The following is a 121,896-nucleotide window of genomic DNA, read 5'->3' on the forward strand; positions in this document are numbered from 1 at the left end:
TCTATAAAGCCTTTCATACTAATATTGTGGGTATTAATACAATTAGATAGATTTGCAACTTGTTTAATGGCTCAGTGTAGTTGTTAATGATTGAATATCAACTTGGAAGGTATCCAGAGGAGTGCTCCCAAAAATTGTGATGGGTATGCAGTAACATTTTTCAATGATTTAGATGAAATGACAGATGGCATGGGATAATTTTCAGATGACTCAAAGCCAGGAGGGATAGCTAACATACTAGATAACAGAATCTAGATTCAAAAATATTTTAAAAGGCCAAATCAAGAGGAAATGTAACAAGGACAAATGTATAGCCTTGTATTTGGGCTAAAAACAAAACAAAACACCACTTTACAGATATAAGACAGGGCAGGTATGGCTGGAAAGCAGCACATATAAAAAAGATCTGAAAATGCTGCTGTTAAACTTGAAAGCTTAATTTTAGTCAACTGTGTGACCTGGCAGCCAAAAGGCTAATGGGATCTTAGGCTGCACTGAGAGATGCATAGCTCCAGGTATATGTAGATGACAGTCCAACTGTCTTGACCAGACCACATGTGGAGTACATGTTCTGTTTAGTTCAATTACTTTGTATTTATTATGTACTTATTTGTGTACATGTTATTTCCTCCCAGGAGAATGTAAATTCCTCAAGGGCAGGAGCTGTTTGGCTTTTGTCTTTGTATTCTCAGGGACCAACACAGAAGCCAGGAACCTAAGAGGTGTTTAATAAATGTTTGTTGAATTTAAGTGAAAAAGTGTGAAGAAGGCAAAGAACCTGTGAAGGAGGCAAAAAGGGAAGAAAGCTTCAAAGTGGTGGCAAAACCAAGACTGCAAGGTTATCAAGGAAGGAGAGAATAATAAGGTGATCTACAGTATCAAATGTTGCAGAGATGTAAAGAAGGTAAGAACTAGAACTTCCGGGAGCCAAGATGGTGGAGTATGAAGTAAGTTGCTCTCACCCTTCCTTATTGACCTCTTTAAAGTCCAGAAAATATCACCTCAGGAAAAACCCTGGAACAGCTGAGCCAGCAGAAAGACAGAGTACAGCAATCTTGTAGCCCAGGAAGCTCAGGGGATTAACGAGAAAGGCCCCTCTCTGGTGGAAGGGGTACAGTACAGAAAGGGAAACATCCCAGCAAGCCGGTGGCAAGCCCCACCTCAGCAAACCAGGAGGAGATCCTGAGCCCCAGGGTGGTGGAACAGGCAAACCCCAACACCAGGACACCCCAATGCTTCAGCATAGGCAGAGGAACCCGGTAAACACCAACTCAGAAAACTACCAAGTGCACCAGTTCTCCAGCCAAATACTTGAGTGCTTTAAAGAAGCCTGGGTGAGCAGGCGTTCCCCTAGGGACCAGACTCCCCACCCCCACCCAAGAGCACCAGGTAAGCTGCCAAACACCTACAGCCTCTAGCTGCCAGGACCTGAGGCGCTCACACACAAAGCCAGCGACCACGTCCCAGGCTCCCAGCACAAGAAGCTTGGGTTAGTGTCCTCTGCTCTCCAGCAGGAAGCTCAACTTTAAAAGCCAGGAAATAGGCAAACATTATAAACAGAAAGCAGAAATGGACAATGACCACAGATTCTCATTATGGGAACAGGGAGGATCAAGGCACAAATTCAGAAGAGGATGACACTGCCAACATACCCACATGCAAAACTTCAAAGGGGAATATGAACTGGTCTCAAGCCTAAAAAGCCTTAATAGAAAAGCTCAAGAAGGACTTTAAAAGTCAAATAAGAGAGGTAGAAGAAAAATTGGGGAAAGGAAATGAGAGATATGCAAGAGAGTTAATAGCCTGAAAAAAGAAGGACAAAAACTGTAGAAAACGAGTCCTTAAAAAATATAATTGGCTGTGGTGGGGTGGTGGGGGGCAGCTAGGTGGTGAAGTGGATAGAGCACCAGCACTGCAGTCAGGAGGACCTGAGTTCAAATCTGGCCTCAGACACATAATACAGCCTAGCTGTGTGACTCTGGGCAAGTCACTTAACCTCAAATGCCTCACTTAAAAAAAAAACACAACTGGCCAAATGGAAAAACAATTCCTGGGGGGCAGCTAGGTGGTGCAGTGGATAGATCACTGGCCCTGAAGTCAGGAGTACCTGAGTTCAAATTCGGCCTCAGACCAAACACTTGACACTTACTAGCTGTGTGACCCTGGGGGAGTCACTTAACCCCAACTGCCTAAAAAAAAAACCAATTCCTTAAAAAGCAGAATTAGCCAAATGGAAAAGGAGGCACAAAAACTCACTGAAGAGAAGAACTCCTTAAAAAGTAAAATGAGCCAAAAGGAAAAAGAGGTACAAAATCTAACAGAGGAAAACACCTGCTTAAAAATTAGGATGGGGCAAGTGGAAGCGTTTTCAATTTGGGATGTCTTTCAGGAGGTGGGTGGATTCTTTGGATGACTATTTCACCTTCTGGTTCTAAGATTTCGGGGCAGTTTTCCTTGATGATTTCCTGAAAGATGCTGTCCAGAAAGAAACAATTTAAATATCATGGAACCACAGTCAGGATTTTGCAAGACCTTGCAGCTCCTACATTAAAGATCAGAGGGTGTGGCATACGATATTCCACAAGGCAAAGGAGGTCTGATTACAACCAAGGATCGACTAACCAGCAAAACTGCGCATAATCTTTCAGGGGAGTAGATGGACATTCAACGAAACAGGGAACTTCTAAATATTCCTGATGAAAAGACCAGAGCTCAACAGAAAATCTGGTCTTCAAATACAAGACTCAAGAGAGACATAAAAAGGCAACAGGAAAAAAAAAACCCAAACCATGTTACTAATAAGGGCAAACAGTTTACATTCCTACAAGGGAAGATGACACTTTGTAACTCCGGAGAACTGTATCATTATCATGACATTTAAAAGGGATATACACAGACAGAGGGCATGGGTATAAGTTGACTTTGATGTGATGATAAAAAAAATTCTAAGTGGTGAAAAGGAATTGTTCTGGGAGAAGAGGAAAGGAGGAGGCAGAAATGGGTAAATTACATCATATGAAAAGGCACAAAAATTTATTACAGTAGAGAGAAAGAAGGGAGATGAGCATTGTTTGAACCTTACTCTCATCAGATTGGCTCAAAGAGAGAATAACAATCAGTTAGGTATAGAAATCTAACTTACCCTATAGGAAGGAGGGGAAAGAAAGGGGGCAGTGGATAGAAAAGAGAGGGTAGAAGTAGTAAGCCAAAAAGCCTTCATTAAAAAGCTTCAGAAGGATTTTAAAAGTCAAATAAGAGAGGGAGAAGAAAAATTGGGAAAGGAAATGAGAGGTATAAAAAAGACTCAATAACTTGAAAAAAAGGATAAAAACTGACTGTAGAAAACAAGTCCTTAAAAAAATACAATTGGCCAAATGGAAAAAAGGGGGAAAAGAAAGGGGGCTGATAGAAGGGAGGTGTGTTCAACAACAAAACTCCAGTAAGGAGGGAATGGGAGAAAGGAGAGAAAAGCATAAGGGGGGGGAAATAGGATGGAGAGAAAGACACAGATAGTAATCATAACTGTGAATGGGATGAACTCTCCCATAAAACAGAAGTGGATAGCAGGGTGGATTAAGAACCATAACCCTACAATATGTTGTTTAAAAACCTGAAAAGATTTCTAGGAACTGATGCTGAGCGAAATAAGTAGAACCAGGAGAACATTGTACACAGTAATAGCCACACTGTTGATGACTGACTTTGACAGGCTTAACTCTTCTCAGCAATGCAAGGATCTTAGAAGACTCCAAAAGACTCATGATGGAAAGTGCTATCCATATCCAGAGAAAGAACTCTGGAGTCTGAATGCAGATGGAAGCATAATATTTGCTTTCTTTTTCTTGTTGTTTTGTTTCTTCTTTCTAGTGGCTCCTCCCATTAGTTCTAATTATTCTTTAGATCATGACTACTGTGAAAATGTTTAACATGACTATATAAAAGTTGAGCCTACATCAGATTGCATGCCATCTTAGTGAGGGGGGAGAAAAGGGAGGAGAAAATTTAAAACTCAAAATCTTATGGAAGTGAACGCTGAAAACTAAAAATAAATAATTAAAAAAATAAATAAAAAGGAAAAATAAAACAAAGTAAGAACTGATATAAAGTCACAGGATTTGGAGGTAAGAAAGTAATTATAATCCTTGGAGAAATAAGTTTCCTGAGAGCACTGGTGACAGAAACTAAAATCCAAGGGGTTGAAGAAGAAATAAACGATGACAAAATTTCCACAGTCAGCATCAAAGTAGAGATAGGAGAATTGCTTAAAGAAGCCTAAGATCAAAGGAAGGTGTTTATCTTTCAGACAGGTGAAACCCGAACATTTTTTGTAGTTGAAAGGGAACGAGCAAGAGAAGAGGCTGAATTGGCAGGAGAGAAAAGAAACGATTAATGGAGTAAAATTTCACCAGAAGCAAAGGGATGGGATCAAGGGAAAATGTGGGGTCAGAGGACCTGGGTTCAAAACCTACCTTTGCTACTTGCTACCTGTATGACCACTTTTCTTTCCTCACCTTAAGAATGAGGGTAGGGAGGGAGTTTCAGTGGTAGGCCACTAGATAATCCCAAAGATTCCCTCCAGCTGTAATGCTACCACAGAAGTAACTAGGAAAATCGTTACTTTTTCTGGAACTCACCTCCAGCAACAAAACAATCACATGTAATTACCAATTCACTGTCTCTAAGATCACAGTAATCAGCACGTATCTAATATCACAAGATTCCAGCTGGACAGAACTCCAACTCTCCTTTCATTTGAAAGATGAGGATATTGAGATTAAGAAACTTATCCAAGGTGGCCCAGTGGATAGAGCACTGGCCCTGGATTCAGGAGGAACTGAGTTCAAATTCGGCCTCAGACACATAACACTTACTAGCTGTGTGACCCTGGGCAAGTCGTTTAACCCCACTGCCTAACCAAAAAACAAAATAAAACAAGAAACCAAGGAGCTGGAGCCAAATACCTCTCTTTAAGGCTGCTCCCCTCCCACCTTTGCAATCCACAAGCATTTATTACGATGCCATGTGTCGGACACGGTAAGCTTCCTTGCCTTACAGTAATACAGATGCTGTAAGGTAAGGAAGTTTACCGCAGCTAAGTGCTGGGGGATACAAAGGAAGGCAAACACAGGGTCCCAGTCCTCAAGGAGTCCACATTCTAAAGGGCGGAAAGAACAAGCCGACAACTAGGAGCGCACCAGATATGGACGTGTAAAGGGGAAGTGGAGAGGGGAGAAGGCCTCTTGCAGAAGGTGGGATTTCAGCTAAGTCCTGAAGGAAGCGAGGACGCGGAGGTGAGGAGGATCAGAGGACAGTGAGGATGCCCGGAGCCAAGAAGAGGACCAGGAGGTCACTGAGGGTCACTTATGGGGCAGCGGGGTGTAGGGAAGCAGGCAGGGGGCCTCCTAGTTGGTCCCAGGGGCGACACCGTCAGATTTGTCCTTAAGGAAGATCACTCTGACCGCGCGGCGGGGCGGACCATGCCCGGCGTCCCCCGACATGGCTGCTCTCCGAGCGAACGCCCGGGCGTGCGCTCCCCTGGGGGTGGCCTGGTGAGGCCCGGCCGCTGCCCAGGGAATCCCAGCTCCGCCGCGGGGCCTCGAGGCGAGATGCGGGGAGAAGATGGAGCACGTCGGTCCCCAAGGGGGAAGACTGTGCCTGGGGCACAGCTCCGCCCCTCGGCCTCACTCAGCCCTGGCTTTTGCAGAGGACTCCTGGGCTCTCTTACCTGCCCGGTACCTCTGCGGAACAATACCGGTTCCTCGTGTTCTCTGACGCCGCCGCCTAACGCAGCCATGGCGAGCGGAACAACCCACCCAAAGCGCAGGCTCCAAGGCTCCGCTCCGCCCGGCCCCGCCTCTGGGAGACTTCCGGTTGTGACAGTTTCCTCCTGCCCCTAAGGCTGTTGGGAGACGATGGGGAACGCGGACCGGATACAGACAGACGCTGGGCTTCCGGCCGTGGCGGAAGGGAGAGGGAAGAAGGAGAGGGAGGAGGAACTAGGTTAGAGAAGGGGAGGGGACGGGGCCTGCCTCCCTGTTCCGTCCCAGTGTTAACTGCCCAGGTTCTATAATTAGTTTTTAACTTCACTTCTTCTTGGAACTGAGTTCATCCACGAAATAGCCCAACCGCTCTTCCCTGAGGCAGACCCTCTACCGGTCTTCGATTTTCTCCCGCCATGAATTCATTACCTCCTTCTTCTTTAGTCCCTCGCCTTGACCCTCACTCCCCCATCCTTAAAAACCCTGAGTGGATCCCACCGCCCCCGAAGCCATTGTCTTTTTACAGCCAAAACTGCTTAAAAAAAAAAAGCCTGCACTGATTGTCTCCGCTTTCTCACCTCTCACACATTTCTCCGCTCCTTGCAATGTGGCTTGCAACTAGAACTGCTCACTCCAAGGTCCCACAGGTCTCAACTGATAAATCTAAAAGTCTTTTTCCAGTCTTCATCCTTTCAACATCTAGTCCTTGTCCTGGTGAATTTTTCTTCCCTTAGTCGTAGTTACACTGTTGCCTCCGACTAACCCTGCTTGCCTGTTTTCTCACTTTGCTGGATCATTCATCTCTCCTCTCGCAATGGATGTGTATCTCAGGCCTCTTCTCCCTCCTGTATCATGTTTCCTGGTGGTCTCATCCAGTTCCATGCCTAGAGTTATCACTTTCATGCAAATAACTGCAGTTGTGGCTCTGGGACTGCTGTTCTAGGGCTGTCTTGATCTGAAAATCCACATACAGCCACAGCAGCCATTTGGTCATCTTTATCGGGAACCCTATGAAGGGCAGCTAGGTGGCTCAGTGAATAGCACATTGGAATCAGGAAGACATCTTCATGAGTTCAAATCCAGCCTCAGTTCCTCACCTGTAAGATGAGCTGGAAAAGGAAATGGCAAACCACTCAAGTATCTTTGCCAAGAAAACCCCAAATAGGGTCATGAAGAGTTGGACTGACTTGACTCAACAACTTGTCAGATATCTCAAGCTCAACTTGTCCAAAATAATTCACTCTTTCTCAGCCCTCACAGCCTCCAGATCTCATGACTGAAAGCACCACTCATCCAGCTTGGAGTCATCTTTGATTTTTCTTTTTTTATTCAACTCCTCTCTCACTCTTTCCCCCCTAATTGAAAACAGTTGTTGAATCTTGCACATTCTACCTCTACTACCCGAAGGGCTCAGGCTTTCATCACCCCTTGACAATAGCCTCAGTGGCTACTTGCCACCTTGATCTCCCCAATCTTATGCATTCTCCACATAATTTCCAGAACAATACTCCTAAGACATGTCTGACCAATTTAGGAAACTCCAATGGTTCCCTGTTATAGCGTCTAGGACAAGGGTGGAGAACCTGCAGCCTTGAGGCCACGTAGATTTCTGCATCCTTGGGTGCAGCCTTTTGACTTAGTCCAAGTTTTACAGAACAAATCCGATTTGTTATATGAATTTTGGATTCAGTCAAAGGGCCGAATTTGAGGACCTAGAGGGCCACAGCATTGGCTGGCTTCAGATGTGTTTATCAGAGCTCAAGCTGGTTTCCCAGGAAGTAGTTTCCAGTTAATTTATCATTGTCTTTTTGTGTAGGTCTGAACTGGATGGAGGAGGAGCTTCTGTTTCTATAATTTATCATTGCTCTATCTGGGTTGGCTCTTTATCAGATGGGACACATGTGGGACTCTCAAGGTTACCACTAACCTTGGGCAGTTACAGTTGTTGCTTTTTATACCGTTAGAGGCAGTTGCTATTAAAATGTCTTCTTCATTTAAGAGTTTCAAAGTAGCATTTTATCCTTTTAAATACAGGATCAGTAGGATTTTATCCTCCATACAGGATCACTCCAAATAAATATTTGGGCTTCACTGGACTTGATAGACTTTATACTAGCTCATCTAATTATTTTCCTTGTTGGAGCAAATATCAAAGTAGAAGGAAATTGTCTAAGCCAAGCTTGTTTAAATGAGGAGCTGATCATAGGATCATAGGCCTAGAACTGTTTAAGGACTTTTCATGTTATAGATGAGGAAATTTGAAATCTGAGGAAGTTGTGATTTGCCTAAGATCATACAGATAGTAACCACTTAATCTGAGACCAAGATTAGTCATTGCAATTAAAGTTCATATTTTTTAGACCATATCTTTTTTAAAATATTGAATCACATCTTTTCATATGAACTTACATTTCCTAATTTATTCCTCACCCTGCCCCCCCCCTTCTGAGGGCATCTCTCATAACAAAGAGGAAGAAAAAATAGTCCAGGAAACCTAAACAACATATTGAAAAAAACTTATATTACATACAATGTTGCATACCAATAGTCCCCTATCTCTGCAAAGCCACTGGGAGAAGTGCTTTTTCATATATCTTCTTGGAGCCAACTTTGTTATAACTGTACAGCATTCAATGTTATTTTTTTTTGTTGTTGTTCTTTCCATTTACATTGTTGTCATGTATGTTGTTTTCCTGGTTCTATTTCACTTTTCGTCAATTCATAAAAGTATTCCTGTGCACCTCTGTATTCATCTTGTTTATTTCTCACAGCACAGTTAATATTCCATTACATTCATGTACCACAATATGTTTAGCCACTCTCCAAGTGAAAGTATCCACTTTCCCCCCTACGTTTTGGTATCATAAAAAATGATGCTACAAGTATTTTGGTGTACATGGAGCCTTTTTTTTTTTATCATTGTCCTCCTTGGGGTATGTGCCTATCAGTAGACCTTCTGGGTCAAAGGGTAGACAGACATTTTAGTCACTTTCTTTGAATAATTTCAGATTGCTTTTTCCCTGTCAAATGTTTTCTTTCTTATCCTATTAACCACATATTTTAATAAAAAATACATTTGACTGCTTCATCTTTACATTACAGTCATTTCTAGAAATTTCTTTTAGCCTCCCCACACCAAACCATTCATTTTAACAAAGAAAACTAATTAAGCAAAAACACCCAATACAATGAGTGCATCTAACCATACATTCAGTATTCTGGCCAGAAATTTGCCACTTCTTTACCATGGGGAAGAAAGTATGTGTTTTATCATCTGTTCTCCAGGACCATCATTAAAAGAAAAAATACTAAGTGATTACTTCCTTCCATTGTTGTAGTCATTGTATATCTTATTCTTTTGGCTCTGCTTGTTTCATGCTTCAGTTTATACAAATCTTCCCATGTCATTTCTTAAGTAATAATATTCCCTCAACCTCAAATACTAGTGTTTTGGGCTTCCCCCCCCCCCAACCATTCCCTAATCAATAAGTATTTACCACTTCCCATTCTTTGCTACCACAGTGCTACTGTACTATTTTGGAATATATTAGATTTCTATTTCCATGTTTTATCATCTTTGGTTTATTTAGTAGTGAAATGCTAGCACAAAAGGTTTGGACAGTTTAGTCACTTGTCTTTCATCATTTCAAATAGTTTTCCAGAATAGCTCGACCAGTTCTGAGCTCCACAAATAGTATGTTAGTGTTTTGTTTTTGTAGTAGTAAAAAATTGCAAACAAAAGGGGTGCCAATTGATTGGAGTATGGCTAAACAAATTTTGGTACATGAATGTGATGGAATATTACTATGCTGTAAGAAAGACGAATACAGAGAAGCATGGGAAGACTTATATGAACTAATACAAAATAAAGTAAGCAGACCCAGAAAAATAATATTCACAATGACTACAACAATGTAAGTGGAAAGGATGACAATAAAAGACTGAATGCTGCAATATTATAATGACCAAACTTGGACCTCAAGAGGACATATAATAAGGAACCTTTCTGGTTTCTTTGCAGAGATAGAGGGCTCAGTTTGGAACACAGCATATAATATCAGGCTGTGCTGTTAGCTAATTTTAATGATTCTTTTTTCTTCATAAGGGATTTTGTCTTTGAGGAGTAAAAAGGATATATTATGAAATGTGGATAATGTAAAAATGAAATGTCAAGAAAATGTATTTTTAAAAGTGTATTTGGTGTGCCTATGTTCCCCTTGCCTCTCCAACAACATTAACTGTTACTATTTTGTCATCTCTGTCATTCTGCGGAGTAATAAAATGAAATCTCAGAGTTGTTTCAATTTGTATCTATTAGTGATATGAATTTTTTAAAATGATCATTTATAAGTTTCAGTTCTTTAGAAACTTATATCTTTTGAGCACTTATCTATTGAGGTATGGCTCTTGAAATTATATATCAGTTTGCTACATATCTTGGATATCAGACTTTTGAGTGATATTTGATGCAAATATTTTCCCTCTCAATAGTTTTTGTTTTCATCTTTGTTTACTGATACATGCAAAAGCCTTTTAATTTTAGGCAATCAAGGTAGAACATTTGACCTTTTATGACCTCTTTCCTATTTGCTTATAAATTCTTCCCCTAACTATACCTCCTCTTGCTAATTTTTAAATGATGTGAGCTCTATTCAGTTCAAATATCCATTTTCAGCTTACTGATAATAAGATGTTGGTTTGAATCTAATTTATTCTCATCTGCTTTCCAGTTTTCCCAGTAACTCTTGTCAAAATGGAAGCCCTTCCCCCATTAATATTCTTAAATTTATAAAAAACTAGGCTACTATTTTGTATTGTTACTGTTCCTTGCCATACCACTCCACCAATTTTATTTTTATTATTTTTTCTGAGTACCCAGTTTTTGGTAACAGGTGCTTTATAAGAAAGAGATCTGGAAATACTTCTGTCCCCTTTATTTGTACTTTTTCTTATTTGAGATTCTAGCCCTTTCCCCCTCTCTAAATGTCATTTTTTTACATCTAACGTTTACATCATTTTACTGAGGAAAAGATGTATCTCATCTTCCTAGTCATAGGACCATAGATCTAGACAGGACCCATAGATCTAGACAGGACCCATAGATCTAGACAGGACCCGAGAGGCCCTCTAATCCAACTCCCTCATTTTACAGATGAGGAAACTAAGGTCCAAGGAGTAACTTGCCCAAGGTCACAAAGGTTGCTGCATCATAAATGGGAGCTGGTTTGACCTCAGGTCTTGATTGCAGTCAGTGCTTTATGCCATTACTATACTGTCTCCCTTAAGAGTTTTGTCTAGTTCTATAAAGGACCCCTCCTTGGTTGTTTCTTATTCTGTCTAAATTTAGGTGTAATTTTTTATTATATTGGCAGAGCCCTCCAATTATTTGCCTTCATTTACTTCTCTAAAGAGTATTTCTGGACTGTCTTGGAAGATTAATTTCCAGATGCTTTTTACATTTCATATTAATTTTGAAGGAAATTTCTCATTTCTTTCTAGGTTGTTAGTACTTAGAAATGCTGATTTCTATCAATTTACTTTGTATTGTGTTACCTTATTGAATTTATTGTCTTATTTTCTTTACCGATTTCCTGGTACCTATCTTTTCAGGTCTTCTATAGAGGTTCTCCTTAACAGGTATGATTTTCAGATATTATATCACTGTATTTCTGTTGTCTCCCATTCATGACATTGTACCAGTCATCTACCTTTTCTGATTATCATATATTATTAACACTGGGGTAAAATGTCACAGCCTATTTGGGCTGAAGTGTCACTATTTGGTTTTTGGGTTATCTGTCATTGGGGAGGCAGGGCAGTGTGGTACCTAACAGAATGCTGAACTTGGGACTGAGGAGGCCGGGGTTTGAATCCTATCTCTGACATGTGTTAGCTGTGTACTACATAGGCAAGTAAGTGACTTACTGTCTCAGTTTCTACAGTTCTAAAAACAGTATGATACTTGCACTTACCTAATAAGAGTTATGAGGATCAAAGATGTTTGTAAACCACATAAGCATTAAGCTATCATTCTATTAATTCATAGCCACATATATCAATAAAACATGATTTTAAAGAAATGGGCTTTTGCAATAACTAGTAAGTGGCATCTTTGAAAACATTTATGCAGTTTTCAGACTTTTTTTTTTTTGCTAGGCAATGAGGTTAAGTGACTTGCTCAGGGTCACACAGCTAGTAAGTGTTACATCTGAGGCCGAATTTGAACTCAGGTCCTCCTGAATCCAGGGTCGGTGCTCTATCCACTGTGCCACCTCGCTGCCCCCACACACGTTTTTCTTTACTGTGGTCAGAAACATAGTGGATGCCAGACTTTTAAAAGAATTTTTGTTAATGAAGGGGAAAGTATACTACAACTAACAGTTAATATGAAAGCCAGAAGTCCTTCCTTGCTTTAATGCTTTAATGAACAAATGGTAATTTCAGCCATTTCCACATCTGTAAAATGAGCCCAATATAAATGCGTACAAATAGTTACAGTATGTTACAGCTTTCCTTTTTTTTTTTAATCCACCGTACATCTGAGAGGCAGTGTGGCAGAGTAGATTCTGAATTGGCCTTAAGAGTCAGGAAGGACTTAGTTCAAGTTCCTCCTCTGAAACATAGTTTTGTGACCCTGGGGAGCACACTTAACCTCTCAGTGCCTCAAGCAAATCAGAGACTATACACTGCAGAGCAGGTGCTGATTTGCATTGGTAGAGAGAATTCCACACACACATGAAATACACAGATAAAATCATAAATCTAGTAAAAAGAAAAAAAAAGTATTTATCTTTCCATTGAGTCAGATGGAACTCTTAAAAGTCTCAAGATCTGGACTGGAATCTCTGTTCATTTACTGGTTGTGTAACTTTGTGTCTTGGGCCTCAGTTTCTCCATTTGTAAAAGGAGGAGGAAGGGTACATCTAGTTGAATAAAAATGACACTGAACGGCATTTTCCCCCTCAGAATTATATTTACAGCGTATATTGATACAGATTGCTGATATCTTTTGAGGATCTACTTCTGCGCTGTCCAGAAAGTAACATTTTTATAGGCAAGGTCGATGCTGGATTGAAAGAGGGTAGTCAGTATACCTTCACAATTTTTTTTAAGGTTAAATGGAAATATAAAACTGCAATTTAGATTGCTGTTGTTAAAACATTTATTTACTAATCAGAGAAGTGTCATATTTATATATTTCATGCAAAACATGCTCTAAAAAGTTACATGAAAACTTGACTTTTATAAATCCAATAGAAAAAATTATAATGGATCTTAATGACTTACTTCAGACAAAAAGTTAACATATCATGAGGATACTACAGAAAGGATGAAAATTTGAAGCTTAAAGTCTAGTATCAAATAACTTATCTACACAATTCTAGATATTAATATGAACCACAGAGATTCATTAATTTCTATCACTTTTATAAGCATGAAGAAATGTTCCATTTTTTAGAACTATTCTATACCATGCATCTTAAGTTATCATGGACTAAAAAGAAATAAGTAGGAAGTAAACAAGCCTAAGGATATGATACATTGTTAGATATTTAATGGCTGGTCACTCTACAAACTCTTGATTTCAGATCCTGTGATCCACCTTGTTCTTCAAATTACTGTGGATCATTTTTCACCTGTCTGCAGAGATTTCTTCTCATTAGCAGCCTTCTGCTTTTGTTGCATGATTTCAGAATCCCTATGAAAAACAAAAACATGAGCTGCTATAACAAAGTAAGCTTATTTTTCACAGATATCCTGTTTCTCTTATGCATAAAAAGGCATTTGAAGTATCAGAAAAACAAGTACTAAAACAATTACATTTCCCCATTTCCCTCCTTTGCTTTTCTTCTTTAGTAAAGAATAGATGGGAGCAACTGGAAATATGCTGCTTTGCTGATGCAGCTATATTTCTTATTGGATTTTGTTGTGCTAAAATGTCCTGAGAAAGTTGTCTCCTTTCTAGATTTCACTCTTAGAAAATGAATCTCATAATTCGTCAACGGACAGACCAGGAAATGGGCCTAGGTTCTTAAAAAGATATCAGAGTTAAATTTGTTAATTCAAAAATCTTTTAGAAGCATATACTTTATTTTTTTCAAGTTGATCTTAATATATACATACATTAATATATTCATGTCCACAAAGGAATCCAATAAGATGGGTGACCAACTTATTCCCCAAATGCAAAAACAAGCCAAGGGTATAATGACTAGGGGGTAGCTGAGCAAGTGGTAATACAAGACATGAAGGTGAAGCTGAGTGAACAATGTTAAGCAGAATATATTATTGACAGCATCCATATAAACATCAAATAGCAAGTAGTGAGATCCAGACACAGAAGAATGAGAGTTCAGAAGGAGACAATGAAATCAACAAGCCATCACTGTAATTTTCACTAAAGTTAATGCATTTTCTAACCAGCTATAAATGACAGTTTATAGTTTCATGCAAGCTTTTTTTTTTTAAAAAAAATTACTTATTTTAGTTTTCAACATTCACTTCCATAAGATTTTGAGTTCCAAATTTTCTCCCCATCTATCCCCTCCCCCAACCCGAAGATAGAGTGTAAATTGATATGAGCTCAACATATACATTCATATTAAACCTATTTTCAACATTAGTCATGTTGTAAAGAAGAATTGGAATCAATGGGAGAAACCACAAGAAAAAAGAAAACAAAACAAAAAAAAGAGAATAAATAATATGCTTCGATCTGCATTAAGAATTCATAGTTCTTTTTCTGGATGTGGGCATATTTTCCATCATGAATCTTTTGGAGTTGTCTTAGATCTTTGCATTGCTAAGAAGAGATAAGTCTATCACACAATGTGGCTGTTACTGTGTACAACGTTCTCCTGGTTCTGTTCATTTCACTCAGCATCAGTCCATACAAGTCTTTCCAGGTTTTTCTGAAGTCCACTTGCTCATCATTTCTTATAGCACAATAGTATTCCATTACATTTGTATACTACAATTTGTTTAGCCATTCCCTGATGGGCATCCCTGCGACTTCCAGTTCTTTGCCACCGCAAAAAGAGCTGCTATAAATATTTTTTGTACCTGTGAGTCCTTTTCCCATTTGTATGATCTCTTTGGGACACAGACCTATAAATGGCATTTCTGGGTCAAAGGGTATACATAGTTCCAAACTGCTCTCCAGAATGGTTGGGATCAGTTCACAACTCCACTAATAATGCATTAGTGTTTCAGTTTTCCCACATCTTCTCCAACATTTATCATTTTCTTTTTTTTGTCATGTTAGCCAATCTGATACGTGTGATGTGGTACCTCAAAGTTGTTTTGATTTGCATTTTCTAATACTGAATAGTGATTTACAGCATTTTTTCACATGATTAGTTTTAATTTTTTCTTCTGAAAACCGCCTATTCATATCCTTTGACCATTCATCAGTTGGAGAATGACTTGTACTCTTATAAATTTGACTAAGTTCTCTACATATTTTAGAAATGAGGCCTTTATCAGAGACACTGGTTGTAAAAATTCTGTTTTCTGCTTTCCTCCTAATCTTGGTTGCACTGGCTTTGTTTGTGCAAAAACTTTTCAATTTAATATAATCCAAATTATCCATTTTGTATTTCATAATGTTCTATGCAAGCTCTTTTTTTATTTTTGAATCTTTTCGTAGACTGTAAGCTCCCTATGTATGGACAGGCACTGTTTCCCTTTGTTTTCCCAATATACCTAGCTTATTAACTTGCTGATTTTATGTAAGTGCTTACTTCCATTTATCTTCACAGAGCCTGCACTAATGAGAAACTTGGCATTAGTAATCTTTAATAGTAATGTCATACAAATGAAATGTCACATGATAATGTTAAAGATTTTACTGTCTAAACCAATGGCTCCATGATGCAAATACAAGATGTAGTCAACATTACACAATCTGAAATTTTTGAATTTGATCTTCATTGATCATCAAGTTCAACCCATACCCCCAAAAGAACTGCTTACCTGACAAAGTGAATCTGCCTTAAGATCTCCAAAGAGGATAAACCCACTTACCTTCTACTAATTGTTAGGAAATCTCTCCAGACCACCTTAATACTAATTCTTGGGTCACTCCTTCTCTACTCATTACTTAGAGTCAGATAAGTTTATTAAAAAATATTTTAAAACAAATCCATGTCATTTGAATTTGAATACAGTTCAGTGCTATCATGGAAGAGACACCCTAACATTAACTGAACTCTCATGGAACTTATTGCATATTGCCCTTATAACAGAGACAATCTGTATATATAAATTAACTATTAGAGGAGTGTTTGGAGAACAAGCATCTTAAATTTCTTTGTACCCCTCACATGGGCTGCCTGCAGAAAAGTACAGTATGGTGCCTTTAACAAAGAAGAATTGTGAACTACTTAGTAAAACATTGTCCAATCAATGGATAACCATTTTTGCACATTTACTTTTTTTTTTTGGCAATTGGGGTAAAGTGACTTGCTCAGGGTCACACAGCTAGTAAGTGTCAAGTGTTTGGTCTGAGGCTGGATTTGAACGCAGGTCCTTATGACTTCAAGGCTGGTGCTCTATCCATTGTGTCACCTAGCTGCCCCAACATTTCACTTAGAAGAAGTCCTTGTGGTAGCAAAGAGCTGAAAACAAAGTATATGTCCATCGACTGAGCAATGCTTAAACAAATTGTGGTTCTTAAATGTAATGGAATAATAGTATTCTGTGAGAAAAATATCACAGACAGAGAGAAGAAACATGAGAAAGACTTACAAGAACTGCAATGCAAAGTGACGTAAACAGAGCCAATAAGCCAACATGCACAATAACTACAATAATGTAAATGAAAAGAGCAACCACCACAAAACATCCAAAATGAAATATAGCAAAATTACAAAGGACAAGGTAGGCTCCAAAGAGGACATATGAGAAGACACCTTCTTTCCTTTGCAGTTACTTGAATGTGGAACATTGCCTATGTTTATCACTTGTTTTAATGTATTGATTTTGATTTTTTTTCTTCTTTTCTCTTTAAAAATTCTTTATTATAAGGGATGGCTGCCTAGGTGGGAGGAGGGAAGGAAATACAAAAGTTAATTTATGTGATTACAAAATAGATATTAATAAAAATCTATTTGGGGCAGCTAGGTGGTACAGTAGATAGAGCACTGGCTCTGGAGTCAGGAGTTAAAATCAGGCCACAGACTAGCTGTGTGACCATGGGCAAGTCACTTAACCCTGATTGTCTCCCCACCAAAAACAAAACAAAACAAAAAACCTATTTAGAAGTGTCACACCTCTGATTCTCTGTTTCTATATTCTAAATGGACAAGGCAATTGTGAAAGGTCCTATATAGCCTCAATCTGCAGTGAAAAAGGACTGGACCTGGATTTTCCATATCATAGCCCTAGAGGGTTCAGATGAAGGGATATGACAAATTTGTCATTTCCTTCTAATAATCACTTTTAAGAAATATTTTCTGCTTCCAGGCTAAGAAGGTCAAATGAAAAGCCAATCACTTAATAACTCCCATTAAAAACTTACCTCTGCTTTCTCTGGGAGGCAGACAAGCTATCTTCTTTTCTCTTTCCCTTGCTAATCTCCTGTGTTTTCTTCATGTTTTTCTGACGGGCAAGTTCCCGCTGGTTTCCACCTACAGAAATAAACAGCACTCATACTTTTAACCCCTTCTTCATATTCTTGGTTAGGTCCATTTAAAGGACATATATGTGAATCTTTAGTCTGAACTGGCAGCAGGTGTTGCAGATACGACAGGATCAGGAGACACATGACAGCACATAGAGTACTGTACCATAAACAATATTAACATTGCCTACTATCACACCATCCCTTTCTTAAAATCATTTCAAGTTCATAGGACCATGGATTTAGGGCTGGAAGAGACCTTAGAAATCATCATCTGGTCCAATGTATCATTTCACTGAAGGTAAGTGATGCACACTACAGCCCTGTACCTGGAGTTAGGAAGCTCAGAGTTCAAATCCTGCCTCACTTACTAGTCATTTAACCTTGGCAAGTCACTTAATGGCCATCTGCCTCAGTTTCCTCAACTGTAAAATGGGGGTAATAATAGAACCCACCTCTGTGAGGATCAAATGAGATAATACAGTGCTTGGCAAACAGCAGGTGCTTAATAAATGCTTTTTCCCTTCCTCCCTTTCCTTCCTTACTTCGAAGGCTCAGAGAAATTAGGTAACTTGTTCATTATTACACAATAATAAATGGCAGAGACTAGACTCTTACTCAGGTCCTCTGACCAAACCCCAGCACTCTGTACGCAACCTGACTGCAGTGGGTAGGAGTCAAGACATACTTTCACAGATGATAAATGAATTACAAATTGTCCTATTATGAGGTCAGTGCTCCCACGAAAATGGTTATAAATTTTTACTTGTACATAGAATTTGTTAGATTTAGGCTTGCAAAAAAATCCTCCTCCTCATTCTCAAAAGAGAGAAAAAAGATCGTGGGAGACAAACAATCTTGGCTCTTTATCCTTACTCTTGGTTACATCATGGCTTTAGACATCATCCATAAACAGACCATAATATCTAATACGACCACATTTCTCTTTCCTCTTCCATCCCACCTCCACTGACTTGTCTAGACAGTAAGAATATCTTCCTCAGAAGGAGGGGTTTATTAAACGCTTACATCTAAAATGGATGGGAAACTGGGGAGAGAGCTACCCCACCACGGAGTATTTCAAAGTGCTGAAGCTGAAACCTACAGGCTGGACCACCAAGGTCAGCAAAGGGGGATGAGGACCAGGGACAACCGTAGGGAAGCACCAAGTCTCTGTGAAACTGCCGCTTTCTAAAACCGGGGCTGACAGGTGCTGCGTTCTGGGGGTGCCCCGGGCCGGCCCAGCTTTCCCTTCCTCTCCCTTCCCCAGGTGCGCAGGAGGGCAGAGTTGGGGCTGCACCCTGCCCCGAGGCCGGACGGAGCCTTTAATAAAGGTGGAGGGGCAGCTTGGGGTCGCTCGGGGTCGCCGGGAGCGGCACAAGATCCTTCTTTCCCCGGGAAGGCTCTGGAAGGCAGCCTCTTGGGCATCACAACGAACTGGGGCCGCAGCCCTGAGAAGGAGACCCCTGAGCTCCTGCAGCCGATCCGCTAACACTTACGGGCCATTGCGACCGTCGGAGTCTCGAACGGAACCAACAACGCTGAAAATCAACCGTTCACGGTAAAGTCCCACCCCCTCCTCCGCCACAGGACCTAGCAGGACGGCAACCGCCGCTGCACCGGACCTTAAATAGGCTCAGGTGCCTGCGTCGTCACCAGGCTCCACCCACAGCAACGAGAAAAACATTCGCCGCGGTTCGAAGGTAACAGCCGTTGCTAAGGCGCATGCGTTGAAGGTGAACCTTGTTAAGGGAGAATTTGTGTACTGAGCGTCCCGATCTTACTCTTGTTTTGAAAGGCCCTACGGTGCCTTCTTTTAAATCTTTTTTTATTATGAACGTAGCAATCACCAGCACACATATCAGAGTATATGAACTCCTAAGGTTGTTGCATCATAGTTTTTTCATCATAAGTATACATTACATTTAACACCGTAACAAAATTGCTGTTTATGATCCTTTCTGAACTTTTCAATTTTGTTTTTTTTTATTGCAAATAATAAATTATTTTAAGGTTCTGTTAATGCTTTTTAAAAAAAATCTGCTTCATCACCTTCCAACTCAATAGAAAACTTCCCTCGGGCTCCTCTGAGAAACAAATCAATGATATGGCCATGTCTAAAAATGCTTCTTCACTTAACAGTTTGTAAGGATGGGGTTGAAACTACCCCCATTTGGTACTGATGCCTTGATTAGGTAACGCTTTTGGACCGAAAACCATCAGAACTAAGTGGTAACCTGCCCTGTATACCAGCTTGAATCAATTAAAGTCATTGTATGCCTGTGATTAACTCTAAATAATTTGAGTAAAAGGGAATTGGGAGTAAGAAATTCTGAGCTTCTGGACTGGAGTAGTTAAAAAAAAAAAGAGAATGGAGTTGTGGCCCTGAAGAGAGATACTGAAGAAAGTCATTGTTTCTACAGGCATCTTAGAGAATGGGAAGTCTTTCCCATACTTCCTCTCTTGATACCTGTCTTAATATTCTAAATATTATCTGCTGTTTAATTACCCAAATGTTTCCACTAAAGTGAATTTTGGCCTCAAGAATCCAGGAATTAACTAGAGATTGATTACGATCAAACCAAAGAGCCCAATCTCTGCCTAGGTGTTAGGAACTTTCCTAAATGAGGGCTCAGAGCAACTGTAATTTAACTTGAAACTTTTCATCTAAGAACAACAAAAACAACCCTCCCTAAAGCCAAAGATGAAAGAACCAAGTGGACTTTAATGTGATATCTCTACCCTCAGCCTTAAAATGGGCTTATTATTATAATAAAAAGATGTTACAAATCCATCACCTCTTCGCCAAAAGGCAGAAGGAATGCTTTAGTCTTAAGTCAGGATTGGTCACTGGAATAATCAGAATTCCTGAAGTGATTTCTTCTGAGCTCCACCCAGAGAGGATGATCTGATTTAGGTAGACCTACTCCTTTAGAGGACTTGAAAAATTTACCCAAGTGAGAAGGGGCCTCCAAAGATAAACTACAAGAAAGGAGGAGAAATCATCACATAAGCGATTATCAAAAGCCTCAAATGGATTTTCCTTCCTTAGCCTAGAAATAGTTATCTTTGTGGGGATAGCTTCAATTAGGCAGCTAAGGATCTTAGCAGGGGGGTCCTTTGTTGCAACAGGAATTTGACATTTCATAAATTTAATCAAAATATTAGTGAACTCTAATAACACCATAGAGGCTGGAATTTTAAAATGAACCAAGGAGATCAGATTTAAGGTACATTATTATTTTTGGTAACAATATCACCTATAGTCTAAATAAGTTCATTTCCCATTGAGGAATTGAAATAGCCATTGAATACGTTTGAATGTCAACAGAAATATTATTCATCCTTTAGAGAAGAATAAGGGATAATCCTAAAGAGAGACAGCAGCACTTCCTGACCCACGTCCAGCACCTCTGAATGCCATTTTTGATTTCAGTATGGATGTTCTTTACATCAAGAATAGATTCTTATGATGACAGGTTTCTATTAAACCTAGATGACAAAACTAGGGGCATAATTTTAAGCAATGGTAACTTCAGAGAATTTGATTGAATCAGCATCTTGAATTTTTTAAAAAGCTGTTTAAATATACATTTGTTGGAGACATTTAATTTATGGTTCCTGATTATCTTTTGGGAAGAAGTGGATATAGATTAGAGGAATTTCTTTGTAAAGAAATTTTCCTTGGGGACTTCCCCTCATCTGCTCCATGTTCTGCCAAATGAAGGATTGTATGAAACTTTAGGGTCCCCAAATACCAAGGTACACAGCACTATTCAACAACCCACTCCCAGGATACAGGGAACTTTTTAAAGCAAATTATCTCTGCAGCAACCCAATCTCTCAATCCTACAAAATTTACAACCAAACTCAGTGATTCCACCATAGAAATTACCCAGAAGAAACCAAACACCTGAGGGGAAGTCCTCCTGAAAATGTTCACCGACTCTGAGCAAAGACTGAAAATTGGTCACATACTGGCAGCACAGCCTCCTATATGAAAGACCTATGAACATTTATACAGTGTTCATCTTGTGCAGAGTACCCACAACGTAGATAAGGCAAAATCCATGTCTCTACATGTGCACCAAGGATGTCTTGCCACTCATCTTATAGCATACTTATCCCATCATAACCCTCCCTGCACCTTTTACTGTGGAAACAATTCAAATCAGTACTAACATTGCTTATGGAAAACGGGTGTCATTTAGCAATCTTATGGTTTTTACTCCCCATGCCAGTGACTTCCCAGAAAAATATGTCCTTCCCTGGCCATCACTTCCCTATACATGTGTTGTCTCTTTTCATTAGAATATAAAACCTTTGAGGGCAATTGGCCCTCATTTTTGTATTTGTAGGCACAGCACTTAGCCCAATTCTTGGCACTTAGTAAGTGCTTAGAAAATACTTTTCATTCATTCATTCATTCCATGCTTTCAAAAAGCTTTCTAATGGGGGAGAGAGGGAAATATTGTACATAAAACAAGCAATCCAGAAGTACTTCTTGGGTAATTCAACATTTGGTTTTTAAAATATTTTTTATTGATCTTTTGTCTTTTACATCACTAAAATTTCTCACCGTATCACTCCCCTTTTCCCCTCCCAGAAAGCCATCCCATATAACAAATATTTTATTAAGAAAAAGAGAAAAAAAATCAGCAAAAAACAATCAGTACATTGAAAAAGTCTGAAAATATATGTAATGTTCCACATCCATGAACCCTGCAAAGGAGCAGAGTATCTTCTCATATTTCTTCTTTGGGGTTTCTTCTATTTGGGTTTGCAGTATAAAAGTAAAATTCCTTTTTCTGGGATTACACTTTCAACAAACATTTATTTAAACTTCCTATATGCTCGTCTTACAGATGATAACAGTCTGCCTTTACATAAAACAGTAATCAACTAATCAATCAACAAATGTTTACTCAGCACTTACTATGTGCCTGGCACTGTGCTAAGTACAGTGGATACAGAGACAAAAATGAAACAGTCCCTATCCTCGAGTTACTTACATTCTATAAGGAGACCCTATGTATATATGCTGTTGCTGAGTCATTTCAGTCACGTCCGACTCTGTGACCCCATTTGGGGTTTTCGTGGCAAAGTTATTGATGGTTTGCCATTTTCTTCTTAGCTTATTTCACAGATGAGGAAACTGAGACAAACAGGGTTAAGTGACTTGCCCAGAGTCACACAAGCTAGTAAGTGTGGCCAGATTTGAACTCAGTCTTTCTGACTCGAGCACTCTATCCACTGTACCACCTAGCTGCCCCTATTTATTGGGGAGAGTGCAGTCTGTTAAGGTCTCCTATAAAGTGGAACTTGGGCTGAATTTTGAAGGAGATTAAGGATTCTAAGAGATGGGTCTGAGGAGGAAGTGCATTCTAGGTATGGGGGGCATGTCTAGTACAAATGCACAGAGATGGGAAATGGAGAGTTGTGTCTGAGAAAAATAAGAAGGCTTTTAACCTAATTCTACTCATTTGTTTACAACAATTTGGTGAAGTAGATTTTAAAGATGAGGAAACTGGGGCTCAGAAAACCCCAGAGAAGACTTGTTCAAGGTCACAAGGCTAGTAGAATGGCAGAACTAGGGCAAAAAGATGAAGTAAGTTTCCAGTCTCAAAGAACTTAACAGCATACATTACTGTACAGATAGACAAATTTTTTGTTGTTGTTCTGTAGGTAAGGAAAACTAGTTGGAAGAAAACATTTGGCATCCACTAGGCTCTAAAAGACAGAGATGAGGACAAATGACTCTTGTCTGGGCGATGGATTACAGGAAGTCCTTATTTTAACGTTAGAAAATGTAATAAACACTACAGGTTTTAACTATTCATTAGGGGGGCTAGATGGTGCAGTGGATAGAGCACCGGCCCTGAAGTCAGGAGGACCTGAGTTCAAATCCGGCCTCAGACCAAACACTTGACACTTACTAGCTGTGTGACCCTGGGCAAGTCACTTAATTCCAACTGCCTAAACAAACAAACAAACAAAAAAACTATTCATTAAGACAGAAACTTTAAGGTCCATTCATAGATAATGACTTGAACAGTATTAAACACACTGGGGCTGGAAAATGGGGAAAGGAAGGTAAGAACCCAACTGCCACAGATTAGAAGGACCTAGGTACAGTTCTGCTTACAATATAACATTTCCTTGGTTACCAAAACCCAGAGAAGAAAGAACATCCAGGAGGAGAAGTTGGTCAACTGTGTCAAAAGTAGGGAATAGGTTGAGAAGGCTAAGGAATGAGAAAAGACTATCAGATTCGGCAATTAGGAAAAATCAAATAAAGGACTTTATAGTTTCCCTATTAAATTTCATTATCCCAGTCTGGTGAAATTTTATCAAACATTAATAAATATTTATTTATCTAAAGTGCCTTTTAGATAAGCATTCCATCTGTCTTCTTCAAGTCACTGATAAAAATGGTGAACAGAACAAGGCTAAGGACTGAGTCCTCCAACATTCTGTCTACCTTTAGATAATGGTGTCAAGATCAAATAGAGATTAATCCCTTCAGGGTACATATTGACTTAGAAAATCACAAATTTACATTATCTATGTCTTGTATTTTTAAAAAAATTTGTTAAACATCCCCCAATTACATTTTAATGGGCAGCACCTATGAATCTTTCCAGTGGCTTGTGGCCTCCTGCTTTAGACAGAGTCTGACACTTAGGTCAACATTGATTATATATTAATCAGTACTCTTTGAATCCATTTGATCAACTAGTTCCAGATAGGCAAAAGATTGTAGAAGGCCTTTTATATAAGAAAAAGGAATTTTGCTTTTATACTGCAAACCCAAATAAAATAATATTTTTAAATGTTTTGTAACTTTAAAAGTATTATATAAATTACAATTATTATTTATTATAGACAGTGGGGAGCTCTGTCACAATTTTTTTATTAAGATTAATTTGATAGTTTATGGATTATACAAATGTTTTATTCTCTGTATCATGAGTACTGTCTTTAAGACATGGAAAAATGGTCAAAGTAAACATGGAATAACAAAAAAATTAAACTTATTTTGACAGGAAATATTATTACTTATGTGGGGATCAGCAGATTACAGATTTGTTAGAGCACAGTATAATGAATACAGAGTTATAATAAAGAATAAAGGTATGGCATGAAAGTAAAACAATTCCAACCTGACCTGTGATGCCCAGAATATTGGATATGAATGGACAAAAGTACCTCCCAGGATTACTGCATAGATAAAATGAAATTATATTTGTTACGCCCTCTGCGTAACATTTTATTACTATTACAGTTGCTGTTGCTACTACTTCTACTACAAGCAGTTAATGATACAGTGGCTAGAGCGTTGGGCCTAAAGTCAGGAAGGTTTGAGCTTAAATCTGGTCTCAGACATTAACCAGCTGTGTGATCCTAGGCAAGTCACTTAACTTCTGTATGCCTCAGTTTCCTCAATTGTAAAATGAGGATAACAGCACCTTCCTCCCAAGGTTGTGGTAAGGATCAGATGAGATACCTGTAAAACATTGAGCACTGTGCCTGGCACATAGTAGGCACTATATAAATGCTTATTCCCTTTACTACCTGTGTGACCTTGGGTAAGTGTCTTCACTTCTCTGGGTCTGTTTTCTCATTGTTCTGTTTTTTTTTTTTACCTCAGCTATACAAGTTTTATTTAATTTTTATTCTGATATTTTCTCAAATACAAAAAGTCAAAATTCTTACACCTATCTTCAAAAGAAAACCATGCAGAACAATTTAAAATGTTTACAGCCTTTTGTTTCCTTAGTTTGCTTCTTTATACTTAAGGTTGTTGTCAACAGAACAGACTTTTCTTGAAAATTCCACGCTGTTAGGTCAACCCTGGTCGTGGTCCATCTAGATGGCCCCAAGATGACTACCTTAGTGGGCTCGGCACTCCAAGTTCTTAAGTGTTAACAAGTATGGCACTTACCCAGCTGGGAAACTTCAACTGTAGTTTACAAAAAGGGCAGAAAACATCTTTCTTCTGTTGTCAACAAGTCAAAATTACTAATGGTCTTGTTCTATAAGTTATCTTTGTTTCTAATCATAAATAGGCATTCTGCCCACTCCGAGATAATTTAGGGGACAAGAAATCAAAGTCACTTGTGAACTTTTAAGGAAGAGGACCACAAGGAATGTACCAATGAGTAACTGGCTTACTATCTGAAGACAATGTGTAGAAAACAGGATTTAGTTCAGGGGATGGGGACAAGAGAACACTTGGCCCCTTCACTGTAGCTCATCTATTTGGGCTCAAGGTGTCTCCAGTCTCTTTTCTACACAGAAATGTTTTCTCATTGTAAAAAGAAGAGGTGGGACTAGCTAGCTTTTCTTTTTCTTTTTACTTTCTTTCTTTCAGGCAATTGGGGTTAAATGACTTGCTCAGGGTCACACAGCTACTAAGTGTCAAGTGTCTGGTCTGAGGTGGTATTTGAACTCAGGTCCAGCTGACTTCAGAGCTGGTGCTCTACCCACTGTACCATCTAGCTGCCTCTAGCTAGCTTTTCAAGTCCATTCTGGCTCTAAATTCACAGTTCCATGCTTCTTACCTATCTATATAAAATTTTCACAAGTATTTTCATGCGTTAGTCACAGAATCTTATCTTCTACTGCAGACATCTTTAAGATCCTACAATTGACTGAAAGATGTAGAAAATACAGCCTCCTACTGTACTTACTGTTTGTGGACTATAAAAAAAGCATTTATTAGAGCCAAGCACTGCTTCCGATAAGTGTATTCCAATGCTGCCTGACACTTTCCTCCAAGAAGTGGCCTCCTGTGCATATAAGGTCACACAGGATTTCTGAAAGACACAACAGAAGAACAGTGTTCAGTGAGTCTCTGACATTATCAGATAAGGCATAAAAATAGGAAAATGTCACTAGTTAAAAGTTTTTACCACTGTTATGATCTAGGCCAGAGTTTGAGTAGAGAAGGGATTCTTTGCACAGAGTGAGGTCTCCAGATGCTGCTGGTTTTATATGACACTGCCTGGAATACTGCAGAGGGAGATATATAACCACTCCAAAGAGGGTGGCCTAATTATCTAAGCAGGAAAAACATGTGGATGAAGAATACCTATTGTCTGGGACATGATATGTAGTTCAATGGACAACTTATGGAGCTTACCAGTTTATGTATTCTGAACAGATACTGCAAAGAAATCACATGTTGGACCTAGAATAAACAGCAGGAGTAGACTGCATTGTCTTAGAGAAGTTGCAAAGTTCATTTCTTGATTACAAACTTCTCCCAAAAACAAAATCTCATCCACTTCACACAAATATTGTATGACTGTGAGACTTGGAATACTATAGTCTCCAAAAAACTGAAAATGATTTATCACCCAGAAGGGCAATGGAAAGGTACCTGGCATGAGTGAAAAAGACAGGCTGGTCTTATGTTAAGATGGAGGAATAACTAATGAACAGTCTGTGAGCTCCAACAGTATCCTCAAAACATCAAGAGAAAGCAAGGAAGTACCCTAGCACGTTAGGTAGCTCCCCTTAGGTAAACTCATAGGAGGGCATGTATAAGACTGGCACAGAATGGACAGGGTTGGATAGGTTGTGACCTGCACTGTCAGAAATTCCCACACTGATGAAATCAAGCCTATTTTAGTGATCTGGTGGAAATTCAAATTAATGCAAAACTTTTCATTAAGAGAGTACTATGATATGTAGAGCCTATATCAGATTGCATGCTGTCTTGGGGAGGGAGGTCAGAAGGGAAGGGGAGAAAATTTAAAACTCAAAAGCTTATGGAAGTGAATGTTGAAAACTAAAAATAAACTTTAAAAAAATGAGAAAAAAAAAGAGTACAATGGGAAAAGCACTGTGACTTTAGTCAGGAAACCAGTGGTCTACGTGTGAGGTGACAAAGGTCTGGACAAGAGAATGAAAAGGTTGTAAATAATTTTAGAAGAAGATGGATAAGACTTAGTAATGGATATGGAGGGAAGAAGGAAGAGTACAAGACAGCCTCAAGATCTGTAATTTTACTCTTGAGGGCTCCCTGCACTAATGCAAATCATAACCCTTCCATAACTTCTCATCATTTGTAATTACTGCTCATACTTTATCATGAATTCTCCATAGTGTCCCAATATAAAAGAGGCTTTCCTCTGGCTTTTTAATATTGTGAGAACATCAATATATTTCCCATTCAAGCTTTTCATTTATTGTCTCTCATTCTTAATAAGTGACTACCCCAAGTTTTCTGGTCATTCATATCCTTGATATTCTCCTTTAGACATTTTCTTGCAACACAATAACTAAGGAAATTCTTTCCACTGTCCTATTGATTTAGTTGTAATTTTAATTCTTTCAAGATTGATATTCTCTGAATCAGAGTTATATAGCATGACTAGGGAAACAGAGGTGTTAAAGAGATGGACTTCTGCAAACATCAGCAGTTTGAGATCAGTGAATGCACTGACTTCCCAAACAAAAGCAAGTTCTATCTCCCCCTTCTACTCAAGTTCAGTCCCAGCTAATTCTCCAAAAAAGCAAGCAACAAACACTTCTCAAAGATACACATGTTGATTGATTTAATTCCGTGAGTTTGCTATTGTTTCCATTTTATAATATGAGCAATGAGGTTTTTTGTCCACTGAGTTTTTCTTTTTTGGTGAGGCAATCAGGGTTAAGGGACTTGCCCAGGGTCACACAGCTAGTAAGTGTCAAGTGTCTGAGGCCAGATTTGAAGTCAGGTCCTCCTGACTTCAGGGCCAGTGCTCTATCCACTGTGCCACCTAGCTGCCCCCACTTAGTTTTTCTAATGTGGATGGTTGGATTATTCTCCACTGCATTACTGTGGATTTTATTTTACTTAAGAGGTTCTGTTGTGTGTTCTGGGGGTTTGATTCAATGAGTACAATTTCATTTGCAAATAGCAATATTTAGAAATCAATAATGGCAAAGAATTGGAAATTGAGAGGATGCCTATCAATTGGGGAATGGCTGAGCAAGTCGTGGTATATGAATGTAATGGAATGCTGTAAGAAATGATGAACATGCTGACTTCAGAAAAACCTGGAGACTTGTATGGTCTGATGCTGAATGAAGTGAGCAGAACCAAGAGAACATTGTACACAACAACAGCCACGTTTTGCGATGACTAATATTGATAAACTTAACCCTTCCCAGCAATATAAGAACCTAAGACATCTCCAGAGGCCTCGTGATAGAAAATGCTATCCACATTCAAAGAAAGAACTATGGAAGTTGAATTGCTATCTTTTTTTCTTTTCTGTTGAGTTTTGTTTCCTCTTTCTGATGGTTCCTCCTATTGGTTTTAATTTTTACTTACAACATCACCAATGTGAAAATGTCTAATAGGAATGTAAATGTATAGCCTATATCAGATTGTGCGCTGTCTTGGGGAGGGTGCTGGGGAGGAAGGGGGAGAAAAATTTTAAACTCAAAAGCATATGAAAGTAATTATTGATAAATCAAAATAAATTAATAAAATAAAGAAAAAAATCAATAAAAAGTCATTTTCTTTGGCCATTATGCAGAACATATTTTGCATAATGTTGAGAAAAACCTTTAGTTAACATATATCATCTTCTTTAGCACCTTACTTGATGCCAACGCTCAGATTATATACATTTATCTCTTTTGTCATGTGTACCATGGAATTTTCTATAATTCTGAGTCACATGTTAAGGATAGTTTTCAAGACTGCATTTCAATATCCCAAATGAAATGCTTTCTTAAAATGAACTAGAGGGAATTTATATTCTCTAATCAACCATGTGACCATAAAGATATGATCTGCTATAAAAAATGATTTATGAATGTTTTCTCTTATGTTTTTGTTGGTAATACTCTCAAAATTTTAATACACTAAGTATGTAGGCCAGTCGTTGCCAGCATCTACCTTTTTTGTTGATGGCATAAAAACATTTGTGTTATTTTCCATTAAAAATTTCTCAAGATATCTTTAAAAATTGATAACTGCTTATTTTAAATATAAATGCTCTCTGGCACAGATTATTGCCATATGTATTTGCTCAGTCAGTCATTCTGTCTGCATTCATCTTTAAGGAACTGGAAAAATTATTTTAAAAAAATACCATTTTGATGCTGTGTAGATTTCCCCCAACCTGTTAGAGCTCTTGCCCTTGTCCATAGGTATCATTCAAACAGGTAGAACTAATAAAAACCCCTCTTCTATTTCCTGGCAGGAAAGGAACATTTGGGAAGGGAGAGTCCTTGTTCCAATGGACAAGGTGGTTGAGATGGGGGAGGTGGGCAAATATGCTTAAATCCCTAACTGACACTCTGAATGCATTTTTAAAATGCAGAAATATTGTGATTCATGACTGTTAATAATCATTTATTAAGTAACTACTATGTGACCAAGCACGTGTTAGGGATAAAAATATAAAACAGTCTCTGTCCTAAAGAAGATTAAATTTTATATGGGGAGATAATGTGCATATGTAAAGCATATACAAGACATATAAAATATGTACAAGGCACTTTTTTGGTGTGTGCGGGGGAAAGGTTCTGTCCTCCTATTGTTGTTCAGTCATGTCCAACTCTCTGTGACCCCATTTGGGTTTTTTTTTGGCAAAGTCACTCAAGTGGTTTGTCATTTCTTTCTCCAGGTCATTTTACAGATGAAGAACTGAGACAAATGGGGTGAAGTGACTTGCCTAGGGTCACACACCTAGTAATTCTGTGAGGTCAAATTTGAACTCAGAAAGAGGAATCTCCCTGACTCCAATCCCAGCACTCTGTCTACTTTACCATGTAGCTGCCCACCAATCCTCCTATTAGTAGTAGTATTCTTGAGCTCAATGGATTTAATGGCTGGCCAGAAAACATGACCATTGTATTGTTTCATGGGAAAATTAACTCAAGCATCTAAACAACCAATTTAGAGATGAATATTTGGAACCACAACCTGTTTTTGAGGTATGGCCTTTGTGAATATAAGTCTTGATTCTGCGATTAAATAAGCTCTAGAGGCAGCAGACACGATGGTGGATAGAATGCTGAGCCTGGAGTCAGGAAAACCTGAGCTCAAATTCAATTTTAGTTATTTATGAGCTGAATGCGGTAGGCAAGACAATTAACCTCAGTTTGTTCAATTGTAAAATGGGGCTAATAACAGCACCTACTTTGTAGGGGTGTTGTGAGGATCAAACGTGATTAATATTTGTAAAAAGCACTTAACAGTGCCTGGTCCGTAGTAGGTGCTATATAAATGTTTATTCCCTTACTATCTTAAAGACAGTGACAATAATATGTATTTCTTTAAAAAAAATCTAAATTTTATTGATATATTTTGTTTTTTATCCATCAAAATTTCGCTTATCCCTCTCCCTTTTCCTCTTGCAGGGACCCATCAAATACACACACACACACACACACACACACGTACGTTTTGGTGAGGCAATTGGGGTTAAATGACTTCCCCAGAGTCACACAGCTAGTGAGTGTTATGTGTCTGAGGTCACATTTGAACTCAGGTCCTAACTCCAGAGCCAATGCTCTATCCACTGCACCACCCAGCTGCCCCCAATATTTTTTTAAAACTTAAAGAGAAAAAAAAATCAGCAAAACTAATCAATACATGAAATATGTCTGAAACACCGCCACGGACCTCCCATTTTTTGCAAAGGAATGGGATGGGGGTATCTTCTCATATCTCTGCATTTTTGCAACATTCATTTTTGATCATTTTGTTATTCTTTCCATTTATACTGTGCATGGTGTTTTCTTGGCTCTGCTTCTCTGCATCAGATTGTGTAGTTTCCATGTTTCTTTGTATTCATCATATTAATAATTTCTTATTTCACAGTAATCATGTACCACAATTTGCTTAACCATTTCCCAACCAATGAGCATGTATTTTGTCATTATTTCTTTTGAATCTCTTAGAATCTCTACTACAGTGCTATGTGGTTAACAGAATGTCAGGGCCAGAGAGGATTCTTGGGGATGATGTAGTTCAAGACCATTACTAGAGGGCCCCATTCAGACTAGAGGGCCCCATCTTCCCCACCCCTGGCCTAGGCAATCTATGACTAATCAATAGTTAAATTGATGTTTTAAGTTCTTTCTCCAGAAGTAGCATTACCTACTTCACAGAGTTGGTATAAAAAATGTACTTTGAAACCAGAAAGCACTACATAAACGTGAGCTATTATATCATCTCTACTTCATCCATCCATACCCTTTTGCTTTTATCTTCTTCCACCTTTGATTTTTAGTAATAGCTAGGGACATAGACAAAATGGCACTTAGGAAAGCCAGTTCTAACAATAATCTGCTCAATGGTCCTTGGCATATCATTTAACCTTTTTGGTCCAGTCTAAATCAGAAATTTTTATTCAGGTAATCGAATGGGTAACTCCAGGTACAGAGGTCAGTAAATGTGAGCTAAGGTTTGGAGGTAATGCAGCCCTATTAAAAGCACTATTTGACTGGAACCTAGCAGCTAGAGTCATAGACTTTATAGAGCTGTAAAGATCCATATATTTATATCTTAGCTGGGTCAGTATTTCCTTAGCACTATCAAATCATCAAATAATAATGAGGGGAAAATATTCTCATTCAAGTTAATACCTTTTCTTTTTTACCTTTTTTTTAATTAAAGTTAATACATTTTCACTATGCACCTATTACCTATATGAGCCCAGATTTAGCATGTCAGTATTATTCTGAGCTTCATTTTCCATTTCTAAAAAATGAGGGTCTGGAACTACATCATCCCCAAGAATCCTCTCCAGCCCTGACATTCTGTTAATCACATAGCACTGTGGTAGATACTCTAAGAGATAAAAAAGAAATAAAAGACAAAGTACATGTCCATTGATTGGGAAATGGTTAAACAAATTGTGGTACATGATTACTGTGAAATAAGAAATTGTTAATATGATGAATACAGAGAAACATGGAGTTACACAATCTGATGCAGACTGAAGAAAGCCTAGGCCAAAGATCCTTTCCCTGACTACCAAACTTTCCCTCATACTTATCTAGGTCACCATATCTTTTCCATATCCAAATCCCATCCTACCATGCCCTTTGGAATCCCCATTCTACTGTTAATTTACTCTTCAAATTAGACATATGCCCTCCTTTTGGAAGTTACTTTTTGTATATTTTTTGCATTTAATTTTTCATTTACATGTTATTTATTTCTGATGGAATGTAAGCTCCTGGAGCTTTCTTTTTCTGTCTCTGTATTCCCAGCAGCTAGCACAGTACTTGCCATATTTGTTTGGCTGTTTTTCAGTCTTGTCTGACTCTTCATGATCTCATGTGGGGTTTTCTTGGCAAAGATACTGGAATGGTTTGCAATTTCCTCCCTCCAGTTCATTTTACAGATAAGGAAACTGAGGCAAATAGTGTTAAGTGATTTCCTCAGGGTTACACAGCTAGTAAGTGTCTGAGGCTGGATGTGAAGTCAGGAGGACTCCAGGCCTGGCACTCTATCCACTGCCACCTAGCTTATAGTAGGTACTTAATACCTGTTGAGTTGAAACGAATGATGGTATTATCTTTGTATACTCTGGTAGGAGTCTTTAAAATTAACAACAAAACAATTAGTCATCAAGAGTTGAATAGTTGGGCAGCTAGGTTGCACAGTGGAGAGGGCACCGGCCCTGAAGTCAGGAGGACCTCAATTCAAATCTGGCTTCGGACCAAACACTCGACACTTACTAGCTGTGTGACCCTGGGCAAGTCACTTAACCTGCACTGCCTCACCAAAAAAAAAAAAAGAGTTGAATAGTTAAGCTCTTTTTTTTAAGGTTTTTTTTTTCTTTTAGGCAATTGGGGCTAAGTGACTTGCCCAAGGTCACACAGCTAGTAAGTGCCAAGTGTTTGGTCTGAGGTGGGATTTGAACTCAGGTCCTCCTGATTCCAGGGCCAGTGCTCTATCTACTGTGCCACCTAGCTGCCCTGGTTAAGCTCTTTTTTAAAAATTAATTTAAAAATTCTGAACCTATCAAATAATATGAACATTTTTATATATAGTGGGGAAGAGGAGTTATATAGAGCTTACAGAGTTATAAGAGCTTTTTTCCAACAGATAAATGGTCAAAGGATTTAAAAAGATGTCAAAAGAAGAAAGGCATCGGTAAGTTCTTTCTTCAGAACTAGCATTATCTAACTCACAGAGTTGGAATGAAAAATGTACTTCGTAAACTGGAAAATACTACATAAATGTGAGCTACTGATTGATACACTCCATTTTAGCTCTTCTCTGACACTTTATCAAGGAATGGAGGCTGTTACTTCTGAGTTTCTAAGCCTCTTTTAGACAAGTAAAAATTCTAGGAATATAAACTTCCAAATATAAAATCTCTAAAAGTGTTTTCGGTGTGGGTCTTTCCTATGGAAAACAAGAGAGGCTCCTCTCACCAGAAGATAATTCCTGTGGGCCTTAGGAACTCTTTCAGACAATTTGCAAAGAAGCAAGAAGGGGCTGTGATTAGCGGGGAGGCTGCCCACACCGGGGAAAGTCGGGGAACCTCTGAGTCTGTACACATTTTTCGTCCCCCCACCTCTTCTTCCCTCCCCGCCCCCGTACCTACAGAATCCTAGGCGGGAGAAAGGCGGCCCGCCATCCCGGGGGATCTTCCCGGGGGCTCATCCCGCCTGACTCGCCCCGGGCCCCGGGCAGTGGGCAGGCTGCCTTTCCGGGCAGGGTGGGGGGCGCGGAGAGAAAAGCGAAATGTCCCGGAAGCCCAGCCGGGACCCCGGCCACTTCCGCTCGCCTCGCTTCCCCCGGTTTCCGTAGGCCGGTCCCGGCTTAGTTTATGGTCCTGGGAAAACGAGCGTCACTTCCTCGGCATCCGGTCCCGGCGGGGAGGCTGGACTTCTGCGCTCAGCCCTCGAGCTCCCCGACCCCGGAGCGCCCCGAGAAGTAGCAGCAACACACACCGGGGCCCAAAGACCTGCGGGCGATTAGGGATGCGGGCGCCGGCCGGATGACGTCATCGAGGCCGCGTCGCCGCGCGCCGCGATGACGCCAGGCGCCGGCCGGGGCCGTCTGCAGGCAGGGCCCCGAACTGGAGGGACGGTAGCCCGCCAGCCGTGGCCCGGAGCGGGGACATGAGGAAGAGGCGGCGGCGGGAGGCAGACGGAGGCGGGGCCGCCCAGCGGCGGTAGCAGCGTCCCTGGGGGTGGCAGGTGTAGCTCCGGGGCAGGAGCGTCACCTCTTAGCCCCCCTTTCCCAGTCAGTGGCCGCGTTCGGGGCTGGTGGCGGCGGCGCCTCCCTTAGTCCGCCACCATGTTCCGGAGGGCGCGACTCAGCGTAAAGCCCAACGTGAGACCCGGGGCTGGCGGCAGGGGCCCGGCCGCTCCCGAGCCGCCGCGCGGCCAGCAGGCTCCCCGAGAGCCCGAGCCGGCCGACCCGCCGCCGCTGCCGCCAGCGCCCGAAGCAGCCGAGACCCCGCCGGGGCCCCCGCTGGATCCCGGGGGAGCCGAGCCCCCGGAGGACGAGGCGGCCGAGTATGGGTAAGAGCCGGCCGCGCAGCCCCGAACCCCCTCCCGCCTCTGCCCCAGGGCACGAGTCCGGGAACATTTAGTGAGCGCCGCGTGCGGCTGGGTGAGCGGGGCTGAGCGCCAGGGTTACACCTGCCCTGGGGGGGCTCCCGGTGCAATGGGGGGGGGATGGAGAGAGGGAGAGGCAGAGAAAACAGCTTTGTCTGCAGAAGAGAGTGACCCGAAAGTGTCAGTGCAGTTTTGAGCTATTAAAACTCAAGACTTTTGGGACACAATCTAGGATAGTTATCCAAGGGAAGGCACTAGTATTGAAGGATTGCGAATGACTTCTTTCGGAACGTGAGGTTTTAACCGGCTCTTGACGGGAGCCAGGAGGCAGTGAGGAGCAGAGAATTTCAGGCGAGGAGTTGGGATGTGTGGTATCTTGTGGGAGGAACACCAGCTCCCCAGCATGTGGTGATTTACTCATCTCCTTATCCAGCCCTAACCTTCAACTCCTTACACATCTTCAGCTGCCTGTTGGACATCTCCAGTGGAGGGTTCTTAGAAAATCAGCATGCCCAGAACTGAACTCATCTTTCTCCCCAAAGCCTCTTCTCTTCCTAATTTATCTATTACTGTTGAGGGCACCACTTGTTAACCTAGACTCACAACTTATGTGTCAACATCAACTCTTGACTCTCACTGCCCCCTTATCTTCCAGTCCAGTCTGTTGCTAAATACTGTGGCTTTTACCTTCATAATATCTACTGTATATACCTGCTTCTCTGCCACTGCTGCTGCCTTAGTGTAGGCACCATCATCTCACACCTGGACAGTTGCAATAGCACTGGACTATTGCAGTAGTGGCCTTCTGCTTGTTTTCCCCCACTCTGATCTATCCTCCACTTAACTGTCGGATTAATGTTCATAAAGCAGAAGTCTGACCATGTCACCCTCCTCTTCCTCTGATTCCAGTACTGCCTTGTTAATTCCAGAATCCAATATAAAATTCTCGGTTTTGCTTTTAAAGCCCTTTGTAACCTGGCCCCATCCTACTTTTCTGAAACCTTACTCTCCTCCATGTACTCTTATATCCAATGACACTGGCCTTCTTGCTGTTCATAGTAAAAGGCACTCCATCTCCATGTCTGGAGTTCTTTCTCTCCTCATTTCTACCTCCTGGCTTCCCCGTCTTCCTTCAGGTCTCAACTAAAATCTCACCTATGCCTTTCCTAATCCCACTTAATGCTAGTACCTTTCCCCTGTTGGCTGTCTCTAATTTATCAAGTATATAGCTTGTTTGTACATAGTTGTTTTTATGTCATCTCACTCATTAGACTGTGAGCCCTTTGAGAGCAGGGCATGTTGGGTTTTTTTTGCCTTTGTATTCCAAGCACTTAGAGTGCCTGGTGAATAATAGGCACATAAGAAGTACTAGTTGGCTTGAGGAACAACAAGGAGGCTAAGGTCAGAAGAGTACATGAAGGGAGAGTAAAGGTAGAATGGTAGCTTTTAAGATGCTTTGACAACTAAACTGAAGCTTTTTAATTTTATCCCAATAGGGCACCACTGGAATTTGTCGGGTAGATCAGTGATGTGGACAGACTTGTGTTTTAAGAAGATCAGTTTAACTGAGTAGAGAATATATGTAAGTGGGGAGAAACTTGAGGCGGGAAGACCAACCAGCAGACTATTGCAGTAATCTAGGTGTTAGATAAAAAGGCCCTGCACTAGGGTAATGATGGTGGTGATGTATGGCAGGGACCATATAGAAGAGATATTATAAAGATGGAAATAACAGGAGTTGACCTCTGATTGGATATTGGGGAGGGGAGAGAGTGAGGTGTCAAGGTTGACACCTATGATGTAAGCCTGAGTGACTTAGAGGATGACATCCTCAACAATAATAGTGAGGTAGGAAGAGGGGAATGTTTTAGGGGAAAGATAATGTTCAGTTTTGGACATGTTGAATTTAAGATACCATGGGATATCCATTTCAAGATGTCTGATAGGCAGTTGGATTGTAGAACCAGTGAGAGGTTAGGGTTGGACAATTAGATCTGAGAGTTACCTACATAGAGATGGTAGTTGAAACCAAGTGAAATAGTACAGAGGGAGAATAAGGCCCAGGACAGAGTCTTGGGTAACCCAAACCAAGGAGATTGAGGAATAGTAGATAGGTTGGAAGAAAACCGAGAGAGAGTAGCGTTATGAAAACCTAGAGAGAAGAGATTCTCAAGGAAAAGAGGATGATCAACAGTATTAAAGGCTGCAGAAGGATGAGAACTGAGAAAAAGCTATTAGAATAGAGTATTAAGAGATCATTAGTAACTTGTGAGAGAACAGTAAAAGTTAAGACAATGAGAGGAAAGAAAATGGAGGCATCATTGAGGTCTGCTCAATGAATTTAGCCACAAAAGGTAGGAGGGATAAAAGGATGATAGCTAGCAGGGATGGATGATCAGATAAAAGTTCTTTTGAGGATGGAGTAGAGGTGGACATGTTTGTTGGCGGTAGATAAGCAGCCCATAGAGAGAGAACAAATGAAGATTAGAGAGAAGTAGGCCTGATAGAGGGGCATTCTGCTTGAGGAGATGGGATGGAATGGGATTATTTGTGCATGTAAGCCATCTCTTCCTGTGAAACGGGGATGAATGATGAGATAGTGGAAGAAGGCATCTCAGTGATGTAAGATGAGAAATAGGGAGAAGAGGGAGTTCTTAGTGAGTGGCCTCAATTTTTCAGTAAAATACGAGGCGAAGTTCTCAGTTGAGGGGGCAGGTAGAGTAAGGGGAGCTTTAAGAGTTTTGAAGATAAATTTAGAAATTTGGTACATCTGCTGTGGTGAGTGGGCTGATAAAAGATTATAATCTGACAAAAGAATATGTGAATTCATTAACATGGAAGTGGAACACTTAGGGGTGATTAAGGTTAAGGGTATGATTGTTGTCTGTAGTTGAGGTGGAATGGAGGAGTAGGTCAGGTGAGTTCAAAAGACTGAGGAACTGATAAGTTAGGGTATTTGAGAGAACATTAGTATGTTGAAGTATTCTAATATGAAGGGAAATGAGGAAGAAAGACTGAGGTAATGAACTCATTGAGGAAGGGAAGAGAATGTCCTGAGCGATGGATAATAGCCACAGAGATTCTGATTGGGAGATAATTTTGGATGTCTTGAATCTCAAAGGAAGAGATGATGTTTGGTAAAGGAGAGTGGAGAAAGCACTTTAAGGTTGGCAGGTGCTTTACAAATGTTACCTCTTTTGAGCTTCACAATACCCCTATGAAGTAGGTGTTGTTAATGTCATTTTACAGGTGGGAAAACTGAAGCAGATAGAAGTTAAGAGATTTGTTTAGTTAGTAGATGTCTTGAGGCAGTATTTGGAATCAGGTCCAAGAGACTCCCAAGTCTGAGTGACTTAAAGTCCAAGGGACCAGTGAGGGACGGAGAGAGAAAATGAAAGCAAACAAATAACATTTTTGCAATTCTTTTTTTTTTAATTTTAATTTTTAGGCACTTGGGGTTAAGTGACTTGCCCACAGTCACACAGTTAGTAAGTGTCAAGTGTTTGGTCTGAGGCCAGATTTGAACTCAGGTACTGCTGACTTCAGGCCTGGTGCTTTATCCACTATGCCACCTAGCTGCCCCTATTTATGCAATTCTAAGGTGCCTTAAGTGTCATTTATAGAAGAAACTCAAAATAACTTTATTAATTTCCAACTAATTAACATGAGAAGATATCCTAACTTCAGCACTTGTGTTGTCATCAGACAAAAGAGCAGCTCCCTGGTGTACCTTAGATCGATGCAGAGTTTGCACTCTTGCTTGTTGTCCCTGGCTGCCTAGAAAAACATGATGAAATTTATTCAAAATATAGCTCCTGAGGCACACAACAGATTATTCCTATACTTCAAAAAGAATAGATCTTTTTTAACCAAACTTTAATGGAACCATTGCAGACATCCTTTGTCTTACTCAAATCCATGCCATACTTGCAAGGAAAAACTCCAGGTTCTAGAGAATGAATTCCAAGAATAGGCAAGATTCTTTGATGAACAGGATCAATTTCAGTTATTCTTGAGTCCCTACCAAGGCTGGTAGAGCTTCAACCTGCTCTATTCTCATCTGCTATTAAAGCCAAACCCACTTAGCCCTCAGAATTTAGGCGACTTTGGAGCAAATTTAACACTCATCATACCCTCCATGCATTTAGTAGTACTTAGTAGCTCTTGCAAGGTGATAGCCATGGCTGGCTTAAAGGAGCTTCTACAAGAAGCATGGCACCACAGGGCAGCCTCATTCTGAGTGCTGGGCTTGTCCTTAGCCTCTCACATAATCTTAACTGGGCTCTCACTGTGGCAAGGCAGTCTTTGCATACCCTTCTCATTGTTTCACTATCCCACTCATCACAGTAGCTTTTCTAAATCTTTTCTTTCCTCCTCAAAATTCCCTTGGCTTTTTCCCCATCACTTTCCTAGCTGAGCACCTTGTCTCATATTTTATTGGAAAATTGTGACTGTTCACAGAGAGTTCCCTCTTCTGTTCCTCATCTCACATCACTTGGATGCCTTCAGCTATTTCCTCCTTCACTCCTATCTGACATGAAAAGGTGGCCCTTCTCTTTGTCAAGGCAGGCAGACCCCTCTGTGCTGTGCAGTGATCCCATTCTATCCTGTCTCCTCCAGCTAATTGCCCCCTTTCCTCCTGTATCATCTCCATCCTGTCACTGGCTTCACTGACTTTCTCAAGCCTCAGCAAAAGTCCCACCTTCATAAAACCTTTGCTGCCCTCCCCCCCCTTAATGCTAGAAAGTTACATCTGAGGTTCTGTCCAATTTCTCTTATATATATCTTGTTTGTATATAATTGCTTGCATATTGTCTCCCCCTTTAGTCTGTGAGAACAGAGATTTTTTTTTTGCCAGTGCTTGGCAGAAAAGCCTGGTACATGGTAGGTATTTAATGAATGCCTATTGACTTGACCTCTGCTTCATTTGACATTGTTGATTATCTCCTTCAGGATATCCTGTCTTCTCTTGAGTTTTCATGACAACTCTCTCCTGGTTTTCTACCTGTCTGTCCAGCTGCTTTGATTAGTCTCCTTTGTGGTTCTTCATCCATGTCACAACTGTTAACTGTGGGCTTCTCTCACAGCTTTGCCTTGGGTCTTTTTTGTATTCTGTATTATTTGGCTTGGTGATTCATAAGCTCTCATTGGTTTCATTATGATTTCTGTACAGATGATTCCTAGGTGTCTGTTTCTAGCCCTAATCTCTCTTCTGAACTGATGGCATCTGAATAAGTAAGATTATACCACATTTATCTTAGTACTTGTTTGTGGTTTTAACTGAAATAAGTTTTAAAATTAGAAAATAAATGTTTATGGTAAATATTTTAAGATAGTTCACGATATACATTTTAATATTTCAACAGTGATGAAACACCTGCTGGGAATGATGCTGGACAATCCAGTAAATCTTCACCGGCTGTTTTACAAAGAAGAAAGCGAATATCAACTGTGCCTAGTCCTGCTAAACCTAGTGCCCCTTCTCCATCAGTTCCCCAGGACTTGTGCACTGTTCAACAGGAAGCACCTCAACCAAGTCCCCTTCCAGCAAAAGAGAAGCAGCCATGCTCAGATCGTTATAGGATACTCAAAGCTCAAAAGCTGAGAGAAATGCTAAGAGAGGAAATGACAAAAAGAAGGGTAAGGACCTCCATTAAGAATGGGATAGGGAGAAAGAATGAAATTTTGATTCTGTAATTTTACTGGAATTCTGTTCAAGTGTCAGTAAACTATATCTTGGGAATTGTTACCTGGAAAAAAAATCCATGGAGTCTTGTACCCATGCAAATATATCTCTCTTGATTCTTTTGTGGGAGACTGTAATGAAAGACAGCATGGTTTGTTATATAAATTCTGTTTCTTTTGTAAAAGGCCTTTTTTCTTTTAAAAATGCTTTACCAGTTTTTGGGTTTTTTTTTTTTAACTTCATTGTCCCTTCTTGGTACTAATTTGTATAGAACCTTCCCTTGCAACAAATAGTACAGGTAAGCAAATCAAACTTACTTGTTGATAATTTCTAAATGGGTATATCTCATTTGATAATATACCACCCCTTTTCCATGGAGAGTATTTATTAAATTAATTTGAATTCTTACAGCTTTTAAGCATTGTTTTCCATTATATTATCATGGTGGTTGTGTCTATTGTTCTTTTGGTTCTGCTCACTTCATTATGTATCATTTCAGACAACTTCCCAGGTTTCTTAGAATCCCTCATTTTTATCATTTCTTATGGCAAAATAATATTTCATTAAATTTATATAATACAATTCAGTGACTTTCTAATAAACATGAACCTACTTTGTTTCCAGGTTTAATTTTTTGCTACCATAAAAAGTACTGCTATACATATTTTGGTTCATATAGGGTCTTTCCATCTGTCTTTATCCTACTTGGGATATATGCCAGAAACTCATGTTGCTGATCAAAAGGGTGTGAACTACTTAGTCACTGTTCTTTCATAGTTTCAAATTGTTTTCCATAATGATTGGAATAATTTGCAACTTTTATTAAGCTTAATTTTAATTTGTGTACTTTCATATTTAATACTTTGTTTTTAAAATATTAGACCAAAACAATCATTTTCAAATAAGGATTTCCAAGTGATATGAAGATTTATTTAGTTCAAGGAATATGTGGTGTTTTGCATGAGAAGCTGCTGTACTGTTGAGAAAATGAAAGATGATAAAACTCATTTTTCAGTGAGAGAGTAAAATTGATCAGATTATGGAAATAGCAAATGTACAGGTGTTTAGGCTTTTAGGATGTGAGTATATAGGAGGATATTCTAATTTTAAAAGTAGTTGAATTTATACTTTTAATATATAAATTTTAAATGTTTTATGTGGTATAGTGAGGATCTACTGAGAGCTTCATCTGGGTGAGAGTTTGTCTGGTTTATCGGATTTAATCTATGTTAATGAGAATATTATACCCCAAGCCCTTAGAGGATCATGGTTCTTAGGACTTGCACTAATGGTCACTATAATACCTAGGAGGCTGAACCCTGTTAAATAAGCATTCAGTTTTGTTTGAAAGGGACTTAATGGGTACTAGTAAGCACATGGATTATGAAGGTTGTTCTTATCTCTCTCTCTCTATATATACACACATCTATCAAAAATAACTCTCTTATATTGACAATAGAATCTATTACTTTTATTTCCGAATGAAAGATGGTAGCAAGTAGATAACTTTTCCTAAGTACAGTTAAACTTACTCAGTCTTCACAACTCTTAGTGAAGAGAGGGGGACAGAGAGAAAAAAAAAAGTGCTGGTTGCTACTTTATCCTTAGGAAGGGTGAAAGTTGAGGATACCTCTTATCCTGCTGTCTGCCAGGAAAAGAGCTAGAGCAATTTCTCCTTTGTGTACCAGAAGTGAAAGAAAAAAACTGGAGGACAGAATCAACAGGCCCCTCCTGGAAAAAGCCTTTAAACAAAGTACAACACTCATTTAGGCTAAAAACTCAAAAGTATGCATAGAGTGATTTTTTTTTCAATATTGGAAAATTATCTGTCAAAAACCGAAAATTAGCATTATATTCAAAGTGCAAATACTAGATGCTTTCTCAATAAAGACTGGAGTAAAGATGTACTTTTTCCCCAGTATTATTTGACATGGTTTTAGAAATATTAGCAATAGGAATGAGATAAGAGAAAGAATAAAGGCATAAAAATAAAGAGAAGACAAAACTATCACTCTTTGCTGATGTTATAATTGTTCCTAAGAAAATTCTAGGGAATCAGAAAAGAAATCAGTTCTGAAAATTAACAATTCATTAAATTTTGGACAACAAAGTAAACCCACATCAACTGGCAGCATCTTTATATACTAACGTAAAATCTAGTTTCCGTCTTACTCTTTTCCAGTTTTCCCAGCAGTTTTTTTCAAAGAGTGGGTTCTTATCCCAGAAGCTGGGGTCTTTGGGTTTACCAAATAATAGATTACTATAGTCATTGACTACTGTGTCTTGCATATTTAACCTATTCCACTGATCCACCTGTTTCTTAGCCAGTACCAAGCAGTTTTGATGATTGCTGCTTTATAATGCAATTTAAGATCTTTAATTGCTAGGCCACCTTCCCTGCATTTCTTTTCATTAGTTCCTTTGATATTCTGGACCTTTTGTTTTTCCAAATGAATCTTGTTATTATTTTTCTAACTCTACAAACTAACGTAAAATCTAAGAGTCAATGTTAGAAAGGAATGTTCCATTCGGAGTAAATGCAAAATGTATCAGATATCTGGGAATCAGTCTGCTAAAGCACATTCAATACTTATGTAGATGTTACCATAAAACATGACTTCAAGAAATAAAGACCAACTTAAATAATTGGAGAAAAATTCTGTGTTCCTGACTGGGTTGAGCTAACATAATAAAAAATGACAGTGCTACTGAAATTAACTTACAATTAATTAATAAAGTTCTCTCCCATTCAGACTACTAAAGAGACACTTTACAGAGTAAGATATGATAACATTCATTTGTAGGAACAAAAGATTTGACATAGCTACAGAATTAATGAAAAGAGGTGGAAATGAATAAGAAAAGCACTTCCATATCTCAGACTGTATTATAAAGCAAAGATCACAAAAACGATTTGATACTGGTTAAAAAAATCAAAAAAGTAGACTAATAGAATAGACAGGGAAGAATCAGAAATAATTGAACTCAGAAAACCAGTGTTTGATAAACTCTAAAGCATAAATTGCCTAGTTTGAAAGAACTCACTTGAGAAGAACTACTAGAAAAAATGAAAAGTAGTTTGTTAGAAATTACATTTAGAGCAACATTTTACACTATATTCCATAGTAAATTAAAAACGTGTACATAACCTGAATATTAATGGTCATGCCATAAAAATTAGAAGACAAGATAATCATCACAAACCTTCCACTGCTATGGCTAAGGAGGTGAATTCAGTATCAAACCAGGAATAGAGGCATTAAATTGAAAATTTGTTGCCTAAACAAAATTAATACAACTAAGATAAGGGAAGTGGTTGTCTGGGGAAAATCCATGAAATATCTTTGGTAAGGGTCTAATATCAAAAATTATATATAGACTACATACAAAAATAAAAGACCAGAGGCCATTCATTGCTAGATAAGTAGTCAAAGGACTTGAGCAAACTGTTCTCAAAAAAGAATTGCAAATTAGTAACCATACTATGAAACAATGTTCCAAATCACTAATAATGAAAGAAATGCAAACCAAAACAACTTAGTAGTTTCAGTTCACACCTGATAAATTGGTCAAGATGACAAAAGATGGGCTTAGTCCATGTTGGAGGGGTTGTAGAAAGATAGATACACTAGAAATCCTGAATGTGGAGTGGTGGAGTTGTAGACTGTAGACTAACTATTCTGGAAAGAATTTAGACTTATACAAATAAAGTGACTAAAATGTCAATTTCCTTTGACCCAGAGGTTGTACTCCAGTTCTACCCAAAGGAGATCAGGACAAATGGAAAGTCCTCATGTATGCCAAAATATTTATAGCAACACTATTTATCATAGCAAAGGGCTAGGGAATAGCTAAATAAATCGTGGTACATGAATGTAATGGAATATTACTATACTGTAAGAAATGATGACCATGATGTATTCAGAGGAGCATTGGAAAGACTAATATGAACTGATGCAAAGTCAAGCAAGCAGAACCAGGAAAACTATACATACAATGACTACATCAATGTAAATGGAAAGAACAACAAAATGATCAAAACTTAATACTGTGAAATTATAATGAACAAGCTTGACCTCAAGGAAGAGATAAGAGAAGATGCCCCTCAATCCCCTGCTTCTTTGCATGCGTTAGAGGTCCTGTGATTGTGAAGCACCACGTATCAGACCGTTTTTAATATGTTGGTTAGTTTTGTGAAACTTCTTTTTCTTTTTTATTCATTAAAAGGATGACTCTGGGAGGAGGGGTATGGGTGGGGTATATACAGTGGGAAATATAGGTGATGTGAAAGCAAGAAGTCACACTTTATCAGGTAGAACAAAAGGGATTGAAAAAGCCAAGAACTTTTGTTCATATACCCACTAGGAAAAGAGTGAATAGGTAGAGCAGAAGGAATACTACACCTCTGCTCCCCTTGTGTAAGGTAGAGAAAGGGAACTACAGGGCCTAGATTGTTGTTCCTCGGTTGAATAGGAAGAGAAAAAGAATCCAGAGAAAAGTTCCTCAAAAGATCCGGATCTTAAAAGTTCTGCCTAGTATTTGCAGTCAGTTTAGGTCACCAGTTCTTCCTCTTGAAGGTAGGAGGCAACACTGTACTTTTCTGTTTTTGAAGCCACTTCTTAAAATAAGAGATTCCCCCCTTTTTAAGGAACAAATAATTTCTGGATCAAAGGGCACCTGATTGAATGATTTTTGTCCTGAGACCTTTTGTTCTGGTTTGGAGCCCAGTGAGGGGAAGGGTAGATTTTTTTTTTACTCCTGTGTTCCCCTCCTTCCCCCCGCCCCATTCCATACAGCTAGAAAAGAAACCTGGTGTCAGTTTATAACTTGATTTTACTGAGAATGGCTGACCTGGCAAGCTCCTAAAATTTGAAGAATTCCATACCAGTGTTAAATGAGAAGTCATTTGCTTTGTCACCCAAGTTAAATAACCTTGAAAATCTTAGGAATGGGATACATTTTGAACATATCACAAAAATCATGATGTATTCCACTTTGTATAAGCGTATATGTACAAAATAAGAGCAAATTTAATTAAATCAAGTTCAGATTTAAATAGAAAATTTAAGTTTGGAACCATGCAGTTGTACTTGTGGGAATATTTTTATAGTCCTGAGTAGTGATATTTATTATGTCCAAGGATATAAACAGGTTGCTCACTCTTACAGTAGGGGTACAGATAGGTACCAGACCTGTAATTTCATTGATAACAAGGAACTCCTGAATGAGGAGCCCCTCTACAGTACATGTTGGCACCTTCAGGTTAGAGGCTTGGAGAGTTGTTTAGAGCATTGAAAGGTTAACTGGCTTGTCCAGAATCAAACAGCCTGCAGTTGTCAGAGGTAGATTTCTTGGCTCTGAGATCAGCTTTCCATCCACTGCACAATTGCTGTCTTTTTGAATTGTCATTGTGCTTTCAGAAAAGATTGCATCAATTCGAAGTTTGACCAGCCTTTTAATAGTGTCTGTTTCTACATAGTCCTGAATTTTATTGCTTTTAATTATCTTTGCCAATTTAAATGTCATGTATTTCCAGATTTAATTTAACTTGAGAGGCAGCATGACATATTAAAAAGAGCATTCAATTTAAGTTATTGAGGACCTGGGTTCAAATCTCAGCCCTGCTGCTTCTTGCCTTGTTACCCTGGGCAAGCCACTGTCGCCTCTCTTCTCCCTCACCTGAAAAATGAGGGGGTTGAACTAGATGACCTCTAAGGTTACTTTCAAATCTCTAGAGATTTATGAGCTATGAATTTCTCTGATTATTAGTGAGCTTGAATAGTTTCACAGTTAGGTTTATGAGAAATATGTAAATTAAAAAATTTTCCAGTTCTTTGTTGTGGGTGCTTTGCTTATTCCTATACAGAAATTCTTTATTTTTTATTAATTAAATTAGTCTTTTGGCTTCTTTAATTTTTAATATTTGAATATTTTAAAAACCTTTATAGTTATGCAATTATATAACATCCTACCATCTTCTAAATTTTTTAATGGATTCTTAATATTTAGATTATTGATTCATTTTGAATTTATTACACATTATATGTAATGAATTGCAGCTCTTACCCCTGTTTCATTTTTTATTCATTTTCTTTTCTGTAAAATGAGGATGTTAATAATTGTAGTACTTCTCTCACAAGGCTATTGTGAAGGAAGTACTTTGTAAATTGCAATTTTGTTGAGTCATTTCAGTTGTGTTGACTCTTCATGACTCTACTTGGGATTTTCTTGGCAAAGATACTGAAGTGGTTTGCCATTTCCTTCTTCAGGTCATTTTGCAGATGAGGAAACTGAGGCAAAAAGTGTTAAGTGACTTGCTCAGGGTCACACGCAGTTAGTAAGTGTCTGAGGCCAGAGTTGAGCTCAGGAAGATGAGTCTTCCTGACTTCAGGCCTGGCACTCTATCCATTGTACCACCTAACTGCTCGATGCTGTATGAAAATGAGCTGCTCTTACTCTAACTTGATTAATTCTTAACTTCTTACAAGGTTTCATTTTTTTATATTCAGTATTGAAAATGTTTTCCTTAAGATAAAATATAAGATAAAAAAATTTCATTTGAGAAAGCAGTAGATAATGGGCTACTACTACGTTCCTTGTTTCAGCATCCCTTAGATTTATTTGTATGTATAAAATAATATTAAATAATTATGTGTATGTGTAGAAGCAATGGAAAAACAAATATGCTGGAAATGAAAGCCAAATGCCACCAGACCGTTCTAAAATGACTATGAGAGACTTGATATATTACCTGCCGGACAGCAATCCTATGAAGTAAGTCTGATTACGTGTTTTTGTTTTCATTGATTTGGTTTAATGATCTAAACATCATTTCTAGGAATTTATTTAAGGCTTCCCCAACTTAAGGACTCAAATTCCTTGGCATGTCTTTATAGCATATTTAAGTTTTTTCATTTAGATTGTTATGAAGGAAAAAAAAATTTCGGTAATTAACTTATGGGGGAGGCCTAATTGTAAAGGAACAGAATTATAGCAAATCTTAATCTCTTTGAGATTAAAAGTGTTTGGTTTTATTAACTATAGTGAGGTATACTGTAAAACCACTTTGACACCATTCTTGAGTAACCAAAAGCCTAGTTTCTTCTTAACTAAAGAAAGGGATTATAGGATCCCTTTACTATTCGATGACTCACTTTAATTATCTATAAAATGGTCATATTAATACATGGACCATGTGTATCACATAGTTGTGAGGAAAGCACTTCATAAATCATAAACTGGCACATAATGTGCACTATAACTTTATTTTTAAGTTTGAATCTGAAATGATGGATATATCATTAAAACTGGCCCTGGAATAATTAAATGCAGTGATACTTCAAAGAACAAATCCTCTGGGAACAAAGTTGTCCTGAATGATATGATCTCAGTTTGAAACTTCTTGAACCAGGGTACAGTTGAGAAGGAGACCATATTTTGGGGCATGAGAGAACCATGACTTTGGTGGTCAGGAAGGATCACTCTAAGACAAGAGCATATGCAGCCAGTACGAGACTGGCTTGCAGTGCATTAACAGAGTTTGGAGTACTTACTGAGAAGGCAAGAGAATCCCAGCTTGCCTTGCAAACAGGGAAAGAAATACTAGGAGGGCAAGTTACTGAAAGTCTCCTGGATCACACCTCTATGCTTCCTGCAGATTATTTTCTATGTAATAACAAAGTATCTGAAAAAGCATGTCACTTGGACTCATTCTCTTCATTGACAGAGGTATCACTCTTTTTCATTGACAGATTTGACAAGTAATTTAAAGTTGCTCTATTAAATGTCAAGTTTTTAAAGAAGACATTAGAAGTAATAATTGTGTATTCAAATTTGTGTTGTGTTATATATTGTTTAATAGATCTTCTTTGGAACAAGAAGCAAAAACTGAAAAATCTACACCACCAGTGCAAACCAAAGAGTAAGCTTCTGTTTCTAATTTTGAAAGCTTCTGTTATGTAGACTTTTAAAAAGAATTGTTTTAGTATTATTAAAGTCAAGTATAGTTGGTCGGATTCATTAATAGAATCATTAACAAATATGATACTTCACTTAAATTGATATGGGAAAATTATTTGTATGTTTTTGCATTTAAAATTTAACTCAAGCTAAAGCTTTTATTTTATGGTGTTTTGGGAATTAAAAGATGGAATATTGAGTGGTTAACAGCAGTTTTTTTGGTGCAGGTTCATAGAGTGCTTTTCAAGATTTATCTTGTATTGGCTTTTTAGCCCTTATCTCTCCATTGACTTTTGGTAGCTAATTACCAAACATTCATTCCAAAAGATAGAGCAGCAAGTTGTAGCATAAGGCTTACTGCTTCTGTTCATTCTTATGCTTCTGTGTTTCAAGGGTCTGTGATTTCATCAGTTTGAATACTCCTTCCACTTACATAAATCCCAGCCTTTCTGTAATTTGAAATAGAGCTTTTGAAAATTACTGTGGCCAAAAGCATTTAAAATCTGGGTGTGAGTCTGAACTTAGGTAGTTTGGTCCTCAGATGATGGAAGTAGTTTGTCATTGGGCCCATACTTTTCTAGCATGTTAGTGTCTGCTAAAGCTTATGGTCCATTGTCATAGACTTTAAAATTCTGTCATTGCTATAACATGATGAGGTCTTTAGGACTAATGGAGATCTTTTCATGTAAGCCAGGATAATTGTGGACTGAACCAGTGGGAGATCTTGCTTTTTTTTTCTTTCTTTTTTAAATTTTATTTTAAAATTTGAAATTACGTGTCAACAATCCCCAGCATTTCCCTATACAACAGAAGACAAAAAAGCATTGTATATGAAACTGTAAATCTCCATCTCATACTTTTTTTTTTGGCGTTTTCCACATATTACTTTCAAAACTGCCTCATTTGTGCTTTCTTCTGAACATTCTTCTGTTCTCTTCTGTGCACTGTTAAAAATGTTTCAGTGGCTTTTTTTTAATTGGCATCCTCATTGCTAATCGCTCCTTTCTCTTTAATCCCTCCTTCCATCTAAAAATATGAGAGGAAGAAAAAAAACCACTCTTAATAAATAAGCATAGTCAGGCAAAATAAATATACACAGTAACCATGTCCAAAAATGTATGTCTCTTTCTGCATTTTTAGAATATATTTCTGTCAGGAGATATGGTTCATCATGAATCATACTGGAATCATGTTGGTCATTGCATCAGTCAGTGTCTAAAGTCTTTCAAAGTTGTTTGTCTTAATATTATTATTATGGAAATTGTTTTCTGATTTTGCTCACTTCACTCTGTATCAGTTTATACACATCTCTGATTTCTTTGAATTGGCTATTTGCCATTTCTTATGGCATAGTAGCAATTCCATTAATTTATATAATGTAACTTTTTCAGCCATTCCCCATTTGGTGGACATCCCCTTGGTTTCCAGATCTTTTCCACTACAGAAAGAACTGCAGTAAATATTTTTGTACATATAGGTCTTCTTGTTCTTTGTTTGATCTCTTTGGGGATACTGTCTAGTAGTAGTGGTATTGCTAACTCCAAAGGTTAGTACACTTTAGTGACTTTTGGGGCTGTGTTACAAATTGGTTTCCAGAATGGCTGGACCACTTCATAGTTCTGCCAGTGGTGCATTATGTGTCTATTTTCCTGAAGCTCATTCAACAAACTGTAATTTCCTGATATCCTGATACTCTTAACATTCACCCCATCCCTATTTATAAAATCATCTTGTGTTAATTTCATAGTTACTAGGGTAATTCACAGTAGTACTTCTGTTAAGAGGGCACATAAAGAACAAATTGTCTTTCTGCACTGGGAAAACACTTGTTTAGCTAAGTTTAACCATAGTACAGTGTGAGGGTATCTTAGAAATACATTGCGCTTTTAATCTTTCTAGCAATGTCATCTAGAAGATGACATTAGTAATAATTTTTATAAGTTCATACTGATCAGAAAATACTATTTTCACAATTGAGTTAAACTATTTTTACTTTGGGGATATTTTAGTCAAGAAGAGAAAAATATTCCTGATGCTGAAGATGATGTTGAAGAAATGGAGGAAGAGAGCAACGATGGCCCTTTACTTGTTCCTCGTGTTAAAGTGGCAGAAGATGGCTCTATTATTCTGGATGAAGAAAGGTAAAGAAAGAGAAAAATTGGTGTACTTGGAACAGAGGAGAAATTCTGCTCTGTTAGTAAAATCATTCTGGGGCATTGTCGTTTAACCTTATTGTGTTCCAGCTTTTTCATCTGCGTAATGTTTAGTTTGTACAAATGCTATTGGTATCAATGAGGATATACTTACCTATCATTTTAATAATTTAACTGTTGTCTTTTGTACATGAAGATGACATTAATTGGCCACCTGTTTTTTTTTCCTTTAGTGTAGTGGTGTTTTATTTATGCTGAGCTGTTCCCATTCTGTTTGGCCTCGTCATTAGGAAGAGAGACTTGCATGATTAGTTACTTCAGTGTTGAAGTGTGGTTTATGGCTGTGGAATAGAATATTTCTGTGTTTACTCGCCTTGAGGGGAGCTAAACTCATACATACACTCGACCTCATTGCCGCTGTGTATCCAGTCAGTTGAGATGACTGACATTTTAAGAGATTCACTTTTAATAAACCTTACAGGTGAATGAGCATGCACATCTTATGATTTTGGAGGGAAATTTATTTCAATGACTTTAATTTTTTCTTGTTTACACTCTTAAGTTTAACAATAACTTACTGTAATTTTGTCTTGAAATTTACCTTTTTTTGTTTATGTTGATATGTTTGCCTTGCTATAGTAAAAAAAGAAAAACAGCAAATGAAATGAAAATGCAGTGTAAGATCATAATACTTTGATAATTATTCACAGTGATAAATGTTTGGCAATGCTGTTTTTTAAGAATTAGTAGTTGAATGGGGTGCCAATAAATTTTAAAATATCCTTGAAAGTACGAATTAATTGACTACAAGGGTCTTGTACTGCACTGTTGCTTTTTTAACTTCCATTGCTATGTGAACAGTGTTTCCTACATTGTAGGATCACATTATATGTGTGTGTGTGTGTGTATGTGTGTAAAGAATGCTATGTTAAATGATGATGGATTCTTACAATAGAATTCTTACAGTTCTTACAATTTTTTCTTTTGACTGAAGTATTTTACAAATTATTTTTGTAGTTAATAATATGAACTATTGCATCTCTTTTAGCCATGTAAATGTAATCACCACGTATTAAGTGCCTACTATGTACCAGATACTGTGGTAGACCCTAGATACACAAATACAATGTATGAAGCAATCTTTACTCTTATAGACTACTAACAAGTGACAACTTTGTCATGTTTTAGGGTATGCATAATAACTATCAAGAGAATAAATATAAAAAATAAAAATTGCAGTCAAATTTAAGGAAACACAAATAGTTTTATGCATGAATCTTTCATGGTAACTAAAAAATGTAACCTCATTTTTAGGTATTGTAGTCTTCATGTCTTTCAAAATGCTTGTTTCTTTCAGTTTAACTGTAGAAGTTTTAAGGACAAAAGGCCCTTGTGTTGTTGAAGAAAATGATCCCATTTTTGAAAGAGGTTCCACTACTACATATTCCAGCTTTAGGAAAAATTATTACTCTAAACCATGGTCAAATAAAGGTAATCATTGTTCCATTTCAGTTGACAGGGTCTTATATGAAAACATTTTCAATGTGATATCTAACAGTATAAGCTGTGATTATAAGAGTAATTAACAATGAGAGTAAAGGTAGGACTGCGGTAAATATCTAACTCTTTTGTGGAATTTTTTGATGATCATTTGGTAAAATTACTATTGTGTTTTACTTGTAGTTTTATTTTTGATGGGCTTGTTTAAATTCTTCATATAGGTATTCAACTCCATAATTAAAATTTATACTTGTGAGTTAGAAATAACCTGTTTTTCATTTCACTGTTCTTTATTATTGTAGAGTGGAATAGCTTAAAATAAGCTAATATGTTTGAGACACTAATGTACTCATTTTCCATTGATATACTGTTAGAATCCTAGAAAGTTACATAGCACGAATCTCTCAGACTAAAATTAATGCTGTTTTTAAAGGAAAATAGTCATGGTGGAAGAATGTTACTACAAATTAAGTTATCTCAGGATAGATATAAAATTAGGGGTTTTTTTTACCTTTTTTTTTGGTGAGGCAATTGGGGTTAAGTGACTTGCCTAAGGTCACACAGCTAGTAAGTGTCAAGTGTCTGAGGTCACATTTGAACTCAGGTCCTTAAAATTAGGATTTTATTTTTAGAGCAAAATAAAATTCTATTATATTTTTTAGGTATTTCCTGGTCTTTTTAAAATTAGCTGGGTTTCTACTAACAAAATATAGTTACTTCTTTAATTACTATTAACTACTTAATTCTTTTTTGCCTCTTGCTCATACTAACTTACTTTATTTTATTTATTCATTTAATTTCAGCTTTGTTTTATTTGCAAGCCAACATTGTCTCCTGCTTCCCCCATAGACCTCCATTTAGAGAGCAAGGAAAAGTTTATTATTTATTTTATCTTATTACTTTTAAACTTTATTACTTCTTAAATAAAATCTTTGAACTTAGTCTGTTGTTCCCCCATGAGAATACGTCTTTGATTTTATCATGAAAGTTTTGTGAAAAAGTAAGAATTTCAGCCAATTTTGTTGGAATATACATACATACATGCATGCATACATACATGTACATATATGTATATATGTGTGTATACACATATGGGGGGAGAGAGAGAGAGAGAGAGAGAGAGAGAGAGAGAGAGAGAGAGAGAGAGAGAGAGAGAGAGAGAACACAAAACCTTCTAGAACAGAGATGCTTAACCTGGAATCCATGTACTTATTTTGTTTTTCAAAAAAATTTGATAACTGTATTTCAGTATAATTTGGTTTCCTTTTGCTCTCCTTTGTATTATATTTTATGCATTTAAAAACATTCTGAGGTGGGGTCTGTAAGCTTTACCAGACTGTCAGGAGGAGTCTATGATACATAAAGATTAAGAACCCTTGCCCTCAAATAAACAATTTCATTGAAAAGTTCACTGGAACAACAATATTTCCATAGCCTGTTTTGTTTTATAACAGATTATACTGTATAATCTTTGATCTCTGCTCTCAGTGATGTGGATATGCCCTCACCAGTGTAGATTACAGCCCAATTGTGCCTTTCTTGTGTAATTTACAACCACATCCTCTCATGAATCTACTGGAATGGATCAACTTAACATAGTGAAAAAAGGACTTCCTCCCAGTTTTTTGTAAAAGACATTTAATGGTTATTAGTATAGCATGTGGTATGACCATATTAAACCCTCTCAGCAGATATTTATTGTATGCCTGCTGTGTGCTAGACATCGTATCAGGCTTTAAGAGGACAAATTAAAAAAAAAACCTGTTGATCCAGGTGGAGAGGGGAACAAGGAATAAGCATTTATATAATGCATACTGTGCCAGGCACTGTGCTAAGCACTTTTTACAAATATTATGTCATGAGATAATAGGGTTATAGACTTTGGAGTGGCAGAGACTTTACAGGACATTGAATCCAACCCTTTTAGTTTACAGATGAGAAAACTGAAGCCAATAATTCAGTGACTTGCCTAGGATTATATGGCTAGTAGGTGTCTTGAGGCAGGATTTGAACCCAAATCCTCCTGACTCCAAATTCAATGCTCTGTCCGCTTAGCAAGCACAGAAGAGTAGATTAAAAAAATATATATGAAGTATATTCAAAAGTGAAAAAAATTTTGGAAGGGAGAAGCCTTACATCTGGGTGATCAGAGAAGGCATTTAACCTGACCTTTGAAGGAAGAAACCTTAAAGAGACACAGCTGAGGAAGAAGCGCACCAGGCACAGTGCACCACACTTTGAATTGAAGGTCACATTTTCTGTTGAGCTCTGTTCTTCTCATCAGGAAGGTTTGGAAGTCCCCCATTTCATTGAATGCCCATCTCCTCCCCTGAAAGATTATGCTTAGTTTCGCTGGGTAGTTGATCCTTGGTTGTAATCAGACCTCCTTTGCCTTATGGAATATCGTGTTCTGCACCCTTAGATCTTTTTTCTTTTTCTTTTTTTTAAGGTAGTTGGGGTTAAGTGACTTGTCCAGGGTCACACAGCTAGTAAGTGTCAACTGTTTGGTCTGAGACCAGATTTGAACTCAGGTACTCCTGATTTCAGGGCCGGTGCTCTATCCACTGCGCCACCTAGCTGCCCACCCTCAGATCTTTTAATGGAGAAGCTGCAAGATCTTGCATAATCCTGACTGTGGTTCTATGGTGTTTAAGTTGCTTCTTCCTTGATGCTTGCAGTATTTTCTCTTCGATCTGGTAATTTTGGAATTTGGCTACAATATTCCTTGGCGTTTTCAATTTGGGATCTCTTTCAGGAGGTGATCAGTGGATTCTTTCAATGACTAATTTACCCTCTGGTTCTAGGACCTCAGGGCAGTTTTCTTTGATGATTTCCTGAAGGATATTGTCCAGGCTTTTTTTTTTTTTTCAATCATGGTTTTCAGGTAGACCAATAATTTTTAAATTGTCTCTCCTGGATCTATTTTTCAGGTCAGTTGTTTTACCAGTGAGGTATTTTATGTTTTCTTGTATTTTTTTCATTCTTTTGTTTCTGTTTGACTGATTCTTGCTCTCTCATAGAGTCATTAGCTTTCACTTGCCCCATTCTAATTTTTAAGAAGTTGTTTTCCTCTATTAGATTTTGTACTTCCTTTTCCATTTGTCCCATTTTACTTTTTAAGGAGTTCTCTTTAGTGAGTTTTTGTGTGTCCTTTTCGCTTTGGCCAATTCTACTTTTTTAAAAAAAGACTTGTTTTCTGCATTTAATTTTTGTCCTTCCTTTTCTAAGCTATTGACTCTCTTTTTACATACCTGTTGTTTCTTTTCCCAATTTTTCTTCAACCTCTCTTATTTGACTTTTAAAATCCTTCTTGAGCTCAAGACTTTTTGGGCTTGAGACCAGTTTGTATTCCCCTTTGAGGTGTTGCATGTGGGTATATTGGCTGTGTTGTTCTCTTCTGAATTTGTACCTTGATCTTCCCTTTCCCAAAAATAATAATCTATGATCATTTTCCATTTCTGCTTTTTGTTCATGGTATTTGCCTATTTCCTGACTTAAACAAAAAATGTTGAGTTCTCCTGTTGGAGAGCAGGAGGCAATTACCCAAGCTTCTTTTCCTGCTCACCAGGGCCTTGCACTTGAATATTTGGCTCCTGCTGGCCCAGGCCTTGCCCAGGGATGTTTTGATGCTGGTGGATGTCTGTCATCTCGGAGCTTTGCATTCTGGAGTTGTGCTTCCCAGAGTTGTGTTGAGGCACTGGGTGATTTTGCTGCTGGAGAACTTTGTTGCTCATGGTAGTTTTCTTAGCTGGTGTTTACTGAGTTCCTGTGCCTGTGTAGAAGCATTGGGGTGTCCTGGTGTTGGTGTTTGCCTGTTCCACCACCCTGGGGCTCAGGCTCTCCCCCTGGTATGCTGAAGTGGGGCTTGCCACTGGCTTGCTAGGATGCCTCCAGTCCTATACTGCTCCCCCTCCCCCAGAGCAAGAGGGGCCTTTCCCGTTAGTTTCCCAAGCTTCCTGGGGTACAAGACTGCTGTGCCCTGTCTTTTTGCTGTCTCAGGGTTTTTCCTGCGTCGATATTGTCTGAGCTTTCAGAGATCAGTGAGGGAGTGTGAGAGTGACTTACTTCTTACTACGCCATCTTGGCTCCCAGAAGTGGAAGTCCCATAGTACACACCTCAAGCAAAGATATTGATGAGGGAGATAGAGTGTTGTGTGTGGAGAAGAGTAATTAGGCCATTTTGAGTGGAGCACAGAGTGAGTAGGAATAGCATAGACTGGTGCTTTAGAAGTATCATTTTGGCATCTTATGTGGAGATTAGTTTTGAAAAAGGGTGAGGCTAGAGGCAGGGAGGCAAGTCAGGAGCTATTGGAGTAGGTCAGGATAGAAATGATGAACGACTGAATTTTAGAGTCATGATGGAAATGGAAATGTGGAAATAAAATTGACAAAATTTGGCAATTTGACTGTGGGAGATAAGGGAGAAATAAAGAGTTAAGAATAACTCTGAGATTGATAACTTGGAAAATTGGAAGAATAGGAAAGTTATGAAGAGAGGAGAATTTTGAGGGGAATATAATAGTTTCCACTTTGGACATATTGAATTGGAGATGCATATGGGTCACTGAGGTGGTAGTGTTGAAGAATCAATTGGTAATTTAGGACTAGGGCTCAGCAGGGAGAACAAGGGCAGGCTATATGAATAGTAGATGTCATCTTCATAAAGATGATAATTTGTCCCATCGGAGCTGATAACATCACAATGCAGAGGAAATAAAAGAGAGAAGACAAGAGGTCCCAGATTGAAGCCCTGCTTACATACATAGGGATGGGACATCAGTGATGATCTACCTAAGAAGATAGAGAAGGAATGGTTATGTCAAGGTCAGAATGGACTAGAAGAGGAGAATGTTACACAACCTATAAACCCGTTTGCTTTTCTGATCATACATGTCCTTGATACTTTTCAAAATAAATTTTTATTGATTTTTTTTTACATGACCAAAATTTTCATTAGTATCTCCACTCTCCCCCCCCACCGCCCATGTCCTGAAAGCCATAATATATAACAAAAAATATATGTGAAGACAAGAGGAGAAAAAAGTCAGCTTAACTGATCAGTACATTAAAAAAGTTGGAAAATATGTGCAATTTATTACACTTGTGGACCTCCCCTTGTGGACCTCCTACTCCTGTGTAGAGGTGGAATTAGGGGTGCCTTCTCATATCTCTTGTGAACCAGATTTATTGGTAATTTTGCAACATTAATTTTTTGGTGGTTCTCAACATTTATATTGTAATCTTTGTGTATTATTTTCTAGAGTCTGCTTACATCTCTTTGCATCAAATGTAGACCTTTCCATGCTTTTTTCTTTTTTCATCATATTTGTCATTTCTTACAGCACAGTAATATTCCATTATATTAATGCACCAAAGTTTATTTAGCTGTTTCTCAATCAATGAGCATCTACTTTATTTCCAATTCTTTGCTATCACAAAAAGTGCTGCTATAAATAATTTGGTGTATATGGAGACTTTCTTATCACTGGCCTCCTTGACATAAAAATCTGTTTGTGGAATCTCTGAGTCCAAGGGCATGAACATTTTATTCACTTTATTTGCATAATTCCTAATTGCTTTCCAAAATGATTACACTGATTCAAAGCTCCAACAATACAGTATCTTCCTATAGCCCCTCCAGCTTTGACTATTCTCATCTTTTATCATCTTTGCCAGTTTGTAGATTTTTTTGATTTGTATTTCCCTTATCAGTGATATTATGTGGTTGTTAATAGCTTGTAATTCTTTTTAGAACTGTTTTTTCAAATCTCTCTCTTTTTTTTTTTAGGCAATTGAGATTAAGTGACTTGCCCACGATCACACTGCTAGTAAGTATCAAGTGTTTGGTCTGAGGCCCGATTTGAACTCAGGTCCTCTTGATTTCAGGGCCAGTACGCTATCCACTGCATCAACTAGTTGCCCCTTTTTCAAATCTTTTGACCACTTTTTTTATTGGGGAATAGGTTTTGGGTTTCCATAGATATCTGTTAGTAGTTTACATACTATGGATATCAAATCCTTGTCAGAGAAATTGTCTACAAAGATTTTTCCCTTCCCTTATCATAAGTTCATTAATTTTGAGCATGTAGAAGCTTTTTAGTTTCATGTAAAGATTTCTTTTACCTTTTGTAATTTCCTGTATCCCTTGTTTGGTTAAGAATTTATCTCTTGTCAGAGATATATGATTTGCTTTTCTTCTAATTGTTCTCATCTTTTACATTAAAGTCATGTATTGGGGCAACTAGGTGGCACAATGGATAGAGTGCCAGGTATAGAGTCAGGAAGACTCTTCTTCCTGAATTCAAATCCAGCCTCAGACTCTTATTAGCTGTGTGACCCTTAGCAAGTCATTTAACCATTTGCCTCAGTTTCCTCATTTGTAAAATGAGCTAGAGAAGGAAATGGCAAACCACTCCATTGTCTTTGCCAAGAAAATTTCAAATGGGTCATGAAGAGTTGGACATGACTGAAAGGACTGGTCAACAACAACCAAATCCATTCAGAATGTATTGTGAAACATAGTGTAAGGTGTTGGTCCTAGAAGTGTTTCTGCCAGACTTCTTCTGTTTTCTCACATATTTATCATGTGTAGAATTCGTAAGTGCTATTGTTTCTGATTCTCCCTTGCCTACTCTATTTAGTCTTTTATTTATTTTGGTAGGTTGGTCCTTACATATTTCATACATTTTGCCACTTGGATTTTGTTATCATCATGTAGAAATACTGTTTATTTTGGAGCCTACAACTTTGCTGAAGCTATTCATTGTCTCAATTAATATTTTTACTGATTCCCTAAGATTTCTAAGTAAACCATCAGATGATCAGCAAATAGGATAGTTTTATTTCTTCTTTGCCTATCTTTACTTCTTTAATTTCTTTCTCTGCTCTTTCTTCTCATGTTGCTTTTGTTAGCATTTCCAGAACTATCAAATAATAGGAGAGTGGATATCCTTATTTCACCCTTGTATTTATTGGGAAGGGTTCTAATGTATCTCCATTGCATGTTATGCTTGTTTTTGGTTTTTAGATACTTTTTATGATATTGTTCTTGATATACTTTTTACTTGATTTGTTCTGTCTGAGTAATCACTAGTTAATGTGCTGCAGCCTACTCATATTTACCATGTATCTCCATGGCCCTTCGGGTCACTATAATATTGATTTTTTTTTCTATGTAGTTGTATTTTTTAATTTACATCCACCACTGGGAGAATATTGGTGTTAAAAAGGTGGATTTTTGTGGTAGGAACAATTTAGGATTGTTGAAAGTGTGGTGCAGTTTCATCATTGTAATCCGGATATGATTTAGTTCTGGTCCTAGATCATTATTCATCTGCAGTGACTCTGTGTGTGTGTGTGTGTGTGTGTGTGTGTGTTTTATACACATACTGATGAATTAATAACTTCTTATACTACCCAGCCAACTCTGTATTATAGTTCAGGCAGTGCACTTCACTTTGTGTCAATTCATAGAAATCTTTATAGTCATTATTTCTTACAGTGCAGTACTGTTCCATTTGATTTACATACCACAGTTTGGTGGTCATTTCCCCCTTGCCCCATAATAGGCATTTGCTTCATTTCCAGTTCTTTACTGTGACAAAAAGTACTACTATAAATATTTTGGTTGAAGATGGGGTTTTTCAAGCGTTTGGGCAATATGCCTATTTTTGGATATCTGGGTCAAAGCACATATTCTCTTAGCATAATTCCAAATTGCTGCCCAGAATTGTTGGCCCACTTAATAGGATTTGGAGATTTATTGTTGTGATTTTTGAAATTGTGGTATTTTTCCCTATAATTGGCTCTTCATATCTTTTGACCACATTTTAATTGGAAAAATGACTTTTACTTTGATAAATTTGTGTTAATGTCTTATAAATTTTGTATGTTAGATGTTTATCACACTATGCATACTTTTGTTTCCAAGAAACTTCTGGATGAACTTCTTTTTGTTGTACAAAAAGCTTTTTATTTGTGTGTATGTGTGTATGATCATTTCAGCAAATTTATCTCTTATAATTTTTCAAAGAGATGAATAGTTTATTAATAATTTATCTGTTTTCCTTGTAAAGCATATCAGTATCCTTTGTCCTTAATTTTTAAGAAATATTTCTATCACTGATCTATTTGTAATTGTGAGATTTTTGCTGTATCTAGGTCACAAAACACTGAGTAGATTATTATTCAGCCAAATTTTTTTGGGGAACAAATGTTAAACTACTGTATGTACCTGGTTCTAGCTTAGTAATCAGTCAACAAGCATTTATTAAGTGCCTGCTGTATGCCAGGCACTGTGCTAAGTACTGATGATACAAAGAAAGGTTAAAGACAGTCCATGCATAGTCTAGTGGAGATGCTTACAGTCTTACTATTTTCAACGTGTTTCACTCATCTCTTTTTAAAAATCCCATAAAACCTAGTTTTGGTAATTATGTCCTTATGGTATAATTTGAAATTTGGGAATGATTCTCCTTCCCATTTGGGTAAGATTTGCCCAGATCTTGTTTTTATTCCTTTCTCTCCATTAATACTACAGCTACTCCAGTTCAGGCTCTACCTGTTTAGTATCACTGGTACCTATCTCTTCCCTCTCCAATTTAATTTCCACATAGCCTCTAAAATATTCCTAAAGCACAAGTGTGACCACATCACAGCTTTGCTTAGGAAGCTCCAGTGTCTCTCAATTTCCTTTAGGATAAGATAAATTTTGTCATTTTAAATTCTTTATAGTCTGACACTAGCCAGAGTTTCAAGATTGACTTCTCGTTACTCCCTACCATGTCCTGTATATTTCTGCCAGTTTGTCTTAATTCTTTTTTCCTGTCCAAGACATTTCATCCCTTATCTTTGTGCTTTTACACAGGCTTTATCTACTGCCTGGAATGCTCTCCTTTCTACCTTCACCTTTTAGCATCCCTGGCTTTATTTAAGATTTAGGTCATATAACATGACCTACAAGAATCCTCCTGTAGGTCAGGAACAGTTTTTTTGTTTTGTTTTGTTTTTTGTTTTAAATCCTTATATCCTGACACCTAGCACAGTGCCTTGCATTTACTAAGTCCTTGTTGGATTTTATTGTCTTTAATTTTTATTATATTGTCTTTGCTTAACTAAGGAATTGTTTAGTTCTTTATTTCTGCAAAAATTATCTTGTAATTGACTTTATATTAAGTTCTTTATGTTTCTTGAGTGCGTAGTATCTTTGAGTTGTATTTAAACTAATTCCACTGTAGTAACATGTTGGAAATCTTTTTCATTTCTATATAATCAGATTTTATGAATGTTCTCTAAAATGATATATACCTATATGTGATTTTTATTTTGTGTCAGCTACTTTGGTGATCACTGATACTGCAGACTCGAGGCAGAAAGCATTAAACAAAACATTATCTAAATTTATGTAAATATACTAATATTGTGTACATATTTATTATCTACAACTTCTTTACTTTCAGATATTGAAGTTAATTTGAAATTTTTCTGAAACTTTATTTTAACAGAAACAGACATGTTCTTTTTAGCCATCAGCATGGTAGGAACAGACTTTTCCATGATTGGCCAACTCTTTCCTCACAGAGCAAGAATAGAAATTAAGGTAAAAATAAGTGTAAGCTGTGGGGGTTAATCAGGAAAGGGGCGAGGAAGTACTTAGCATGTCTTCCTATTAACTTTGTTTTTTGTTTTTTGTTGTTGTTGTTTCATTTCATTACTTTCTTTTACATTTGCTCTTTGTTAGATGAAAAGTATGTTTCTCAACCTTTAAAATATGTGTTATATAAACAGGTTTAGTTGACCATAAAGCTATATAAAAAACATTATCACATAATAATATAACAGCTGGCATTGAGATGGCACTTTAATTTTGTCTTGTTTGATTGTCACAACAGCCTTGTGAGCTATCTATTACAGTTACTCTTTCTACTTTTTTACATATAAGACAATTTGAGCTCAGAGAGGTTAAATGACTTGTCCATAGCAACAATATGAGAAAGTGACAAGTGGTATTCAAAGCCAAGTTTCCTCATTCCATGTCCCCTTCAGTTTTCATTACTCCTCACTGTCTCTCACCATGAATTTTATGTTTATGTTTTGCAGTAGATGAATAATTGAGACTACTTAAACCATTTCTACCAAAATTCTGGGGCTTGGTCCCCATTCCAGCTGTCTTTACTGTTATCTATTACCTTAAGTCATTGAGGCCAATCATAGCATCACTTCCAGTTCTGGAGTAGAGAGCTAGTGCCCTTGTATCTGTTGTCACTACTGTTTCTCTAAAGCCAGCATACGATGGCATTGACATAATAGTTATAGTAATTTTTTTGAAGATTCTACCTCTTTGTGTTCAACGTTTGAATTCACCTGTATAAAAGGAAGGGTCTTTGAAGGTTGTCACTTGTTTGTGATATACCTGCTTTTACAGTAATTGTTGGGAAGGACTGATTAGATTGAATTCTATCCTAAGCCCTCCTATGGTACGAGCTAGGCATTTTTGTGTGGGTCTTCTTTAATTTATTTACTAAACTATTTCTGAGTTTCCTATTTTTTAACAGTTATTCTCCTATTTATCTTACTTAGTATTCTTCATTGACTCTTTCTCATTTTCTTCTCATCTTGCCACTTGTCAAGTCCTGTTAACTGTGTGTCCATAATAACTTTCTAAACCTTTGCTTTCTTTCTCTTCCCGTTGTCACCATCCTAGTTCAGGCCTTTATTGTTGACCTATTGCCAATACTTCCTTTTGGGGGGGGGGGTGGGGAGCAGCTGGAGTTAAGTGACTTACTCAGGGTCACATAGTTAGTAAGAGTCTGAGGCCAGACTTTAACTCAGGTCCTCCTGACTCCAGGGCCGGTGCTCTATCTGCTGTGCCACTTACCTGATCCCCAGTACTTCCTAATTGATATTGCTGCCTTAAGATCTCAACTCTTTAGGTTCATCTTTCGGTTTTCTCAAGCAAAGCTTTGCTCATACTGTGTTCTAATTGAAAATCTTAAGTGTTAGTTTGTTGCCTGTCAAATAAAATCTGAACTGTTTCACAGGTAAACAAACACACAGGTAACACCATTTGTTGGGCAGGAGATTACAAGAGGCCCCTAACACTAATAGGTGTTCTAGCACAGGTTCACTTTTGATCTGATCAGACAGGAAGACAGCTTCAGAGAGGTTAAATTAGCTTACTTTAGTCTAGTCTTCTCAAATGGGTTGTTGATAATGGGAACACCAACTCTTATAGCATTCCATAATCACGCTTCTTTCAGGGGCGGGCGAGAATAGGAATAAAACTCCTCATCTATTAAGCCTCAGTGGGGACTGGTTGAAGCAAACACAGAGTTCTCCCCAACTCTTGATGAGGGCTGATCAAGGCAGATACATGCATTCCTCTATTCTTTACCCAAATCCCAAAATGGGTTCTCCTTAAGCTTTGATGGGGGCCAATCAAGGCAAGCACAAATGCACATCCCCTGTGTGCATTCCTATTCCCCACTTACTGACCAGTGCCCTCTTGCTTTGTAGGACAACGGACAAAGAAGGCATTTTGCCAATGTTAAGTTCAAGGTTAGCTTTACCAATATCGACATTCAGCTCAAGCCTAGTAAATATCACTTATGTCATGCCTATATCTCACTGCAACTGTGTAGTAGAGGTTGTTTTCAACCATAATTCATGGGAAATATTATCTAAGATCCTGGAACTATTATCTAAAAAGGAATAACAAAGCCCTCCTTACACACACTAAAACCCACCTTTATTTATTTTTTATTTTTTTGCTGAGGCGATTGGGTGACTTGCCCAGGGTCACACAGTTAGTAAGTGTCTGAGGCTGGATTTGAATTCAGGTCCTCCTGACTTCAAGGCCAGAACTCTATTCACTGCTCCACCTAGCTGCCCCTAAAAACCACCTTTCTTAAATGAACTCTGCTTTTATATTCAAAGTCTTCTACATTCTGGCCCCTACCTATATTCTTATATATTTTTTCCAATTACTCTTCAGTGCTTCTGATAAACTGAACCACTTGTCATTCCTTAAACATTCACCGCATTTTCCTGCTTCTGCATCACTGTCCATGTTTTTACCTTGAGCTTGTGTTTCCCTTTTCCCCTCTATCTCAACCCATCACAATCTTGCACATTTTTCAAACCCTATCTTAATTCTTACTTTTCTGATAAGGCTTCCTTCTCCTTGATCTTCCTCTTTTCCTTTAGATAGGATCTTTCTTTCCTTGACCCTCCCTGGCATTTTATATCTCTTAGTCTCCTAGATCTAGAACTGTAAGGTACCTTAAAGGTCGTCAAGTCCAAACACCCCCTCCTCACCATCATTTTAACATTCCTTCTAGTGAAGGAAAATTACAGATGAAATTTTATTTTATTTTATTTTTACAGAATAAATTTAAACGTGAGGAAAAAGCAAATGGGTGGAGAATTGACAAAGCATTTCGTAAGTATTCTGATTTCTAAAAAAAAATTCATGTTATTCGGAGAGCCCTTTTATAAGCCTTATTTTTATTCACTTTATTTTAGAGTAGACTTTTTTGATATTGTCATGCTTGGGAGATGTGGGCACTATTGGAATATAGCTGTCTAGGAGGATCTGAGCCCAAAACTTATGGTGAACAAAAAAGTATCTGGCATGTGTTCCAGGCCTAGACAGAAAAGAAATCACTTCAAATTAAGGCTGGTTGGAGTAGACAAATACCTCGACTCTGTGGAAACGTGATTCAGATCTAAGGAGGTCTATGAACATATATGGTGGAGTAGGCATGTACCATATGTTGGCTGAATCCAGAGTCTAAGAGGTCGAGATCAGTAAACACAACACTAATTGTAAGGCATACTAAGGCTATTTGATTTCTTCCCTCTTTTATACTGCCTGATACATATAAGTATCTGAGTACACAAGTGTTAATCATTGGCATAAAAAGGTTAGTGGAGTGGAGGTTATCCCCCCTTTGATTGAGGAATGAATGGTGATACTAAGATGACCAGGTCCTAATATCAGGTTTGTTTTTTTCTCGTATATGTGAATGTTAACTGTTTCTCTTACATGCTGTTTGATATTTAAGGTTCATATCTGATTTGAGTGTTTATCTAGAATTTTTTTTCTCTTTGAAAGTGTGTCATACAGGAAAACTGCAAAGATGTTAAATATTTAAAGTTTTTAATTTTACTCTAACCTATAAGTTTTTATAGTGTTCTTTATATCAAAGCAAATCGTATTCATCAGGAATATATAAAATCAATATTAAATGATTATTAAAATAATGGTATACAAATTCATTTAAATTTAGAGTTTTGCTGTATATTCTTATAAGTCAGACCAGTAATGCATAAAGCAGTGGGTCATTATTATAGAGTGAAGTTTAAAGCCTAATGTGAGACACTTGGGACAGGTACAGCAATGGAACTATACAAGTAGGAAGATCTGGAACCTCGGATCACAACGATTTTCAGGCCATGGTAGGGGATGGAAGTGGGCAGGTCTTTTGGAAAGCTTGTCCATGGACTTGGAACACGCAGGTTCACTAGCTGTCCATTACTCTTCTTAGTTGATGTCTCTAATGGCCCTGTGTCCTCCACATCAGGGCAGCTGTATAAGGGAACAAACATATATATTAGAGGAAGGGAGCAGATTTTTCACTCAGGCATACTTGATTGGTTTCCCATCTCTAATGTAACAGGCAAAGGAATGCCTGGGCTTGGCCCATAATACCCTTATTGTACAAGCATGAGACATCAGTGTTTCGAGTAGAGAGTATGGAAATTTCCAGAAAAGGACAAGGTTTGAGGTATTAACTAGACAGGTAGAATGAAGGCAAGTTTTTAGAGCAGAGGCAACCTTAGGGGTCTCAGAGAGACCTGAGAAGCCTTTTGTATTATCAGAAATACTGATTAATGCTATTAGAAAAAAGTTTTGCAAAGAAAAATCTTAAGGTGTTTTGAATTTATGCTTAATTTTAAAAAAAATTAATGTACATTGAGATAGATGAATAGGATACTTCTCCCTCCCTTCTCCCTCCAACCAGGTTCTTTGGAAATTTATTCTAGAATGTTGTCTAGGAGGAGACCTAAACAGCATGGCCTAACCTAGCCCTACGTTATTCGCATTTGAAAGCAGTGTTGCTAAAAATCTTTGGGCTGTGGAGCAGTTCAGCAGGACCAGAGACCACTTGTCATGACCACTAGCTTCAAGTTGTGGAACATGTCTGCTAAACCATTAAGGAAATTACTGTCAGTATGGTCGTTGACTTAGTAACAGTGGACTTTGAAAAATGATAGCAATACTACAGGATTAAAAATGAATAAATGAAATATTCTGGTTTCCCCAAGGAAGACCAGAAAGTGGATTTTTCACCCTAAAGACCTGTGTGCTTTATTTCTATACCTGAAAAATTTTAGAATTGCTTTATTAAAGGAATACTTTGTGAGCTTTTGAAAAGGAAAACCGATCAGCCAGTCCTCATTTTAATTTTCTAAACTAGTTGAGAAGGGAAATGCTATAAATATAGTATACCTGAATCTAGACAGCATTTGATAATGTTTCATGATGTCTTTGTGGAAAAGGTAGAGAGATAGGGGTTCATTGATAGTGCCTTTGGTATGGAACATGTTAAATGACCAGATCTGGAGAATTGTGTTTATGGATTTAGGTCAGGAGTAAAGTTAGCCTCAGCAGAGTGCTCCAGGGATCAGTCCTTGATGGCAGTTCTCAAAATTTTTATCATTGACTTTAACAACATCTGTGCTATCTATGCTTATGTAATTTGAGATCCCACAAATCTTGAAAGAATAGCATATTAGTTAGATAAGGGAAAGTATGTTGGATGAAGGAGCCCAGATCTCAAAAAGATCTTTAGGACAGATGGAACAACTCTAATTAGTTAAAATTTAATAGAGATAAATGTAAAGCCCTATCCTTATTGGAGTATAAAATTAGCTGTATAATTCAGGTTTTGGAAAGGAGGCAGCAAGTTGTGTGATTTGGAATTTTAGTGGACTACAAATTGAGTTTGTTCAGTAACACAACAGAGCAGCCAAAAAACTGAACACAATACCTTAGGCTATCTTAGTCAAAGCATATGTAGAAGATCATGTTCAGTTCTGAGTGCCCTGTTCTAGTGGTGGGACATTTATAAGTCAGCATGTCTATGGGAGGATAACTAGGAGGATAAAAGGGCTGGAGACCAAGTCATATCAGTTGAAGGAACTGGAGATGTTAAGCCTAGCAGACAGCAAAGACAACGTTGTAGTTATATTCAACTGAAAAAGGTTGTCTTGTAGGGATTGGCCTTGGTCTTGGAAAACACAGATATGAGAAATGAATGAAAGTTGTGTTGGTTTTTTTTTTTGGTGAGGCAATTGGAGTTAAGTGACTTGCCCAGGGTCACATAGCTAGTAAAAGTCAAATGTCTGGTCTGAGACTGGATTTGAACTTGGGTCCTCCTGACTCCACGGCCAGTGCTCTATCCACTGTGCCACCTAGCTGCTCCATGAATGAAAGCTTTTGAGAGACGAAATTTTGGCTCAGCGCTCAGAAATATCTCATTGTGGATTAAAGATACCCCAAAGTATAATAGGCTATTTCAGTAAGTAGTAAATTTCTTATTACTGGAGATCTTCAGGCAGTGGCTAGATTCCCCTGTCAGGAATCTTATAGAGAGAAATTCTGTCCAGATTGGTCTGGATGATATCAGGTCTGTTCCAACTCGGAGGTTTTGTGAAGTTTGCCACAGTTGAAAAAAAATATGAATTTTGTACAGTGGGAAATGATGCATAAGTATGAAGAATTAAGAGGAGCATAGAAAGATTGATATGGACTGATGCAAAATGAAATAAGGAGAACCAAAAGAATGATAGGAAGCAGTCATTACAAAATGTAAGTGAAAACTTCAGTAAAAGGAAGTCAACCAGTGAACAATAACACAGATAACAAATATATCTTTTCCCTTATGTCAGAAAGGTGGAAGACAAATATGACAGAATACTGTATGTATTGTCAGACCAAGTTTCCTTATCAATTATTTTTCTTTATCATAAAGGAGGTTTCTGTCACGGGATAGTGTTGAAATGACTGTGATGTGAAGAGAAAAGCCATTGATAAGATATATTTTTAAGTTAATTTTTTTCTATAGATTCAAATCTATAATAGAAAATCAGCATTTGTAAACCTGCACATTTTCCTGTGACATTTATGTTGCATCTAGTCCAGTTTTCTTATTTTACAGATAAGAAACTGAAACCCAGAGAAGTTGACATAAGGATATAGTAAATAGCAAAGTTGGAATTCAAATTCAGGTCATCTGATTGAATCTAGTTTGAAACAGAGTGTGTCAGGAACTTTTGGAATAGACTCATAAGATTATAGATTTTAGGGATATTACAGGCTTAGTCCTAAGACTCACCTAGGATGTCCAGTATTCAAGACTTGATAAGGATGTAGGGTGGTAGTTGATTTCTTGAGGCACCAAGTTTTTTCTTATGTCCAATTTACTTTTCTAAGGCTAGCCTCTAACCAGACTACCCACAGTATTTAAATGTATAAAGCATCAAGACTGAAACAGAATTTGGATCAGGATATTTTGTTGTCCTTTCCAGGTCTACCTATAAATCCTTGGAATTCTACCTATGATTCTTTTAATGCCACTGCTTTAGATGTGTTCTTTGATGGTTTGCTGTTCCATTCATTTGTCTACTGTTCCCAGTGCTGCTGAAAGAGATATGATACTACTACTACTACTACTACTACTACTACTACTACTACTACTACTACTACTACTACTGCCACCACCACTACCACTACCACTACAGCTACTACTACTGTTACTACTACTGGTAGTAATTTTACTAGTAGTAGTAATAAACACTAATAAGTAACATATATATACTTTGTGCTAGGCACTGTGCTTTACAAATAGTATCTCATTTGATCTTCACAACAACATTGGGACGTAGGGTCTGTTGTTATTAGCATTTTACAGATGAGGAAATTGAGGCAAACAGCTTAAGTGACTTGCTCAGGGTCACATAGTATCTGAAGCTGAATTTGAACTCAGGTCTTCGTAACTTCTAGCACTCTAACCACTCTGCCAACTAGCTGATTTTTGTCTCATCAGGTTGTATTTCCTGTATATTATATCAGAGGGTGATAGTAGCAAGAGGACAGGAGTAGAGCTGGGTAGGGTTTTTTGGCATGCCCTCAGGTCATTAGATAATGTATTTATCCTAACTTCTAGGATATTTTGGAAATCATGACCAGAAACATTGTTTTTTACATTTTATTTTGGACAGAAGAGAAACGCCCCTTTGATTTCGATTTCTTTGCTCGTTTGCTTGAGAAGGTCCTTGCAGAAGAGGAGAAAAGAAAACAGAAAACTGTTAAAAATCAAAACACAAAAGAGAAGAAGTCTTCTAGACCTCGAAAAAAGCAAAATGGTATTTATTATAAATGAGAGTATGAAATGATATTGATTTGGTTGTGTTTTTATTCATAATAATTCTTGAGGTTTTATAGGTGGTTCTGTAGGTTGGAAACATCAGGATCAGAGCATTCAATGAAAGGGTGATTGATTTTTCTTCAGCTTCATCGTTATTTATGACTAGTAGTCTGTATAGGAGCTGCTTCCTAAATAGTTTTTGGAATACTGTATCAATGTTACATATATACATATATATAATATATATGTATATTGTGTGTGTGTGTGTATATATATATATAGTTGCATTCTGAAAAACATTGAGTATGATGGGTAGTATATCTATGCTATCTATGTAGGCCTTTTTGTTAACACCATATCATAATACTTCAGTACTGATTTCCAGTGTAAAAGCAATCTTTAATTATTTTGTATTTGACTCTTTATATTTTTTTTTAGCAGAAATCTAATTTTCTTTATTTTGGGAGATCTGTTTTATGACATTAATGCATTTGAGTACTACTGGCATCTGAAAGGCAATTTTAGTTTCTGTTGGAAAATTACTTCTACATAAACTTCTTGGTTTATAAGCATAAATATATATATTTTCTTAACTGCATCCTTTAAATCCTCCTTACATAGCATATGCTGCTAAATTAGGGGATCTTAGAGCTAGACGTTATTTAACCATTTTACACCTGAGGAATTTGAGGCTGATGAACTCAGGTGACTTCACCAAGGTCAAACCAGCTAGTCAGTGATGGAGTTAGGGTGAGATCCAAAGTTTTCTCAGGTGCTTCTTCCACTTTGTTGTCTCTATCTTTGTGGAAATAGTATTGAGAACATCATACTTCATTCACAGTATATAATTCTTAGCCATTTTTCATTTGCCACGTATGCCGGATGGGAAAGAAGTAATATCAATTCTGCATTATTAAATTCTAAAATAATTCTATTAATTCTGGTTTACTAAGTTGCTTTTAGAGCTTTCTCAGTTCCTAGGATCATAGATCTATATCTGGAAGAAATCTTAGTTCACTGCAACTTGTTTTATAAATATCCAGACTACTTCTAAGGACAGGAGCAAGTTTCCAGAATGTTGAAACGGTGTTCATTGTTGTGACGTAGAGGAGATCTGATTTAATTCTCCATTTGTCCTCTTTCCTCTTTCTGTACTTTTTATATTCTTCATTTTTATTTATATTCATTTCTTCATTTTGCCCTTATGTCTTCAAGTTGCCTATTAGCCTGTCTGGAAGAAGTATTACCGTTTAAAGGTGAAAATAGAAAATTTATGGATACTTCTGTTTTTAGTAAATAGAGTTGCCAGTGGTGAAGTAGATGATGATCCAGATGAGTCTCTGAATGCTAGACTTTCAGACATGAAAGGAACCGAAATGGGTGCTGAGATTGTCGAGAAAGAGAATGACCAATCTTTGAATATAGCAGGACAGACTATATTAGAGTCTGTTGTAAACAGAAAGAAACGGAAAAGGAAGAAAAAGGATGACATTGATGAGCAAGAAGCAGAAAATGTTTCAAAAGAGGCCACTGACCCCTCAGACAGTTCTAAAGGAGAAAAGCCAAGTAAGAGTAAGTGATGTTTTTTTAGCAGAAATCTATAGTAAAATTAAAAATTATGCAATACTTATTGTACAACTGAACTTTTTGCTTATATTTTGCTTTTGAATAATCACTGTCAAATAATACCTATTAACTGTTGATTTATTTATATTCATGGCACTGTGTCCAAGTTACTTATTGTTTTGACAGAGATGGATTGGCATTGGGAGATGTTTTTATTGGAAGCATAATGACACTTATTAGAATTTACGTGTTTTCGACCATTGGTGGTTGTTAGGTTGAGGTGGGAAGGTGAACGTACTAGATATAGAGCAGACATTGTTTCTGCCCTCATGAGTTAAAAATTTGTATTGCTTAAGATGACAGATGAGTTAAAAGTAAGAGAAAAAGTAGTAACAGATTAGAAGAACCCCAAGTAATTTGGTTACTGATTTAACTATAGTTGGTCCATCAAGACACACGCGGAGTAAATGGGTACTTCCAGGTAAAATAACACTAATAGCTTACATTATATGTTCTTTTTGGTTTGCAAAATGGTTGATATACACTACCTATTTATATAGGACTCCTAACAGTCCTTTGAGGTAGGTAGCCACATATCATTCTTATTTTACAGATAAAGAAACTGTAATGTAGAGATGTTAAGTGATTTACTGATGGTCATGCACTTAATAAATAGAAGAGCTGTGACTCAAAGTTGGGTTTTATGATAGGACAGCTGATGCTCTTTCCACTACACTGTAATATCTGCTTTCAGATTTTAAGGGAATCTTGGTATGGTGGTTAACATGTAGTCAGTGATAATAAAAAATTATTTTTTGAATAAATCATTGAATATTCAGCATTTTCCAAATTATAGGCTTAGAAAGATTTTTTATACTCTTGATGATACCATCAGAAGATGCTTCTCTGTTAAAAAGATTGGAAAAATTTTTCTCTTCATTTTGAAAATAACATTCATTTGTTTGTTAATAGAGAAATGTCAGCTTTTGGTAACTGTAATAAATGGGGATGAATGTAACAAAGGCTTGGAAGTTTCCAATTTAGAAAACCTAGATGAGATTGCTTGCATACCACCAAGTAAAAATGTTGAGAATGAAACTGAACACATCTCTTCAGCAAGGTAATTTTAATGCTTTTCAACAAGTTCACTGTCTTCCTAGTTCTCTTGGATTGTCAGACCTGTAAATGTAGTTTGTTATTTAAGTCATTTAAAATAAGTGTATAGTAAAGTAAAATCTGATTTATCTCAGTGCACAGCCACCTGATTGGAAAAGCAGGAGTATTTGCTTGCATTTTGTTTTCAACGAGTGGAGTTAGAACTTGGAATTCAAGTTTAGAACTGCGATTGTTAGCTCTACTCCTCCAAAATGTCTCCTAGAAGGGGACGACACCTACCACCTGAAATTTCCTATCACTTACTACTCTTTTATATGTGTTACAACTAATGCCCACCCACGGCCAATTCAGTAAATTCCTATTTCTTAGCCTTTTGGTTTGGGTCTCTTAAATTGGAAATTAGATAAACACTGATTTTTGTTTGTTTGGCTTGTGGGAACAACCGCATTGCTTTATGGTCACCCACTACACATAATACCGACAACTCAACCTTGAAAGGATAGCTTCAAATACTTTGTGTATGTAAATTTGTACCATCAGCCTCATATAGGTAATGATTTTACATTTTGCTATTTCCTGTCTTGAGGAAGAGCTTCTCTCTTGAGCAGAGCTTGCTTGTGTTGACTTGTAGTAGCTTCTTACTCTGAAGAAGGATTTTTTTTTTCAGAATATACTTGGATAAAGCAGGTTTTTCCTTGCAAATGAGTTTCAGGTGCACTTTCCATTTAAGCACATAATGCAGGTTGCCTTTAATAACCTCAGTTTGTGTAATCTTAATAGCTAATTTGATTTTCTTCCTTTCAGATTGTTTGCAAAACCTATGTAAATTTTTGATGGTGATAGACATCCTGTTTTTTTGAAAGAACGTTAGTTAGAAAATACTGTTAGGAACACTATAACAAATTGAATTAATTAGAAACAATTTTGAATATTATTCATGGAAAATGCCATACAAAGAAGCTATAGGAGCAATACAGTATCAAATTGAATTTCTTAAGTGTATACTACATACTTCTTAGAATTTCCATGCTTTAAAGACTTCTGAATGTCTATGCATGCTAAAGTATAATACTATCACATCTCTTTGACCATGCTTTTCTTCTTCAGTAATCAAGATGTTAATGCCGCATCAGTAGCAGCAGTTGAATCTTCTGAACCAGAGGCTTTAGATTTGTCTCCCTCAAAAGCCAGAAGTAAAGAATTGACTCAGATTGTTCAAGTTGACAGCAGCGTAGGAGGAAAAATTGGTGATACTACTATTAAACTCCTGTAAGTATCTTTTATAAATGAAATTGTAGGAAGAAGTGGTATGTTGAATGTGCATGACATTTCCAAGGGTTAGATTCAATGCACTTTTCTTGTGCCATTAAGTGTATATGTTAATGACATGTGGCATTCTGCCATTAACTTTTTATCTTTAGATACTATAGAATAGATGTATGATTCCTAGTAAGTTACTGATTATAATAATGCCTCTATAAGAAATTAAGTCTTAAGTTTCACAGTTTTCATTTTTACTTTTTCATGGGGTTTGTAGTACCGAGAATATCATTCTTGTGGTCATTTTTTCCATCAGTGCATACCATGATCCTTTGGGATCTTTTCATCTTTTTCTGTTTTTTCATTGGTGCTACATTGTTTCTCTAGCCAACATTTTAGGGACCTTCCTCTTCTTTAATATCCCAGTTATGCTATTGTACTATTTGGTCAGTCAGTTTTCTTTCTAACTAGATGAGCAGCCTATACCCTTTTCCACTCACGTGAGACTATATTTTTATGCCATTTCTTGCTTTCAAGTTGTTGTTGGTTATATACATGGCACAACTTAGTTATGTCTATAATGCACCTTTCCATTTGCCAATTTAGGGATTTACTGTGTTCCATTTTTGTAGCCATATAACGTCACTGGGGAAATGATGGAGAGAAGGCGTAGGTTCTTTGTGGGAGCCCACAATTTGAGATCCTTGAAAACCCTTTGCAGTTTCCTGAATGTGGTTCATTCTCTTCTGCACGCTACTCTTGGGTCAACCAGTACCTATGTTGTTGTTCTGTGTATTTGTATTAATTTGATGTACTTCTTGTCCACTTTTGATGCATTTGAATTTTTTTTTTTTGCGCATAGTTGGTTAGACTTCTCTTGTACTGTGTGTATTTAACCAAAGAGGATTTGGGACTTGATGTCATTTAGACATCTACTAATAGGAGATAAGCATAACCTGATATCAATGGGGACTTATAGTTACGTCATTATCCATTCATCTGATTAAAAAGTAGAAGCTATGAATCATTGACTAAAGTAGCCCTTGTAGAATATCTTTTATAAACTCTCAATGAGTTTAATCATCTAAAAGTCTTTAGAGCTATATTTTTTCATTCTAAATTTAATGAACACTAAAAAGAAACCTTTCCCATATAAAAAAATAGAACAGAAAAAGGGATTATATGTGAAACAGCAAATGCATATGCTTTTTTAAAAAAAGTCATGAATTCAGTATGCTACTGTCATGACTGTCCTGCTCATTGGTTTCTCTCTGACCTTTTATTCCCTTCCTTGTATTTTTTAAGGTGTTTCAATCTCCTCTTTCATTTAAAAAAAATTTTTTTTTTACTGTCACTAGCTACCAAATGCTTTTCTCACAACAACACTGAGACTGAGATAGTGTAAGTATCATCATCCATTTTGTACCAATTAATAGAATGGAGATTCAAGGATATTAAGTGATCTGACCTGAGTCACACAGCTAGTAAAGGTCAGGTCAGGGACTCATTCTGTAATCTTGTGCCTCTTTAAAAAAAGATCATATTTCAGTAGGCTGTCTCTTTTATAATAACTTTGTTTTTAGCATTGTTTTCTGTAATTACATGTCTTTGACCATACACAGACTCTCTAGTTTAAACATAGTTTAAATATTATGCTATTTTTGGTTTTTTAGGGAAGCTGAAAAAGCTGATACTAGCAAACCCAAAGTGAGAGGACGTCCCCTCAGGCCTAAACCCAACTTGTTAAGACCATTTGGAAAGAAAGTAGAATCTACTGAAAATAAAATTGAAATGGAGACTAAAAATTCATTTCCAGAACTTCCAGGAAATGTTGAAAAGGTATGGAATAGGGAGAGACTAAGTTGAAAATAAATTATAAATTTTTTCCCAAATGGTAGATTAAAATGCATGAGATATGACTATGAAGTAATATTATGTATTTTTAAACCACTATGCTAGAATTTATAAATCCAAATGATAAAATTTTCCAAATGAATCACTATACTTATTCCAATGTGACTGCCTTTACTGAAGACTCTTTCCCAATTATCTGTGTCAACAAATGTTTGTCTTGTGAGGATAAATTTGATTTTTGCAAATATCTCAAAATAAATTTGCCTGAAGTCTGATAAACTTGAATATAATACTGTTTTTGTGTAAAAATGAATTGTGATGGGGTTAGACCTCTCAAGTGGAGGTGTACCACTCTTAAAGGAAATGTGGTATTTGTTATATATCTTGTGAACTTTTCCTAAAAGCAGTTTTGAAAATGCACTTCCAAGAATGTTTTTGAGAAATGGCATTATCATTACCACCCAGCTTGGAGGATCACACAGAGAACTTAAGGCCCAGTATCCCTGGTTATTTCCAGAAAATACTACCCTCTTTGAGACTATAAGTATTAAAATCATCTTCCACCTGCTGCTTTTCATTAAGCTATCCAACTTCCCTGTCCCTTTGTTACTTAAATGCTGCCTAGGAGCAAACTTTGCTACCAATGTCCACCTTATCCTCTCTCATTCTCATCCTCTTCAACTCTCCCCCACCCATGTCCTCTGGATTTTCTCCTCCATAATGATCAAGCTTCCTTTTGTTTTGGACTTCTTTCTCTTATACTTCTATTGTTTGGTTCTTAGCAAAATCTGTCTTCTCCAAGATGTCTCTAGATCCCTGGCCTTTGTCTCTAGCACTGGCTAGATTTTCCTTCACACTTAGCACCCTCCAACATAATCAGTGTGTATGTCGGTATGCATGTAGGAGTCTAAACAATCCTTGCTTCCCCATTGAAACTTTCAGACTTTACCTTTATCACCATCACTCAGCAGCCTGTTCTTTGAAATGGAGATGACTGAATAATTATTTTGCCTTGTATGATCACGGTGGCTATTCTGTATTGGCCATGAGGACATTCTTCCACCTTTCTCTACTCTTTGTTGCCTGTTCTGACTGACTTTTCACAGTCTTTGTCCTTGTTGACCTCTCTAATATATTTGACGCTGTTGACTACTCTCTCCTCCTGTATATTTTTTCCCTCTCTTGATTTTTGTGAAGCATCTCTCTTCTCTCTTCGGATTCATCATTCTTTGTCACACTTGCTAAAACTGTGTGTGTTCCCCCAAAACCCTGTTCTGTACCTACTTTTCCTTTTACCCCCTTTTAGGGTGCTCCCATGGATTTAATGATCATATCCATGAATTTGACTCCTAAATTTATATATCCAGTTTTAGTTTCTCCCCTGAACTTCAGTCTTTTACCTATTTGACATTTTAAACTGGATATCCTAGAGGCTACTCAAACTCAGTGTGTCCAAAGCAAAGTTCATGATTTCCTCCCTTACTTCACCCCTCTTCCAGATTTCTTTGTTTCTGTCAAAGGCACCACTGTTCTTCCAGTCTCCTAGCTTTACAATTTTGGGCTTATTTTCATCTTCTTGCTTTCCTTCACCCAAAATCATTTGCTAAATTTTGCTACTTCTCCCTCCACTAAATCTTGTGTACCCAGTCCATTCTCTCTTCTCACACAAGTAATTGGTCCCCTCAAAATTCACCTCTACCTCAGTTTATCCTCCACATAGCTGCCAAAATGATTTTCTGAGGTGCAGATCTGGCCGTGTGTCACTCCCCTTCTCGTTTAACTTCAGGGTTCCCTGTTGCTTCTGTTTGGCTTTTAAAGTCCTTTAAAATCTTCCCCAAAACTGTCTTTCTAGCCTCATTCTAAATTATTCCTCTTTCTTACATCCTGCAGTCTAGCCAAAGGTCCTCTCTGTTCCTCACTCAGGGTGTAACATCTTTGTCTTAGGACCTTTGTGCTGGTCCTCCCCTCTGCCTGGAATGCAATTCCTTCTCACTTTGACTTCATAGAGCGCCCTCATTTCAATTTTCATCTCAAACATTATCTTCTACATGTAACCTCTTATGATTCCTCCAACTATCAGTGCCCTACCTCTGTGACTATTTTGTATGTAGTTATCTTGTATTCTGTTTATATTTATTTGACATATACTAATAGATCTACTTATGTTTTGCTTCTTAGAGTGTATTTTTTGAGAGTAGGGATTGTTCCATTCTTTGAATTTGTATCCTTAGCATCCAGCACAGTGCCTAGAAACATGCTAAGTGGTTAGTAAATGTTTATTGAGCAGTCCTTTTGTGATGCCTTAGAAGGACAGTTCCATTTGGATGTCTGAGTTCTGGTGTATTTGTTTAAAATAGTTGTTATCATCCTACATTATATGATAGCTTTTTTTATACATTCTATTTGGATTTATGGGATTTTTCTTCCATTCCTTAAATTCAGCCATTAAATTAAATATCAAAAACTTATTTTGCTGTGACTGTTATGTATAAATAGGTTAATGTTTTACAATTTTCCAGAGTCACATGGAAAAAGATGAATGTGGCCCTCCTGATATTCCTGGAAAGGAAGTCGCAGAAACAGAGAGTCAAGGACCTGAAGCTGAATCTCAGTAAGTATCAGGAAAAATAATTTTTAAAATAGCATTTAGGAATGGTGGCAATATGCATGGAAGGTGATTATGACTTCAGATTTTTTCATTTTATTTTATTTTTCAACATGTATTTCTTTTCTTTCCTCTGATTAATTTAGAAGTAAAAAAAAAAACAAAACCCTTGTAGCAAATATGCATAGTCAGGCAAAACAAATCACCATGGTATCCTCATCTGAAAATGCCTATCTCTTTCCAATTTCTGATTTTTTTTGTTTCCACTGGTTGTATTTAAGGTCCATTTAAAGTGTAGCTATACCCAACTCAATTGAAATTTGACATGTGCAGAAATGGTGGTTTATGGTAGTTATTCCTATAGGTTATGAAGCTCCTTTCTTACTACCATTGTCAAAAGATACTAAACAAATCCATGTTTAATAAATGAAGAGAGTAACAGCATGGGAATTTTATTGATTTATTAATTTTTAATTTAAAAAATTTTTATTTTTATTTTTAATTTTCAGTTTTAAGTTCTCTTCCCCCTTCTACACCTTCCTCCACTCATTGAGAAGGCAAGAAATACAATACTCAGTATATATAGGAAGTCATGCACGCATTATTTCAGCATTAGCCATGTTGCTAAAAAAAAAAAAAAAAGAAAAGAAAAGAAAAATAAAGAGGAAAAAAGGTTCATCAGATGTCTCTGGAGGGAGATATCATTTTTCATCTTGAGTCTCTTGGAATTGTTTTGGATCACTGTAGCTCAGAGTAGGTAGGTCTTTCACAGTTTCATCATTACAATATTGCTGTTACTGTGTACAATGTTGTCCTGACTTCCCAGGTTTTTCTGAAACCATCCTGCTCATTATTTCTTATAGAACAATAGTATTCCATCACAGTCATATATCATAATTTGTTCAGCCATTCCTCAATTGATGGGCATCCCCTCAATATCCAGTTCTTTGCTGCCACTAAAAGAGCTGCTATAAATATTTTTGTACATAGAGGTCCTTTTCTCTTCTTTGATCTCTTTGATCTCTTTAGGGTATAGACCTAATAGTAGTATTGCTAGGTCAAAGGGTCATGGTTTTATAGCTCATTGGGTATAGTTCCAAATTGTTCTCTAGAATGGATGGACCATTTCAGAGCTCTACAATAACAGCTGCGTGGAAATTTTAGAAAGGAACATTTACTTAGGAAAAAAAGAGAGACAAAAAGGTATCTCTAGTATCATTCTTTCCAGTGATCGCCAGTAGAATTTGTTGTTTCCCAGCATTGGATTTGTTATTTATCACCCATGTGACCTAGCAATTCACTCCACCTTTCTGGGCTCCCTCATCTGTAAAATGAAGCATTGGACTGGATGACTTTCAGGGCCCTTCCAGCTCTAAATCTGTGTTCCCTATCATGAGAAAAAATGGTGCCACATCAATCAAAGGGAACCAAATAGTAGATGTGTAGTTGAGTGGGGAATAAGCATTTATGTAGTGCCTGCTATGTGCCAGACATTGTGCTAAGTGCTTTATAAATTCTTATTTGATCCTCACAGTGATCTTGTGACATAGAAGCTATTATTATCCGCATTTTACAGTTGAGAAAACTGAGACAAACAGAGGTTAAATGACTTGCCCAGGGTCACACAACTAGCGAGTGTCTGAGGCCATTTTTGGAACTCACGTCTTTCTGACTCCAGACTGAGCACTTTCTCCACTGTGCCGCCAGGTGCCTCTCACTATGCCACTGCAGTATGAGTATCAGATAATCAGGAATCAGGAAGCAATGCTATCACACTTATGTATATGTATTAGATCCAATAAGATGTATAAAAATTCACTTTGTAAACAAACTATCATCTGCTTTAAAAAAAACTTTTATTATTTCTAATCATGTGTAAAAACAATTCTTAACATTCTTTTTCATCTTTTTTTTGGGGGGGAGGGCTAGGCAGTGGGATTAAGTGAGTTGCCCAGAGTCACACAGCTAGTGAGTGTCATGTGTCTGAGGCTAGATTTGAACTCAGGTCCTCCTGACTCCAGGACCGGTGCTCTATCCACTGTGCCACCTAGCTTCCCCAACATTCTTTTTTAAAACTTTTTGAGTTCCAAATTCTCTCCCTCATTCCTTCCGCTCCCACCTCATTGAGAAGGCAAGCAACTTGTTTTGGTTATGAATATGCAGTCATGCAAAACATATTTCCATGTTGGTCACATTGTGAAAGAAAATAGACCAGAAAAAACCCCCAAGAAAAATAAAGAAAAAAGTGTGCTTTGTTCTGCATTCAGGCTTTATCAGTTCTCTCTCTGGAGGTGAATAGCATTTTTCATCATGAGTCCTTTGGAATTGTCTTGGCTCATTGTATTGCTGAGAATAGTTAAGCCGTTCACAGTTGATCATAGAATCATTATTGCTGTCACTGTTCTCCTGATTCTAATCACTTTACTTTGCATCAGTTCATGTCAGTCTTTCCAGGTTTTTCTTATAGCACAATAGTATGCCATCATAATACGTATCACAACTTGTTCAGCCATTTCGCCAGTTGATGGGCATCCCCTTAGTTTCCAGTTCTTTGCCATGACAAAAAGATGCTATAAATATTTTTGTACATGTAGATCATTTTCCTTTTTTTTTTTTTAACCTTTGGGGATGCTGCTGGGTCAAAGGGTATGCAGTTTTATAGCCCTCTGGGCAAAGTTCTGATTGGTTGGCTTAGTTCACAACTCCACCAACAGTGCATTAGTGTCCCGGTTTTCTCACATCCCCTCCAAACATCCAACGTTTTCCTTTTTTGTCATATTAGCCTATCTGATAGATGTGAGGTGATACCGCAGGGTTGCTTTAATTTGCATTTCTCTAATCAGTAGTGATTTAGAGCAATTTTATATGCCTGTAGACAGCTACAATTTCTTCATCTGAAAACTGCCTGTTCATATACTTTGATCATTTATCAGTTGGAGAATGACTTGTGTTCTTATAAATTTTACTTAGTTTTCTATGTAGTTGAGAAATGAGGCTTTTATCAGAGAAACTTTCAGCTGCTTTTGTTTTTGGTGACTATTTAGTTAATTCTTAATATATTTTAGGCAATATAAATTTTTTTTTTGTGAGGCAGTTGGGGTTAAGTGAGTTGCCCAGAGTCACACAGCTAGTGAGTGCTATGTGCCTGAAGCAGATTTTGAACTCAGGTCCTCCTGACTCTGGAGCTGGTGCTCTATCTACTGTGCCACCTAGCTGCCCCTGGCAATGTAATTCTTTTTCCTCAGTCCTCCTACTCCTTTCACCTTCTCCTGTTTCCCTCTATTTTTGTTTTATAGAAGTTTAATGAAGTGCCTAAAAGATGGGAATTATCAATTTGTGTATACATTTCTAACTTCACAATTAATAGTAATGAAAAATTTAATAAATTTTACAAAGAATTTTAAAGAAAATGTTTCACAAAATGAATTATATATTCCAAATCATCTTAGTTATTCACATATTGTAAAATACACTAAATAACAGCTCATGTGTTAGGAAGAAGACATCCCTTATTTTACCCCCACCTTTTTTTTTTCAGTGAAAACCATGGTTTACAAGAAACTGATAAGGCAAGTACTTTCAGACCACCGAGGTTAATGAGGGGTCGAATGCAGAGACCAAAGCCACATATCAGGAGAACAGCTGGCCAGAAAGAAGTATTAGCAGCAGAAGACAAAACCGGAACTAAGGAAGAGGAGGAAAGTGAGTCCAGCGTCGCCAAAGGTGTAAGTATTGTTTTTTTTTAATTAAAACAAAACAAAACCTTGGATCCAAGATCAAATCTTATGATACAAGCCAAAATTCTCTGCTTAGCAGAACAGATTTCCTAAGTGTTAAAATTAAAAAAAGCATGAACCCTAATTTACCTGAATTTTGAAGAGGCCTACTTTATGCATAAGTGTGTAGCCAATCTTTAATTCCAGAAAGATCTCCCATGACCTCTCCTATAACCTCTCACTTAAATAACCCTTGCTTTCCAGTTGATCCTTCCTTTCTACCCCTGCCTTAGCAGTAGTTGTTTGCTTAGGAAATGAAAAGTAATTTTTAACATTTACCTAAATAATATATTATTTAAAAAGGTAAATACTTTTCCCTTTTGGAATACATTATGAATTTTTTTTTTGGCATAACTAACATTTTTCTTTACTAAATAGCAAATATAAAATAATCCATATCAGTCTATTATGTCTGTGAAGTTTATTATGAAGACTTTAGGATCTAATTTTAGATTTATATTGAATAATAAAATCTTTCAATAAAGTTGGAACTAGGTATTTTATATATAGTGTACAAAAGTCTTAGTGCAGTTTTAAGCTGTAATAACTTCAGTTAGTACTGCAGACTTACAAAAAATGACATTTAAAAGGTAAATAATTTAAGGTTTTAAAATATTTTTTTTCTGGTTAAAATTCAAAATAACAAGTTTTGTGCTGTAGTCACTTCAGATTTCATAAAAACTTTCGTCAGCTGCTTCTCAGTGACTGAAAGCATTGCATTTGTAACCCTAGCCTTAATTAACATCATGCAAAAATAAGGTTTTGATACATACACGACAGTTTTGATGTGACCACACAACAAAAAGTCTAATAGATCTAATAGATCAGGTAACTGTGGCAGCCAAGCAGGGAGAGTTATTAAATTATTAAACTGTGCTAGGACTTTTGGGTCACCCTGTGTACTGATTGTGTAGATTTTGTTCAGCTGTCAGTATAGGTGTCTTCCATGACAGCTGGAGCACTGACAGTTTTGAAAAAAAAAAGTAGGGGACAAAACAAGTTAGGTCATTCCTAAGTTGGTCAGTAGGAAAGACTGAAAATGTTCTGTGAATAATATTTGTTGTCTAAAATTTTATATTCTCTGATGTTATTTTTAAGAGCTGGTAGAATTCAGGTTTTTAAAAATTGAATTATATTTTCTTTATGTGTAATCAAATTAATTTTTGTCTGATGGTCCATGATAGATTCTTTACTTTTGATATTATTTAGTCTTTTTGTCTTACTCATAGCATCTATTATTCTCTTTAATATACAGTGGGCATTCAATAAGTGCCATTGACTGACACCAACAGTCTGACATCAAACTTTGAAATGATAACTGTGGGACCTGTATACAAATGTCATGCCTGCATTTTGTTGATTTCATTATAGTGGTCAGTCAACAAAATTCTGGTTAAATACAGTCATTGTTAGTACCATACTATCAAAGTTAAGGGTCACATCCTTCTATTTGTTAACAAGTAAAACATAATTGTGCTTAATATACTTTGTAATCATGTTTTAAGGAATACCTTTTTATTAAAACCAGTCATGTCAGTATATTTAAAGTAATAAATGAAAGGGATCAATATAACTGCCTTGTAATAAATTTATATATCTTTGGTTTTCAGGCTACCATTTGAACTATTGTAATAATTCCTTATGGCTTGTGATTCTTAGTGATATAATAGCAATAACTGACCATATATATACATTATCACATTTGATCCCCATTTGACTAATATATTGAAGGAAGGATACTGAATGAAGAAGTATTTGGAAAGATAATTTTGAGGGTCATGATTTGGAGGGATAACATTCTGGCAACTTCTTGTGTGTCAATAAGAAGGGAGAAAGAATGGGTCCTTAGTGATATGAAAATAAGAAGAAAAAGTAAATGGAGGCATATGAAATGTTATTAGCTATTTAAGAGGAGTATTGAAAGGATAAAATTTGTTTGTTTGTTTTTGCTTAGGCAATTGGGGTTAAGTGACTTGCCCAGGGTCACACAGCTAGTAAGTGTCAAGTGTCTGAGGCCAGATTTGAACTCAGTTCCTCCTGACTCCAAGGCTGGAGCTCTATCCATTGCTCCACCTAGCTGCCCCTGAAAGGACAAAATTTGAAGAATTATGTTGGAATTTTATTTGTAAATAGGATACCTTGTCTTTTTTTCCTCTAGAAGTACAATCGCCTGGATTTTCAAATGAAGTTCCTTTCTCCATTGGATATATTTTTTCCTCCACTGAAGACCTACTCTTGATGCCTTTTGGTGATATAGAGTTGATCTATTCTCAAAGGCTATCCCAGTAGATTTACAAGTACTAGCACATTCTTCTAAAATCGAAAGGCTTCTATTACAAGCCTAGTAACATGTTTTGCTGGGCATATGGACATCAGCATAGCTAAATTCAGAAAGCTTCAGTCATCAGAAGGTTCATCTTCAGGCAGTTGAGTTTTTTGGTCACAGAAACTCATGAAGCTTACTATTGGGTATAGGCATCATTAATAGAGGAATTACCTACACCAATAACAACTTTTGAATTATTGAAATAACAAGTACATTTCTTAGCATCATTGTGAAATATGTAAGATGTTTGCCATTCTTTGTTCTTAAGGCCCAAGTACAAACAGAAGATAAGTCATTTAACAAGTTAGATGTTGGGGACAGTAGTTCAAAGAGTGAAAAAGAAGATGTAATTTTTCAGAAGTCAAAAGCAGATGAGCTTGAGACTGTTAAGGAAAATCAGAGGTAAGTGCATCAAAGGAACTGGTTGAGTTTTTTTTTTGTCTTTGTACTCCCAGGTCCTAACACACAGTATGTGCTTAATAAATGATTGTAGGTAAATTGATTGGTTTGTAATTGAAAATTTTATGTTTGCACATGATAATTTTTCCAAAGCTTAGCTGGAAAGACTGAGTGGCCAATCCATTTCTTAGAACATCTATGGTTACTTATAGGGAAGACATAGGAAATTCTTTATACTCACTCATGAGAAAACTTGGAAACCTGCTATTTTAAATTTTTGGACATTTGAAAGCATTGCATTTAAAAAAAACATTTCTTAGTTTCTTACCATTTGTATAACTGGTTTTGCTAAAATTATTGTTTCTATAAGATTTCTTTCTTATACCTTGTAGAGTATAAGATGTAGAACAGTGGTGAAAATTCTACTTTAGCCTTTCCCATAAGCATTTTAAAGACAGGAACTAGAATTTTTGCTATTTACTGTTTTCTTGTAAGATGAAGTATTTCTTTTCCTTACTTTTCTGAGGTTTCTGAGTATTCTAGCACAAGTGTCCAACTGCTATAGCTTTCACTGAAAGATTGAAGAACCTGCTTGTGATTTGCATTGTTTTTTACAGTCTGCAAGATGACAATAAATCAGATACACTCAAACAAGGACCAGTAATGAGAACACGATTTCAGAAGCCAAGACCTAACATAGAAGAGCAAGTGGAAGAGGCGAAATTAGCACAGGGGAAAAGGCACCCAAGGAAATAAGTGTCACTGGAAAAATAGAGGCGAGTTTGCTTCAAACTGATGATGAATTCAGTTCTCTTCCCCTCCCAGATGTAAGTTTTATGTGTTTTTCTTTATTAAAAATATTCTTAGTTATTTTTTCAGAGAAAGTTATTAGCAAATTCTTATTATGAACATTGCCTTACACCTAATGAAATTTGAAATCTTTGAAAGTGGTGATGGTTATATGTAGATTCTAGAAGGAGGAACATTATTTGTTAAGTACTAAATTCATTGTAAAGATCCATAATATGGTCATTATGTACCATGCTGTAGCTGAAATAATGTTATAAATTACCTTGGATAAGTCAGTTTTGTTCTAGATCCTAGTTTTTCATCTGTAAGCTGAGAAAGTTGGTCTAACACAGTGTCTGAAAGGCTCTAAACATTCAGGGTTTTATCATACCTCAAGGTCATCACTTCTGTGAATTATCATTTTATAGTATTGTAGATATAGGCGGTATGGAAAATTAGGATTAGAATGAATCTGTACTGATTATAGAATATTCCTGAGGATTCATTTTTAAAATGACACTAACTCATCACTCAGTTCTTTGATTTTTAAAAAACAAATTCCCTTTACTTGAGGGTTCTGGTTCCATTAATTGAAGTTTCATTATCCTTAAAGCATTTTGTTAATGAGTGCTTTCTAATATATCTCATCTGTTAGATGATTGGGTTTTAAGGAGGTAGCCTAAAGAATGGAAGCATGCTTAACATAAAAGTAGCTAGGAAGAATTCACAACTTCAGAATTCTTTTTTATCTGGGATAAAGATTTGGCATTGCTGCTTAAAAAATATTGGTTATAGAGTGACTTAGGAATATTTTAGACACTTGAGATCATGCTTGTGCGTTAGTTGGTCATTATAGATGTCATTTCTAGATTATAAGCTGTGGAGTGCCACCCCCTGTTGAAGCATTTGAAAAAGAAGCACCTTCTCAAAAGGGAATCTCAAGTCCAGTAATTCCTCTGAAGCCTTCTTGCATGTCACCTGTAGAAGAGTGTGAAGAAGATAAGGAAAGACAATCTACAACTGATCTGGAGCAGGTTTCACATATTATTGAAAGGTATCTGAGTGGATATATTTATTTGTAAGAGAAAATAAAATTTCAATTCATAGTTGATAGTAAATTAGGTAGGATTTCTGATACTTGGAAGACAGAAACAAAATTTAAGACTACCATAACAAAAGGAGAAACAAGAAAATATGCTGAAATTCTTATATGATGATCTTAGATCAAATGATTCAGCAGTAAGACAATAATTTTATTAATTTAGAGTTAAGCTCAGCTCTTAGTAAAAAGAAATATCTGCCAAGTTAGGGACACAAGAATAAAGAGAGGGAGGAATAAATTAAAAACATTTAATAAGTACTTACTATGTTCAGCATCAAATACCTACTGTATTCAGAGCATTGAGCTAAGCACTGTAGGAAATATATAGTTTAAATAAGACAAGACATTCCCTTATAGAAGAGCTTATAATCTAGTAGGGGCATGTGATGTACATACAGATAACACTGATACAAAGTATTACATGATAAGCTCATTAGAGAGGTACTACAAAAGTGCTGAGATTTCAGATGAGAAAAGTCGCCATATGCCTTCTCCTTTCTTATTTACGGTTATATAAACTTGGTTAGTCAACTTGGTTATAAGTTGACTAGGTCCATTACAAATTCATATTCTCTAACCATAACTAGACCCTCATTGCAGCAAGGCAGTCTTTTTTTTTCCTTCCTTAATTTAAATTCCATGTATCACTTCCCACAGAAACTTCCAGAACTTCTCTCCTCAAGCCTTTCCACAGTTAAAACTAAAGATTTTTACTCTTAAATATTTACTTAGAAAATTGAGTCCATTTGCTAGTAGCGAGTTCTTCTCTTTTGCTCTTCATCTTAAAACCTCTTGCTGTCATTCCTCACTCTCTTCTCTTTTCCTCCAGTTTCTGATAAGGTAGCCCTTCTCCTTGCCAAAATAATCCCTCTGCTTGTGCCTTTGATCCCATCTGCTTCCATCTTTTTCAGCAAATTGCCCTCACTATCTTTCTGTCTTCCCCCTCCCGACCTTTCTGTCCTTCTCCCTCTTCCTCATCTATGATGTCTCTCCTGGTGTCTTCACCATTGCCTTCAAGCTTGCCCAACACTTCCCCATCTTTCAAAAACCTTTACTAAACCCTCTTGTCCCTTCAAGCTATTGCCCTCTGTCTCTCTTTCCTTTTTCAGATACAGTCCTAGAAAACCTGTCTATTCCTCTCTACTTCCACTCAACTCTTTGTTGAAGTCTGTCGTCTGTTACTCAAATGAAAATGCTTTCTCTGTGGTTATCAAGGATTTTTTCATTCCCAAATCTGGTGATCTTTTCTCAGTCCACTTTGATTTGTATAGATTGAAAAAATTTAATAGAGTGATCTTTACAGAATAAGGATTGTAGAACCACAGTAGTAAAATAAAAAAGGAAGCAAAGAAGCAGAAATAAGCCCCTTCCCTAGGCACAAGCATAATCTTGTAGAATTTGTTAGCTCTGGGAGAAGAGGGAGCCAGAGAACAAGGCAAAGCTTATTGGGTATGGGAGAAATACTCCCAAGTACTTCATTAAGTAATGCACGTTTTGTTTCCTTGATGAGTAGATTCTCATGGTACATGGTTGTATAATTCCTAGCTTAAAACCTCAACTTCTTGACATACCAGTACTATTTGCATCTTTAAGTGTCCTCTCCATATTGTAACCTTTTGCCACTAGTATTAATAATTTCTGTTTGGTGCTTAAATGGCCACTTTTTTTTAACTAGGGCTCCTTTCTAGCTATAGGTAGAAAAGAATTTGCTTATAAGTTTCTTTTGTAGCATTAACTGCTTTCTTATGTTTAATATTTTTTCTTCTCAAAAGCAGATGTTCTCAAGATGAAAAGCTCTCTGTAGTTAAAAAAACACCTTTTGTGAGAAGTCGATTCAAGAGACCAAGACCAAACTTAGGAAGAGCAATTGAAAAAAGTGGTGTTCCAGGAGCAGAAAAATGTGAGTTAGTGGAAACAGGAAAATTGGAGATTATGATACAACATGATAGTAAACAAGATGCCATCTCCCCCCCTCAAGATGATGCCTTTCTCCTTCAAGAAAATGTTTCTATCTTTCAAGTTAATTCTTCCCCCTGTCAAGAAGATTCCTTCCCACCTCAAGTCACTTCCTCTTCTCCCCAAGTTGATGCCTCATCCCCTAAAAATGATTCTGTTCTTGATCAAGGTGATGCCATGCCCCCTCAAGTCCCTACCTCCCCCACCCAACTCGATACCTTCCCACTTCAAGACAGTGCTTCTCCCCCTCAAGTCAGTGTCTTTCCTCTTCAACATGACATTTCGTCCCTTCAAGATGATGCCTCTCCCCTTCAAGGGGAAGCCTCTGCCCTTCAAGGTGAAGCCTTCCTCCTTCGAGACAGTGCTTCCTCCCTTCAAGACAATGGCTCCCCAGTTCAAGGTGAATCCTCCCCCCTTCAAGGTGAATCCTTCCACCTTCGAGACAGTGCCTCCCCCCTTCAAGGTGATGCCTCCCCCCTTCAAGGTGATGCCTCCCGCATTCAAGGCAATGCCTACCCCCTTCAAGGCCATGCCTCCCCACTTCAAGTTAAAGCTTTCCCCCTTCAAGATGATGCTTCCCCCTTTAAAGATGAGGCCTCCCCCCTTCAATATGAGGCCTCTCCCCTTCAAGATGAGGCCTCCCCCCTTCAAGATGAGGCCTGCCTCCTTAAAAATGAGGCCTCCCTCTTTCAAGACGAGGCCTCCCCCCTTCAAGATGAGGCCTCCCCCCTTCAAGATGAGTCCTCCCCCCTTCAAGATGAGGCCTCACCCCTTCAAGATAAGGCCTCTCCCTTTCAAGATGAGGCCTCCCCTCTTCAAAGTGAAGCCTCCCTTCTTCAAGGTGATGCCTCCTCACTTCAAGTTGATGCCTCCCTACTTCAAAGTGAAGCCTTCCTTCTTCAAGGTAGTGCTTCCCCCCTTCAAGACGATGCCTCTCCACTTAAAGGCAATGCCTCCTTCCTTCAAGATGAGGTCTCCTCTCTTCAAGGTGAGGTCTTCCCTCTTCAAGGTGATGTCTCCCCACTTCAAGGCGAAGTCTCCCCACTTCAAAGTGAAGCCTCCTCTCTTCAGAGTGATGTCTGTTCTCAAGACAGTGCCTCACCCCCTCAAGTTGGTGCTTTTCCTGCTCAAGTCTATGCTTCCCCCCCCCAGTTGGCTGCCTCCTCCCTTCAAGTTGTTGGCTCCTCACATCAAGATGATGCCTCTGTCCCTCAAGATGATGTCTCTCCCCCTCAGATGGCTGCCTCTCCCACTAAAAATGATGTCACCCCTTTTCAAGTTGATGTTTCTCCCCTTCAAGTTGATGTCTCCACTCTTCAATACAATACCTCCCCCCTTCCAGTTGCTACCTCCTCTCTTCAAGTCAGTGCTTCCCCCATTCAAGTCATTACCTTTCCCCTGAAGATGACGCCCAAGTCACTGCTTCCTGCCCTCAAGGTGCTGCCCTTCCCATTCAGGACATCAGCCACCCTTGTCAGAATGTAAGTGATGCTATTTAATATTAAGTATTTTTGGAAACTTTTAGTCATAAATATGGCTAATTTTGACTAGCTGTGGCTAGTTTTACCCTTGGAATTAGTTGTTTAAAGATTTCTGACTTGGTTTCCACCCTCCCATTACTCTTTCAGTCATACCACATAGCTTAAGGTACAAACACTTAGGGAATCATAATCATAGACATAGTCATGGACAAGACTGTGGAAAGAGCTTGTCGTGAAGTGTGGAAAGAGCTTGTCGTGAAGTCAGCAAGCCTAGGTTCTTAACTAGCCTCTATCACTAATACTACATTGATTTGACATTTACATCTCTCTGACTCAATTCTTCATCCACTTGTTTTTTGGATAATGATGTGAGATAATGGAACTGAAAGTACTCTGAAAAGTTAAGAACTATCCCTATTTGTTACATTATTGGTTATTTTAAACACTTAACTTATCTGTCATGAATTAGTGCAGAACCACATTATTTCCTGTGATACAGGGTCACATGCTTGATGTAAAGTGAAATCCATCTGATGAATATTTGAGCATTTTGTACACATAACCTTTTTGAGCTAAAAATAATTTGACAGCTTGTTTTAAAGTACCTTAATGCTTTTTTGTTAATAGTGCTTATAGTTGCCTTCTTGGTTTTTAAAATAATTAATTCATTTGTGCAATATGCCTTTTAGGATGCAACTGAATGTTCTCAAAAGACAGTAGTTAAATATGAAAAACCAGTTCCAGCAAAGGAGGAAGCAGACCTGCTTTTAAATGAACAGACTCCAAAAAAGCATTTAGATTCAATGAGTTGTGCACCTGAAGAGAGGTCTTCATTTATAGAAGCCCAAGAAAGTGATTGTGCTGTTTCTATGGGGTGAATAGTTTTGCTTTTTATTGTTGTTTGGTAGAATGGGGGAAAGGGAATATAGATAGACATTAAAAATTCCATTCATTTTTATAGCCATGCAAAGCATATTTGAATTTAGTTAATACCAAAACTACCAAAGTAAACATTTATAGTTAAGCAGTTTTTAATGAGTATTTCATCATTACATTTTGAAAATTGAGAAATTTTTACATGCATTTTTGTTGAGCTGAGTGGTAGTGTATTTCCCTTCTTTGGTTAGATTGTAGAGGTGATTCACAGTTAGTTGCACATGGGATTAGATGGCCTCTGAAGTTACTTCTAGCTCTTAAGGTTACACAGTTCTCTGATATTTTACACTAAGTTGTAGTTAATGGATGGAAAATATTTAACCTAGTTTTTTCCTTAAAAATGAATGAAAAGGCATTTTAATGCTTATTATATGCTAAGTAAGCACTGGCTAAATTCTGGGGCTATAAACTAGAAAAACAAAATAGTACCTGCTTCCAAGGAGCTCATGTTCTGTTAGGGGGAGACACATTTTAAAAACATTTATGTTCATTAATAATTTGTTAATAAGTATAGTAAATTTAATCTAACAATTTTGATAATGTGTGAGGAAGTCATTTATGAATTTAAGCTGCTGTAATTTATTATAATTCGGAGATTCAAATTTTATACCATTAGAATGCTTTCTTTAAGCTTTATGTAATTTTAACTTTGTCTTCTCTCCTCCATTCCCTCGGACTCTTAGTGTTGAGAATTCCCAGCAAGATATTAAGAAAAATGACATCCAACCTGTACAGCGAACAAGGTGCCGATTTAAGAAGCCTAGGCCAAACATAAGCAAAGCAGAACGGAGAGGATCCAGGGCAGCAGGAAAATGGGTTATTGAAGAAAAAGATAAGGAAGAAGGAATAATACAGCATAAGAATGAATCTGAGAGTGAATTCTTCACCATTGTAAGTTAGTCTTTTGTAATTTTATTGAATTATGTCAGGAATGTTGATGGAAATGTATAAAATGGCAATGCAGAAGCAATCCCAGGGACAAATTAGGGAATTTGCTTATAAGACAAGCATCTGTGACATTTATAGTAAGCCTCTCCAAGACTACATGGGTCTCCTGTTTTGCTGGTACTTAGCTGTATGACTAAAGAAATGCATGTCATCTAGGTCTAGTTTTTCAGTCCTACCTCCCCTCATACTGGATTAAAAATCATTTGGTCTTTCTTGATTTGAGCTACAAAAAAAAAATTGTGCTTTTAAACCTTTCTTTGTTTTTGTGTCAGGGGGCTATTATATCTTTAAAGCAAATTACTCCTGGATTAACACTTGATGCAATCTATGAACTGGGCATATTTAATTAGTGTAACAAATTGATGAGAAAGTCACATGGCATAGTGGTTAGGGGCTGTTGGTTTAGTAGTCTAGAACCTTGGGTTCAAGTCCTAACTTTGTGTTGCTAAATACTTAGTGCCTCAGGCAGCTTTTTCAGACTATAAGTTTATAGATAAGATACTAATTTACATTGGTAGAAGAAGCTTCTTACCAGATCTCCCATAAAATTACAGATCCAGTTAAAAAAATGCATACTGAAGTTTACATATAGATTGAAATGAATCCTTTTATTCTTTCTGTTCTATTATTTGATTGTTAGGGATTTAACAGATGGTTGCTGATTGATTGTTTATGTCATAATCTTTTAAAGAAATTTAAACCAGCAAATTTTATATATAATGTGCAAAGACTGCATAATTTTAGTCCTCGTTATTATTATGTTCAGATAATTCCTAGGTATTTTCTACTTTTTGAAACAGGAAATCCTCCATGTTTATTTTTCTATTATATAACATGCCCTAACTTTGTTTTTTAGCCAAATTTTAAAATTGAAAGTGAAGTTGTACCTTCTGAAGCCCATAGTATGTGTGGAAGTAAGAATCAAGGGGTATCAGAACAAAACTTGCAGATTAGCAGAACTGAAATTTTAAATGAACCAATAAGGTGAGTTTGACCTTGACATCATCACAGAAAGTTTAAAACTTTTAAAATATGAATGGTAAATTTTTTGTAATTAATTTTGGCACATATAAGATGTGTCTCATATGCCTGTTTTTATATAGTCAATTTATATAAAAACTTTTTATGATTGAGTAATTTTGTTCCAAAAATATTTGCTATAAGTAATTACTACTGCCACTCTTTTGCTCTGCTATTTTTTATTTTTAATTTAAAGCAAGGATAAACATAAGCCTCATGCTATCAGTCCAGCACAGTTGAGGAGGAGCCGATTCCAAACAGCTAAGCCAAATTTGGGGAGGGTGTACAGAAGGAAAGAAGAACCTGGAACAGAAAAGATTGTGCCAGATAAAAATGACACAAGAAAAGCAGAAGATAAGTTATTGCAGCAAGGAGATTCTGACACCCACCAGTCTCTAAAAGTGAGATTTTTTTTTTACCTGCCACAACAGATTGATTTCATATCTTTAAAAAAAGATGTTGCTGTAATATTTCAGTAGGTATTGAAAAATCTTTGTTTAAGACTCCTTCTTTTGTTTTGATACTTTTTAAAATTAAAAGTACCCTGTCAAATTATATATTGAGAGGCATCTCAAACTTCAGTTTACCTTTGTTAATGGCAATTAAGTGTTTTCATAATTTTTAGTATTTGCTCTTTATAAGACTATGCCTTTTAGAAAAACCTAAGCTTTTCATAGCTACCTCGCTCTAGGAGAGCATTCCTTTTAGAGTTTTCTGCTTCTCTTCCTGGGAATTTAGGAACTTTTAGTGTTAAAAAGATTCATTCATTATGCATGTTTTTGAACAAGTTTAGATTAAAGATGTCATGCCAAAATATAGAAACAAACCACATTGTGATACTTAAAAACATTTTTTAAAATTTCATATTTAAGGATAAAACAGAGCTATTGTCATCCCTGGGGATTGCAGCAAGAAAAGAATGTGTGGATTCGAGAGACTCTGCCTTGCCCAAAGAATATAGTCAGTCAGAAAAATTGGATTCCTTTGACAGACAGTTGGACTACGCTGGTCACAGTGGTCCAGGAGCTACTTCCTCATCTATAGGTGTTGAAGAGCAGTTTCTAAATAAATCAACAAGGTACAGTTTTATAACAAAATATTCAAAATAATAATAACAATAGCAATAATAATAGCATTTATATAAGCAGGAGTGGGGAACCTGTGGCCTTGAGGCCACATGTGGCCCTCTAGGTCCTCAAGTGTGGCCCTCTGACTGAATCCAGACTTCACAGAACAAATCCTCTTAATAAAAGGATTTGTTCTGTACAACTTGGACTCAGTCAGAAGGCTGTATCCAAGGACCTAGAGGGCCTTGTGTGGCCTCCAGGCTGCAGGTTCCCCACCCCTAATATAGTGCTTTAATGGTTTATGAAGAACTTTATAACTATCATCTCATTTGATCTTCAGCACAACTCTTGAGGTAGGGGGCTATTATTCCAGTTTTACAGATGAGGAAACACAGTTAAGTAACTTGTCCAGGATCACATGGTTAGTAAGTATCTCAGGCAGGATTTGAACTGGAGCCTTCTCAGCTCCAGGTCCAATGAGCTATGTAGTATGCCAACCTAGTTACTTCTAGTTTAATGTAACATAGCTTCTCTGATTAGAAAATTAAACATACCTCCTGTCTTCTATGAGAGCCTTTCATTTGCTCCATTCATAGAGGAAAAGGGTTCCTTATTCATGTAAATTTCTTTTCTAAATTTTGATTATTCTTGTCCTTTTGCATTATGTTCTCCTTTTTCGAGAAGGGTTTTCTCCCTTATCAATGAATGAATATAAAATTCATTATTTCCCCATTCCAGGTTAAATCCTTAGTGTAGGGTGCATCTCATACGTTGATGGAACCTGAACAGGCAGGAAATGTCCCCACTGACTAAAAGTGAAACTAGGGCGAATAGGTAATATTGGGATGAGGATGGGGAAATGGAAAAAAGGTACATTCTCCTGCCACATTCTAATGAGTGAAGCTGGAAGCCATTCACTCAGAATATATCTCTGGCAATGTTTTAGCTTCTTTTACCCTCTCCCTGTTAACAGAAATTAGATTGGAACAGACTTCTTATGAAATTTTTTTTAAAAGTGCAGTCTTTCTGTTCTCAAGTTCCTTAAGATTAATGCCTCTTTACCTTTATTTCTCTTCTTTTTTGAAATAATTGTCTGTTCCATTTTCTATTTGGAAAGGAAAAGATAGCTCAGGATGAAAGCTCTGCTATGGGTTGTCACATGTGGTTGATCAAAAATTGAATTTACTGCTAAATATGGAATAATAATAGGAAGTTCTGACCGACTAAATTATAATTCTTCAAGGAAATAACCCATTAAAATGGGTGGTGATAATTTTTTTTATAATGACTTAAACTTATGCTTTATGTGAGTGGCCTTTATTGTTAATAAAACTTCCCTAAAAAGTTGTTTATGTTTAATGACCACAATATTTTTTAAAATGATCATTTAGATATACACAACAATCAAAAGAACCAGGTTGTCTGAAAAATACTCTGGGTCGAAGAATAGTTACTTCCTCAGCCTCTGAATGTGAGATGGATAATACTGACAGGAGAATGCAGCGGAAATGTAAACAAAATTTCACCAAAGGACGTGGAGCCAAGCGTGTCCGTGGCAGGATTTCCAAGAAGGAACCTAAGACCTCAAAGGCAGTATTAGTGACCCTCCGAGCTTCTCAAGAAGAGGATGAAGAAGATACAGAAGACCTTGAATCTGAATATGAGGAAGAAAACTACCACCTTGCACCAGAAGAAGTCAACAAGGCACCAGTGTTTGTACCTGTAGGACTCCGGTCACCAGAACCTGTTTCTGCCCAAATTGAGGAAACTATGGAAGAGGTATACAGAGTTTTTGATTCCCTGACATTGTGTTACTGCTTGGTGTTTTTTTTATGTGACATTTTCTTCTTTTGGTCATAGGATTTAAAAAACTTTAAGTTGCCTCAGGCTAATTAAATTTATATAAGTAAGAAAAAAGTACGCACTCTTGGGTGCACTGCTCAGCTCTGTGAGCCAAGCACAATAATAACAGCAATAGAGTGTGAGAAGAGTGGGGAGGAGGAACAGCTGTTTACATATGGGCATCAGAGCTCTCCAGTGTAGCTGTGTTATGTAAAATACCCATGTCGGTGATTGTCCTTACTTTTTAGAGCCCGTTGGTCGGGCCATAGTTGGGTCCAGTATGATCATATTTTTCTAGTTCCTTCAGCAGACGTGCACCACAACGCTTTGTCTTCTTTAGCTAGCCACAGATGTTTCAGAACCCAGGGGTTGGAGTGAAGAATCTCTGAGCCACTGATTTTAACGTCTGTTAGAACTCCAGACGTGTAAGAAAATGGCCAGGTTTTGATGGTAGCAGTGACGGTGTTATAAACTGGGATCATTTAGTCCCAGGGTCTGACCAGAAGTAAAGGAATAGCTCAAGAGACCAGTTTCCATTTATGTCCATAAGAGTAACAATGCAGCATACCTTCACTGGTCATTAGCAGAAATGATTAGTCTCAAGCACAGAAACTTGAAAATGGCTGGAGAGTAATTAGGAAGAAGGCTAAAACTAATTAGGAGGAGATTAAAGCGGTTATTGATGCTAAAATAACAGAATCTTTTCAAGTGCTGCCAAAAATTCAGAGGACACAGTAAAGCTGGCAAAGAAGATTCATACTGAGAGGTTAAAAAAAAAACCAAGCAAACCAAAAACCAGGTTAATTTGGCCTTTTAGTTAGCTATATTTTGGCAAAATTAATTGCTGTGTAACACTGTATGGGGAATTCATCAGATACACATTCTACACCCAGGCTTATTTTTGAGAGAAGAACAATGGTAAGTGAAAACTAGTTACCTGATAACAGAAAAACAAGTTTCAGGGTATGTATGCCCTGGGGACTGTGTAGAATTATTCTGATGTCCTAGGATGAATAGCAGTTCACCATAGTGATTGTCATTAAAGAAAGGTTTCACTTGTGTTGTTTGCTGTTGCATACAAATGTATAATATATTTTAGCTAATTCATCAAAAAGGGTTGAAACAAACAAACAAAAATAACCTTTAGTTATTCAGAATACCCTTTTTGCCAAACATCATGTGTAACTGGTATTCCTGTGCCTTGTGTTTTATAAAACGCTTAATTTTTTAAAAAGTACCTTCACTTTGTATTTCATTTTGGCTTCAAAACAGCCTTGTTAAGAGAATAGCAAAGGGTTACCCCCATTTTCTAGGTGAGGATACTGAAGCAAAGAGAAATTATATGACTTGTTTAGGTCTAGCACTTGAGTCAGTAGGCTGATATTTTTACTTTTAATTATTAGGTCATATGGTCTGTAAAGACATCAGGTTAATTGGAAGAGAACATCCAGGGAATCTTGTTCTGTTCCACATTCCCGATACATCTGCCATCCAAAAGGCCACACAGCTTGTAAAGAAATTGAGGAGAAAATGTGGTTAGAGAGTAGGGCTAGAAAATGATGACAAAAGAGAATAAGGAGTAATTGTATTCAGTATGTAAAAAAAATACCTCTAGTTGTGTTTTTGAAAAAAACTTTGCAGTATTTCATATGAGTTTTTAGCATTTTTCTTTATAGTCCTCAAATTTGAGCTTCTTTATGGTGATGTCACTCCATTACCTTGGTATCTCACAGTTTGTTCAGCCATTCCCCAAACTATCTGTTTCCAGTTTTTCCTTGGATAGCGAAATAGAACAGCAATAAACACCTTTAAGCAGAGAAAAAAAGGAGAGAATAAAGTGTCAGGGACTTAAGTTTAGGTAAGATTACTGCTGATCCTAAGGAAATGTTTTTATTGGCCAATGCACTATCACTAATACTAAGTAAGGATTATAATCTTTCAGTCCTTTAATTATGAGTATGGCACATTGATTTAGGTTGGCAAACTTTTATTTTCTATATGTGTTGCATCCCCCTACCAAACTATGAACTTTAAAAAGAAATGTTTTATTGATACTTGTTTTTTTGGGTTTTGTTTTTGTTTTTATACCACAGTCATTTTTCAAAAAATATTCCCCACCTTGTACCTCTCCTTTATAACTAATCACCTAATTAGAGATCATATTTAACAATATATGAATCATAATGCACCCATAATCACCTTAATCTCTAATCAGAGAGGAAAAGTGTGTTTTGTCATCTGGCCTCTGTGACCAAAATGGGTCATCCCATTCATCTGTGTTTAATGTTATTTTTATTTACATTATTAAAGTCATTTTGTATAGTATTCTCATGGTTCTGCTTTCTCCATTCTTTATCAGTGAGTCCATATTTTTCTGATTCAAGTCATCATTTCTTAAAGTGCAGTAGTATTCCATTACATACATATACCACAATTTATTCAGTTGATGCCCATTCAGTAGATCTGTCCAGTAGTGGCATCGAAAGGGTTTGAACAGGTTAGTGACTTTTCTTGCACAATTCCAAGTTTTTTCCAGAATTGTTGGAACACTAAACAGCTTTGCCAACCGTATATTCATATAATTTTCTTCCCACAGCCCCTTCAAACCCCTTCCTAAAACCTCTGTTTCTGCCTTTTATCATTTTGACTAATTTAGTGGTTTGTAAGGTGTTATTTGAGAGTTTTTAAAATTTGCACTTCTTTTATTTTCATGTGGTTGCTGGTAGTTTACATTTCTTTTGAAAACTGTTCAGATCCTTTGACCATTTATCTGTTGGGCAATTGCTCTTAGTGTTATATTTGTTAATTCCTTATATATGTTGGTTATCAGACTTCTAATCAGAGATTTATCTGATAGAAGGTTTCTTTTTCCTGCTTTACAGTTTCTCCTTCTATTACCTTGATTTTGTTTGTGCAAAACTTTTAAACTTTATTTAATCAAAATTATCTGTTTTATCTTTTGTGATATCTTTTGTCCCTCATTTGGTTATAAATTCTCTTACAGCTATAATTCTGAAAGGTTCTTGTTCCACTGTCCTTTAATTAATTTAATTTCTTAAAATATGACCCCTTTACATTCATATCACTTACTCATTTGTAGTTTATAGTGATATATGGTGCCATAAGCTCGTTTATGTCCTTAGATCTTTTCTATCACCCCTAGCACCTAAGCAAGTACTTGAAAAAGAGGTTAAATTACATTCTCAAGTTGAACATGAAGTTTTCAAGTTTAATATTGCTAAATTTTTGTAGACTTCCAAATGAAATAATAAAATGTTTTAATTTCTATAGCTTGAAATTTCTGTGAATGTCCCAGATGTACCATGTATTACTATTACTGAACATCTCCTTCCTGATATAAATGTGTCAAATGAAGGATTGAATCGGGAACAAAATTCGAATGCCTCGGTTGTAAGTGTACACTTCAGTTTGTTACCTTTAATTCATGTATAGGTACTCAAAAATAACTGGAGCAGTATTGTCATGGATAATCTACACACAAATAATAGTTAATGACATATAAAATTGAGACTAATAATGCCAATGAAAATTAGTTATGTTATGAGTAGGTTTCTTTGTAACCCCACTGTGGTACTCACCTGACCAGTGCTAGTGCAAGTGGTATCACTTGTATTCATCATGCTGATCTATTTTAAACGAGGCTCCCTTTCCCCAATATTTCAGTAATCCCTTAATCCTTTGTATTGAATTAATACCAACTTTAAATTATTCAGAATATATTTATTTCCAAGTCTTTTGGAAGTCACATTAATTGCTTTGCTTCATTCATTCATTCATCCATTCATCCATTTATCTATTTATTTATTTATTTGCTTATTTGCTTATCTATTTATTTATTTATTTGTTTGTTTATTTGTTTGTTTGTTTATTTGCTGAGGCAATTGGGGTTAAGTGACTTGCCCAGGGTCACACAGGTAGTAAGCGTCAAGTGTCTGAGGTCAGATTTGAACTCAGGTCCAAGGCTGGAGCTCTATCCACTGCACCACCTAGTTGCCCCAATATTATTTATTAAAGACTTGGAGTTACTGGTTTTGTATTTCTAGACTTTGTAACATTCATTTTATATTAATATGTGTGTCAGCTTGTCTGTCCTTTCAAAAGGGACATTTTCAGACTTATTTTATTTAGGTTGTAGCTGACAGGAAAGATGTCCTGAGACTTATGATGACAAAGAAGGAAAGACATGAATGATAAAGAGTGTAAAGAGGTTTTACTTGTGGCCATAGCTAGGACAAGGATACAAAGAAAGTGGAAAAATAGGAATAGTGAATAGTTTTGCCCTTTTCTACTTGTAATTTCATGAATAATGATAAAAAAAGAAAATTAAGCTTTAGAATTATCAAAAGGCAGCTAAATGCCACATTGTACCATAAGTAAGGTGCTGAACTAATACGTAGGAAGATAATTTAGTTGACATTTTTTTCCTCTTTTTTAGGAAATTGCTACAATTGGATATCCTGAAGAAGAAACAGGTAACTTTTAATAGGGAAACTATTTAAGTAACTGTTGATAAACTCAGTGATTGAATGATGGTTGTAGTTGATGAAGGACTTGCTAGAGGATTGAAGCAAAGGACCATATTGATGAGTAAATTCTTTTCCTTTTAGAAGAATTGTATGTTTTTCTTTTTTTGGATAGTCAAATGGGTGACCTACTACATATCCAGAATGTTTTTAACATGGATGAAAGGTTATTGTCATAGCAGATAGTCATTTGATACTATCGAGATTTCTTTTCAAAGGAGTATAATGGCTTTTTTGGTGATGGATTAAACTGATCAAATCATTCAGGATCTGATTTTGATATTTCTACTGTTTCTTTGTAAGATGTTGATAGTAGTATAATAAAGAAGAGGAAGAGTATCTTCAAGTAGATTCTTAAAAAAGTAAATTTAAATAAACTTTGATTTCTACAATGACTCTTTTATTCAGAGTTGGGTAAATTGGTTTGTAGGTGTCAATGATGGAAGCACAGAAGCTGCCATAGCTTTACTTACAATGGGAAATCAGATGTTGCAGTCAGAGACGAGTACTGAAGGTAAGAACAAGATATGTTTTTGGAAGAAAAAGAAAGAAAGAAAGAACTTCCTCAAAAAAACCTATTCTACCATTTTAACAGAAGATGAAATTGTAGTCTTTCACATATCAAAATCATTTTTACCACTAAGACATTATCAGTAGCATGCATTTTGGGTTGCTTTTCTGTTAGTAATATGTGGTAGTTTTTCAGTACTGTGTATCTCCTGTGGAGTTACTAGCCAGAGGTATTGACCATCAACCTCGTAATAGTAGCACTTCTTTTGAATGTGAGGTCTGCCCATACTGGAACAAGGCTTGACACATCTTTGCCCAGATCTTTTGGATAGCAGCAACTGTTCAGTGTCTGTCACAGAAGTAAATCTGTTATAATCACCTTGGCCCAGTTCCATGCCATTCTTTTTGCCATTATTAATAAGTTTCCACAAGGTATATATATAACCACAATGTACCTACATGCTTGGATGCACTTACTTCCCTTAGTTAATGAATTCTAGAGCTGGAGAATACCATAGAGATCATCTAAGCTAACCTGATATTATACATGTGGATCTGAACCCAAAGAGGTTAAAGGATTTGCACAAGATCACATAACCAGTGTAAGAGTTGGGATGGATGAAAACCTAAAATTTCTGACTTCTCAACACTGTGCTTTTCATTGTAAGGTCTCAGGATGTTTATTCATTTTAAAAAATGCTAATTTAAATAAAGATGCATTATTTTTTCTTACAAATTTATTGTAATACTTCCTGAATTCATTAAGAGAGCATATAAAAGCTGAGTTCACAGATTCATTAAATTAACATAGGTTAATTAAATTAACATTAGGTTAGTCTCATGCAATTACACAGTCTGCCATAGTGTCACATTTGTTATTTAAATAAATATCCGTCTTGAAATCCATCTAAATAGGATTTTGTTATGGGCAGCACGAAGGATTCCTTGGGAACCATTCTCAGCAAAATATGTATTTGTTGTGCTAATACCCAGGCCATATTAGGGTAAAGTTCCATTATATAAAAATTGTTAAGATTACATCTTTAAATAATTAATTCTTCATTATAGAGCACTAATAGATCATATGGAATTATTGCTTTATTGGTTATGAATAAATTAATTCATTTGGAAATCTCCTTGTCACTCTCATTTCTTCTGTTTCCATACAATAGGAATAGTGTGTGTGCTTCCTGAAGATGACTTAAGGAGCCATATTTCCACTTCTAACCCAGAGACCTCTGACCACAAAGTACTTCTTGAACATCAAGTTCTTTCTTCACCAGTCTCTAGTACATTGCTTTCAATACTAGATGAAAATAAGAGTATATTAGAGGAGCAAAATACTGGAAAAGAAATGAACATACCTGGGCAAATAAAGGAAAATTCTACACCTTCCAGGTTAATTTCATGGGTTTTTCTTTATAGATCATTTTCTTTTGACTGATAGTGTAAAATAAATGTAAATTACATTGTCATTTAACAATACAATTTGAATTTACTGCTTTAATATAGCAGATAGTATTGAGGCATATTTAATCATAAAATTCAAATCAGAATGAGTATTGATGACATTAGTTTTTTAATTTTGAAAAAAAATTGTTGGTTTCTTGCTCTTAACATTTCACATTGATGGTGTATCACAGTATATTTGAGCCTGTACTAAAATTTATTTAGACTTATCTAAAGTAGTTAGAATATTTTATGAACATTGAATCAAACTTTCTTCCTTACCAGTTACTCCTTGCTGGTAAGTTTGACCTTTGGGAACTAACTATTTTAGACTAATAAGATTAATGTGCTTATAGTGCAGTAAGATATAGGGGCATTTATGAGAAATCTGTGGTTAATGGGTGTTTTTCTTCCTCCTTTCTGTAGTGATCTGTCTTCTAAAAAGACAAGTTCATTGAGAACAAGAAGCAGATTTCCTAAACCTAAGCCAAACCTCAGTAAAATACTTGGAAAAGATAGACATGTTCGTCGGAAAGTTACTAGTCTTCCTGGAACTATGAATCAGCAGGTTGAAATTCACAGTGGTGAGTGTTGTGGTTCTTTTTGTAGGGGATGGAGGTGCTTTTGGCCCCACATTTGAAGTTATGGCATATCAGCATTTGAAATGGAATATTCTATCTGGTGGGAATCTTGCTTTGCTGACTTTCTACCCATTGGCTTTATTTTGGCTTCAGAGCTTTCATTTACAGGCTTTCTCATATTTAAAGGCAGCATTTGTTTCCTCCTAAATCTTTTTGGGGGGCTAGCAATTCTCAGTTCCTTAATTCTTGTTTGACCTGGTTTCTAGTTTCATCCTCATCCTGGTCACATTCTCCTGGACGCATTCTAACTTATCAATGTCTTTGCCAAAATATTGTATCCAGAATACTGTAATATTCCAGATGTGATTTGACCAGTACCAAATTTAGTGGGACTGTCTCTTCTTTCTGTTAATGTAGCCAGAGATGACATTAGCTTCTTTATCAACTATTTCAGCTTTTTTACTCATATTAAGTTTGCAGTTCACAGACCCCAAGATCGTTTTCATATAGTCACATCTCCCACATAGACTATTTGTTTCTTTGAATCCTAGATATGTTAAGAGAAGCATAGATGGTGTCCAGAATGAGGACAATAATAGATATCTGTTGACATGGAGAATACTTTGTTCAATTCTGGGTACCGCATTTAAGCTAGAGCAGAAGAGGCCATCCAGGATGATGAGAGGACTAGGGAATATGCCACATGAGGGTCAGTTAAATGAACTTGGGGCATTTACCTTAGAAAAAAAACTTCAAGGGGAAGTTGGTAGCAGTATTCACTATTCGTATATATATAAAGAAAGGCTGTCATGTGGAAAAGGGCCATATGTTGTATTCCTTTCAGTCTTGGTTTGTTCTCCATGTCCTTGGAGAGTCTGAACTCAGGAGCAGGGGATAGAAGTTGCATAGACGCAGCTGGAGGTTTCATTTCAAGAAACACTTAATAATTAGATCTGTACAAAAGTAGAATGTCCTTCATTGAAAGGTAATGGGCCTCTTTAACAAGCACAGGGTGGATGGCCCCTTGTTACCAATATCATAAAAGAGTTTTAAAAAATTTTACCTTTTATTGATAAATCTTTTGATTTTATATCACCTGAATTTCTAAGCATGTCCTTCTTCTCACTCCATATCCAGCAAGCCTTCCTTAACAACAATTTTAAAAGAAAAACAGAAAAAAGAAGTTTGAGCAAACACACCAACACATCAACGATATCTGATAGTATATGTGGTGTTGTACATCCTTAGTCACGCAGTAGCTCTACAAAGTAGGGAAGGAGGTGTATTTTTTCCACTTTTGTTTAGGGCCAGGTGATTATTATAATTACATAGCATTCAATTTCTTCTTTTATCTTTCTATTTATATTGTTGTAGTTATGTGTATTCTTTTCTTGGTTCTTCTTGCTTCATCTTGCATCAGTTCACATAGATCTTCCTTTGAATTCTCTGAAAGGATTCTTGGTCAAGTACCATTTCAAGTAGGTGGTGTCAGAAATCCCTGCTAACTTTTAAGTTCTGTGGCTTTGCATTTATCACTATTAAATTTCATCTTATTTTCTTCAGCCTAAGAGGCAGCTGGTAGGTGATCTAATCTTGAGTTTAGAATCAGGAAGAATTGGGTTCAGATTGTTCCTCAGACACTTACTAGTTTTGCGCTTTTGTGTGCTGCTTGGTCTGCCTTCCACAATTCTCTGCCCACTCCAGTCCATCCTCCACTCAGTTGTCAAAGTGATCTTCCTGAAGCACTGACCACATCACTCTCCTGTCCCCCTCTCCCTTCCCCTGTCCCCCTACCTCAGTTAACTCCTTTGGCTTCCTGTCACCTCTAGGTTTAAGTATAATATAAACATTAAATAGACTATCCTCTGGTATTCAGAGTTGGTTGTAACCTGCCTTCCTCTCCTCATCTTATATCTTGCTCCTCCCTCCCCCTACCTTCCCCACTGTGCAGATAGATCAGTGGTACTGACCTTGCTGATTCTTATTCAAAGGCATTCCACTTCCTGATTTGGCATTTTTGCTGGCAGTCCCCAGTGTCTGGAATACTCTCCTTTCCTGCCACCTGGCTTCCCAGGCCTCCTTCAGGTCCTAGCTGAATCCCATCTTTGACAGGAAGCCCTTAATTCTAGTGCCTTCCCTCTGTTCATTATTTCCAGTTTATTTTGTTTAAAGCTTGTTTGTATATAGTTGTTTTCATGTTGTTTCCTCCATTAGAAAATGAGCTACTTGAGGGAAGGGACTGTCTTTTGACTTTCTTTGTATCCCTAGTGATATCTGCAACATAGTGGGTGCTTAATAAATGTTTGTTGACTGACTCTTTAAATAGTTCCTTTATTTGTTCCTCATCTGAATCATTTTTGTTTGTATTGTCACCATTTTATTTCTAAATGCATCTCATCTCTTTTGAGCCATCTTCTTTTGTGGAAATAATCAGGTCATCACATCTTACCCATCCATGCTCTGAGTTTTTTGAAATTTCCTTTCCATCTTCATTTTTTAAGATGTCTTGTCACTTCCTTCTGAGATTATGGTTAATTTCTACTTTGCCAGCAATTTCCTTCTTATTATTCAGTATCGTATCCAAAATAGCAGTTCTGCCTTTATCACTTTTACCTTCTAAAGGATGGGGTTTTCAACAAGGCAAAGATGATTTGTGAGGAAAACCATTTAATTACAGTTGTAAGAGTGTAAATAAAAATAGACATCTAGATATTATTTTCTTTTGATGTATCAAGTAATGGAGATCTTGCTGGGGTCATTTCATCTTTTAAGAGGACAGTGTGGTCAAGAGGGCTCTGGAGGTGGAATAGTACTAGACTTGGAATAAGTCTTCTCCAAGCCTTAGTTTATTAACCTGTAAATGGGGGACAATAATACTTGCATTTCATAGAGTTATTGTCAAGATCATATGAATAAATGTATATTAGGTGACTTATAAACTCACTAAAAGTGATATAGATAGATGTAAAATTTTATTTTTGAAACATGGATTTCAGTGTTGCTTACAGGGTGGCCTTTTCATGTAGTATTTAAAAATGTAATTGTTTAAACTAGGTTGGGATTACCAGTAAGACACTGCTTAGCAAGCAATATATATATCACAATATATTAATTAGATTTAGAATTCAGTAATCTGATTAGCTGTTATCATTCTTTTTCCCCTTTGTGAATAATACCATCAGTATTTCTTGTTTAGGAATTGTTTAAAAGAGCTACTGATTGAGTAAGTTATTTTGGTAGGAGTTTAATCAAGAATGTGGTTTTAGTGTAAGCCATCTTATCTTGCACAATATGTTGAATGATTTGTTCTGTTTTTTAAAGAAACAGAATGTATAGCTTCCAAAGGAGCAGTATTGGAAGATACAAACCTAGAATCAAAGATTATTGCAGATGGCTTGATGCAGGCTAGCATGTTGACAGATCTACACAGCTTCGAAGGCACCGATGATGGCAAAGAAGTCAAACAAATAGAAAGGTAAGCAAAAGGAGGGAATTCCATTTATATGGTATAGGCTGTTAAAAGGTACAGGAGATAGAGCACTGAACCTAGTCAGGAAGATTTAAGTTCAAAGCTAGTTTCAGATGCCTACTAGCTGTGTGACTCTGGGCAAGTCACTTAGCCTCTGTCTGACTGAGTTTCCTTAACTGTAAAATGGGAATGACAATAGCACCTGCCTCCCAGAGTTGTCATGAGGATCAAATGCAAATTTGAAATGCTAAATAAATGCTAGCTAGCTATTATTAGCAATATTTATAAAATGGCATAAGTTTTCCAAGCTGCAGTATTGATGGAAATATCATTTAAGCCTAAAAATAAATAATTGGGTGTTCTGTGAAAATAACTGGTTATCTATTGTATAGCAGAAATATCATTGAACTGTGAGTAAAAGAACCCCAGTTGTAATTCTGGCTTTGCCACTCAGTGGCTGTCTGACCTTGGGAAAATAATTTTTCTCAACATTTTTCTCAACAGTTTAAAATATAAGAATTAATCTAGATTACTCAAGGCCTTTATGCCAGTAAAATTCTGTGATTTTATACCTATTCTTCCATAAATTTTTTACTTTCAGAGAAGAAAACCAGGACAAGGAGTCTCAAGAGTCTCAAGTGGTACCTCCCACTCCACTAGCCAAGACCATTTCAGATGACATGAGTGGTAATCTCACTAAGACTCCCACTGGAGAATTTCCTAGCCATAGTGATGATGGACACAACTTATTAATGACTCATTTTACCCAGGTAAAAAAATATCTAGGCTTTCCTTTTATCCTGAACTCCTTTCAAACTGTAAGATTATTGTACTGTGATAGAATTTTGTTGAAATAGGAGCATATTTCTTCTTTTTTAGTCCTAGAAATGAAATAGCAGATGTTCAGTCAGTTCTAGTAATTTGTTTTATATTGAAGTGCTTTGAATCTGGTAATGGCAGAATGGAGGTACTGTATACTGCTGTTTTAAACACTTACATCTGAAGTTAATTTTTGGCTTTGCTAGATTGTTTGAGAGATATTTTAGTTTGGATGTTTAAAGGTAAGCATGGATGAGAAGGAGTTGAAAGGTATTTGTTAAAAAGAACAAATAGACAAAGTGCTCAAATTGTCTTTCCCCTGCCTTCATTCTGAACTTCACACAATCAGTTCCTGTTAAATTGATTATTAAATGCGTGGAGACTTGCTGAAGGTCATAGGCTTATTTGTTATGCAGGATTATTCATTTTATGCTTTTAAAAAAAATAATAACCCTATAGCCAGTTCTTTGTATTTATTGGTCCACTTAACAAAATTTGGAAATCTCTATGTAAAACACTTCTTTGTAATGATATTCATTGAAATAAGATTTTACTCAATTTGGGTAATTACGACCTATCAAAATCTTTGGAAGTGCTTAGATTATAATGTTCCAGTTGATAGAAAAACACACGTATTATGATGCACTCACACACATAGTAAGTTCATATAAATTCTTCGCTCTGTCTCTGGACTTGTGGTGATTTTTTTTCTAACTCCCTATGTGTCTGGGGAGAACCTGAACCTAGTTTCTCTCACATCTTATCCATGCCACAGTTCCCAGCAGTCACAGATTGATAAGGGCCTCTGTAGCAGGTTGATCTGTCACTTTCTCTGTCCTTTACTCCCTATTGCACCCAGAGCATTCTGTGTGTTTACTGATTGAAGTGTTTAATAATGGGACTATTGTCAGAAGCTAATGACCATATTCCAGAGACTGGATGAGAGGTAAGTTTCTTTCCCTGCATAACATTTTTCTCTGTCAAGTTGGTACTTGCTGTGTAGAGGAGAGAAGGTTTAGGACCACTATCTCAATTACTTCATTGGATAGAAATCATTTGGGCAGTTTAGTCAGCATACTTAGAGTAAAAATACTTCTGTTTTCACTCCTAGGTCTCTTTATGTGTATGCACATACACACACAATTAAATAAATGGAAAACATTGGCAAAATGAAGATTTTTAAAATTTTTTAACATTTTAAAATATTTTGGGTTCAAATAACTCCATGAATCCAGATCTAGTGGCTGTTCATTGTGTCATTTTGTCCTAAAATAATTTTTCATTTTGCATTTTTATAGCAGTGTATGTTGAATAATGCTGCAGAAGTTGAGCAGCAGAATGTAAGCATCCCAGATGGCATAGCAGGTATGACACACTATTTCTAGAAAGTGATTTTTTTTGTTTGTTTGTTGTTAAGTTGTTTCAGTTGTGTCCAACTCTTCGTGAAACCATTTGGGATTTGTTTTTTTGACGAAGATACAGGAGTGGTTTGCCATTTCCTCCTCCAGCTCATTTCACAGATGAGGAAACTGAGGCAGAGAGGGTTAAGTGGCTTGCACAGGGTCACACAGATAGTGAGTGTCTGAGTTTGGATTTGAATTCAGGTCTTCCTGACTCCAGGCCCACTCTATCTATTGTGCCACCTAGCTAACCTATGTATAAAGTGATATATTACCCATATTTTTACCTTGATAATTTACCTTTATTTGGGCCCATTAAAAATAAATATTTTTTCATTCATAGGAACTATTCTTTTGTAAATGATGAAGTGAGTTTTAAATCAGGAGTCTTAAATTTCCCTCATCTTAGTGAATCATGTTTTTTTAAAATATTTTATTTTCTTCCCCAGTTACATGTAAAAACAATTTTTAACATTCATTTAAAAAAAATTTTGAGTTCCAAATTCTTTCTCTACCTCCCTCATTGAGAAGGCAAACAGTTTGATATGGATTATACATGTGCAGTCATGCAAAACATTTCCATATTAGTCATGTTGTGAAAGAAGACAAAGACAAAAAAAGCCCAAGAAAAATGAAGAAAATAAAGTATGCTTCAGTGTGCATTCAGACTCTATTTGTTCTTTCCTTTTTTTTTCTTCTTTTTTTGAGTGAGACAGTTGGGATTAAGTGACTTACCTGGGGTCACACAGCTATTAAGTGTCAAGTGTCTGAAGCTGGATTTGAATTCAGGTCCTCCTAACTCCAGGGCTGGTACTCTCTTCACTTTGCCACCTGGCTGCCCCTCTGTTTTCTCTCTGGGGATGGATAGTATTTTTTTTTACCATAAGTCCTTCAGAATTGTCTTCGATCATTGTAACTGCTAAGAATAACTAAGTCATTCACAGTTGATCATCATACAATATTCTGATTACTGTGTACAGTGTTCTGGTCCTTCTCATTTCGCTTTGCATCATTTCATGTAAGTCTGTCCAGGTTTTTCTGAGAGCATCCTGCTCATCATTTCTCGGTTTTCCCACATCCATGCTAGCATTTGTCATTTTCCTTTTCTGTCACATTAGCCAATCTGATATGTATGGAGTGGTAGCTCAGAGTTAGTTTAATCTGCATTTCTCTGATCAGTAGTGATTTAGAGTATTTTTTCACATGGCTTTTGGTAGATTTGATTACTTCTCTTAGAAAACTGCCTGTTCATATCCTTTGATCTGTCAATTGAGGAATGGCTCTTATTTCTATAGAGTTGACTCAGTTCTTTGTATATTTGAGTAATGAGGTCTTTTTTTTTTTTTTGCTTTTTTAGGCAATTGGGGTTAAGTGACTTGCCCAGGGTCACACAGCTAGTAAGTGTCAAGTGTTTGGTCTGAGGCCGGATTTGAATTCAGGTCCTCCTGACTTCAGGGCCGGTGCTCTATCGATACACTGCGCCACCTAGCTGCCCCTGAGTGATGAGGTCTTTATCAGAGAAACTTACTGTAAATTTTTTTTCACAGTTATGATTACTGTGTATTTCCCTCCATTCTATTTTCCCCATTTATCCTTCCTTCTCTCTTACTTTCTCTCTTTTTCTCTCTCCTTCCTTCTCTCCTTCATCCCTCCTTCCTTCCTTTCATGCTGTCTGTTTTCAAAAGTGTTTTGCTTCTAATTACTGTTTTCCCCAATCTACCCTGCCCCAAACATATATACTCTCTTCTGTATAGGTTTCATATATAGGTTTCTTTTCTTTTTTTTTAAAGGCAATTGGAGTTAAGTGACTTGCCCAGGGTCACACAGCCCTGTGTGTCAGGTGTTTGGTCTGAGGCCGGATTTGAACTTAAGTCCTTCTGACTTCAGGGCCAGTGCTCTGTCCACTGTGTATATAGGTTTCTATACCCAACTGAGTGTGTATGTTATTCCCTTTTGGAGCCAGTTCCAATCATCTTTCTTTTTGAAATACTGCCATTTGTACTTTGTATGAACCTTTTTGCTAAGGCTAATTTGAATTATGAGAAAATTGCTAATTCATCCTAGCTCAGATTTTCATTACTGACTGTTCAACTTTGGTAGTGAATCTGGTTGCTGATGAACATCAAGGAGAAGAGGAGCAGACATTCATTTTAACACTGGTGGAAATCCCAACAGACTCAGTAGAGCAGTTTGCTGGTTTGTCGGATTCATTAACTTCTGGCCCTCTACTGCCAGCACCCATATTGGTCAAACCAATGAATAAAGAACAAAGGGGAGACCTGAGGTAAATTGTGAGAAACACTATTTTTGCTGAGTTTTTTGGGAAGACATTAACAAATATATTTTTAAAATGAAATAAGCTTAGTTGAAATTTTATTTGTAGTTATCTTAAATATTTTATTTTAGCTTCTTGATGGACAGCTGAAGAGGAAATGTATTATGACCATTCTTATATTTGTTTAAAAAAAACCATTTGGGTGTTAATGTTTTCTTATACATCCCTTATTCTGATTTCTTCCGAAAAGTGTTAGATTTTCCTCTAACCTACATAGGATGTTCCAAAAGTCTTAGTGAAATTTTAACTTTGAAGCTTAGAGTTATTAAAAGCTGCTTTTAAGCTGCTAAAGCTTAAAACTGCCCTAAGATTTTTGGGATTTTTTGTATAGTCTTTGATAAATGATATTAGAAATCAAAATGTCAGAGATGGAAGAGAATTTGGAGGTATTTAAGTCAAATTTTCATCATTTTGAAGATACTAAACATTTCAGATTTGAATCCAATACATAAGAATTCAAGTTGAGATCATGCCTTAAATTGGAATATAATTAGAAAGCAGAATTTTGTAGTAGTCTGCATAATTTTTCATCGTTTTTCATTGGAATTACACTTAGCACATTATAAAATTATAAAATCCAATTTATTTTAACTGCAGCTTGAATTTCCCAGTTATAGTAACAGTGTTCCACACATTTTTCTAGTTACGGAAACAGTATGCAGCCATCCTCTGAAAAGCCTCCAACTGATTTGGATCTGACATTTAGTGAAACATTTGGTCACAGCCTTGAAGAAAGCACTAGCCTGATTGCTCCTACAAATGTTAATGTTTCTACTTTAGGAGAGGATTGTCAGAAAATCACTTCTGAGGTAAGAGAACCGTTAAGGACCTGAGGTGACTATATTCTGTCATCTCTTTTTCTGTTTGTATTTTGAAATCTACTAAATATACATGGAGAGACAAAAGTAAACAGTAGGTACTACAGCTATTAAGCACTCTCCAAACCTTGAAGTATGATACAATGTCAGCTTTTATTATTAGATGTTCATGCATGTGGAGAAAAATAATGCGAAAGGAACCTTCTCAAAGGGAAGGTTGAAGAGCAATAATCTCTCTCTAGTAGAAGACAAATTAAGATAGTATTTGTGCTCCCCTGAAAGGTAAATTGAATAATAAAGCTGTGAATAAAGCTCATGTTTTTCCCTGCACAGCTGTATTGAGGGTTGCATCTACACTGTTTATTAGTTTGTGTACTTGAGTGAATAATCTGAACTAATCAAGGAAATACATAAGAGAAAGAGAAAATGGTTTGGCTGTGTGGTAAGCCCAAGGGAAATGTGGTGGATCAATCGTGAGATGGACTTAGGGAAGATGTGGACAAAAATCCCATAGAATTGGCATGTATAAATGAGTTGCAGTATGTGTCATTGGGAACTCCCTTCTCATTGAGATCACAGATCCATTTGAGTGTCTGAGTATTATTACCTGATGTTTCTTAAACTAGTGATAGAACATTCTGGACATTCAGAGAACAAAAAAAAAAGTGGGGAGGAATTAATTGTTTGCTGAAGAAGTGTGAAGATATTAAATACAAATGGCTTGCTTTGATAATTTTCAGGGTTACATGGAATAAGATAAGCCTTGTGACATACCCTTACAGTGCCCAGACTTACATACCAGTCTCCTTTTCTCATTGTATATTCCTTCTTAGAACATATTAGGGGAAACAATAGAACTAAACCTCCTTTGGTGGTTCACTTTGGATACATCCTTTGTTTGCCAAAGACCCAAAGCAAAGCTTTATGTTACTGGGCTCCGCAGAGGCAGCATGGTAAAGCAAGAGGGAAAGTGCTTACCATTTAAAGTTAGAGCAAATGATCTCGAGTCTCCGCCTTGTCACTTATTTTACCTCTTTGACCATAAGCAAGTCATTTAACCTCTCTGGGCTTCAGTTTCTTCATCTGTGGACTGAGGAAGTTTGTCTAGATGACTTGAGGTTATATAAATGGTAACATCCATTTGTTAGGTGACTGGCCTGAACTAGGGTAAATTCTTTAAATTCATGGAACACAGTTCCAATTTGGAATTGAACCTGTAGCCTTGATTATCAGCATTATACTCTAGTCATCTGAGCTGGCTTTTTAGAAGATATTTTGTTATCTCATTTAAATTGCTGAACTAAGGACAAAATAATACATTTTAACTTTAATAACATTTATTTAAAACAGGTGTCCTCAGAAGAATCCACAGATGTGTACAAGAATGCTACAGGTGAGGGATTTGGTGTTTACGTTTTGCTTATAATCATGAATGACCTTAATCTAACTGGATATTTCACAAACTTGAGTTAGTCCTTTGAAAAAGAGTCATGGTGATCTAGTTATTAGCCAGCCTTAGACATTGTGGTACAAATGAGGCCTTTGCCTGGTAATACTATGATATTATTAATATCTGCTAACTTTCCTTTTGGGATATTAGCAACATTCTTCTGTTCTTCCCTTTACATTGGGATTAAGAGTGCTTCTGTTGCCTTCCACAAAGCAGTTTGCTAGTAGTAGCATCTTGTGTTAGCCCCAAATCAAATAATTATCAGGCTTTTTTTTTTTTTTGCCCTGAAGCCAAATTTATGCTGGACGGTCCTAGTTCATACTCCCAATTTTAAAGAGTTTTCTTTATTCCCTGGAATCATCCTGAAGATTCATGTTGGGACTAGTAAAAAGCATTTGGGCTTGACTTTCTCCTAAAGAATTTTTGGTTCCAATATTTTTACAACAGTTCTTTGGGAAATCTATATCAAATTGGCATTTGGTGTCCCTCTCCCATTCCCCTCTATATGTACCTCTTTCCTTTCCATACTTCTTTCTTTTTCTCCCTTTCCCTTTTTCATTTCTCTTTTCTAATCTTTTCCTTCTTCTTTCTCTGCCTAATCTTGGCCTATCAGTTGTGCCTGAAGTCATTGCTTAATAATGTTTGAGATATTTAGAACCAAGGAAGTTGCATTTTTTAAAAAATGTGGATAGAGTGGTGTGGTGAAGACTTGGATAGCTAGTGATGTACCTGATTTTGCAAGGCCTGTTAACCATTTTGGCTTCACCTTCATTCTAAAAATTCAGCTGTTTTCAAATTCCAAAGCTAGAATGACTTGTCAATGATTGGAAAGTCCTAATACTATACAAATGATAAGGCTTGTTTTTTGGGTTTGCCCTACAAACAAACACACACTCATATTTAACACAAAAATATTACATAGTATCCGTCACCACTTTATAACTAGATCATTTACAACATAGGTTTTTAGTAACCTTTGTCTCTATTTTTATGGAACTTTAGCATTACTAGCCTATAAAATTTTCATTATGTTACTGGTTCATGGTACATATTTAATCAGAAATTGTCATGGGAAGGAAAGAACTTTTTAAATTATGTTAAGTTACATTACATAAGGATGAACCAATGTGTCTCTTTATTTTGCTTACATTTCAACTAATTTGGTTGAGAAAGATGTTGGAATCAGTGGCTGAATGGAGCTTTTGATACTCTGAAAATTTCCGTATCTGTAATATTTCTGCTCTTAATGACTATCAAATTGTTAAAAATGACAAAATTTGGGAATAGTCAGTGTTGGAAGGGCTATGGTAAGGTAGGGTCATTCATCAGTGTACTAGTGTGGATCTATCAGTTGTCACAATTATTCTGAAAAACAGTTTGGGAAAATGTGACCGTATTGTTTGACCTAGAGATTGCACTGTAAGACCTATACTTCCAAGGAGGTCAAGACAGAAAAGCTCACATTCTAGTGAGACAGACAATATGTAAATAACAAAGTACTTACAAGATGTACTGAGAAGATTAAAATTGATCTTCTCTCATTTTGTTATAGATCCTATTTATAAGTAATTTATTTTGCCCTATAACTGCTCCAGTTATGGTTCTTTGTTTTTGAACTTAGTTCAGACTTCAGCTGGCCTACAATGGGTTAAGTTTTAAAATCTAGCTTTCTTGCCTCAAGGAATTTAACTCACCTTGGTGAATGTGTGAGCAAGCAAGGAAATTTGGGCCTGAAATTTTTATGCCACCAAGTTGTCCTTCAAGGATGTCTTGTATGCTGTCCAAAAATCTGGGCTGCTATCTTGTACCTAGATTCAAACAATGAGCATTTCTTAATCTCATGAGAAAAGAAGTGGGGTTTTTGCTAGCCCCCATTACCAAACTTCCAACCAATCATGTTGTTCCCTGAACCTCAGCTCTGTAATCAATCATGTTGCCCTTCATCGGATGATTTTGTCTTCTTTGCTTTGTACTCTCTGAAAACCTATATGAAGGTAAATGTGCTTTTGCTTGGGGGTCTTTGGCATTAGTGGAGGCAATCCATTGACTTATTTATTAGCCTCTGCTAATAAATGTTATCTTGCATGGTGATTTGCCTCAGTTTACCCTTTTGTTAAAAGTCAGTCACCACAGTATGCAGAGTAAATGGAAGGCAATCTTAGGGAGCATGCATAGGGATCAGGAAGTATCAGGATAAGCCTCCTGCAGAAGGTAGGATTTGAGCTGAGTCTTGAAGGAAGCTGGGGAAGCTCTTAAGGCAGAGATGACGAGGGAGATGATTCTGGGTATGGGGATGTGGCCAGAAGAAAGGCATAGTCTGGAGATGGAGAGTTGTGTGTTAGATCTAGCACCTAGACCAGTTTAGCTGAAGAGTAAAGATTGACAAGGCAGAAAAAGAAAAAGGGGCTAGATGGTGAAGGGCTTTAAATGCCTGAGGCCTTTCTACTAGATCCTGGAGGTGATAGGGAGTCACTGCATTTTGTTGAGTGAAGAGGTGACATGGTCAGATGTGCCTTTTACGAAAATCACTTTGGCAGCAGAACAGAGAATTGAGCAGAGGGGGGAGAGACTTGAGGCAGGATTGCAGTAATCCTGATGAGGTCTGTACTGAGGATAGGGAAGTGGGAAGACCAGCTGAATGAGTGGAGAGAAGGGGATGGAGGCAAGAGTTATTTTGAAAGTAAAAACAAGATTTAACAACAGATTGGGTAAGTGGGGTGAATGAAAGTATGGAGTTAAGGATACTATAACTGAGCTTCAAGCCTGAATGACTGGGAGGATGGTGGTTCCCCTTTGACAATAGTTAGACAGTTGGGAAGATGGCAAGGGATGAAAAGAAAGATAAAGAGCTTTGTTTTGGACATGTTGAATTTGAGATGCCTGTGCGACATCCAATTCAAGATGTCCCAAAGGCAGTTGGTGATGCAGGACTGTAGCTTAGGAGAGAGACTAGGGCTCAATCTTAGAAACATCTACATAGATTGGGGAATGATTAAATTAATTGTGGTACATGAATGTAATAGAATATTTCTGCAGTGTAAGAAATGGTGATTATGAATAAATGTAGAGAAACATGAGAAGACTTAGATAAACTGATAGAAAGTGAAGTAAGCACAACCAGGAAAACTACTTGCATAATGGCCACAACAGTGTAAATGAAAACAACAAAACAAAACTGAATAGTGTGTCATTATAATGACCAAAGCTTGGCTCCAAAGAAAAATGTTTCTATAAATGTTTTGGCACATACGAGACCCTCTGTCTTGGACCTGAGTCAGAGGGTAGGTACATCATTTACTTTCATTGTGGTTGGTGCATTTTTTTTTTTTGCACAGAAACTTTAACCATTTTCCATCTTAATCAGTTCAGCTTATTCTGAATGAACTTTTAAAATGTTCCACAATAGTTCATTGTAGCTTATAGTGAACTAGATATATGAGGATTCTTACTATCAGTTGCTGATATTTTTAAAGCAATTCAGATCATTTGAATAAATACATTTCCTGAGTAACTTGCTTCATTGTTTGAACTATTTTTTTGTGTCTTCTGAAGGAGAGTCTTATGAAAAGCAGACAGTTGTCCCTGTCTTGGGAAGCACATCTATAATTGCAGAACCTCAGAAGACAGAGAAAGAGCAGTCAGAACCCAGTGTTCAGGCTTCAGGACCTGAATCTTGTGAGGAGGTGACATGTACTCAAAAAGAAGAGAATGTTCCTCATTTACCTCCAGATGAGAGTGTGGTGTCTGACAAGCAGGAAAGGAGTGGGGCTTCCCATCAGTTAGAACAGAGAAGCAAGTCATCGTCTTTGTTTTCCAGGTATTGTGAGGAAATCTCTTAATTGTAATAACTGTTTAATTTCTCTTTTAATTTATCAAACAGATGTATCCTTTAAATAGATTAAATGTTACTGTGAAGGATAGTTGGCAACTTTCAACTCCCTTCTTGACCTGAAGTAAAGGAGTTTGGGGCACATAAACAAGAGAGTCATTTTATCTTTCTTTCCAGACCCGGCCGAAGACCCCTGGGATTTTTATCTTTGATATGTTCAGAGAATAATTTGGAATCTGAAGAAGCCACACTAATGAATAGTCAAAAGCGTTTGAAACCTATTATACCTGTCTCAAGGCATAATTTTAGAAGACCAGCTCAACTGAATGAAAGCAAGAGAAAAAAGCAAGACTCTTGTCCTCTTCCACCCACAAGTGCTGAGTCTCCTTCTGAAGCCAGTACTGTTAGCAGCTCAACACCTCAGGTATGGGTAGTTACTTCTGTGTTTTATTGCTTCTGTGTGACATGTACTCAATTAAGAAGGAACATAATGATTAACAGTGATGGATCTTTTTATGTGAATATCAGCAAAGGCTACAAAATAAAACTGAAAAAGGAGAGGAAACATGTTTTTTTTAAATTAGGGAGTTAGTCTTGCAGAGATTTCTGGGTCAAAGCCACTGATCTAATCAAAATTAGGAGCTTTGATGTGATTTCTTTAATACTCATAAGCAGTAAAAGAAGAAAGTGGTGTCTGATTGTTTATCTGAGGGAGCAGAAGAGGAAAGAGTAATTGTTAGCTCATGTATATTGTTTAAAACTTGCATTTGCCTTACAACTAAATGTTTACTCAATTTCTATTACTGAAATATTTTTATGATGCAATACCATCATTCATTTTTAGAGGCACTTTCTATATGTCTGAAAATGTCCTTGCTACTTTAAATGCCAGTAGCTGGCACTCTTGATTTTTCTGGGGGGCACTCTACTTGATTTAAGTATAGTATATATAGTTTATATGTTATGCCTTTAATATGGTAGAATAATTTCATTGAATGCCTCCTCAGATTGTAATCTGTTTTGTTCTAATTTCTTGTATATAGTCCTAAGAATTTCCATCTGCAATATGAAGAGAAGATAAAGATAGTAAATCTCAAAAATGCAGAATTGAAACAATTTGCTTTAGCCCACACAACCTAACTAGTATATAGTCAAGAAAAAGCTCTAAGAAAATCCAGATTTTGTAAGAAATAGAGTTATTCCAAGAAAACAGTAGCTTTGTGCTTTAGTGTTGTGTGATATTTTTAAAAAAATTTATTTTTATTGCTATATTTTCTACATTGCCTCTATTGCTACATAAATTTCCCACACCCCAGTTAACTTTCTTTTATACCAAAGATTTAAAAAGAAAGCAACTGAAGTGGTCTGGCAAAACTTGTCAGCACATGAACTGACAGTATTCTATAATGTAATACTTTTCAATATTTATTTTCTTGCATTATTAGGTTTCCTGTGATCAGTCATTTGAGGAAGAAAAGTGTAAAAGTGATCAAAAGGTGGAAACTGAAGAGGAACCAACCAAAGTCACTGAATATTTTTTTAGTGATATTTTTATGGAAGTGGATGAAACAGAGCAAAACTGAAGCTTTTTACAAAGCTTGGGATTTTAATTCTCAATTATAGCAACAAAAGCAGTATTTAGCTAAAGGATCACTGTTGATTTTTCTTGGGTTTGTTTTGTATTTGATGAACTTGGTCTTGAAGCTTTTAAAATCACTGGAGTACATTATGGATATTTCCCTCAAATTAGTTGAGTCAAGCAGTTAAGACTGGTTTATCAAACGGATAATGACTCTTGTTTACACTTTGACCCTCCTCCTGTGCTGGCCACATGTGGACACTTTGTGGTGTCGCAGATAAATGCCTTTTCAATCGTAGGCCTAAAGTCTTTGGAGGTTGATTGTATATAACATTTAGTGAACACTTCTTTTTGTGAAGTAATTTCTTGGTAGGGGCCTTTTAATTTGCCTCTGTAAGTAGATGGAAGCAGATTGTGAAACTTTAGAAAATGGCAAAGAAACAGCCACTTTCTATTATCAGCTATTTCTCTGACTATAAATATGTATTTTTGTAATAAAAGAATCCATATTGATGTAAGATTGATGGTTCAAATTGAAAAGTAAATATTTAAGTTCAGTATTTGTACAGAGGTGAAACATCAAAGAGCTTATTTATTTATTTTTTATTTATTTATAAGAATGCTGTTTTGTTTTAGTCTTTTCACCTGAGACTTGTGGGTAAGGTAGAAATGAATGTATATATCCAATTAGGAATCTCTTCCTTAATTTTGAAGCCTTTGACCATGATTATTATACTGGATTATGTTTGGTCTCTTGGGAGTTGTGAAGCCAGGAGGATTTTCTTCATATCTTACTTGACTGACTTGGCTCTCAATGGCATTTTAGATGGGCTTTTTAAAAAAAGAAATTCAGGATAAGCACATTCTTTCCAACAAGAAAAATCTTGCATTTTATTTCTAGCTGGTTAGGCAAAATTCCTTCCACAAGTTGGTGATTGTAAATTGTAAGTCTTTGTTGCTGCTTCTTTCTTCCTCCACCAGATTCTACATGAACAATTTGACTTGTGATTAAAAAAAATTTCTAATAGATATCAATTAGACAATTGAAATGAAGTCATAAGCTCTGTTTTCAGTGTAAATTCTTGGTCAGTTATTACACTTAAGAGTTGTAATTTCAAGGTCTAGTGATTCATCTTCATAATCTAGAAATTGCCTCAATTCCCCCCCCCACCTTCCTCCACCTCCCCAGCAATTCTGATGAAACCTTTCAAAGGATATTTCTGGTTTTGTTTGAATAGCTTGTTTTTTAGTCTCCCATTAATTATTTTGTGTTTGAACTTATGAATCTTTCCTGAAAGTAAAAGTCTTCAGAATGTAAACTGAAAGCTGCATTTCACATAGAAAAAAATGAATTTCCAAATCTGCTACCACCTACAAAAATGTCCTTATTCTTTATATCTGGCTAACAATTAATAATGAAACATACTACTTTACAGTAAGGAGAAAAGTTATACGTAGAAAAATAGTTATATAAAGTTCTTATGTAAGGTATACATTTACTGTGAAAATTGTGTAATTGAGGAAGGGGACCAGAATGCAGAATCTGGAACTGCTGCAGTCTAGAGGAGGAGTCCCAGAACCTGTGGAAAAGACATCCAAGCACCATTAAGAATTGTATAGTCTTGAGTTTAGGCTGGGAGAGAGGAGGAGGGCTGGTGGGGACTGATTACAAGATTCCTAACTTAACTTCCTCTTTCTTCTCTCATGATAAAGGCAAGGCAATGAAAAACCAGTAAAACTAATCATAGGCTACACTTAGGTTTTGTATAAGCCAGATTTGGGGGAAAAATGATTTTGACTCATATTAAATTCCCAAGAAAATTTTTCTTCCGTAGTGACTACTGCTTTTGTATGACCCATAAAAAGTGGAAGCGTGAGCCTAAAGTCCGTGAGATAGGAACACAGTTAGAGGAGAGACCTGCAAGTCAGAGTGAGGATTCTCTCCACTCAGGCATGCATGCATAGGTTTTTCATGCAAATAAGCATCATATATAGAAAAATCATGATAGTTATCACATTGCTTTTCTACTGTGGTATTTTTAAAAAAATCTTAACCTAAATTTCTTTCTCTCTGAATTTGTTTTCAGGATTAGATTGTATGATGGAACAGTAGTTTAATTTACCCCTTGTAGACTTATTTTTATGAACATGAACGTTGCCTCTTACAAATTTCATTTGTAAACAGCAGCTTTTGGGGAAATGTTATGTTTTACTATGTATGCAGTGGGTTTATCTGATTGTTCTAAAGAATCAAGTCAGTTGGTTAAATAATCTTATGAGAAAAAGTGATCTCAGAGGAAGAGACATTAAAGTAAATTTAGTGCTACCATGAAAATGAAAAGATTTATTCACAAATATTTTAGACCTCAGCCAGATTCAAAGGGTTTCAATTTTGTATTTTAAAAAATGTTAATTACAGAAAATATGATTAAGTATCTTTATCTTTCCCTGTGGAATACAAAGACTTTTTTTTTCCTAATTGCCACATAGGTCAGACTGTATGTCCTATCTCGAGATGCAGTTCTGAAAATAGGAAGTGATTATTCTAAAGGAAAAAATTTCAGGAACGATCAGTGCAGAAACATAATTTTTTTCTGTCAACACCTACTAGTTGCATACTTCTGATTTGAGATAGAAGTGATCATCTATACTATGTTGCCTAACAGTTTATTGATAAGCATGGAAAAAATGCTCATTTGTAAACTTTCTTGTTTCAAAGAAAGTGATGATCTTTCATAAATGTAAATTATGTGAATAATAAAGTAATTTTATACCACTCATTCTCTATCCTTTCAATATTAATTTTAGAAAGACTAAATAGACTTGTTTATTATAATAAACCACAAATGGAGGACTGCTGGTATTTTCACAACTACGGTGCATGGTCATTTTCCTTCCACCATGAGAAAAGCCAAATAGGAAGAATTTTATATTTATAGTTAATCTCAGATTGATATGGAGGAATTAAAGCCACCTTGTACAGGTTTTTTTTTCCTAGGTTCAGATTCCATTTCTGAAGCTAGTTGTATAACTGTGAGCAACTTAACCTCCCAATTTCACTCTCCTCGTTTGTAAAATGGGGTTAAAAATACCTGTAGTGCCTCCCATAAAAGGTTGTTTGTGAGGATCAGATGAGATTATATACATGAAGTACTTTGCAAACCTTAAAAATACTACATAAAGTCTTTTTTTGGAAAGCATGAGGTATATATTCCTTATTTTCTTTTGGCTTGTTTTCTGCTTATTCTGAAGAAAAATGGATGTGAAGTTTCAAATATGAAATGTAACTCCTCCTTTAGAGGCAGGCTTAGTTGGATGTTCAGATGAAATGAGGCACTCGCATCATTGTACATGTAAAAGAAAGTTTACTTTGTTCTAAAAGCAAGGATATAGTTACTCTTAGCTTCTTTGTATTGGAAACAT

General features: G+C 36.9%; 2 protein-coding genes and 1 non-coding gene across 4 annotated transcripts in view; 1 reads left to right on the plus strand and 2 right to left on the minus strand.

The window, feature by feature from the left end:
• The window catches only part of SMN1 (survival of motor neuron 1, telomeric), a 23,700-nt gene extending 17,837 nt beyond the window's left edge, over positions 1–5,863 (minus strand). Inside the window, exon 1 of one of the 2 annotated variants that reach the window (XM_020998372.2) lies at positions 5,726–5,862. In XM_020998372.2, coding sequence (XP_020854031.1) covers positions 5,726–5,794 — 69 coding nt within the window. In that variant the 5' untranslated portion in view covers positions 5,795–5,862. Of the gene's footprint in view, positions 1–5,725 lie in introns of both variants that reach the window. The other variant, XM_078153150.1, reaches the window with a different exon arrangement.
• A 7,040-nt stretch (positions 5,864–12,903) lies between these two features.
• LOC110216630 (uncharacterized) lies at positions 12,904–19,017 on the minus strand. Its single transcript, XR_013486127.1, has 3 exons — positions 18,882–19,017; positions 17,281–17,389; positions 12,904–13,458 (listed from the first exon to the last, which is right to left on the minus strand). It is a non-coding gene; the product is annotated as an uncharacterized LOC110216630 (transcript).
• A 15,187-nt stretch (positions 19,018–34,204) lies between these two features.
• BDP1 (BDP1 general transcription factor IIIB subunit) lies at positions 34,205–121,253 on the plus strand. Its single transcript, XM_020998485.2, is given in 41 exon segments — positions 34,205–34,881; positions 40,284–40,557; positions 47,268–47,377; positions 48,465–48,524; positions 50,572–50,703; positions 52,073–52,206; positions 61,719–61,813; positions 64,600–64,654; positions 69,502–69,645; positions 70,941–71,219; positions 72,186–72,333; positions 73,437–73,598; positions 75,263–75,428; positions 77,963–78,054; positions 81,587–81,773; positions 84,419–84,552; positions 85,167–85,246; positions 85,249–85,376; positions 86,208–86,392; positions 88,213–89,789; positions 89,792–89,877; positions 90,567–90,751; positions 91,497–91,704; positions 92,618–92,745; positions 92,978–93,182; positions 93,654–93,859; positions 95,240–95,627; positions 98,982–99,101; positions 100,147–100,183; positions 100,665–100,748; positions 101,917–102,142; positions 102,620–102,777; positions 106,096–106,249; positions 106,845–107,013; positions 108,361–108,427; positions 110,563–110,746; positions 111,441–111,606; positions 112,966–113,008; positions 116,618–116,882; positions 117,072–117,318; positions 118,340–121,253. Coding segments are annotated over 41 exon segments (7,833 nt in total). The 5' UTR covers positions 34,205–34,654; the 3' UTR covers positions 118,478–121,253.
• Positions 121,254–121,896: the final 643 nt, after the last annotated feature.

This window comes from Phascolarctos cinereus, unplaced genomic scaffold, assembly GCF_003287225.1.
Source record: "Phascolarctos cinereus isolate Bilbo 61053 unplaced genomic scaffold, phaCin_HiC Scaffold_4;HRSCAF=312, whole genome shotgun sequence".
Lineage (NCBI taxonomy): Eukaryota > Metazoa > Chordata > Mammalia > Diprotodontia > Phascolarctidae > Phascolarctos > Phascolarctos cinereus.